The sequence below is a fragment of the Telmatherina bonti genome (genome assembly GCF_933228915.1).
Source record: "Telmatherina bonti genome assembly, chromosome: 8".
Classification (NCBI taxonomy): Eukaryota; Metazoa; Chordata; class Actinopteri; order Atheriniformes; family Telmatherinidae; genus Telmatherina; species Telmatherina bonti.
In genome coordinates this window covers 6,869,133-7,013,311 of record NC_136626.1, presented here as the reverse complement: position 1 = coordinate 7,013,311, position 144,179 = coordinate 6,869,133, and the positions used below count along the sequence as shown (strand labels likewise).

Sequence of the window (144,179 nt, the reverse complement as noted above, 5' to 3'; positions counted from 1 at the left end):
TGTAGGTGTGGGGGTGGAGGTTTTGGGGAGTGTGATAGTACATGATTGTGTGGGGGGTTGGGGGTGTGGATGAGGGAGTAGGTGGTGTGTGTGTGTGTGTGTGTGTGTGTGTGTGTGTGTGTGTGTGTGTGTGTGTGTGTGTGTGTGTGTGTGGGAGGGGGTAAGGGCTTGTGTGTGGATAATCTGGTGTTAAATGCATGGGAGATAGGGGTGTGTATATAGAGGAGTATTGAGATGCATGTGTATGGGGGGGTAGTGGCCCGTGTGTAGGGGGGAGTGGGGGGGTGCATGTGTATGTAGGTGTATAGGGGGGTGAAGGGTCATGATTATGAAGGGGGTAGGACTTCAGTGAGAGAAGTGGGGAGTTGTGGTGGTTTGTTCTAGTGTAGGTAGAATGAGAAGGGGTGTTTTGTGATGGGCAGGGAGGTGAGTGGGATGTAGGGTTTTGGAGGTGGACTAATCTTTTGGCCGTGTATCTGTTAGAATGGGTGTGTATGTGTATAGAGGTATGTGTGGGTCTGTAGGTGTGTCTGTGTGTAGATGTGTGTGTATACCAGGCTGATGGTGAGGGGGTGTGAATGTGTTGGTGTGTAAAGGAGGAGGGAATGCAACGTGTCTCTGGGTGGGGGCGTCTCCTAGGGGTGTGGGGGCGGTGGGCCCTTGGTCTGTCTCTCCTTCTGCCGCCCCTCCTCTTCCTTGCCCCCCCCCCACTTTTGCATGTGGTTCGTTGGTGCCTTCTGGGGCCGGTGGCGGCTCCTTTGTTGGTGTTGCTGAGGGCCCTGGTTGTTAGGGCAGCTGCCCTTGGCCTGTCCTGGCCTTCGGGGGCCCCGGGAATGGGGGACGTGCCTCGTGCCGCAGGTGGCTCATCTTCTTGAAGGAGGCGCGCTTCCCTCGGGACCTAAATCCCCGGACCCCCCTCCTTCCCTTCTTCCACCACACACAGGCAGGGCGTTGGGAGGTGGACACGTTGATCTGGATGGTGAGAGAGGCCATCAAGGTGGTCTCGATCGGCATCGGTTCACCTCCCAGTTTTAATTACACTTAGTCAACATAACAAAAAACACACACTGACAACACATGGACATGTTTTGGGGGGCAGGCCATGCAGTGTGCGGTGGGCGGGGCTGCTTTGGTGGTCCCGCTCCCAACATGATGTTGTTACTGCTTCCCAATTTTAATTGCAAACAACACACACTTCACAATCATTCGTAAGCTGGGAGGGAGGGGGTGACAATGGGGTCCTGCCACGCCCCTATTTCCGGGGCTGTGCCGGAGGAATTTGGGCGGGGGAGTGGTGCTGTTCAGGGGGCCTGGGTCTGGGCTGGCCTGAGCGTGTGTCAGAGAATGGGTGGATAGGGTGTGCTTAAGGAGGAAGTGTGGATGCTTGTGGGTGTGGGTGGGGGTAGGTGGGTGGGTGCATGTGTGTGTGTGTGCACATGTATGTGCGTATGTGTGTGTGTGTGTGTGTGTGTGTGTGTGTGTGTGTGTGTGTGTGTGTGTGTGTGGGTGCGTGGAGGGTCTTGGTGCTCAGGGAGCGCTGCTGGTGCACTGGGGTGCGGCCTGGCTGCCGCTCGGTGGCGGTCTGGGGATCCCGGCCCTCCGTTGGTGTGGGCTGGGCCCTCTGCCTGCGGGGGTGGGGGGTTGCTTCCGGGCTCTTGGGGCCATGGGGCCTGCGGTCTGTCTGCCCTGGGGGGCCGGTGCCCGGCGGGGCCGGTCCTCGCTGGTCCGGGCCTGCTGGGGCCTGTTCCCCCTGACTGCGGGGGACTCTGGCTGGGACCCCCCTCTGCCGCCTCCTGGGTCGGTGCATGGCTGGCTCCGGGGTGGGGCGGTTGGGGTCTGCGCCTGGGGGTGGCTGCCGATGGCCCGGGTCTCGGGGGTACTCCTGGCGGGCCTCTTGCCTTTGTGTGGGAGGGGTCACACTGGCATGATCACCTTTTCCGGAACACGTTCCACTCTGCATGTTCTGCATGTAACACAGTCACCGAGTCGTCACGCAGGTTTATTCACTAACAGCAGCTAGTTTTCTCATTTCTGTTTGTTTCTCATTTATATTTCACTTTTTAGATTCATAGTTTAGTTACTATGATCTAAAGTTGGCTTGTATGTGTATGTATATGTGTTAATACTGGCGAGTGCGTATATGTTTGTATGTATGTATGTGTGTGCATAGAGGTGTGTGTGTATGTGTATGTATGTGTATATGTATATGTGTACATATGTGTATATATGTGTATATATATATATATATATATATATGTGTGTGTATACATGTGTGTGTATATGTATGTGTATGTATGCGTGTGTATGTGTGTGTATATGTATGTGTGTGCCTGTATGTGTGTATGTATACATCTGTAGGTTGTTTTCTTTCTTTTTGTTTTTGGGTTATTTTTTAGTTCGTTTTTTTTCTCTCCCTTTTCTCTCCCTTTATCTCTTTCACTTTTCTTATGAGGTGTTTTTTCTCCTTTCTCTTTCTGTCTTTCGTCTGTCCTCTCTGGTCCAGCAGTACAAACTCTACAATTCAAACAACAATACAAAATAAATATAGAAATAAAATAAAAATTCAGGAAGTCAAGGGGATCATTATATCTATAAAGCTTCCCTTGGCAGAGAAAATTTGCTCAGCAGAACACAGCATCCAGACCATCATTCTGCTTGCCTAAATGCTGGACAAGACAAAAAAAAAAAAAAAAAAATTATTGGGCTATTTGACGGAACTTTTTTTTTAACTGGTGTACGATATCCCTTTTTTTCCTCTCTGCAACCATTTAGAATCGAGTATTCACCTGAACCATGGTATTACCAAAGATAAATCATGACTATAGTATACAAAGCAGAAGAATGTAGGAGTGCAGTATTGTGACGTAGTTCCTGCCATCAGTTTGAGAGAACTAAGAAAGAAGTTTTAATTTGGCAAACGGCTCAACACGAACGCATGAATTCATCCAGAGGTGAGCAGAAATCAGCTGAGATCCAACTCCGTACATGAATCTCAGATCCCCAAACCATATTTCTTCCTTTTTTTAAAATTTCATCTCATCATATTTAGTCAAAATGTCCTTAAATGTTCTCATCTTGATGTCAGAAGAGAGCTGCATCTGTAGGGAACTAAACTAATACAGGCTAGTTTGCCTGCCAGGAGATGGAACAATAACTTAACTGGCTCATCTTGGGGATATGAGAGGCTGAGGTAGACAGCAGATACAGCAGATATTACATTTTAGGTCATTCAGAAGATAAGGATGTTTTATTGTTCAGGCTCCATAATGATGCCATTCATCAGTGTCTGCAGGATAAGCACCAGCTGGATGGCCTCACATGGTAATTGCTGTAGTATAATTAAAAATGAATATTTCTGTGGATGAGGACCATCCATGACTGCCATCCCAGTGTGACTTTCAGTGACATTTCGCCCCCAAACTGGACAATCTGGAATAGGAAAGGCGGAACTGAGAGAGGATGCTCAGTGATGTGGATTTACTCGCAGCGATTGCATTGGTTTAATGTGATTATCCTGAGACACTGATGAAAATAACTGGCATGAAACTGTCACTGACCTCGCGAACAGGAATATAAACAATGTTGGATCTCTTCCTCTGCATTCCTCTGAGCAGAGCCATAAATGACAATCATCCAATAACATTTTAATTTGATGTGTGTGGTGTTGAGGTGGTGCGGTGTGTGTGGAGAGCGGAGCTGTGGCCCATGTGGAAGATGTTAGCCTAACGGAACAATGCCATCAGACAATATTAGATCCAATATAAAGGCTAACATAATGCTAACAAGTTTAATATGCTCATACTGTCAGTAAAGGTTGCTTGTTCACCAGTGGTCTAAAAACAACTTGTCATGATGTTTTTCTGTCTCAGACTGAATTTTCTTAATAAAAGTTTCATAAAGCAAACAGAAACCACAATGAAGCCGATTACATCGTTACGTTAAAGCTCGTTAGGAACTCTGCGAGACGTAAGAACTTTGTCTTTGTTTAATGAGAAGCGGGGTGGCGTTGTGCATGCATGTCCGTGTCTTTAAATACCACGTGTTCCAAACATCGTCATACGTTTACGCTTCGTGTTTTTCCATGTTAACCACGCCCATCTCAACTGTCCAACCGACACAATACCGACGAGAAGAAAGTTCTGCTCGGCTGATAGATGGAGAACAACCGGCGAGTATGAGGACAGCGACGTATGGCTACGTCTGAGGTCCTGAATCCACAGAGTTCTGGATGCAGTATTTGGACGATTGTCTCCAACACAACATTAGCGTCTTACATCCTACGATGAGATAGAATTGGATTGCAACTTATGACACCACGTTAAAACGTAAATATGTCACCCAGGGTTCAAGCGAGCCTCCAGTCAGTTCACTACAGGAAGTATCCCCGTTACACCCACAAACAGCATGTTTTCTTTGGTTTAGATGGATGTTATCAGCGTGGACATCAGAGAGAAGCATCAGATAACAAAGTGCTGCTGATGCCCATTGCTTCTTCTGGAGTAGTCATGTGATACGCACGGTGCTGAAGGAGAAATGCCTGGCTTCCCGCCATCGGCTCTCAGCTCTGGAGTGCAGTAAAAGAGAGTTATAATGTTATTGAGGACTTCCAGTTGCGTGCTTCACTGACTCTCACCTCCAACGTAGTCGTAAAAGTCACTTCCACCCAAGTAAATCACCGAGGGCTGAGCTGCAGGACTGAACAAAAACTTGGTGAATGATTGCGTCTTTTACAAGAAAGCATCAGTCTGCCAACTTTTAGAAGCACAAAGGAGATAAAACACAGCATGGAAACCATATTAAAATCAATGAACAAATGCAGGAATCTCCAAAAACTCCCAAAAGACATTTTTATTTTCTCCTTTTTGAAGATGAAATGTTCTGGTTCTAACTAGATAATAACTAAATACAATTTCATTTCACACACAGTAGATCTAGTTGCGCCGTAACCTTGGAGAGTCTCCATTCTTCATTCTGCAGCAGCAAGTTGAATAAAAGTATCATTCTGATGAGCAGTTTAGTGGGCGGAACCGCTGACACGGCTGGATCTGTTGCCTCACAGCAGAAAAAATCCTGTTTAAAGTCTAAGAGCTGGAATATTCTCGCCTTATAGCAACACGTTCGGCTACGTATCATGGCTGCCACGCGTTCGTTAGCACGTAAGCCATTAATAATGTGTCACGTTCACGTGTTGCAGTATTTACGTGATTTCATGAGAGAGGATAAGCAGGAAGTGCTGCCAGATGAGGATCAGCAGGTTAAGAATGAAGTCTGGTGTCACTTTTACACCCCCCCCCCACTAGTGCATCTACATCAGACAACAAGTCCATATCCTGTGTGCTGGTGGGCTCAGCTTCTAAGCCTGCAAGCCAAATATCTGCATTGTGAGGTTATTTTTTAATAATCTTGCAACATAGAAAGAAAAACAAAACCTGGTTTTAACCTGTAAAAAAGGTTTTGACTCATTTTATACCCACAAAAAACAGATTTTTAAAAAACTGGGGAAAAAATTGCAACAAATGGTGGATTTCTTCACAATTAACTAATGTTGTTAAACAGTTTTGGGTGTACTGTCCCTTTAAACCTGATGGCCAATAGGACAGTATGTTACATCCCTTAAAGAAGTGACTTAAAATCTGTCTTTCTGTTTTCGTGCTTTGACCAGAAGTCCAACATTAAATCCAACCCATAGACTGTATATAAAAGATGGGCGGAGCCTCCGTGGTGTCACCCATAGGTTTCTGAAGAGCTGAATTAAAGCTCTGTCCTACCGTCACCATGTTGGCAGGGGCATGCGTGTCGTCTCGCCCGGACAATACAAATATGGGCAAAGAGGTGGAGCTGAGAGGGGGGCTGTGAGCGTCATGGTGGATGATTGACATCGAGTGAACTCTGAGCTTTCTGTAGCTAAAAGCTAACTGAGCTAACTTGGAGATAACAGCAGCTAACCAGCTAACGGAGGTAAGTGGGCTAAAGCTAAGTCACGTTGTTAACTGGCTAAAAACCGCGGTTGTTCTACGTTCTTCTGACTTGAAGCAGGAGATCGGGTCCCTGTCAATCAAAAGGACATGCCCCTAAATATGCCGAACTTTGAGATTAAATTACTTTAAAACGGGTGAGTTAGAAAATAATTCACTCCCCCCACAGTTGTCATGAAGATAAACCTGACCTATAAACCGAAAATCGATTTTTGAACCAGGCTGTAAACATGTTTATTCCTGCTGGGAAGTTGGTCTTTTTAACATGGGAGTCTATGGGGATTTGCTCTGTTTTGCAGCCCCTAGTGGATGAAGGAGGAACTGCAGTTTTACACACTTCCGCATCGGCTTCACTTTTAACCATGAAGGCTCCGTCCATCTTTTATATACGTCTATGATCCAACCAAGCGTCCACTCAGTGGACATCTTTACAGTTATGAGTGAATAAAATCAACCTGATGTTTCCCACCTGATGAGTGTTTATGCCGACATCTCCCTGACTGAGATACTAAACAACCAGTGCGCTGTGTTACCTGTAGCTGCTACATGTGCTGTTGTGGAAATATTATTGGCAATTTAACTAAAAACCCAGTGGTGACGGTAACTCTCGCCCCCTCTCGCACTCTTTGCAGCAGCCCGACTACGCATTTTAATACAGTTACTGTTAGTTCAAATTCAGGATCAGAGCTGATGAACAGGAGCAACAAAAGGCTGGAAAAATAGTTAGTATAAAAACAACTGGAGGAGATTTGACAGCTAATAAGGGTAAATGGTAACAGCCCAGTACCGTGATGTAAAGATGGGGAGGGGTTCACCAATCTGAGACAAGCACAATCTATAAATTGTCTGCAAAATATTTAGAAAAATGCTCCTTAATGTGATATTATGAGGACTGTGAAGACTCCAACATCTCCAGCATTTAATATTGTCAAAAGATTCAGAGAATCTTTAGGAATCTCTGTGTGCATGGGACAAGACCAAAGGTCAAACTGGAAGCTGGTGATCTTTGGGTTTTCATGAAGCACTGCAACACAACCAGACCTGAATCTCTGCTGGGAAATCATTGCATGGAGTCAGGATATGCCTATTACTGGCACCAGAAAAATGGGATCCATTTATCCGACTACAGAAACAATGAAGGTCAGACATTACTGGGTTTGTGCGGGGTCATACTGTAAAAAAGGGCTTGAAAGTATGAAAGCTGTTACTGATCAGAATATGGCGTCATGGACCACGTAGTTAATGCAGGACAACAGTGTCCTCACAAGCACAGTCACACTACGGCAAGCAGCAACAAGGATGAGGTCCTTCCTCTACATGTGATGCAGCCCTGACTTTGATTATGTAGATCAGGGTGTTATTAATCCATTTTCAAACTCACTGGTCCAATTAATAAATACATGACATCAGAGCAGTGAAGTGATGAGCAGACTGACACTCTCTGCACTAATAACTGACAAAAGACAAGAATGTATGTAGGATGGATGAGGACGCAGCATCTGGCCCTTTCACGCCTCATTGAGTTGATGGAATACTAATAAAAGCCATATGACAACAGCATACTAAGTGTGCAATTAATATTCTAAAATATTCCTGCGCTGCATGTGGCAGAGACCTGTTCCAGGCTCCCAGGCAGGTAAAGTGACGGCGCCATCACGTTTAGGAAGAGAAGATGTCCTGATTAACCTTTTTCCTCGAGCTGCGTGGACGACAAACCGGCAGGATCTTCTGTACACACGGCTGCCGTCTGTTGTCCCGTCGCCTGACAGCCGTCCTGACAGCAGATAAATAATCCCCTCTGCATCCCTCTCTCCTCCGTAGGAAAAGGCCAGGAGGAGCCAAGCGATTGATTTGGAGATGGATCCCGAGTTCAGGCTGAAAATAAAGATCAGCTTTCAGGTGGAAATCTAATTAGAAGTGGAAGTTTTGTGTTTGTTAAGCCATAATTTAACTGCAGGTATCATCGTTTGTTCAGCACAAGGTAGCTTTTCAGACAGGAGATTCCTCACAGAAGAGTCAGCAGCTGCATTTGCATGACAGTTTTACACAGAATAAATGAAATTTTTCCATAATTTTGACAAAGAACTGCAATTTGCAAGTGTTTCTTTTAAATAGTGTGTAACCCGCAGTTTTGACATATGTTGTTTCAGGATGTTCCACTTCGCCACGACCTTTCGAAAATCCCTCATTTCTCTATTGCCTTGTCGCTGTCGTTTTCCATCAGAGATAGAGGTTATTTTTCTCTCTATATTCTGCGCCATCTTTACAAAGAAATAAGCTGGTCATGTGACCCTCTACATCACATCCAGAGACGTGTAAATGTGAAAAAAAAAGTGTTTCTATCTCTCTTTTCTAAATTGAAACGACACGAAAAAACGAAAAAACACCTAATGGTAGCATAAAAACTTTTTCGCGATATCCAAGAGGTTTTTGGAAATGTTGTTTTCGTTAGCGGTGTGGAAGTTAGATTTGATGGCAAAAGCAGATAATTTCCACTCATACTGTGATTCCCGGCTGTTATAGTCCTGGACCTCCACCAAGGACGTGTTACCTGGTTACTACCATCCTGCCTGGGAGTGAATGTGAGTGTGGGGTCATTTGGCTCTGTAATGGACTTGAGACCTGTCCAGAATCCCCTCTCAGGATTTCTGGGTCAGACTCCAGCCTCCCTGCAACCCTGGAGTGGAACAGCCATTGTCCAGTATTTAATTTAGAAGCCGATATTAACCGATATCAGCCGATACCGATACTGTGCAGATACCATCCCTGAACATGCTTCTTAAAAACAAACCCAAGATTTAATTTTATTCTCCGTTATACCAACATGCTGTCTGATATTCTCTATATTTAACTGGATATTAATGTCTCATTGATCTTTTCATCTAATAATGTGACCTGGTGTCAGAATAAAACTAATGTTTAAAAGATATGAGTTCCTGGGCAGAACAAAGCTATGCAGCATCGCTCCTCCGACTCTACCACATCCTGGGACGGTATAGGAACACTTTCTGGAGAGACCGACATGCATAGAAACAAGCACTCACACATCTACACGTCTGTCTCCTGGGTTTCCTCCAGCAGACAGATTAGAGGCAGCAGAGGAAGCTGAGAAAGGCCCTCTGCAGCAGATGATCATTAGCTCCAAAGAACAGACCAAATTTATGCCTTTCTTCATCTGCATCACCTCACTAATGTCACATTTCTGCTAATATTTTATCATGCAAGCTGCGCTGGATCCATGTGGGGAAGGCGACTACATTAGCGTAACTAGCATAAAGGTTATACAATACATACAATGTTTTAATTATTTCATTATACAACCCAGAAACAAACAAGTTAGGATTCTTTGTAAAATATAAATCCATTCGTATGCAAAAGTCAAAAAGCAATCCTGCATCTCACTTCTCCAACGTTCACCGAGGAACTTTTGCCACTTTCTCAGATGCATTACAGCTAATGCTCCAACTGGAGTCACACTCCTCAGCCTCCCCAGTAAGGTCTATCCTGGAGAGGAGGGTCCGCCGGATAGTCAAATCTCGGATTGAGGAGGAGCAGTGTGGTTTTCGTCCTGGTCGCGGAACAGTGGACCAGCTCTATACCCTCTCTGGGGTCCTGGAGGGGGCATGGGAGTTTGCCCAACCAGTCTACATGTGCTTTGTGGATCTGGAGAAGGCATTCGCCCGTGTCCCCCGGGGGCTCCTGTGGGGGGTACTCCGGGAGTATGGGGTACCGGACCCCCTTGTACGGGCTGTCCGGTCCCTGTACGACAGGTGTCAGAGCTTGGTCCGCATTGCCGGTAGTAAGTCGGATTCGTTTCCGGTGAGGGTTGGACTCCGCCAAGGCTGCCCTTTATCACCGATTCTGTTCATAACTTATATGGACAGAATTTCTAGGTGCAGCCGAGGTGTTGAGGGGATCCGACTTGGTGGCCTCAGGATTGGGTCCCTGCTTTTTGCGGATGACGTGGTCCTGTTGGCTTCATCAGGTCGTGATCTCCAGCTCTCGCTTGAGCGATTCGCGGCCGAGTGTGAAGCGGCTGGGATGAGAATCAGCACCTCCAAATCTGAGACCATGGTCCTCAGCCGGAATAGGGTGGATTGCCCTCTCCGGGTCGGGAGTCAGGTCCTGCCTCAAGTGGAGGAGTTTAAATATCTCGGGGTCTTGTTCACGAGTGAGGGAAGGATGGAGCGTGAGATCGACAGACGGATCGGTGCGGCGTCTGCAGTAATGCGGACTCTGCGCCGATCTGTCGTGGTGAAGAAGGAGCTGAGCCAGAAGGCGAAGCTCTCGATTTATCAGTCGATCTACGTTCCTACCCTCACCTATGGTCATGAGCTGTGGGTCGTGACCGAAAGAACCAGATCTCGTATACAGGCGGCTGAAATGAGTTTCCTCCGCAGGGTGGCCGGGCTCTCCCTTAGAGATAGGGTGAGGAGCTCGGTCATCCGGGAGGAGATCAGACTAGAGCCGCTGCTCCTCCTCATCGAGAGGAACCAGTTGAGGTGGCTCGGGCATCTGGTCAGGATGCCTCCTGGACCTCCCTGGTGAGGTGTTCCAGGCACGTCCCTCTGGGAGGAGACCCTGGGGAAGACCCAGGACACGCTGGAGGGATTATATCTCTCGGCTGGCCTGGGAACGCCTCGGGATCCCCCCCGCAGAGTTGGCGAATGTGGCTGGGGAGAGGGAAGTCTGGGTTTCCCTGCTTAGGCTGCTGCCCCCGCGATCCGACCCCGGATAAGCGGCAGAAGATGGATGCATGGATGAAAAATGGCTAATTGGCATCCAGTTTGCATCCTCCCCTACCTGCACTCTGACATCTCTCCAGCCAGTGAACGACTAGTTTTATTTTTGCTATTGTCAGTTTTTCTTTCTTTTCCTCTCTTTCTTTAATAATGTCTTCTGCATTTCTTTGCTTGATCAAATCCCGTTAAAAATGGCCAGTGTGTTTATATCCACGTGCTGGTCTTGGACGCTGTCCTTAAAGTGAAACTAAGCTGCAACGTTACACAGTAACGGGAAGGAAGAGGAAGAAGTTTCTACATTACAGAACGGCTCCAGAAAAAGAACGTAAGTCACCTGCATGAAGGTGTGATGGTACATTTCAGTTGTTGGAGAGTATGACGTCATTACCAGGTATCTACCAGCTGCATCAACTAGGCATCAATGTGAGCATCTATAAATTCTGCATGAAAGAACAAAACCTATAAAAACATCAGCAGGCAAACAGCAGGAGGATTATGATTAATAAACCAAACAAAATGACGTCATTTTTCACAAACAATCCCGCCGCAACAACATAATTATGGATAAAAACAACTCACTGCTGTCTACACTAGAAACGTAATGAACACTCAACATATTATAAATCCTTTTAATAAAGACAACATTGCACTACAAGCTGAACTGGTGCAGACATCTTGTAACCTGGAATCTCAGGGTCCTTTGAAAGTTCCCACTTTGGAATTCCAAGATTGTTTTGCCATTTACAGCAAAGATTTCTCACAATCCAGACTTCCGAGGACAACTGGAACGCTGGACTAGCTGGAGGAGGAGATGCTACACGATGCTGAACATCCACCTGGAACTACTTTTTATAGACGTGTTGCTGCATCAGCTTCACAATCAGCTCCTGTTTTCCATCAAATGATAAAATGTCTCAGTTTCTTCATCTGACATGATGTTTATCTTCTTCTGGGAATAAAATCTGGCTGCATACATTGTTGAATTCTGTTTTTGTTTACATTGTTTACAGGGGTTATGTGGTTATGCAGCGGTAAAACAGCAGAAATTACACAATCAGTTTCCAGAACAGGACAAAAAGTTTAGGAAGAAACTAACTTCTTCCAAGCAAGTCAAAGTTTTAGTAGATAAATGAGTTTTATTCTCCTTTTCTTGCTATTTGAGGAAGTTTTCCCAGTAAATGTTTGGAGAAATGTACAAATCAATAATCACAAGATCTGATGCTGCATATCGACTTTCTCACAGTGGAAAACAAATTTATATCTAATGTAGAGCTGCAGCAAAAAAGATTCAAGTCATCAAGTGAACGGCTAATTATTCCATCGATTGATCAAGTATTTTGATTCATCTGCATTAATTAGGACCAAAAACAAAACTAGTTCTGTTAAAAAAAAAACTCCAGTAAGTTTGTTCCTTCATAAGAAAAGAGCAGAAGGATGTAAGAGACAAGATGCGCAGGATTAGAACAGTGTTAGAGGATTTAAATCAGAATGAATCCATTAATGTGAGAAACTGTGTCAGTGTGAACTTCAACAAGGGTTGCCACGGTAACGTTGGGTTATGGCTTCACTTTTTTTAAAGCCTAAATTCATCCATGGAAAGCGACTTCCTCCTCTTGTCGCTCTCATCTTCCCGCGAAGACATTTTGTTTCCATGTGATAGTAACGGGCTGTTTCCGTGGCAGAATTGGGAAGGTGACCTCAGACTGCCGGGTTAAAGATATGTCGTACAGGAGTATATTCTGGTGTTTTCATCTATTTTCTGTAAGCACTCGGTTGCCATGGATGTTGTTACCTGCCAAGCTGTCTCACCCTATCAGCACCAGGCTGCATCATGGTGTGCGGCCTTTGGAGGCAGAAAGCAGGTCACTTTGAAAGCTGCCGGCCCTCCCTGTCCACCGCAGAGGGGTCAGGAAAAAGCAATTTGCATTTTAACACGAGGAACAGTGTGAGCAGAGTGTTGCTGCTGCTCCAGCTCCCTGAAGGGCGGAGCGGAGCCCTCCTATCACGTCTGACACCTCCTTAATAGAAAGACATGGCCACCCTGCAGCCTGCCAAATCAAAAGCTGGATTTATAGTCCTCTGATGTATTACACCTCTTTGTTTATTGTTCTGTTTATTTACCTGAACACAGGGTGACCCGGAGTTTAGTTAGACTTCAGCTCAGGTTATAAAAAAATGATTGCATTTTTAATTTAAAGTCAAACAAATCAAATAAGTTTATGATATATTGTCACATGAACATCCAGGGACATGTAGCTCTAGGCTTCGTTGTCCCAGGTAACCATGACAACTCTCAATGCATTAATAACACCTACAGAAACATGTTTATCCTGTAATATGACTGTTTTTATTCTTAAAAACCCAAAGGACGTCTTTTCTAGATCCAATTAAATGCAATTAAATTATTACGATGAAAGCTAATGAAAGTCCATGTGTTGTTGTTTTTTTTGTTTGTTTGTTTTACCAGGACTTAAATCCAAACATTTCCAAGAACAGACTCGGCAACGCTCAGAGAAACTGTTAGAAAAAAAAAGGAAAATCCAAAAGCTACATCTTAGACTCTCCAGGTCTCAGTTAGCATGCTAAATGCTAAAGTTCATGATAGTCCAGTTAGAAAGACTGAACTAGTATGGCTTGTACCAGTATGAAAAGATTCTTCTCTATTAAAACACCATGGCAGCACAGCTTCGGTTGGTAAAGCTGCATCTGAACAAACCACAAAACTTCTGAAAGAATCTTCCAGCATATCAGTACAAACACCTCAAATCACTCATATCCCGATGGGGTGCAACTTGGGGTTTGGTGTTAGTCAGGGGAAGCCTGGAACTGATCTCAGTTGGAAGACAACTGCTCTTCCTTCTTAGCTACAGCCACCCAGAGGTTTATTATAACTTCATTTAGTTACATTATCAAGGGCCATCTTACAGCCACTGTGGCCCTGTAGTCCCTAAAGGGCCATTTTAAAGCCACTGTGGCCCCGTAGTCCTTAAAGGGCCATTTTAAAGCCACTGTGGCCCCGTAGTCCTTAAAGGGCCATTTTAAAGCCACTGTGGCCCCGTAGCCCCAAAAGGGCCATTTTAAAGCCACCGTGGCCCCGTAGTCCCTAAAGGGTCATTTTAAAGCCACTCTGGCCCCGTAGTCCCTAAAGGGCCATTTTAGTCCCTAAAGGGCTATTTTAAAGCCACCGTGGTGCCGTAGTCCCTAAAGGGCCATTTTAAAGCCACCGTGGTCCCGTAGTCCCTAAAGGGCCATTTTAGTCCCTAAAGGGCTATTTTAAAGCCACCGTGGTCCCGTAGTCCCTAAAGGGCCATTTTAAAGCCACCGTGGCCCTGTAGTCCCCAAAGGGCCATTTTAGTCCCTAAAGGGCCATTTTAAAGCCACTACAAAGAAGCATAAAAAGAAGAAATCTTAATTTTAAATAAAATAAAGTGAAATGATAGAAGAATGAACGATTGTACATAATGTAATGAAACAAAAATATACTTAACAGTCAGACATAAAGATGATGAAAACGATTCTTCCCAGCCTGTTTTTCTTCAGAACCCCCTGCATGCAAAACCTAAACTGCCTTGGACCCCCTGCCCACCACTGTGCTGACACCATGCTGGGTTTATGCTTTCATTTGTTAGATTCTCACCATGAATACTGTAACCCGGCTGTCATTTGATGAAGGCAAAGTTCAGATAACATAAATGAAACTTTTTTAAAAAAAACATTTAACCATGTTGCCTCGATTGCCCGTACTTGCCGATATGCTCTCCACAACATCAAGAGAATCAGACCTGACAGAACACACAACTCAGCTGTTGGTTCATGCTTTGGTCATCTCACGCATCGATTACTGCAATTCCCTACTAGCAGGTCTGCCTGCGTGCTCTGTTAAACCTCTGCAGATGATCCAGAATGCCGCAGTGCGTCTGGTTTTCAACCAACCCAAACGAGCTCATGTCACTCCGCTGCTAATCGCTCTTCACTGGCTTCCGGTCGCAGCACGCATCAAATTCAAAGCCTTGCTTCTGGCTTACAAAACAATAACTCAAACGGCTCCCGTCTACCTTCATTCCCTAATCCAGACCTACACTCCCTCTCGACAGCTACGTTCCACCAGTGAAAGACGCCTCGTGCTACCACCACAACGTGGGACTAAATCACTAGCCAGACTCTTTTCATCATGTTGGAAAGTTGGAGAACTTAACCAAGTTCTTTGCAACAAACTTTATGGTATTAATTCTTTGTATTATAACATAGGTGATATTATGGGGTGGGAAGGGAGTAAGCAAAACAAAACAAAAAAAAAAAGCCTGTAGCACTTCATGGAAGGATCTGCGTCCAACTGGACAATCCACCAGCACCTTCCTACGATGTCCTCCACTGTTTGATTTCATGCTTGTGCAGTTCTCACTCATATGTAAGTCATTTTGGATAAAAATGTCTGCTAAATGACTGTAGAATAGAATAGAATAGAATAGAATAGAATAGAATAGAATAGAATAGAATAGAATAGAAATAATTAATCCCAATGGCTCCGGGTGGTTAAAACATCTGGGGGAACCACCTCTCTAAAGTATACGCAGTAACTGTCTGTCCATCCATCCATCCATCCATACGTCCATCTGTCCGTCCATGTTCTTAGCCACTTGTTCCAGTTAGGGTCACGGGGAAGCTGGGAAGTGTATCCCAGCAGTCATTGTACACAAGGACAAAAATGAATAGTGGCAAAGTACCAGCTTGTAGAGGCATCAAGCTGCACGTTCAGACCTCCACCTGATGGAGGCGGAACCTTCAGAGAGCTGCAAACCTCAACGATCCAGCGCCGCTGGAAGGAAGAGTGGAGCCAAACTCCTCTACAGCCATGAGAGTCTGATAACATCACACACACAGATGCCATATAAAACTGTTGAATCATGGCATTGACACATGACTCTGCAGATTGGTTTACTTTTTACTCCATAATCAATATCAGATGGATATATATTCTTGGGGTTTTTTTTACCTGAACTTGAATTTACTTCATTTTAAGGCTGACTAAGAACCAGTTTTTTTTTTTTTATTTTATTTTTTTTATGTACTAATATTTAAAAGCTCAGAGTTCAAACTTCCCTTCATGCCTGCAGATGTGTAGATTCTGCTACAAGTTGCTGACTGCACATTAACAAGAGGTTATATTACATAAAAAGACCTCAGAAAAAAGGTCTCAGAAACGGTGTCAAATATGACACATCCGGCATTGAAGGGTTAAGTATGCAACAAACGCCGGAAGCCTATGGGTTTATCAGAGTGCCTATAAATGATTTTGTCCTCCTGCAGGTGACCGCTGAAGGACAACGCTGTCCATCGCCTGTTTCCTGTGCAGATATGTCGAGCAGAAGGCATTTATAAAAATGTTAAATGACACTGCCACATGAACCAGAGGAGGGACTGGTGATGGATGGCTGGGAGCGCCGCAGGAGTGCAGGAGATCCTGGAAGTGATGCTTTGATCAATGTGCCTCTCCACGCAGCTGGTCAGCAGATGTAGTGCCTGCCATGTTCAGACCCCACTGTTTAATCCAACACATCATGTGCACACGGCGAAGGTTAACAAGACAGAGACGAGCCGTGAAATGATCAATCTATCATTCGCAGATTTACCTCCAACTTCTCTGCTTTTCTGCCTAAAACAATGGAGCCGCTTGCAAAACATCCACAAACAGTTAAACGTCCTGCTTGTTTTATGTTGTGTACTTTCCTCTTTGTGTAATTTGTCAGTCTTATCTCAGCGGGGCTTTAAGGTGCATGTTTAGATAGCCTGGACATCCATTATCAGCCAGAGGCAAACCCCATTTAGAAGCTTAAGTTAAAGAATTATTCCAGAGGAGAGGAGAGAGTTGCCGTGCCGTCACCTTCTCCTCTTCCATCGACCCCTGTCGCTGCTCTTCGGCAGGACTGCAAATCAGCTCAAAGCTGCACACAAACAGATGAGCCAGGTGAATGCATGAGGCCGACAGCTGGACAGGTGACTGAGTGCATCCTGTTAAACATGAAGAGCTGCAGCCACCTCCTGGTTAAATTACCCTCCCTTCACCTCAGACCTTTGGGGATCAAGTCCTGGTTAATTATTTTAAAGATCTCTTCTGGGTCTAAAAACCCACCTAATGGCTTCTCTGCTCAGATTTTTGGCAGTCCAGAGTTGTAAATTTACAGTTGTGGCTCTGCAGTGAGGTACTGCAGGGCTGAACGATGTGCAGAATGTTGAAAGGAATAAATATGTCATGTGGGCATGTGGAGGGGAAAGTCCCACAATGCATTGCATTGTTTGTGCATCCGAGACAAGCGATGTCCAGATCCTGTCCTCATTTCTTCACCTTTCTCTTCCTGGCAGTCCCAGTTCACCGTAACCCTTTAGAACGGTCTGGAGCAATACGTCTCCAGCTTTCTGAGGATCTTTTCAGGTTTTTCTTTGAGTATTTTCTGTTTTGTCACTGGTTTTAAGTTAACTGGTTTTAAATGGCTGCGGTGGACTGGCGAGCTGTCCAGGGTGTACCCTGCCTTTTGCCCAATGACTGCTGGGATAGGCTCCAGTATCCCCGTGACCTTTCATCGGACTAAGCAGTTAGGATGATGGATGAATGCATGAATGGCTTTAAATGGGATCTTTAGATCAACCTGTCAAAAAGAGTCATCGTTTGTTCCTGTTTCATTTGCAACAGACTGAATTTTTGCCAAATTTGTGAGAAAACTGAGATAAAAACAATGTTCCTCAAAGAGAGACTGGAAGGATTTCCAGATTTTTCCATCTACTGAGCAGAATATTATTAAAGCATTTAATCTGGAGGAGTTTCAGGGTTTAAAGGAGCAAGTCCAGACTGGACACCTTCGGAAGGACCAGCATCCAGAACCACCAGCTGATAGAACCACATGAACAAGGACTACTGTGGAAACCTTTGTTGAGCTGTTTGCAGAGCAGGAAAGAAGTTGCATGTCACCTGGTCCAGACATCCAGAGGCAGCGTCGACTTCTCTGGACTAAGAGACATTTGGGATGGACCATCCATCCATCCCTCCATTTTCTACACTGTTTTCTGTAAACTGGTGTCTATCCCAACAATCATTGGGCACGAGGAATCCAGGGTGGACCGCCCCACAGAAACCTGAACTGTGGTTGGACCGGTCAACGATCCAGATCCAGATCCAGATCCAGATCCCGCAAAAGGAAGATTCGTACTGTTGTCAGTAAAAAGTCCAGAAGTCCATTTCTGTGATGATGCAGTTTGGAACGGGGTTCTGTGACTGTACGGGTCGGATTGGGATTTTGTAATGGTACCGAGTCAGATCAGGATTCTGTGACGATACAGGGTTGGATCGGGGTTCTGTGATGGTATGGGGTTGGATCAGAGTTCTGTGACGGTACGTGGTTGGATCTGGGTTTTGTTACGGTACGAGGTTGGATCGGGGTTCTGTGACGGTACAAGGTTGGATCGGGGTTCTGTGACGGTACAAGGTTGGATCGGGGTTCTGTGATGGTATGGGGTTGGATCTGGGTTCTGTGACGGTATGGGGTCGGATGGTGGTTCTGTGATGGTACGGGGTCAGATCGGGGTTTCTGTGATGGTATGGGGTCGGATAGTGGTTCTGTGATGGTACGGGGTCGGATCGGGGTTCTGTGACGGTATGGTATCGGATCTGGGTTTTTGTGACGGTATGGTATCGGATCTGGGTTTTTGTGACTATATGGTATCGGATCGGGGTTTTTGTGACGATACAGGGTTGGATCAGGGCTCTATGACAGTATGGTATCGGATCGGGGATTTGTGACGGTATGGGGTTCTGTGACGGTATGGTATCAGATCGGGGTTTTTGTGACGGTATGGTATCGGATCGGGGTTTTCGTGACGATATGGTATCGGATTGGGGTTTTTGTGACGGTATGGTATCGGATCGGAGTTTTTGTGACGGTATGGTATCGGATCGGGGTTTTTGTGATGGTGTGGTATCAGATCGGGTTTTTTGTGACGGCATGGTATCGGATCAGGGTTTTTGTGACGGTATGGTATCGGATCGGGGTTTTTGTGACGGTGTGGTATCGGATCAGGGTTTTTGTGACGGCATGGTATCGGATCGGGGTTTTTGTGACGATACGGGGTTGGATCGGGGTTCTGTGACAGTATGGTATCGGATCGGGGATTTGTGACGGTATGGGGTTCTGTGACGGTATGGTATCGGATCGGGGTTTTTGTGACGGTATGGTATCGGATCGGGGTTTTTGTGACGGTATGGTATCGGATCGGGGTTTTTGTAACGATATGGTATCGGATCGGGGTTTTTGTGACGGTATGGTATCGGATCGGGGTTTTTGTGACGGTATGGTATCGGATCGGGGTTTTTGTGATGGTGTGGCATCAGATCGGGGTTTTTGTGACGGCGTGGTATCGGATCGGGGTTTTTGTGACGGTATGGTATCGGATCGGGGTTTTTGTGACGGCATGGTATCGGATCGGGGTTTTTGTGACGGCATGGTATCGGATCGGGGTTTTTGTGACGGTATGGTATCGGATCGGGGTTTTTGTGACGGTATGGTATCGGATCGGGGTTTTTGTGATGGTGTGGTATCGGATCGGGGTTTTTGTGACGGTATGGTATCGGATCGGGGTTTTTGTGATGGTGTGGTATCGGATCGGGGTTTTTGTGACGGCATGGTATCGGATCGGGGTTTTGTGACGGTATGGTATCGGATCGGGGTTCTGTGACGATACGGGGTTGAATCAGGGTTCTGTGATGATACAGGGTTGGATCTGGGTTCTGTGACGATACGGGGTTGGATCTGGGTTTTTGTTACGGTACGAGGTTGGATCAGGGTTCTGTGATGGTATGGGGTCGGATGGTGGTTCTGTGATGGTACGGGGTCGGATCGGGGTTCTGTGATGGTATGGTATCGGATCTGGGTTTTTGTGACGGTATGGTATCGGATCGGGGTTTTTGTGACGATATGGTATCGGATCGGGGTTTTTGTGACGTATGGTATCGGATCGGAGTTTTTGTGACGGTATGGTATCGGATCGGGGTTTTTGTGACGACATGGTATCGGATCGGGGTTTTTGTGACGGTATGGTATCGGATCGGGGTTTTTGTGACGGTATGGTATCGGATCGGGGTTTTTGTGACGATATGGTATCGGATCGGGGTTTTTGTGACGGTATGGTATCGGATCGGGGTTTTTGTGATGGTGTGGTATCAGATCAGGGTTTTTGTGACGGCATGGTATCGGATCTGGGTTTTTGTGACGATATGGTATCGGATCGGGGTTTTTGTGACGTATGGTATCGGATCGGAGTTTTTGTGACGGTATGGTATCGGATCGGGGTTTTTGTGACGACATGGTATCGGATCGGGGTTTTTGTGACGGTATGGTATCGGATCGGGGTTTTTGTGACGGTATGGTATCGGATCGGGGTTTTTGTGACGGTATGGTATCGGATCGGGGTTTTTGTGACGATATGGTATCGGATCGGGGTTTTTGTGACGGTATGGTATCGGATCGGGGTTTTTGTGATGGTGTGGTATCAGATCAGGGTTTTTGTGACGGCATGGTATCGGATCTGGGTTTTTGTGACGATATGGTATCGGATCGGGGTTTTTGTGACGTATGGTATCGGATCGGAGTTTTTGTGACGGTATGGTATCGGATCGGGGTTTTTGTGATGACATGGTATCGGATCGGGGTTTTTGTGACGGTATGGTATCGGATCGGGGTTTTTGTGACGGTATGGTATCGGATCGGGGTTTTTGTGACGATATGGTATCGGATCGGGGTTTTTGTGACGGTATGGTATCGGATCGGGGTTTTTGTGATGGCGTGGTATCAGATCAGGGTTTTTGTGACGGCATGGTATCGGATCTGGGTTTTTGTGACGGTATGGTATCGGATCGGGGTTCTGTGACGATACGGGGTTGGATCGGGGTTCTGTGACAATACAGGGTTGGATCGGGGTTCTGTGACGATACGGGGTTGGATCTGGGTTTTGTTACGGTACGAGGTTGGATCAGGGTTCTGTGACGGTATGGGATCAGACCTGGGGGCCGGTTTTAGGGTCTGACACACGGTCTCCTACATTCTCAGAGGAAGAGGACGGGGTTTTTGTGACGGTATGGTTCAGGATCGGGGTTTCTGTGACGATATGGTATCGGATCGGGGTTTTTGTGACAGTATGGTATCGGATCGGGGTTTTTGTGACGACATGGTATCGGATCGGGGTTTTTGTGACGGTATGGTATCGGATCGGGGTTTTTGTGATGGTATGGTATCGGATCTGGGTTTTTGTGACGGTGTGGTATCGGATCGGGGTTTTTGTGACGGTATGGTATCGGATCGGGGTTCTGTGACGATACGGGGTTGGATCGGGGTTCTGTGACGGTATGGTATCGGATCGGGGATTTGTGACGGTATGGGGTTCTGTGACGGTATGGTATCGGATCGGGGTTTTTGTGACGGCATGGTATTGGATCGGGGTTTTTGTGATGGTATGGTATCGGATCGGGGTTTTTGTGACAGTATGGTATCGGATCTGGGTTTTTGTGACGGTATGGTATCGGATCGGGGTTTTTGTGACGGTGTGGTATCGGATCGGGGTTTTTGTGACGGTGTGGTATCAGATCGGGGTTTTTGTGACTGCATGGTATCGGATCGGGGTTTTTGTGACGGTATGGTATCGGATCGGGGTTCTGTGACGATACGGGGTTGGATCGGGGTTGGATCGGGGTTCTGTGACGATACAGGGTTGGATCGGGGTTCTGTGACGATACAGGGTTGGATCGGGGTTTTTGTTACGGTACGGGGTCGGATGGTGGTTCTGTGATGGTATGGGGTCGGATGGTGGTTCTGTGATGGTATGGGGTCGGATGGTGGTTCTGTGATGGTATGGGGTCGGATCGGGGTTCTGTGATGGTATGGTATCGGATCTGGGTTTTTGTGACGATATGGTATCGGATCGGGGTTTTTGTGACGATACGGGGTTGGATCAGGGTTCTGTGACAGTATGGTATCGGATCGGGGGTTTGTGACGGTATGGGGTTCTGTGACAGTATGGTATCGGATCGGGGTTTTTGTGACGGTATGGTATCGGATCGGGGTTCTGTGACGATACGGGGTTGGATCGGGGTTGGATCGGGGTTCTGTGACGATACAGGGTTGGATCGGGGTTCTGTGACGATACGGGGTTGGATCTGGGTTTTGTTACGGTACGAGGTTGGATCAGGGTTCTGTGACGGTATGGGATCAGACCTGGGGGCCGGTTTTAGGGTCTGACACACAGTCTCCTACATTCTCAGAGGAAGAGGACGGTAACAGTTTTGGACTGGCCCGCCTGCAGTCCTGACCAGAACTCATGAATGAATGTTGGTGGGTTTAAAAAGGGAAAATGAGACAGAAATTAACTTTTTCACACTTTAAAACACGTTTTTATGAGACAAAATATCACCAAATGGTTTTTTATATCATTACAAACTGGTAAAAACCCAACATGTTTTAGGTTCGTACTGCCCACAGTTTAATCAGAGATTCTGCTTGGGCCTTGCAGAGCCTGAACCTGGGTGTGTGCACGCCATGCATGTAGCTCCTCACTAGGAGGTGCTGAGGTAAAAAAGTAACGAGTGAAGCTCATTGTAATTCTCTGCACTCATGCTAATATTTGTGAGCAGCACGTTGGCTCAGACACGGTGGACATGATTTCACAGTAGCACCAGATGGGCTTTTGAGGATTGTCCTGTCGGTAAACAGAATCTGGGTTTGGTCTCGGCACCGCTCTCCTCGGAGCCGCAAACATCCTGCAGATACTTTCTTCCTGCTTGTTTGATCATAAAGATCCACACTTTGTGATTAACTTTCACACTTGAGCTGCGGCAGGACATTTAACAGGGTCTGTGACGTGTGGAGACTGACAATGCCGAGAAGAATGAGGGGCCATTTCCACGGCTATCAGGAGTGTTTAATAACTTAATTCCTGCAAATCAAATGGGGAGAGGACGATCTCGTGTGGGTGTACCTGGCAGCAAGCCAGGCTCGGACTCCAGCTGTACAGTGATTCACCTCCTGCTTTGCTCTATGAAAAGATTAGAGGACTGCAGAACTTATTGACTCAGATTTCTCCTTCAGGTGCAGAGTAATTAATGTAATTAGACCCTCTATCTCCTCACAGGCCTCTTATCAAAACTGTTTCCTTATCAGGTCTGGAAATTTAATTAGAAAAATCTTTCTAATTAATGATTTTGTGAAATTAATGTTGACTTCATCCAGATTATTCTCCAGTTAATTATTGTCCAGAGGCGCATGAAGGGAGGAGAGGAGCAGCTGGATGGAGATGGAGAGGAATAAAACGTTACAGAAGCACCTAAATTACCCTGATAATCAGTCTAATTTAGGACAATCTGAGCATCCCTAAAGATCCAGCGTGCAACGATAACAAACATCTAATTATGCAACACAAGAACGGCGACGCCTTAATCAAGCTTGTTAAGAAGCAAAAGTTATGAAGAGGAGAGAGGGATTAAGGAGAGCTCGGAGCAGAAAACAGGATAAACACGGGTATGTCATCGCTGAGGATGTACAGCCAAGGTCTCTGGAGCAATGAAGGTTATTAAACTACGAACCAGTTCGGTCCCAGGTGAGGAGGGGCATGCTTCCAGATGGTTGCTGTTTCCATCTTCACCACTAGGTGTCAGTAAATGTTGCAAACTGCTGTTTCCCAGATGGCAACGACTGGCCACATCTGGCCTTGAATGCCAGACTTCATCTGTCTCAGGCTTCATTTCAAAAGGGTGAAGCTGACGTCTCCTCCAACCGGGAGAGTTCCCATCAACCTGAACCAGAAGCCCAGGCCGAATGGAGACGTGAGGACCCTGCCTTCAAGGCAGGGGATCCATCAGCACTCTGGATGGCCAGACAAGAGGTAGCTGCAGGCATCAGGAGGGCAAAAGCCTCCGTTGCACAGAGGAAGCAACACTCCCCAGGTCCAGACTCACATCACTGTCCTGACATGCCCGTCAGCGTAGCTCCAGCTGATGTGAGGAAGACTCTGCAAAGGATCAACTCTGGCAAAGCTGCAAGCCCAGATAACATCCCAAGGCGGGTACCGAGGAACTGCGCCCACCAGCCGACTGACACATCTGCAACAGCAGCTGCAGCCGTGGAGCTGATTCCAGGTAACAAGTGCGAATACCTGAACGGAGGCGAACATCTGGTGGACTGGTGCAAACACAGGCTGAGACACATTTATTTCATTTCACTGTTTCTGTTCCTTACCTGTGGAGCAGCTTCCAGTGGACCTGGGGGCAGCTGGGAGTGTTGCAGTTCCCCACCAAGCAGCCGGTGAGGAGCAACTTTAGTGTTTCATGAACACGACCCTCACCTGGAACCTTTCTCTTGTTAAACGCTGCATACGTCACATAAATAAACAAGTTTCTTGGGTGGCTGGATGGACTCCTTGTCTGTGAAGTTGCAGATGTGCTGAATGACTTTGGCATGACGTGAGCATCAGCGCCATCTGGTGGTCGATCCAGGTCCTACAGGACAGAAGAAGTCTTCTGGAAAACAACCTTAAAAATGCAGGTTTTAAAAGACACAAAACCTGATTGAGAATCCACTTCAGTCACATTTTAGCCAAACTTCTCATCCTAACAACAGCATGGAAACAGAAAGTTCTCTCTGCTCGTCTAACTGCAACGGGACCTCTGGTTTCACCACATCAGGTTGATCTCTGCTCGTCTAACTGCAACGGGACCTCTGGTTTCACCACATCAGGTTGATCTCTGCTCGTCTAACTGCAACGGGACCTCTGGTTTCACCACACCAGGTTGATCTCTGCTCGTCTAACTGCAACGGGACCTCTGGTTTCACCACACCAGGTTGATCTCTGCTCGTCTAACTGCAACGGGACCTCTGGTTTCACCACACCAGGTTGATCTCTGCTCGTCTAACTGCAACGGGACCTCTGGTTTCACCACACCAGGTTGATCTCTGCTCGTCTTTCTAAGGACACCACAGGAGAAATGATGTTCCATCACCTGCTCATCGAGTGGACTTCCACTTATCTACCAGTTTCCCAGATGTTTTCCAACAACCATAAACCAGACGAGGTGAGACAGCAGGAAAAGCTTGATTCTACTTACCTGTTCACTGTCACTGATGCTGCTGTTATTATTATTATTACTATTATTATTATTATTATTAATAATAATAATAATAATAATAATAAATCTGTTTCTACTGTAAAACTCTGCTACAGCACAGCATGTTTTTTCAGTATGGACCTGAGCAGTGTCATAGACTGACTTCAGTTATTATATTACAATCATTACTCGGTTGAAATATAAAACATTATTGGTATAGTGCATGTATATAAATAAAATACAACTTAGTGTAAATACTGACTGAGGTATAATACAATCGAATAGCATCTGAGTATGAAATAAAGTGCATCTGTGAGTCACTGGTTTATTTATTTGTCTTTATTTATTCATTTATTTGTCCCTACTAAGAAAATATTAAGAAGAAGTCAGAAGAGATTATTTATGATGAGATTCTGACACAAGAAACCATCGAACCAAGCAGAGTTTCAGCGCAGGGTGGTGCAGGAGCTCCTCGGCTTTTTGGTGAATAAAAGGGGTCCTGAGTGAAAACATTCGGTTCTTTGCTGTGTCTCTCTCTCCAACTCGCTATAAACTTATTTACAGTTATATATAAAGTAACGAAAGTTGAAATAATGAAAAGAAAAACATAAAATAAAACAATACTAAATATTTAATCAATTAATTACTTTTAAAAATGTAAAAAATAAGTAGAGAATATAAGAATAAATAAATAAATAATAGTGAATAAAAGTAAATAAATGAATAACATAAAGTAATTAAATAAAAAGGTCCACAAGTGGTTTGTTTCTGGCAGGATGCCTGAATTCTGCAACGGTATGTGCCGAGCTAGCAGTGCACAGACTCTGAGTTGACCGGACTCGACCATAAGCAGGATGTCAGTTTATCCCAAACTGGTCATCTTGTATCGGTCTTGGAGCTGGTACGCAGAATTTATTCCAACATGGAGAGGATGTCTGCTAGCATCGGTGGAAATTGACCCCCCCATATATATATATATATACATATACACTATTCACAAAAAGTTAGGGATATTCAGCTTTTGGGTGAAATTTCACAACAAGCCTAAAATGCATTCAAACCTGTACAGGTGAACTTAATGTGATCTTCTCTAAGCTTTTAAATGCACATGTCCAACTGTTAAATGTTTCAATAAATTTTGCACAAGTTACTGTTCTCTAACAAGGAGCTTAACGGCAAAAATCACGGCAGGTGTGTGATCCTTGAATTGACCAATAAATGTCCTGGTTCAATTAGAGCTGGTGTTTAAACAGTTGTCCTCATCATGCTGTTCACATTTTGACATCATGAGACCAAGACGACACCTAACAATGGAACAACAGTCCCTTGCCATTGCCATGCTTCAAACAGGACGTTCTCAGACAGAAGTGGCCACTGAGCTTGGAGTGTCACAGAGTGTCATCAGCAGGTTGCAACAGAGATATGGAGAGACTGGAAGAGTCACAGAAAGGCCTAGAAGTGGACGTCCTTTGGCCACATCCCGTGCTGATGACCGCTACATTGTGAACACTGCCCTGAGAAACCGGATGATGAATGCCACTCAACTCCAGGCACGTTTAAGAGAGGTGAGAGGCACCCAAGTGTCACGTCAGACCATTCCAAACCGTTTCCATCAGCGTGGTCTGCGTGCTAGACGACCTGCACGGGTACCTGACCACACCACCAGGCACAGGCATCATCGTCTTGCATGGGCCAGGGAGCATTTACGCTGGACGAGGAACCAGTGGGCCTCAGTGCTGTTCTCTGATGAAAGTCGATTCACACTGAGCAGAAATGATGGCCGGCAACGATGTTGGAGACCTCAGGGAGAGCGCTATGCATCAGCCACTGTTGTCACCAGGCCAGCTTTTGGTGGTGGCGGTGTTACAGTGTGGGCAGGGGTGTCCACTTGGTACAGAACTGCCCTACACTTTGTGAATGGTACAGTGACAAGCCCATACTACCTGAATAACAGCATTAATCCAGTGATTGTGCCCCTACATGAACAGCACAGGCCTAATTTCATCTTCATGGACGACAATGCTCCTGCTCATCGAGGCCGCATCATCAGGGAACGGCTGTTGGAGACTGGTGTACCTCAAATGGAATGGCCTGCACTCTCTCCAGACCTGAATCCCATTGAAAACCTGTGGGATCAGCTGAGCCGTCGTGTAGAGGCTCGAAACCCTGCACCCCAGAACCTCAATGACCTGAGGGCTGCCCTTCAAGAAGAGTGGGATGCCATGCCTCAGCAGGCAATAAGTTGCCTTGTGAACAGCATGAGACGTCGTTGTCAAGCTGTAATTGATGCTCAAGGGCACATGACCAGATATTGAGACGTTCACATTTTTTGTTGTGGTGTAACTACCATTGTTGTTACCTTTTGTGTTGAATGAATTTTTTGAGATGAGGAAATCAGTAGTGCATCCTTCTACTTAAATGTCTTACTTTTATGATATTATATCACTGTAGCATGAACATATTGCATTTTCCATCAATTTCACCTGAAAGCCAAATATCCCTAACTTTTTGTGAGTAGTGTATATATGCATATATATATATATATATATATATATATATATATATATATATATATATATATATATATATATATATACATACATATACACACACACACACACACATCTTAAAAATAGTTTTTTAGTTTGACATTAGCTGATTGGCGACTAGCCTATAAGATCTTGTTTGAAACAGACCTAATGTTATCCCACTGCTGATCAATTTTTTTTTTCTCTTCTGAAAGATGAAAAAGATTTTAGAAATTAATATAAAAAAAACCTGCTATCTGTAAACACCATCGTGACATTTTTATAGCAGTCGGCAGGAGGTAAAAATGCGTTAACTACGCAGGTCGGTTCATTTATTTGTTTTTGTGATGAAGTTGAATAAACTATCGCTTGGATTTGAAGAAATAGGCACACTTCATATTTAACTGAACATTGATGAAGATTATTATTATTTTTAAATGTAATAATTATAAATTTTAAAAAATGTTGAAGATTAAAGCCAGGGACCAGATTTTACTTAGAAATAAAGGATAGATTCACAAAAAATATTAATTCTAAGGTTATGGGGCACGTTTGGACATACAAGATATTGTTTTTTACATTTCTGACTTAAAAAAATAAAACTTCAGTGGGGACAAGGTTTTAAAGTGAGGGGGTGGTGCCCTCCCTTACCCCCCGTAGATGCGCCCCTGCAGTCGGGATGAAATCGGGGGTCATGGTTCTCATCTGAAGACGGACGGGGTGCTTCCTCCAGATCAGGGATGGATCTTTAACTGGAGGAGTGTATCGGGTTCTTGTTTCCGAGTGACAGTAAGCTGGTGTGAGATGTGGACAACTGGTTTGTCAGCAGTATTTACGCTGCTGCACCAGTCTTATGTGAAGGGAGAGCTGAGCTTCACTCCAACCCTCACCTGAGGTCATGTGACTTGACAAAGCGTGGCAGAATGAGATCACGGATACAAGCAGGAGAGGTAAGCTTCCATCAGGAGGTGGGAGGGATGGAGGGACGAGCTGCAACATCTGGAGGAAGACTGGAGAGGAGGTGGTCTGAGCGCAGGTTAGGATGCTTCCTTGTCGCCACTCCTTGGTTAGGAGGCGACCCCAGGACGGATCAGGCGGATCATACAGCCTGGAAACACCTTGAGATCCTCCTCCGGTGGAGTTAGTGATGCTTGGGAAAGAATGGTTGCCTCGGCAACACCATCAACAAGCAGAACAAAATTATCACAATTTACCCTGAAAGCATCATGAAGTGTCTGAGCATCCTTCCTGTGAGTGAAATGGAGATCATAAAGAAAGCGACCGACACACTGAAACTGTTTGCTCTTTTCTTTATTTTCTTGCAGCTTTTTGTCCAAATGGAAGCTTTTTTTTTTTTCCCCTTTTTTCTTGCTATCTCTGCTTTTGGCACTACCGTACATACTGGGGTAACACGTTAGATTGTTTTTAAACAAACATCTATTCAAAGCCTTCATCTTGTCGCAAGCAAAGTATGATTACAGCTAATAAAAATAAAGGTTTACATTTGTCCTGCTTACTTTATACATAAAATAAAAACACTTTTTTTGGACCCCCTCAAAAACGGGGGTATTAAAATATTTGACATTTGTATCACAAATCAATGTAATGACACAAAAAATAAAACATAAAAACTGTACAAAAATGATAAAATTCATTTTAAAAATTTGCATGTGATCGAGTGATGGGGAGTGTTTAGTTACTGACCGTGGACCTAATTTAAAAGAGATGCAACTTATTTCTTCTGTTGGATAAAATTCAGGTTGATCGGATGCCGGACGTGAGGGACCAGTGGGAAGTTCGGATTGGGATGCACAACTGAGCCGCCTTGTGGGAGAGAAGAAGAAGAAAAAGAAGAAGCAGCTGTCAGTGTCATCCTAACCAGACAACTTGTGGTTAAGCTGGTAAAACCCGTCTGGAAACTGACCTTGAGTCATAAAGGGTTTGCCAGGTTGGAAGCCCCCGTTGCCCTGCTGGATGAAGTTCTGGGGCATCCTGTAGGGCCAGGAGGGAGAGAGGGTGTACTGGGGGGGTTTACTGTGGTCCCACAAGCGAGAGCCCTGGCTCACGCCTGCAGACGAGGCTTGGTGTCCCGACTCTGTGGAGAAAAGGAACTTTTTTTCTTCATCTTACAGAGTCAGCATAAAGAAAACTTTAATCAAATCAAATCAAACTTTATTTGTATAGCACTTTTCGTGCTTAAAAACAATACAAAGTGCTTTACATTATAAAACAATTTACATCAAAATAGATAAAAATAGATAAAACACTAACACACATACACATCCCCTTTCACCCACCCACAACCACCCTCACCCATGCCCTATTTGCCCTGTAACAGTTAAAAGAAGTTGAATGGCCAGGTGCATTTGCACCAGATGTGCACCAGATAAGGAAACGATATTCTCAGGGAGCCTCTACACAAAGGGCCACCCCCAACCAAGACCACCCAGGCCATCACCGTAGGGGCCACCCGGGTCCGGGCAGACAGGACCCACGCCACAACCGTAAGGCTGCAGCGCCGGATCCCAACCCACCAGACAGGGACAGCCCCCACAGCAACACCCATGCAGTCAGAGCAGGGGCAGCTCTTGGTGAAGAGGACCCCAATGAGGAGAGAGCTGGAGTGAAAACAAAAATAAAATCCATTTTTAAAAAAATAAAATAAATAAATAAATAAAATCTATACTAATATGTAAATAAATATATAAATAAATCAAATTAACTAAAAAGATGTAAATCAATATATAAAATATATAAATAAATAAAACTAACTAAAAAGAAGAATAAATATGGGTTAATATAAGAATGTTAAAACTTAGTTAAAAGCTAAACGAAAAAGGTAGGTCTTGAGTGTTTTTGTAAAAACATCAACAGTCTCTGCAGCCCTGAGGCCCTCAGGCAGGCTGTTCCATAGCCGAGGCCCGTAATACTGAAATGTGGCCTCGCCATATGTTTTGGTACGAACTTTAGGAAGAACTAAAAGGCCGGTACCTGAGGACCTCAGGGTCCGCGAGGGTTCATACCTTAAAAACGGATCAGATAAATAAGAAGGCCCAAGACCATTAAGACATTTATAAACCACTAAAAGAACCTTAAAATCAATCCTGAAATGCACGGGGAGCCAATGCAGGGACTTTAAAACTGGTGTAATGTGTTCCCGCCCCCTGGTCCTTGTCAGAACTCGTGCCGCCGAGTTCTGCAGTAGTTGTAAACTAGAAATACTCTTTATGGGAAGACCAGAGAGCAGGGCATTACAGTAGTCTAGTCTACTAGAAATAAAAGCATGCATTAGTACCTCCGTGCTGGCAAGAGAGAGAAATGGGCGGACTCTGGCGATGTTTTTAAGATGATAAAATCCTGTCTTTGTAACATTTCCGATATGTGGAATAAAATTCAGCTCAGAGTCAAAAATAACACCCAGATTTCGTACACACTGGGAGGATTTAAAACTCTGTAGTTTGCATGAAATGATCTCTCTCTTGTCTTCAGGACCGATGATTAAAACGTCAGTCTTGTCCTGGTTGAGCTGTAAGAAGTTCTCTGCCATCCATGACTTTATATCTAAAATACAGTTTAAAAGGGTGTTAACTGGCTCCAGGTCATCAGGAGACACGGCGATGTAAAGCTGTGTATCATCAGCATAGCTGTGAAAATCAATACCGTGTCTCCTGATGACGTCCTCAAGTGGCATCATATACAGGTTAAAAAGTATTGGGCCTAAAATTGATCCTTGGGTAACCCCACATTTTATTTTATTTTAATCACCCGGTGAGCTGGAAAACGGCGTCTAAACAACATAAAGCTGAAGTTCTTTAAGCTCTTCAGGGTCTTTCTGGGGTTTCTGCTTAAAAAAGACAAAAACAACTAGTTTCTCTGCATTTACGGAGAAAATAAACCAAGCGCTTGTTAGATTTCATCGCTGCAGATTCCTCGCTGTGCAACTGAATGAGAATGGAACATGGAGGGAATTCTGACTCGTTACTTTGTATTTTAGTTTCTAACTTTAAAACTGATCTGTGGATAAAAAAAAGAATAAAAACTGCAGAAAACTGAAACAGCGTGAGGATGAAAAAATTCCTGGAGCTGAAGGGAAACAGCAGAGGTTTTAGTAAAGACGTAATGTTCCAACCTGACTCTGCGAGAGGAAAGGAGCCGCAGCGTTACAGACAAAACAACGTGGTTTTTTACCCAACATGCGCCGTAACACACAGCCACAATTTGTTTTAGTGAGGCCTTCATGCGCCACTGACTTTTAAATCATCTCTGCTCTTCTTCTGTGGTGGACTGTTTGCCATTTCATCCAAAAGCAGCTAAGAAGTGGATGAAAACGATGCAAACGGGTGAATCTGTGCATCATGCTAACACACGGTTTCAGGGCAATTTAATCATGTGATCCAGGAAAATCACGGCAATGTCACCATGTCTGCATCTATCACACTTATCATAAACAGGAAGGAGGGAAATGACTGCAGAATGACTGACACCTGTCATCTGCCAGTCAAATCCATGTCAGCAGGCAGGAAATATGGATTTTATGGGAAACTGCTCTCAAAGGATTCTGGGTAGTGGAGTTCTTCAGTAGAAGTGGTTTTATTCTGATAGATGGAAGTTTTGCAGGTAAGACGACAACGTTAAAACTGAGTTTATGATGTTTTATAAACATTTTTTGGCTTATTTTACTTCTGGTTCGGAGAATTGTAGCTGGAGGCAGTTTTGTTCTTCCAGTAGAGACGGTTTGTCCGTGTGCCGTTAGCTAAACGGGTCGTTTCCACATTTAGCTTGTAGTGGCGGGGAAATCCAATCGGAAAATCGCATTAAAAAAATCTGGATTTTTTGGTTCACAATTTTAAAATCGATTTTTTTTTTCTTAAAAAAACAATTAAAAACTAAATAAATAAATAAAAGTAATCCAATATAATTTTTTGTCATTTTTATTGTTTTTATTGATCTTTTTACTTGTACTTTACAGAATGACGGTCTGGCTACTGTGGTGTTTCTTCCTAATTGAAATCAAGAAAAATGACGAGTAAAACAAAAGTTTTATATATTTTTTTGTTGTTAATCTGCAAGAATGCTCAGGATGGGGGATTGGATCGAAGTCATGACTCAATGCAATCAGTTGTTTTCTGTTATAGGATATATATGAATTGGCTCGAAATGATGTGTATGTAAAGTGTCCTGTAACAACACTGTTGTGAAGTGGCGCTGTACAAATAAAGTTGAATTGAAATGAAAAAAATCAGCAATATCAAAGAATTGTGAGAATCACAATTTAAATCAAATCGGCACCCAAAACATCAGAATCGAATCAGGACAAAAGCGTATTGTCTTCGCCCCACTTGTTTGCCTTGTCTTTTATGTTTTATTGTCTTAGATGATAGAAACGGTTTTAATGAGCTGATGACTTTCAGCTGCAGCGCTGGGAGTGATGGGAGTGAAGAGGTTAAAGCTGAGGACAGACAGACTGACAGACAGACCGGCGGTGCCACCACACTTCACCCAGTAACTACCTGACTTCACCACAGTGCCGTTGCCCATGAGGGACCCAGGTTGTGCCAGGTGGTTGTGCCAGTGTCCTTCTCGTCCCGGCCCCACGATGCCCAGCTGTCTCCCCGCCGGCTGGGCGAAGATGATGCTCGGGTCGTTCAGACTCATGGGGCTGGGACCGCCTCCTGAGCCCGAGGAGCTCCCGTTGCCGCTCGCTGAACGCAGGCCGTATTTCAGGCCGGGCGGGGAGGGGACGGTGGCAGAAGACGAGGTGAGGACCGGACCGTGGATCGGCCAGGACGTGGAGGGGATGTGGACCGGGTGATGAGGCTGCCCCTGGGACTGGTGTGTGGGAAGGAGCCCCAGCGCCGTCAGCGCCCCCGGATGATACTGGCCTGGATGGGAGCTAGGGTAGCTGAAAAGAGACAACGGGACCTGGGGGTGGGCCGGCTGCTTCTGCGGACCAGCTGAACTGGTTTTAGGCTGCGGGGAGGACTGGGAGGAGCTCTGTTGGACAGCGGTGGGCTGCGGGGAGTAGGGCGGAGTCTGTCGACTATCAGACTATCAGAAAGAAGAAAGAAAACTGGTCACAGCTGGAATGTTGGAGCTTAATGAAGTAAAAAAAAACTCTTTATTTTGCACCGATCGTGTTCTACTCACACATTCTGAAGGCTGTCTGGTCCGACCAGAACCATCTGCAGAGGTCTGTGGAAGGGGCATGTTCTGGGAGCTCACCACGGTTCGCACCATGTGAGGAACTGCCGCAGAAGAAGAAGAAGAAGAAGAAGAAGAAGATCTTTTACGGTCCACATTCATATTAATAAACATTTTACTACAAGATCTACATCAGGAAACATCAACTCTGATCCTCCAGGGCTACCATCCTGCAGGTTTCAGTGTTTCCCGCTGCAACTAACCGAATCCAAAGCTCATTAACAAGCAGGAGTAAAAGTTAACAAGTTGTCGGAGAACCTTTTCTTTTGAATCAAGCGTGTTGTAGCAGGGAAACACTAAAACCTGCAGCTCGACCTCTGAGCTATATTATGAGTCATTGTCCTCCAAACTCTTAAAGTTTGGACACATTATCTGGCTTCTTCGTGACGCTGCTGCGGATCAGGAATCTAACTTACTTCCATTAACGTGGAAAATAAAAATGCAGGAAGAAGGAAGCTGAGTTTACCAGCTCCGATCCGCTCTGATCTGCTCCGATCCGTTCCGATTCGCTCTGATCCGTTCCGATTCGCTCCGATTCGTTCCGATTCGCTCCGATCCGATTCACTCCGATACGCTTCGATTCACTCCGATCCGCTCCGATACGCTCTGCTCTTCTCCGATCCGTTCCAATTCGTTCCGATACGCTCTGATCTTCTCCGATCCGTTCCGATTCGTTCCGATACGCTCCGATACGCTCTGATCTGCTCCGATCCGTTCAGATTCGCTCTGATCCGTTCCGATTCGCTCCGATCTGCTCCGTTCCGATTCGCTCTGATTCGTTCCGATTCGCTCTGATCCGATTCACTCCGATACGCTTCGATTCACTCCGATACGCTCTGATCTTCTCCGATCCGTTCCGATTCGTTCCGATATGCTCCGATACGCTCTGATCTTCTCCGATCCGTTCCAATTCGTTCCGATACGCTCCGATACGCTCTGATCTTCTCCGATCCGTTCCGATTCGTTCCGATATGCTCCGATACGCTCTGATCTTCTCCGATCCGTTCCAATTCGTTCCGATACGCTCCGATACGCTCTGATCTTCTCCGATCCGTTCCGATTCGCTCCGATCTGCTCCGTTCCGTTCCGATTCGCTCCGATCTGATTCGCTCCGATTTGTTGTGATTCGCTCCCATCCGATTTGCTCCGATACGCTTCGATTCACTCCAATCCGCTCCGATACGCTCTGATCTTCTCCGATCCGTTCCAATTCGTTCCGATACGCTCTGATCTTCTCCGATCCGTTCCGATTCGCTCCGATTCGTTCCGATCTGCTCTGATCTGTTCTGATTCGCTCTGATTCGTTCCGATCCGCTCCGATCTGCTCCGATCCGATTTGCTCCAATCCGCTCCGATCCATTCCGATCCGCTCCGATATGCTTCGATTCGCTCCGATCCGCTCCGATCCATTCCGATCCGCTCCGATACGCTTCGATTCGCTCCAATCTGCTCCGACTGGTTTCGCTCTGATCCATTCTGATTCGCTCCGATCCGCTCAGATTCGTTTCGCTCCGATCTTTACGCAGCTGCCAGATTCTTCTGCTTGTCTCAACAACAAACTGGGAAATACTAGTTTTGTAGGATTTCAGGTGACGCAGTAAAAGGACGACCCAGCTGTGGGCTCATGGATGCTACATCCCTCCAGAAGCTCGCCACTGATCTGACCAATGGTAACGCTGCACCAGGACTTGGACTGCTGGAGGAGACGAATGAGAATCCAACTACTATTTCTACCTGGGTGGTAAAGTCATGTGGCCACCGCGACTTCTGATTGGATGAAACCCATCAGCGCCGGAGAGGACCTGACCACTTCCACTAGGCGGGTGACCCGCTGGATTAAATATCGTTAGGAAGGAGATGTTGGCATTAGCATTGCAGAGGCTAACAGCCAGGCTAGTGGTGCTGCTGGATTAGACACGACCACCGCTGGGTGGAGGTATGGACAGACTGGACATCAGCCATGAAACTGACAGCATGAAGAATCTGTTGCTATGGTTACTAGCAAAGCGAGCACAACTGAATTAGCCATTGCATTCGGACATTTAGCAGCAGGTTGCGTGATGCAACACTGCCACCTACTGGTGACTTGGTTGTTACTGAAATATTTTTATTGTCACTGCAGGTACAACTCAATAACGCCTCTTTTCCATCAGCATGAGCTCGCCTCGACTCATCTCAGCTTGGTCCGGTTTCTTTTCCATTACAGTTTACTACCAGGTCTAAAAGGGGCGGGGTTTGTGTGAAATCACTGTGATGTCAGCGTTGTGCACGACAAGCTCTGTAACAACACAGGACCTAGAGGCAACCTGCTTCTTGGTCTGCGGCTCGCCGGTTGCTGACCATAAATCGTCTCCATCTGTTGGAACCACTTCCAGTCTGTTTGATCCACTCCGACCATCATGGTCCTTGACCTGCCGATAGTCACTCTGGAGCTTTTTCAGCTTCTCTCGACGATGCTGGAAACTCCGTTGCTAGCTGTAGACATTGAGTAGGAAACTTCTGATAGATTTTTTCATTTTGTGTCGCTCCATCTGGTTCCCTCTGTATCCTTTCCTCAGCAACCAAAGAAATGTCTCCACCTCGGTGTTGGACCACGGAACAGACTTTTGTTGCGCCATTGCTCGTCATGTAACTTAAACAACTTGGAGTCGCTCTTTCAGTGATGTCACTCCATGACCTCTGATTGGACGAGCCCCTGGCCAATAGCGGCATGCAGTCTGGCGACGTCACACACAACCCGACCTGGGCTGAGGAGTTACAGAAACAGTGCCGGTAAACGGGTCCGAAAGCTGAGTGGAAAACCCGACAAACGAGCTGATACTGATGGAAACGGGCCGTAAGGTGTTGTGGTGCGAAAAAAGGGACAAAGATGAGAAAGGGAAGGAAAATATAAGTACATAAGAACAAAGTCGCTCTTGCAAAAGACGCATCTGACCCGATCTGACCCCACTGCTGAATAAACTAAACTAATTATTCTGATAATGAATAATAAATCTGCTTTATGTGTTTTGTTTGCTGTCAGAACAAAATCCTTGACTTTGTTCAGAGAATCGTTGCAGGTGGAGTTTTCAGGAAGGGTTTTATAGAGATCTGGACGTGAATGAAAGCTGAATCCCGATCAGGTTTGTGTTCAGTCTGTGAAAAAGACACAGATGTGACCTTTTATCAACAAAAATATCCAAAAATATCCTCGCTGCACATGAGCTGCTGCTGACACCATATTTATGCACATCGACCTAAATGGCTCATAACTAAACACAAACAAAAGAAACTTTGCTAAATAATAAAACATTTTCTCAGACCTGAACTGGATTTTCCAGCTAAGCTCAGTTATTGCTGCCAAATGACTCCTCCAGACATTAGAAATGTGAGTTTTTCAGGTGAAAATGAGTCAAACTGGAGTTAAAATGTTCCCTCCTGCTCACCGGTCGTTCCGGCGTTCCTCTGTTTGAGGTGGCGGTACTCGGGACAGTCTCTGCGAACGTGACCCGTGTCCCCACACTGGAAGCAGCGTCGGTCCTTCGGCTCCCGATCCTCCTCTTTTATGTCCTCGTCTTTATCGTTTTCTTTCTTTTTCATCCTGGCAATGAATAAAAAGAGTCCAGTGTGTGAGAAGCCTTTTCATAGCAACGAGCTGCTTGGTGGATACAACAGAAACTTCCAACACTGCATGTTTCTGGGGAATCGAATCGAAGAAATCTAAAATCAGGATTTTCTGGTTCACAATTCTTTTTATCAGATAAATAAAATTTTATTTTATTGTTTTTATTGATGGTTTTACTTGTCTTCTTGGCCTTTATAGCAGCAAAGTGATGATCTGGCTGCTGGGTTGTTGTTTCCTACCTGAAATGAAGAAAAATGACGAGCAAACAAAGTTTTGTTCATGTTGCAATTTAAGTCAAATCGGCCTGAATAATTTCTCAGTTCTTTCTGGCTTGTAAAAGAATGAAGTTAATTGGAAATCAGAACCTTTTGGTACTAAAGTATGATTATGAATCAAAAATCTGAATCAAGAATTGATTCTGAATCAAATCGTAACCCAAAAAAATTGGAATCGAATTGAATAGTTAGTTGTTAGATTCACATCCCTGATTTAGAACAGACTTTACAGAAAACTAGAGGAAAGTGTGTGTGTGTGTGTGTGTGTGTGTGCCGTTGCTTATGTATTACACTTTGAAACTAAAGACACTTCAGAAAAATGATCAAATCCAACTAAATAAACTCTTTATGTCAGAGAAAGATTCAGCAGTTTATTAAGTGTGATGCAGACTCTGTTTATCTGCAGTGGCATAAACACACACACACACACACACACACACACACACACACACACAGAGAAAATACAGTCGGCGTTCAGGCCGGGTCAGTTTTACCGCAAGCATCCTAAATCCTGGTCCTCCAGGAACCGCTGTCCTGCAGGTTTTAAGATCTGAGCCAGGTGCGTTGCAGCAGGGAAGCTTCTAAAACCAGGACTAAGGATCCTTAAGATTTTATAGCAAAGCCCTCTACGTGTCGATACACCTTTTTTTTACATGTAAACATGTTTATTGTGGCTGTCTCATGTATTTCACATTTGTTTGAGGCGCTGTTTGTGCACAATCTCACGCTGCGGGTTTGCAAGCTGTTTCATGCTGATAATAACCAGTAGAGGCAGCGGAGGGAGCAACCTGACCTGATGCCAGGTCACCGGGTCGACAGCCTCATGAGTTATAAAAAGTTTATAGGAAGTTTGTTGATCATGTCTGCAGTGACCTGCATCTTTACGATGCACGCTGACTAATACACTCCACATAACAGCTGGTTGGAGATCATTACTTCTGAACGGAGGAGGATGATGGAGAAACAACGTGAGGATGGTTCCAACACAGTTTGCTGCTCTTTAAATACCAGAGTTGGCTAAGCAACTCCATCAACTCATCTTATTTCCCACAAAAATCAACAGAGGATTGTTTAAACTCTCATACAGTTGTGCTCATATTTATTCATTAAAGAAGGAAAAAAAACAGCTGGCTGTAAAATAAGCTGAAACTGACTAAAGTAATAATAAAAAAAATTTCTTTCTAATTCTGGTTTAATAGAAATATTCTATTAAAAAGCAAACAAATAAGATAATTTATTACATATTACATCACTCATAAAGTGAGATTGTGTTTAACAATCCTTTAATGTTTCCGCTCCAGTCAGGTGTTTTCTGTTCCTCTCAGTCAGACTTCTGCACCTGTCGACAGGTATTTTGTCCCACTGTTCAACAGAAAACTGCTCTAATTTGTCCAGAACACATTTGTTTGTTTGCTTTTTGTCTTTTTTCAACTCAATTAAATGAAAAAACAGCGTCTTATATTACTAAATGATATTTTTGCACATTTTTAGTTATTGTTCCTTTTTTAAGTCTCCAGTTATTTGAGTAACTGTTGTAAATTCAGCTTTTCTTTAATGAAAGTGGATGAAGACATATGAGCACAACTGTGTGTGTAAACTCCAGCTGGTCTTACTTCTCTAACACGCCCCCTGGTGGACTTCTCTGGTAATACACACAGTATACAAGCACCAATGGAGCTGGTTGCCGACGCCAACGGCGGGCTAAAGAACAAGTCCATCCTCGGTCTATGTTGGGAGGAAGGACACACGGCGTTGTTTGAGAGGGCATTAACTTGCAGACCATGGAGGAAAAGCAGCCTTTGCTTGATGAGGGAGGAAAACAAATTCATCTGAAGGAGTTGGACTGGGAACAAAGAGAAAATGATGCACCAGAAGGTAATGGGACCAGTTTGACTCCTCCCACTGCAGCATCTGTAGCAACACCCTTTCCAAAGCGGCTGCCTGTCCATCCACAGGTCAGAGATACGAGGAAGTCTTCTCGTGTTTGTGTTCAGTAAAAGTAATGGCTTCTGCTCTCACCTGCGTCTCTTCGGACAGTCTTTCATGTAGTGTCCGATCTTCCCACAGATCCTGCAGCACCTGTCGTTGGGCGCCAGCTCGCCATCCGTCAACACCTTCGAGTCAAAGAAGTAGTCCTGCGACACGACACGGGACACACAGCATCAAACATCGGGACGAAGCTCGCGTTGAATCGTGTGTTAGAGGACCTGAGTCACCAGTAACGTACCACTTCGGTGCCGAGGACGGGAAAGAACGGCGTTCCAAACAGCTTTCTGCCGTTTATGAAGGCCTTCATGATGAAGTTCGTCACTGGGGGAGGAAGAGGAGGCAGAGTTAAGGATGGAGCATCGTCCCTGCTTCGATGCAAGCATCCAGCAGTCCGATGGAGGATCAGGGCTTCCGGAAACTTTAGATTCAGCCTCATGGAGCAGAAGCATCCTGAGTCTTACTGTACGTATGGATTCATGAGGTCCGGTGTGCGAGTTAGGAGCCGTCTCAAAGGTTGGTCAACGTCTAAACATGGCTCCATCACCATGGTAACATACGCTGAGCATAAAAACGGCAGCTTTTCAAGAGTCTCACCGCGGGAATGATGGGTCGTATATGCAAACGCCAGCGAACAACGGAGGAGCCTTTCGTTTGGCTCAAGACAATCCAAGGCTGCGTTCACACTGCAGGTGAAAGAGGCTCAAATCCCACTTTTTCACCTTTATTTATGAAAGTCTGAACGGTATAAACAGCTAAATCCAAGCCCAACCACTTCCATACGTGGTAATAAATCATGTCAATCAATGGGAAAATTTAAACAAATGATAAAAGATGAGATAATTAAAAGTTATGAGGCAAATACGTTTTTTTTTTTTTTAAGCAATGTATGTTGAATTCTATGATTTATTGTGTGTATTACGACTTTATACTGTTTACATTTCATTGTAATGGAATTTAATGTGTATTTTTTATGCTGTGAAAGTTTTACGGTGTCATTGATGAGGAGGTTTTGGACTAAATAAGCGCCCAACTTCTTCCAAAACCCTTTTTCGAACTTAAGAAGATTATTTTGTTTGTTGTTTGTTGCAACCAATATTTGTTCTTTTAAAACTCCTTCTTTTTAGTTAGAAATAAATAAATAAAATAAAATTTTAAAAAAAAAACAATGCATCCAACGCCATGTTGGATTTCATCCAACTTTTACGTGATTAAAGTACGACTCAGCTCCGACGGGGCACAAATATACGTCTCAGAAAATTAGATTAAAATTGTTATTAAATAATAATTTAATAATTAATTATTAAAAAAGTTCAATATTTCACTCGTTTCTGAATGTGAAACCTATATTTTATAGATTCATTACATATAGAGAAAAATTTAATATATTCAATCCTTGAAATGTTGATAATTGTGGCTTATAGAGAATGAAAACCCAAAATGTCTCAGAAAAACCTGCAAAGGTATCCTGAGCCTTTAAATGGTCTCTCAGTCTGGGTCAGACGGCGACACAGTCATGGGGAAGACTGCTGACCTGACAGATGTCCAGAAGACCATCACTGACCCTCCACAAGGAGGGAAAGCCAGAAAGGTCATTTCTAAAGAAGCTGCTTGTTCACAGAGAGCTGGATCCAAGCACGTTAATGGAAAACTGAGTGGAAGGAAAAGCTGCACCAGCAGAAGGCAGAACCGCAGCCTGGAGAGGATTGTCAGGAATCTGGGAGCTTCACAAGGAGTGGACTGAAGCTGGACTCATCAAGAGCTGCTACGAACAGACGGATCCTAGACATGGACTACATGGACTACATTCCTCGTGTCGAGCCACTCCTGGACCAGAGACACCGACAGAACCGTCTCACCTGGGCTACGGAGGAAAAGGACTGGATCTCAGATGGAAGCAGGTTCTGCATTTCATGTGAAAACCAAGGTCCCAGAGTCTGGAGGAAGAGTGGAGAGGCCCAGAATCCATGTTGCTGGAAGTCCAGAGGGAAGTTTCCAGTCAGTGATGGTTTGGGGAGCCATGTCATCTGCTGGTGTTGCTCCACTGGGTTTTCTGAAGGTCACAGTCAACACAGCATCTAGCAGGACGTTTTAGAGCTCTTCATGCTTCCTTCTGCTGACAAGCTTTATGGAGATGCAGATTTTATTTCCCAGCAGGACTTGGCGCCTGCCTACACCGCCAAAGGTACCAAAAGCTGCTCCAATGACCACGGTGTTACTGGGCTGGATCGGCCAACAGACCACCTGATCTGAACCCCGTAGAGACTCTGTGGGGTGTTGTCAAGATGAGAGACACCAGACCCAACCATGTAGATGACCTGAAGGCTGCTATCAAAGCAACCTGGGCTTCCATTCCACCTGAGCAGCGCCACACGCTGGTGGCTTCCATTGCCACGCCGCGTTCATGCAGTAATTCATGCAAAAGGAGCCCAACCAGGTACTGAGTGCATGGAAATAATCATACTGTTCAGGAACCTGACATTTCTGTTGAAAATGTTGTTTTTTTTTATCTGTAGTATGTAATATTCTAATTTTCTGAGAAGCTGCATTTTGGGTTTTCATGATCTATAATAATCATCAACATTTCAAGAGATAAATGATAAACTTTGAATTTCTCCTCAGGGATGAATAAAGTATCTTTGATTGATTGATTTGATTAGAAATGTTTCACTCTATGTGTAATAGATCTATATTATATCTGGGTTTCACATTCTGACATGAGGGATGAAAAGTATTTAACTTTCTCATAATATTCTGATTTTTTAAGATTGTACTAATACACAAATCAAAATGATTTGCTCCAACTGCACAACAACTTCTAAAGCAGGTTTTCCATGTTTCCTGCTCCAACACACCTGACTCAAATGAACCAGTCATTGTGCAGAACGTGATTGGCTGTTGGAACCATTTAACGTGACTCAGGTGTGTTGGAGCAGGAAGACAGTGACAACCTGCTGAAATGCAGGTGTCGTAGAACCGAACTGATCTGTCCTCAGCTGATCCGGGTGCCGATGTCTGCAGCATCCACATTCCCCGCCAGAAACTCAGCGCGGTGCGAACGGTGTCATGTGTGCTTGCTGATCTAAGAGGTCTCAGATGATCTGTTCTGTCTTTCTGTCTTCATTTATCTTTTCTGCAGCTGGTGCAGCTTCCATTTTCCCCTGGTTATCTTCTTCAACTTCAACCCGAACTGGACCGCCGTTCCGCGTCGTGACGGCATTAATCTGTTAGGATCTGTTTCCAGCTCCTCCTGTTGGAGGCGAGCAGCTCCCCGAGCGCCTTGCTGACTAGCTGATCAGCAGGATGGGCTTTCAGGAAGCAGAACCTCACAAAGGCAGCAGCTAAAACTGACTGAATACATCTCAACTTCTATTTATATTATGAAGCAGTAAATAAGCAGAAAATGGACTTCTTAGACCCTGCAGAACTTACTCTTGCGGGAAACTCCAGCACCGAGGTTGTGATTCAAGTCGAAAGGATCTGAGGAGAAGAAGGCATGTGAGAACAGATGGAGTCTTCTGCAGAGTCAGGAGGAAGCTACAAGCAAAGCAAAGGCACCTTCGATAGCGATGCATTTGCTCGTCCACTGCTTCTCGAACGTGGTGAGGCGTTTCCGCTGGCGGATGCTGATGACGTGCTCTTTAAAGTCAAATTCCTCGGTGTAGAAGCGAAGAAGGCCCAACCACAGCTCTCCCACCGACTCATTGTTCTGCTGACGGTCCGACAGACGCTGGCGCTGTGCGGGCAGAAGATGGGAAAAGTCACGGGCTCGGTGTGAAACAGCACGAGGCGCGAGCGAGCGGCACCACTGTGCCGCGTCAGTCGCTGTAAACTCACAAGATCTTTAAGGTCGTCAAAAAAGAAAGCGTTCCAGCCATCCACCATCCGCTGAGGGACCGTCGTGCCGTCAAAAATCTACAATTACACAACAAAGACGTACTTTTATCATCCAATCAAAGCAAAAAAAAATTATAATTCAAATTTAATTTCTGCAGCGTTTTTATATGAGTGCAGAAAAAAGTCATTTACACGATAAAAACAAGTGTTTAAAACAACTGAACACACACCGATCACACTCGCTCATTCATATAAACACATACACACATCTGATGACTGAATACTAACAGAAAAATAAACATCTGGCCTGATGCTGATGTGAGGTTTAAAGATCGACGTTAAACCTTAAAACAACAACAAATAAGTGTGCAAGTATGAAAATATATAAAAACAGAGATTCAGCTCAGAGTGGGAGGTACCTCCTGCAGGACTGGGATGACTGGTGGCTGCCTCTGCTGCAGGAAGTAAAGCACCATCAGGATGTAAGCATAAGATGAGAGGCTTCCTCTGGAGGCGTCCCCGATGTCGCAGCGCTGCAAGAAGAAAAGGAGAAATTTCATGACAGTCCAGCCCAGCATGGCGACGGTGTTGCTCTGCACCGAACTCAGCATCGCCCATAAATACACAATTTCAAAATAAATTCAAGATTATTTCTACTGCAAACATGTTTATTTTAGCTGTGAACATGTTTATTTCTGATGTAAACGTGTTTATTTGTGCTGTAAACACGTTTATTTCTGCTGTAAACGTGTTTATTTATGCTGGAAACATGTTTATTTCTGCTGTAAACGTGTTTATTTATGCTGGAAACATGTTTATTTCTGCTGTAAACATGTTTATTTCTGCTGGAAACATGTTCATTTCTACTGTAAACGTGTTTATTTCTGCTGTAAATGTGTTTATTTCTGCTGTAAACATGTTTATTCCTGCTGTAAACATGTTTATTTCTGCTGTAAACACGTTTATTTCTGCTGTGAACATATTCATTTCTACTGTAAACATGTTTATTTCTGCTGTAAATGTGTTTATTTCTGCTGTAAACGTGTTTATTTCTGCTGTAAACATGTTTATTTCTGCTGTAAACATGTTTATTTCTGCTGTAAATGTGTTTATTTCTGCTGTAAACATGTTTATTTCTGATGTAAACGTGTTTATTCCTGCTGTAAACATGTTTATTCCTGCTGTAAACTTGTTTATTTCTGCTGTAAACATGTTTATTTCAGCTGTAAACGTGTTTAGTTCTGCTGTAAACGTGTTTAGTTCTGCTGTAAACATGTTTATTCCTGCTGTAAACATGTTTATTTCTGATGTAAACGTGTTTATTTCTACTGTGAACATGTTTATTTATGCTGTAAACATGTTTATTTTTGATGTAAACATGTTTATTTTTGATGTAAACGTGTTTAGTTCTGCTGTAAACATGTTTATTTCTGATGTAAACGTGTTTATTTCTGTGAACATGTTTATTTATGCTGTAAACATGTTTATTTTTGCTGTGAACGTGTTTATTTCTGCTGTAAACATGTTTATTCCTGCTGTAAACGTGTTTATTTCTGCTGTAAACATGTTTATTTATGCTGTAAACGTGTTTATTTCTACTGTAAACATGTTTATTCCTGCTGTAAACGTGTTTGTTTATGCTGTAAACTTGTTTATTTCTACTGTAAACATGTTTATTTCTGCTGTAAATGTGTTTAGTTCTGCTGTAAACATGTTTATTCCTGCTGTAAACATGTTTATTTCTGATGTAAACGTGTTTATTTCTACTGTGAACATGTTTATTTATGCTGTAAACATGTTTATTTATGCTGTAAACATGTTTATTTTTGATGTAAACATGTTTATTTTTGATGTAAACGTGTTTAGTTCTGCTGTAAACATGTTTATTCCTGCTGTAAACATGTTTATTTCTGATGTAAACGTGTTTATTTCTACTGTGAACATGTTTATTCCTGCTGTAAACGTGTTTATTTCTGCTGTAAACATGTTTATTTATGCTGTAAACGTGTTTATTTCTACTGTAAACATGTTTATTCCTGCTGTAAACGTGTTTGTTTATGCTGTAAACATGTTTATTTCTGCTGTAAATGTGTTTATTTCTGCTGTAAACATGTTTATTTCAGCTGTAAACGTGTTTAGTTCTGCTGTAAACATGTTTATTCCTGCTGTAAACATGTTTATTTCTGATGTAAACATGTTTATTTCTGATGTAAACGTGTTTATTTCTACTGTGAACATGTTTATTTATGCTGTAAACATGTTTATTTATGCTGTAAACATGTTTATTTTTGATGTAAACATGTTTATTTTTGATGTAAACGTGTTTAGTTCTGCTGTAAACATGTTAATTCCTGCTGTAAACATGTTTATTTCTGATGTAAACGTGTTTATTTCTGATGTAAACGTGTTTATTTCTGTGAACATGTTTATTTATGCTGTAAACATGTTTATTTTTGCTGTGAACGTGTTTATTTCTGCTGTAAACATGTTTATTCCTGCTGTAAACGTGTTTATTTCTGCTGTAAACATGTTTATTTATGCTGTAAACGTGTTTATTTCTACTGTAAACATGTTTATTCCTGCTGTAAACGTGTTTGTTTATGCTGTAAACGTGTTTATTTCTACTGTAAACGTGTTTATTTCTGCTGTAAATGTGTTTAGTTCTGCTGTAAACATGTTTATTCCTGCTGTAAACATGTTTATTTCTGATGTAAACGTGTTTATTTCTACTGTGAACATGTTTATTTATGCTGTAAACATGTTTATTTATGCTGTAAACATGTTTATTTTTTATGTAAACGTGTTTAGTTCTGCTGTAAACATGTTTATTCCTGCTGTAAACATGTTTATTTCTGATGTAAACGTGTTTATTTCTACTGTGAACATGTTTATTTATGCTGTAAACATGTTTATTTTTGCTGTGAACATGTTTATTTCTGCTGTAAACATGTTTATTCCTGCTGTAAACGTGTTTATTTCTGCTGTAAACATGTTTATTTATGCTGTAAACGTGTTTATTTCTACTGTAAACATGTTTATTCCTGCTGTAAACGTGTTTGTTTATGCTGTAAACGTGTTTATTTCTACTGTAAACATGTTTATTTCTGCTGTAAATGTGTTTAGTTCTGCTGTAAACATGTTTATTCCTGCTGTAAACGTGTTTATTTCTGCTGTAAACATGTTTATTTATGCTGTAAACGTGTTTATTTCTACTGTAAACATGTTTATTTATGCTGTAAACATGTTTATTTTTGCTGTGAACGTGTTTATTTCTGCTGTAAACATGTTTATTCCTGCTGTAAACGTGTTTATTTCTGCTGTAAACATGTTTATTTATGCTGTAAACGTGTTTATTTCTACTGTAAACATGTTTATTCCTGCTGTAAACGTGTTTGTTTATGCTGTAAACGTGTTTATTTCTACTGTAAACATGTTTATTTCTGCTGTAAATGTGTTTAGTTCTGCTGTAAACATGTTTATTCCTGCTGTAAACATGTTTGTTTCTGCTGTGAAGTTGGTCTTTTTAACATGGGAGTCTATTTGGAGCCCCTAGTGGATGAAGGAGGAACTGCAGTTTTGGCTTCACTTGTGACGCCGGAGGTCGCTGCTTGATCATTACCTTTGCAAAGACCTTCATGGTGTATCCCAGGAACTGCACGCGTGGATCCAGAGCTGCATATGTCGCCAGCATCCTGGTGTTGTGTTGAGCCTCCAGAAGCAGCCAATCAAAACGAGTTCATCATAAACATTCAACAAGTTTAAAACTTCATCCTCGTGACTCCAGGTTGAGGCATGAAGGCCTCGTCTACTCACCAGCGTGTTGTAGAGACTGATGTCTCCCTCCAGACCACTTTGTCTGTGTTCGAACTTCACGATAGGCACTTTAGCTGTGGTGATCGGCAGGATGTTCCTCAAACCTGCCGAGGTGGGAGGTTGGAAATTCACCTGCAGCTCTTTGTGCTAATTCTGCCAAGTTGCAAGGAGGCGGCAGCTCACCTGTATGCTTCTTCAGCACTTTTGCGAGGCCTTCGATGATCTCTTTACAGTTCAGCTTCTGTTGGGAAATTCCAAATTCAATGCTGAGTGTGTGAGAAAAGAGAGGTGGTGTTTAACGTGTGTGTAATTGACCAACCTCCGCGGTCTCATGACCCTCCAGAGTCATGCAGATGTCGAGGTCGCTGTCCCGGAAGCCAAAGCCGTTCTTCGAAGAGCCGAACAAGCAGAGCTGAGCTTTGTCTGTCGATTCAAACCAGAGAAAAGAAAAATGACAACTTCTCCTGGAACATGTATGATTTCATAATACCTACAGATTTCAGTATTCGGACCCGTGGTGGGGGCGGAGCTGTTGGGGGGGGGGGCAACTTACTTAATGTATTTATTTATTAATTAAACATTTATTTCTGTATTTATTTACATATACATGCATTTTTTTCTTTGTTTATTATTCACTTAATTATAGGTTTATTTATGTATGAATTTACTCCACTGTGCTGGCATAACAATATCTAAATGATTATAAATGTTTATTTATCCTTTTAAATTTGATTTATTATTGGTTTTTATTTTTTGCCATTCTGTATACACTGCAAAAACTCAGCCTTAAAAAAAGATTAAAAAAATATACAAAAATAAGGTAAATGTTGCTTAAAATAAGATAAATTATCTGCCAACAGAACAAGAAAATTTGGCTTGTCAAGTAAAACAAGTAAAAATACTCCTAAAACCAGGAATTCTCTGGCATAAAAAATAAGAATTATCTTACCTTTAAAAAAATAAGCATATTTGTACTCAATTAAAAATTTTTAATCTTACTTAGATTTCAGTTTTTGAATTGTATGTTTATGTTGTTTATCATATGCATCACTTTTTTTTTTTACACTTTTTCCTCTATCATTTGCTCACAAACCTCCTTTTCCTTTCTCTCTTTTGTATAAAACCCCAAAACCAGCCCCTACTGGTTATGTAATCATTATGAATATAATCTATCAAGCTTTAAGTTACATGAATTCAATCAGCAAACATCGAACCGATTCGCTGAGTCGACCTGCTGCATCACAACCAAACCGCTGCCGTAATGACTTCTATTCGCTGGTAGTTACGTCTCACCGTTATACTCCTTCCTGATGAATCTCTCCAGGCTGGCGAGGATCTGTTCCCTCTTCTGCTGCTCAACGTGTGAAGGCGACAATTCATCTACAAACAAACAAACAACATAATGAGCCCCAGAGCATGGGGGGGGGGGCATCGCTGCACATTTCATCACCTGCTGTTTTATTCCAGGATGCAAACTGCTTTCTAGTTAGAAAATAATCTTCTGCAAATTACTGCGTGTAAATAAAGTTAAATGTGTCCCAGTTCCCTCAAAAACAAACTAACAAACCAGTCGGAACCCCCCCCTCCAGGAGAAGCAAGGATCCCGTTTCCAACATACAGTAGCACAATCTGCAGAGTCCATCCAGGATGTCTCTGAATCGGTCGTTCATTGGAGGCAGAGGCTTCAGCTCGATCTTCTTAAAGTCCTCCGGACACTCGTCTTTCAGGTGTCCGTCTCGCTTGCAGATGCTGCAGACGACCGTCGGCGGCTGGAACAACAAGCAGGCCCACAGATCAACTCCAGTTAAATGCATTAAGAAATGACACCTGATGTCTGAAATTATTCTATAAACAGACGCAGACAGATGTGAGCCGGATGTTGCAACCAAGTCCTGGAAGGCATGTCCAGGCCCGCTCCAGAAAACTCAAAGCAGCTCCATACGATCAACAGGTTGTGTAGAAATCCTTCTGCAGACTCATCACTGCATTCACTCCACAACGGTCCAGCAGACTCGCTTCTTTTAGGAGGAACAAAAATGTCCCACCTCCATTTGGTTTGCTTTTCATTGTGCTCTACTCAATCGGACCGAAGCACCTGGGCAACGTCCTGCTGTTACAACAACCGCTCACTAGGGGACGATATTCCCTGAAAGCGGAAGAAAATGCAGCTCTTGGACTGGCCTGGACTGAAACGGCTCCTAAACAAAGGAGCAACGCTACCGTTCTGCTGTCTGGTTCTGTTTGAATCAGAACCTCCAGAACGAGCAGCAGGAGAGGCAGCATGGTACGTCGCTCTACGATGTCGCCTGACTGCTCTCACACTGCAACAGAACCACATCGGGGTTGACTGGAGACCCCCGAGACCCCCGGTTTGCAAGCAGACCAGGGTTTGTCACAGCGGACTAAACGGCACCAGTGTGAATGCTCCAATAGAACCTTCAACCATGCTGCTGCCAACAGGAAGTGATGATTCACAGCTAAGAAACTGAGTTTTCCATCATCACAGTGCAGCAGTTCTCAACCCTGGTCCTCTGGGACCCCTTCCCTGCAGGTTTTACTTTGGGGGTTCACTAATCACAGAAGCATTGTGGAAGCACAACGGAGCAGGTCCGCCAAGCTTTCCGCCCAGTCGCGGTCCACGCACAGTTCATCGTGCTGGTGTTGGTCGACTTAAAATACTTTATAAAAAAGGATTTAAAGTCAACAATAACCCAGCGACTAAATTAGCAGCCACAGCCTGACCGTGTCTCACGTCCTGCTCTTTGTTTCTTTATTTCTGTGGTGTCACAACAAGAGGTTACAAAACGGTGCAGCTTTCCTCCTCTGAGGTAAATGCACGTTTTTCACGGCGTCATTTCTTAAGGGAAACGTCTCTCACCTAACAGCTTGGTGCTGGTGATGAAGACAAGTTGATGTTTCAGTGTAAAGTAGACATGTAGTGGTCTTTTACTGGCAAATTCCACTGGATCCAGTTTGGTTTTCATCAGCTGGTTTCCTGCCTGAACGATCCGATCCGCTCTGCTCTGGACTGACGAGGTTTCAAAGCGGCAAAACTGGAACCGACCCGGAAAAACCGGCGGCACTTCTGAGACACTTCAGAAACACACCGCAGCGCACCTGGTAAAACCAGTCCTGCTGACTGGTGTTGCCTAAAGACTGCATATAAAGAGATGGGCGGAGCCTCCGTGACGTCACCCGTAGGTTTCTGAAGAGCTGAATTGAAGCTCGGTGGGCGGTTCCTACCATCACCATCTTGGCAGGGGCATCCGTGTCGTCTCGCCCGGAAAATACAAATATGGGCAAAGAGATGGAGCTGAGAGGGGGGCTGTGAGCGTCATGGTGGATGATTGACATCGAGCGAACTTCGAGCTTTCTGTAGCTAAGAGCTAACCGAGCTAACCCCAAGATAACCAGCTAACGGAGGTAAGCAGGCTAAAGCTAAGCCATGTTATCGATCTTGCGCTCCATCCTTTTCTCACTCGTGAACAAGACCCCAAGATATTTAACCTCCTCCACTTGAGGCAGGACCTGACTCCCGACCCGGAGAGGGCAATCCACCCTATTCTGGCTGAGGACCATGGTCTCAGTCACGTTGTTAACCGGCTAAAAACCGCAGTTGTTCTACATTCTTCTGACTTGAAGTGGGAGATCGGGTAACTGTCAATCAAAAGGACACGCCCCTAAATATTCTGAATTTTTAGATTAAATTATTTCTAAACAGAGAAGTTTGAAAAAAAATTCACTCCCCCCACAGTTGTCATGAAGGTAAACCTGACCTATTAAACCTAAAATGGATTTTTGTACCAGGCTGTAAACATGTTTATTTCTGCTGTGAAGTTGGTCTTTTTAACATGGGAGTCTATGGGGATTTGCTCTGTTTAACAGCCCCTAGTGGATGAAGGGGAACTGCAGTTTTATGCACTTCCACATCACTTTTTACAGTCGGAGGCTCTGTCCATCTTTCATATACGGTCTATGATTTTGCCGCAATCAGCCACGAAGGCGCAGAACAGCCAGAACGCTGGGTTACAGTTTCGATACTTTTAACACCTGATTAACAATAAGTCTGGATGATGTGATGGCATGTGTGGAGGACGGGGACAACATGATCAAATCTAAAGGGTTAAATACGATCAGTTCCTGCCAAACTCGCTTCGGCCATGTTGGTTTTGACACACAAGTCATTTATTTGGGCTAAAATGTATCAGGAGTGACGTGTCAGAGTTACCTTCCCACCAGTGAAGATCATCTTATCAAACACGTAGTGCAGATCATCGTCTGATGCAGCAGGCACATCCTCCTCCTCCTCCTCCTCCTCCTCCTCCTCCTCCTCCTCGTCACTGTCCAGCAGGCCGTTGGGGGAGAAGGAGGTTCCGCTCCTCTCGCTGAGCACCATGTCCAACAGGCTGGCATCTAGAGTCTTCTCTTCCCTTTTCCTGGACGAGCCTGAACCCTCCTCATCCTCGCTGTCAGCCTCTTTGTCCTCCTCCTGAGCACTCCGACTATTTCCATCTTTGCAGTCGTCCTCCTCTTTGTTGGTGCATGTGTCCCGTCTCCTCCCAGCTCCTTCCGCTTTCCCAGCCTGACCCGGAGTCTTCCCGAGTCTTTGGCGTCCTCCGCTGCCCCTCCTCTGCGGGCAGGCGAAGTACTTGTACGCTGAACGGAAGCGCTCCTGGATGTACTCGAACACCATCTGGCTGTTCAGGCTTCGTGCAACATTTCTCTTTAAGGCAAACGGATCTGGAGTAAAACAAACACACAGAGGATCTCAGACGGCGTTCCCCGCTGGCGTTTTCTCTAAGAGCGCCGGCTGACCTTCGATGGCGAGCCTGCGGCGAGGCCAGTTCTTCATCTCCCTGGAGAGGAGCTCCTTCAAGCGGATGCTGATGATGTATTCCTCCAGAGCGAACTCCAGCGTGTAGAAACGTAAGAGCTCCAGCCACAACTGGCCCAGCGACGCGCCTTTAGCCTGCTCCGGCGTGAGGCGGCTCTGTGAAAACACACACATCAACACTGCCTCCTTCTGAGCTGGAAAATATAACCATGTGATATGATAAGTAAGTTTACTAAAACAGCCAAAATTAGGGACATTCTGTCTCAGAGTGATGCAGAAAAACTGGTTCACGCTTTTGTTACTTCGAGACTAGATTACTGTAACTCTCTATTACTGGGCTGTCCTAAATATGCCCTGAAAAGCCTTCAGCTGATCCAGAATTCTGCAGCCAGAGTCCTGACCAGAACCAGCATGAGAGATCATATTTCTCCAGTTTTAGCCTCTCTTCATTGGCTGCCTGTTGAATCTAGAATAGAATTTAAAATCCTTCTCCTTACATATAAAGCCCTCCACAACCAGGCACCACTATATATCAAAGACCTCATTGTTCCTTATATACCAAGCAGAGTACTTTGTTTGCAGACTGCAGGCTTACTTGTGGTTCCTAGAGTCTCAAAGAGCCGAGCAGGAGGCAGAGCCTTTGGTTATCAGGCCCCTCTCTTATGGAATAAGCTCCCAGTTAGTGTTAGGGAAGCAGACACCCTCCCCACCTTTAAGACTAGGCTGAAGACTTATCTTTTTGATAAGTCCTATAGCTAGGGATGGTTAGCATCCCTTAGTTATGCTGCTATAGGTTTAGACTGCTGAGGGACATTTCCTGATACACTGAGCTTCTTTCTTTTTCTCTTTATCTCTCTCTTTTACCCCCCCCCCCCCATAACAGTGTTGCATCATTAACATATATGTCTCCTGTCTCAGCAGGTCTCCCTGGCTGGGAGTAGCAGTTCCTGTTGTCTGTTGTCTTTCTGTCCTCTTACCCCACACAGCAGAGGCAGATGGCTGCCTGTCCTGAGCCGGGTTCTGCCGGAGGTTTCCTTCCTGTTAAAAGGGAGTTTTTTCCTTCCCACTGTCGCCAGTGTGCTTGCTCAGGATGGGAGATTGAGTTGGAGCCTCCAACTCAATCTGTTGGTTTCCTTATATAGGCTGTTATGAATTGGCCTTCATTATGTTTTTTTCTCTGTTTGTAAAGCGTCTTGAGATGGCATTGCTGTGATTTGACGATATATAAATAAAGTTGAATTGAACTGAATGGGAAGCAGAGCTCACCAGACCCTCCGAGTACTTCGCTTCCTCGCATCTCTTCTGCTCTGCTTTGGATCGGCCTTCTCCTCTGGCCTCGTTCCGGTTGTCCCGCCCCTCTGCAGAGCTCGGAGGTCTGTGCTCCCACTTCACAAACATGTCCAGCACGATTCCAGTTAGGTGGTACTCGTCCACTCGCTTCACATCGAAGCCTTCAACCTGAAAGGAAGGGATCAAATGACATCAGAGAAGGAAATAAGACCCGCGTCAGCTTGTTAGCAAACATGCGGTTTGATCTGCAGGTGGTCACAGTCCGCCTGTCGTTTTTATTTCACCAGGATGAATCTCCTTTACAAGCCTGCAGCATAAAGAACAGGAGGAACTAGCACCACTAGCATGTAGACCAGCTCATGCACTCCAAGGACCTTTTCCAGGTCATTCCAGGCATCAGGAGCAGCATTTAAAAACCTTTAAAAAAAAAAAAGGCATTCCTGTACGTATAATCGTTGATGTTGTTTGACCTCCACTAATACTTTAGTTTATCAGAATGATGGGGAAGCTGGTGGGGAAGCACCATGACAGCCTGGCATGTTGGATCTACAGCTGCTGATAAGGGACAAATAGCAGCGACCAGCAGAAGGCGTTTTCCCTGCAAACCAACATTAAGACGCCAGAGAAGATGATCAGCAAGTAAGTAAGTTGGTAATATGTCAGCAGGGCAGCAGATGTTTCCCCCACCAGCGTGACCCGAGCATCCGGAGAGGAGGGTTAGCATGGAGCTAGCCTTCTCCAGGTGGAAGGAGTTCAAGAAGAAGAAAGATTTAAATGGGGTTGCAGCTTTTACCTGTTCTGCCAGAAGAAGCCAAAAGCTGTTTTTGTTAGACAGCGTTGCTCGTTGGCATAGCTAGCAGCAGTTAGCAGCACATCCAGCTCAAACACAGCAGCCTCGTCGCTGCACAAGTGGATGTTTATGTGCTTTCAGCAGCGTTCAAACTCGCTGTAAATGCAGCTTATTAAACCTTTCCAGTTTAGCTGTACCGCCACTGACAAGCGGCGTTTTACTGCAACCATTAATGCTCCTGAAACCGCGTACACATGCAGTTCCATCAGAGGACTGTCTGCGCGGGTGTGTGTGACGAGCTGTACAGCCGGAACAAGTCGTCTCCTCGCCGTGAAGTCGGCGTAAACCGGCTGATCCCAGCCAGCGCGGTGAATGGACCCGGTTCAGGGTCTGAGCAGAACACACAGCATGCAGACGGCTTGCTGGAGCGTCCTCGAGGCTTGTAGAGCCTCTCGTTTGAATTTCAGCGCGAGATGGGAGAAATTCTTACACGTTTCATTCAGTTGTTGCAGAAACGCGTTTATGGAATGAATAGAATTGTTTTAAATAAAAAAAAAGAGATCTTTGCTTTAAAACAGCAGGAGGCTGAAACACAACATCACCTGAATCAGACAAAGAATGAAACTATTTCTCAGGATGTTTCTGCTTCTGGTAAAATGTGCAAACACATTTCAGATTACACAGAGTTATTTCTGATTTACTGTCATCAGCTTTTATTAATGCAGCGTTAAACAGAAACCACATTAGCTGGATTTAATGCAGTCTCTGCATGTTCTTGTTGTTTTTCAGGCTTGTTAAAAGGTGTATTTCTTGCACCAAACCAGTCATCCAGCTTAACTCTTAGCTTTTCTGTTCATCTCTCGTAAAAACAAACAAATAATCAATAAAAAGGTGTGAAAAAGTTCAGCTGAATGTTGTTTATGTGTGGAAAGCTTTCAGGGTGGATGGGACTCACCCAGCAGCCCAGGTAGACGGGCAGGATGGGCTCCTTTCTCTGCTGCAGGAAGAAGATGACCATGAGGGCGAAGGAGTAGGAAGGGATGCCGCCCTCCGCCTGGCAGTCGATGTGACACAGCTGTGGAGAGAAAAGATTTCCTTCACTCAGACTGGAAAACTGGACCTGCTAACCCATAAAACCTTCTTTCTGGAGACAGAAACACATGCAAGTGGTTGTGTTTAGTGTGTTTTTAAGCGTGCAGCTAGCAGCCAGACTTCTCCTCAGGAGAAGATGATGGTCAGAACGAAACCATTAGATTCTCTATCTAATCGATGCAACGCGTGCCGGTTCCATGTTCAAAATAGGGCTGGACGATTAATCAGATTTTAATCTAAACTACGATCTGGGTTTCCATCGATGATAAAACTAAAAGGGTGTGATTATTTTTCTCTCTGCAGTTTCCTCTCCTGCTGTCTTCAGCTGCTAATCGAGCGTCTCTGGCGTTGCAGCGCTGTGCTGTAAACTCCTCCCACAGCCGCTTTGCTTTCATTCAGACACTGTTGCCAACTTGGAGACTTTCTCGCTAAATCTGGAGACTTTTTTTGTTAAAAGTGACAAATCTAGCGGCTTTTACTGGAGTTATTAGAGACTTTTCTGGTGTTTTGGCGACTGACTTGAAGGCACATATTGTTCTGCAGTTACTGTAAGGAAGGAGCAGCGGGAGCCTCTCCCGTCCTAAAGCACTCCCAGGCGGCCAGTCTCAGTCGGCTCCGGCTGCAGGTCAATGTAGAATAACTGCAGTAGGTTGTGGAAGTTCACCTAAACATAGTTTATACCATTGTCAGTGACAACTGGCTGCATTATTTTCCTATACATAGTTCGGCCAGTTAAACACTGTAATATCCCTCCGTTACGGGGCGTTACCATAGCAACGCGTTAACCAGCTGGTTCAGATCAGCCGTCTTTTAACAGGTGAATGAGAGAAACGCGCTGCAGCCTGACAGCGGTTGTTTGGTTTAAAACGTACATCCAGACCAACGTAAAATAGTTCCTATACTTCAGCAAATGTTGTAGAAAAGAAATACAAATTAAATATTTACTGTGTGGGACCATGATGGCAAAAGTGGATGAAACAACTCATAACCGTGCATTATACGGTTATAATGCACGACGCGCAGCATTGTTTAATCCATACTTATATTTATCTATTCAGTTTACATCAGTATTTACACTTTGTCAAGACAAAGCTTCATGTTATTTGTTTGTTTTCTGAAATATGTGGAATCCTAAAGACATTTTTTTAAAGTCACGGTTTAATGTTAAAAAAAATTTATGTTGTTAAAGATAAAAGGATAATCTTGTTGAATAATCAAGATCTCAATTTCAGTCAAAATAATTGTGATTATAATTTTTGCCATAATTGAGGGCCTTGGTTCAAAACCGATTATTTTTCATGATGATTAAATAACAGAAACACAGCTGCCAGAATATCCTGTAAAATCCTCCTTAGCAGCGTGTAAGGTCATCCTGAAGCAAGGCAACCATGGCTGTGTGGGTTTTCAGGAGCCACCGTCGCTGAGAGGAGGAGCGGGATTTGCTGTTAAACGTCACTAAAAGCGATCATGTGACTCTGGCTGACACGTCCTAACCATGATAAGACACCAAAATGATGGGATCTAGAGACAATGTTTATTCTGCTCTTCAGCAGCCGTGTGAAAGTGTTCCTTACCCGTGCCCAGTAGCGGAAAGCCAGCACCAGAGGAACCAGTCTGGGCTCCAGCTTTGCCAAGGCGGCCAAGTGGTTGGTGGTGAGACAGGCGACATCGTTACCGGCACTCACTTTACACATCAGGCCGCTGTGGACGGAGCAGAGGGACAGCCATCAGCGCTGGCGGCAAGGCGGCGCCTCAGGGGACAAACGTCCCCATCAGACCGCAGCGTCTCCTTCACATGAACCGCTCCATCTACCAGGAGAGACTTTCACGCCGTATACGTTGGTGTCCGACTGAATCAGATCTGAAAACCTCAGCCAGGTTTGTAGGAGTGTTTCCTTCATGTCAGTAAATATGAATATGAAGGCATAACATGCGTCACACGCAGAGTGGGTCCAGTTCTAAGGGGCTTAAAGTGAAAATCTGGTCTGACAGAAATAAGTTGTCACTGAATATATCTAAAACAAAATTCCTGATATTTGGAAGGAAAAAAGAGTCACTTAAAGAGGTCAAATTAACAATCCATGGCTCTGAAACTATAAGAGTTTCTATGTGAAATTTCTAGGGGTTATAATAGATCCTAAACGAACCTGGAAAGACCGTGTACATTACATTTAGGTTAAAATCTCAAGAATATTCAGTATTTTGTCCAAAACTAAAGATTTATGACCAAAAAAGCATTGTCTATAATCTACTGTACTTAATACTGTATGTGTCATACTGGCGGCGTCCACAGGACAACTCTGAATGACATTATAACAAAAACATGCCATACGCCTGAGAAATAATGTTGGATATTATGATCACACACATCCATTATTTATTAAATCAAAACTCATGAAATCTGATGATTTAGTTTCCTATAAGACGATACAAGTTGTGTTTAAGGCTAAAACATTCTTCCAGAAGGTGTGAAAAATGATTTTAAGCCTCAGCAGAGTAAATATAACTTTAGAGACAGTTGTACATTTATTGTTCCAACATCTAGGAAAGGGGTGAAACAGAGATTTTGTCCTTTCAGGGGTTCAACTGTGGAATAAACTCAGTAATGAGGTAAAAAAATGTAATCCTTTATTTCTATTTAAAAAGATGATTTATCAGTTTATTTTTGAGAGATATGCAACTTTCGAGGTGAATTTTCTTTATAAAAGTCACACGTTGTGTCTGTAATGCTTCTGCTTTTGTTATTTGGATCATTTAAAGGTGGAGTATGTAAGATTTTCAATATTTTAAAAATAAATTAACTAATAAAATAACTACAATCATAATTAGAAAGTTTTTTGAACATGTAGGTTCCAGTCTGTTCATATTTCGTGTGTTATTAAATTACTAGTTTAATTAATGACAAATGACAAAAAACACTTTTTTTTTTACTGGTAGGCAAACATTTAAGAAGGATCTTTGTCATTAATTAAACTTGTAATTTAATAACACATCAGATATGGACAGACTGGAACCTACATGTTTAAAAAAAAACTAATTATGATTGTAGTTATTTTTTTAGTTAATTTATTTTCAAATATTGAAAATCTTACATACTCCACCTTTAAGGTAAATTTACCTGTAAGTGTACGTTATTAGATATACAAGCTTTGCTTCTGACTATTTTGTTTTTGTTTTACTTGATTGTTGTTTTGGAAATGGACAAACTGACTGATACAAACAAAATAAACTAACTAACTAACTATCTGGTCCTTGGAGCTTCATTCTTCCCCTCATATCTTCTCCTGGCCTTCAGCGCCAGCTCAGTGATGTTTACCTCGGCTTGTTTTTGTTTGTGATTCTCTGTGACTGCAGCTGTTCTGCGTAACTAAAGCCAGCCTGCGCGCGGGGAAACACTCACCTGCCGTCCCGACAGAACACAGCAGGAACTTTGGCGTGAAAATCCGACTCGACCTCAGAAAATTCAGCTGGAGGGGAGAAAAGCGCCGTTAATGAAGCTGCACTTTCATATGAAAGCGAGAACGTCGAAGGAGAGCAAAACTAGACAACAACAACCAGAATGTTCTCAGTTCAGGTCAGAAAGTCTTACTGCAGTTTTTCAGGATTTCCAGAACTTGAATCAGGACCTCAGGCTGAGTCATCTGGACAGAGAGAGGGGAAGAAGACCAGGACCATGAAGCATTTGCTGAAACCTGGATGGGGACTGTGTGAAACAGGAGGCGGAGCTTACTGTGGATGGGTAGGTGACGTCTATGTTGACGTCGCTCGTCTTGAAGGCAAACCGGGTGAGACAGGAGCCGTAGAGACGCAGAGAACATGCTGGAAAAGCAGCGAGAGACAGCGGCTTAAAACTTCTACCTCCTGTTGATGTTTTCTCTTCACATGACGGCGAGTCCGAGCGTCCCACCTGGGAGGTGTCTCTTTACGATGTCCTCCATCCTGGACACCACCGCCCTGCGCACCTCAAAGTCCGCCTCCGAGATGCCTTGCTGCCTGGCGGTTTCTAGGACGGCGGCGTCCACGGCCCTCAGCTGGGCTGGGGAGGGCGGCGGCAGAGCGCGCAGCTCGTTCTCCTCCTGCTTCTCCTGACACACACACACACACACACACACACAGCGTGTCACTTCTTTTCAGAGCCAGCCACATGGCTGCACGAAGCTGCAGCGACGTACCATGATGTTCTTCTTGTGCCTCTTCTCCTTGATGTGTTTGTGCGCTCCCTGGATGTTCTCGATGTGCACCGAACACAGTTTGCATAAGTATTGATAGTTCGGGTACTCAGGGGACTGCTGCGAAAACCAGGACAGGAAAAGGAAACCAGTTTGTGTCGTTTCGCCTGAACAAACCCCCCCCCCCCGGTAGAGTCGAGAGGAGAGGCGACGTTTCCGCTTTCAGCAGCTGGAACTGAATCCTTCCAGGCCGCTTCATGTGTGCAAACAGAAGCCGTTGGTAGCATCACACACGGTCGTGTTGGCACACAATAAAGGCTTGGCTTGGTTACAACAACACACCTAGAATCAGAATGCATTAACCCTTTACACTCCTGCTTGGCCTGTTTTTAGCTTTATGTATGTAGGAGCTCCGACTTCTCGACCAATCAGCACGCAGACGAGACGTTTTCAGCCTCAGCCGTCACATTAAAGGCTCAGCGATGAATAAATGTATCAGTAGATATAAAAGCATAAAGACAAACTAAACAGAGCTCCACTTTATTTACACAGCAACTTAAAAACCACCCAGATGACTGGAGAGCTTCACACAAACATAACAGCAACAAAACAACATTTTAAAACAAATCTAACAAGTCAGAAGAGAGTAAAAACAAACTTCTCGTGTTGAGTTAGAAGCCAGAGAGGACGTGTGTGTGATCACACAGTTCAGAGGCGGGTCTTACTTTCAGCAGCCGGTGGATGTAGTCCCGGTAGAGGCGGTCCTCGGCCTGGCGGAGGCCCAGCTGCTGCTCTGCGAGGAGTCCCTCCTCCACAGCCGGCCTCGCCTCGCCGCCGTCTTCCGCAGACTGAGGCATCAGAGCTGCAAGCAGACATCACAACGTTTACAACCGATGCTGAGCAAGACAGAAGCGTGTCAGGGAGACATCCTGCCACCCACCATGTGATCTCTCCCGTCCTGCAGCTCCAGTCGAGCCCCCGCCCGGCCCCGCCAGGCCCCTCTCAGGTGCAGCGCTGCTCTCTCTGTCTGCAGACGCCGCTGCTCTGGACTCCGAGGTCTGGGCCGCCAGCTGGGACTGAGAACCCGCCGCTCTCCCTTTCCCTCTTTCCCCAGAACTCGTTCTTCCAGACAGTCTGGCGAGTCTGGCGGGCCGGCCTCTCTTCTTGTCCGCAGAGTTATCCGCAACAGCCTTCCCTGATGCGCGACCGGCCTGGCTGCCTAAACTGGGTTCATCCTTCGCAGCGTTGAGGTTTTCCTTGCTGCTCGCCGCAGACTTTGTTCCCTCCCTCTGACCGGATGAAGTCTTGGCTCCTCTGGACTGAGACTGCTTGACTGACTTCACAGGACTTCTGGACTCGTCCATCCCTCCTGTCCTGCAGCTGCCGTCCCTGGTGGAGTCTACACCACAGCGAAGATGACCAGCGAGGCAGGACACCTAAAAACTGAGGAAAGAAAATCAGTCTAGTTAGTCAGAAAAAACCGTGGCATCCATCAGGTCTCGCTCGCAACAATAAACCTGCATCATCTTCAAACTGAACGTCACTTCCACACATAAACATCCAGAAAATACTGCAGAAAGTCTGAAGCCTTCAGCAGTTTTTACATTAACCTGGTTAAATAATGATGTCATGCTCCAGACTGTCAAAACGCTAAAGATCCCATTTAAACTTGGTTCTGTACCAAGTTGTCTGCTTCATAGGTCGGTGTTAAAAAACAACCACAGAAGAAGAAGAAAATGACCAGAGAAACACTTTAAACAACTGCCGATGGAGGCACAGCAGAGTCTGACTCCTGGGGCGGCAGAGATGAAGAAGTAAGAGATTCCTGCACAATCCTGCAGCAGTCTGATGACATGTAAACACTGAAGTAGAGCTGGAGCAAGTCGGGGATCTGATCAACTGCAGCGAAAGACAATCAGCGTACGGCTGGGTTAACATGAGCACCAGCACGCTGGGCGAGACTTTAAGTGGATTATGAAGCATCCAGATGACGTGTGCACCACCAGGAACCAGGAAGTTAAGGTGTAAACACGTCTTGCAGGAATCAGACATGATCAGAAACCTGGATGTGTAAAGTGACCTGAGCAACCAGCTTTACCGTGTTCAGCGCAGGCAGCACATCCTGGATATGATCAAAATGAGCCTGTGACAGTCAGGAAACGCGAAACATCTGAACTCTGGTGGGGTAGAAGCAAAATAAAACTTCTTTTTCTGCACGGCTGAAACTATCTGGTTATTTTTTTCCTCTCACCTTGCCTTATAAACAGGTCCAAGCTGCCATAACTCACTCGTTAAACTGTAATAACTTATAAACAACTCTTAGAATCACACAAAAACACCAAATATCCTGCAGCTTTTTCAGCATTATGTCACATTATAAGTATCTCCCACACCTCCTGGTTGCAGGTTAAACATGAAGGCAGTAGCAGAAAACAGCCAGATCTTCCCTGAGTCCCTGAACTCAGCTTGCAGCTAAAAGCAAAGCTGGAAGTGATGCGTGATGCCTTCACGCAACTGGTCGCGTGGGATTTACTTCAGGCAACATTTCGTGACAGATTAAAAGTCACAGACATGTTTATTTGTGGTCAGGGTGAACTTAGAGCAGAGAGGAGGCAGACTGAACCCAGCAGAGTGGCAAAACAGAAAGGATTAGTGGTGTGTGTGTGGTGTATGGTGTGTGTGTGTGTGGAGGGGGGCTACAGGGTCACCGTGCACGCTGTGATGCGTGACTAAAAGAAACCCGCACAGTTTAAATAAAAGTATTTTCCTTGTGGAAGGATCCCTGGTGACTTCTTTGCTTAGTTTGCTGTTAGCCGTCTGGGCCCGGCGGCCACACAGCAGCAGGTCACTAAATACACAGGGTAACGCATTCCTTCACCACACCGCACAACAGCACGCGCGTTCACCTACTTTGAGCTCTGCAGATGATTTGGGGTTAAACTTTATCTGTCTTCATGATTTTATTCCACATAATGGTTCTGAAATCCCACGGCCCTGCTCAAAACAGCGACCACTGACGCCATGTTAATACATAATCGCGCTGCATTGTGGGAGCTCCAGGGATGACGCTGGAGAGGGGCGTGTGGCGCGTTGCGTTCAAGCGCCGCTCGGAAAATCAAGAGAACGGCAAACTTACCAGATGCGTTTCAGCACGGCTTGGAAAATCAAGGTAACGGTAAACATACCAGATGCGTTTCAGCACGGCTCAGAAAATCAAGAGAACAGTAAACTTACCAGAAAAATTATATTATGGCAAAAAAAAAAAAAGAAAGAAAAAAAAAAGAACAATACATTCATGATTTATTTTAATAACTAAAGGTGGAACATGATACAGGAGTTTATTCTTTTGTTTAATAAACTTTTGCTGTGTCATTGTAAGTCAACTGTAGTAAAACGAGTCTTTATTTATTTACTATAAAATTATATAGTTTAAACTTTTCACCTACTTCCTACTTAAAGTTGCTGATGTTTATCTGTTTAGTCTCTCTGCAGGTATGTTTGATAACAGTTGTGTGTTTATTTTTTTTCTTTACATATTGCTATTACTAGACTTTATATATCTTTTTATACTGTAATACTGTAGTAGTTTCTGTTGTTTTTACAAAAACTGTGCTTTTAGCAGCTTAGACATGCCCCTTTTGTCTTCTTTCTTTTCTCTTTCTTTTTTTCTTTCCTCTCATTTTCTTTTCTGTTTTTCTGTTCCCCTGTCAGGTCCAGCGTTGCCATATCAAGTCCGATGATGACTTCAATAGAAATGATCATAAAAATATTCAGAATATCAAGGGGAGCCATATACATGATTTGTTTCTCTTGCCAGAGCAAATTTGTCTGGCAAAAATATGGCATACAGAATGCCGTACTGTATGCTGAGATGCTGGACAGGTTAAAATATAAATAAATAAATTTATATATATATATATATATATATATATATATATATATATATATATATATATATATATATATATATATATATGTATATATATATATATATATAGAGAGAGAGAGAGAGAGAGAGAGAGATATATATATAGATATAGATATAGATATAACTAAAAATATAACTATATAACTAAAATATAACTACATAACTATATAAATAAAACTACTGAAGAATTAAACTGCTTAAAAGTTCAGCTCACTTTTTGGGAATCTGTAATTAGCTTTTTTTTTTTTTTTAAGTCTAAACTTAGCTCTGGCATCTGTCCCTCTTTTTCCCAGTCTGCTGAAATATTCAGTAGGATTCTCCAATATCAGTTTTAAGCAAAATCCTTTTAAATAATTCTGGTCTGAGCTTTAACATATGTAGAAAAGGGTAAATTAAGAGTGACAGTTCACAAGGTTTTTGTGGCCTAATAATCTTTGGAATTAGACTTGTTTCAGAATCTCAAAGCAAAACTTTTTTTTAACTCAAGCAAAAAACAAGAATTAAAACCAAAACTTAAGTAAAATAAATTATCTCAAAATAAAAAATTATCAATCATCATGAAAACTATTAGGCTTTTATTTTGTTAAATTGAGTAGTTTTGTTTGCAGTTTCCTCTTCCTCTTTCTTTCTTCTCGCTATTTTGGTTGCGCTTCACAGTCTTTGGTTTTGATTCTCGATTTTTTGGTTTAATTTCTGACACAAACCTTTCATGGGCGGGCTCTTTTCAGGGGCGCATTCCGATTGGCTGGTGAGTTTTTGAGTGACACAGGATCTAGTACCAGATCGGACAGTCTTCCTTCTCCTTAGGTGCTTGATTACCGGGACAAGGACAGCAATCTAATTAAATGGCCCATTTTGTTTTTGAGTTTTCTCCCCCGAAAGCTGATAGTCATTTATTATTTATTATTATTTATGTATCACAGCGGTTTGCTGATGTGTTTTGTATGACAGAGTATTAGGGCCACAATGAGAAAAAAAATATGGTGTCGGATTATTATTTTTTCCTCTGCTTCACTAGAGAATAAAGTCAAAAAGACCAGAATAAAGGTGAAACATAGTTTCAATAATAAAATTGAAATTATGAGAATGAAGTTGAAATGACAAGAACAAAGCCGAAATACTAATATTAAAGTCAAGTTTTCAATCTGAATTTGAACAGATTTAAAACACAATGCCTTGTGTGTAGCCAACTCACTTTTACATCAAGAAGTTGCATGCACACATGTTGTAGCCTACACGGCATGCAGTCACTGTCTTTTTTTTTTTTTTTTTTTTTACTTTATTCTCATTTCGACTTTATCCTCGACATTTTTACTTAAATCTCAAAACTGTATTTCTACTTTATTCTCGTCATTTTGACTTTGTTCTTGTTATTTCGACTTTATTCTTGCCATTTCGACTTTATTCTCTAGTTAAGCAGAGGAAAAAAAAATCTCATTGTGGCCCTACTACTCTGTTGTAGTTTTGTGATGTACTGAAGTCGAAATGAAGCAGCAAGAGTAAAAACCCTTGAGTCCAAGTTAAGTTTCCCACTTAAATGGTAATATAAATAAATAAACGAAAAAAAATCAAAAATAAAAGATGGGTATAGAGATGCGGCCAGGAAAGCTTTTATTTTCTAAACGTCGCTCGGACCGGAAGTGCCGCGCTCCTGGTCCGGAACTTGACAGCGAGCCGGAGATTTCTCCGCTGCTGAGTTGGCAGTTTGACTGTAAGGATGTTTCCCGCTGTTCTCACCGTGTTGCTGACTTTATTCAGCCTCTCTGAGAGCAAACAGAAGGACTTGTACACCTTCAAGGTGGTGAACAGCAGAGGGAAGCTGGTGTCCCTGGAGAAGTACCGGGGTTCGGTGAGTCCGGGTCAGAACCGGTGATGCTGCTGCAGCTTTGTCTCTGCTCTGCATGCAAACAGGTTGTTGCATGGATGCACGGAAAGCTTTTCTGAGTTTCACTAACATCCTGTGTGCAGATTGACTAACAGAGCGACGTGTCTGCTGCGGACTGCAGCCCGTCCGGATCTCCCGGCATGTAGACCCGGTAGCCTACGTGGCAGCGCGGCCTGCAGGGCGCCTGCAGCTGCAGGAGCTCTGGTGCGGATCTGCAGCCCGGATTAGCCTAAATCTTCCAACCACTGATGCGGTATTTACCTGGAGTCACCTGATTCTCACCTGTTGTTTCATGGTTTCAGAATCTCCATCATAAAAAGCAGATTGGCATGTATGGAAGTCTAGACTGCACCACTTACAAATAAGGAAAGAAAACCACCTAAAGATGCTAAAACTCTGTTATAACAGTTATATATGTTATAACATATTATTATATACATGTACATACATACATACACATATATATACATATATATATATATATATATATATATATACATATATATATATATATATATATATATATATATATATATATATATATATATATATATATATATATATGTGTGTGTGTGTGTGTGTGTGTGTGTATAAATGTGTAACATGTCATTTGGGGACTTCTGATTTGGAGTGTGTGAAAGAAATGCTTGTTTTCCTGAAACCAGTTCAGACTGGTCTCGTTTCCAGAGGTTTCACCTTGACTCTAGATGTCAGCATGTGTTGATGGGATCGTCCATGCATGCATGTCAGGGCTGAACCATGAAGCTGTCACATGCACCAGCATGGCGTGTAAAGTTGGGAATAAGCGTGCTTCTCTTGCTGGTTGCAGGTTTCCCTGGTGGTGAACGTCGCCAGTGAATGCGGCTTCACTGAGGAACACTACAAGGACCTGCAGCAGCTGCAGCGGGACTTTGGCCCGTACCACTTCAACGTTCTGGCCTTCCCCTGCAACCAGTTTGGGCAGCAGGAGCCGGGCAGCGACCGGGAGATCGACAGCTTCGTTCGCAGAGTCTACGGTGTCTCCTTTCCTCTCTTCAGTAAAATCGCCGTGGTCGGAGCCGGAGCCAACAATGTGTACAAGTACCTCGCTGGTGGGTGGGATTTTTCAGGCTGGAACTGATCATCGGCTTCGAGCCATCGTTTTGTCATCTTCTCTGCTTTGGTCAGAGGAAACGGATGGCAGCGAATCAGCATCTGCGTTGTAACAACAGATCATGTTACTAGTTTCAGTGGTGCTGATGCTGCCTCTTGTCTCCTGAAGGCAACGTAGCGGAAACGGTTTTAATTTCCACTCCGGATCCGTCTGCAGGGATGGAAAAACGTGAGGATAGAAGGAGAAGTCATGAGGAAAGTCAGAAGAGATGAAATAAGGCAGAAAAGAAGCAGGAAGCTCCGGAGATGCTGATTGGTCAGGATCTGAGCGCCAGTTTTCATGTTTCCCAGCTGGAGGAGAAGCTTTCTGTAACACCATGCAGCATTTTAACACTTTATGAACTTCTCCCCACGCTCACCGTGCACACTTTCATCCTCACCGTGCACGCTTTTCTCACCCTCTTCAGCATGTCTGAACAGTGTGAGGAAGAGAAGTTGTTCCACTGCAGGTCACAAACACATTTTTATCCACGTCCTGCATCTGGCTGGTGAGCGCCTCCCTGTCAGAACTTCAGTCAACCACATGATATTTGGAAAGTCAGAGTTTCTCCTCGAGGGAAACTAACTGGTGACTCACCTAAAGGTCACGTGATGCGGCGGCTCTCTAGATTATGCATTTTATCTGGTTTAAAACAGGAGAAATTTAGCTTTTATTATTTTATTGTTCCGTCTTTGACACATTTTTAAATTTACAAGTTTTATTGTTGCAGATTATTTTTTCTGACTGAACGCAGTCGGATCGGATCTCTGAAGCCACATTCAGAAATGGTTTTAGAACATCTGGGATGCTGCGTAACCATCGAGCAGCAGAGTTTCCACCAGGATGAAGCTACAAGTTGCCCTTTCTCACGTATTCCGACGTCCACACTTGTTGCTTTTTCTGTCATGTGACACGTTGTTTGCATCTGAGAAAGAAAAGTGAGGAGAATTCTGTGAATCCGGTGAAGTTCACCGTTCTGGCGGCTTCACTATGAAAACACAAAGGGAGATGTAGAAATGAGGAAAAAAAAAAAAAAAAAAGAGTAAAAGCACTTGATGCTGTTTTCCATCGTACTGATTCATTCATGTTTCTTTCTGCACAGAGGCATCTGGGAAGGAGCCTGACTGGAATTTCTGGAAGTACCTGGTCGATGTCGACGGGAGGGTGGTGGACGCGTGGGGACCTCAAGTTTCTGTCAAAGAGATCCGACCTAAAATAGCTGAGATGGTTCGGCAGATCATCCTAAAGAAGAAAGAAGAGCTCTAACCCTTTTGGCTGCTCGTGTTCGTGAAACTGAACTCACCTGTTTCAGACTTTTGTAGATTAAATGGCTGAAATCACCGAACAAAAGCAAATTCTCCAGTTTTCTGAAGCACTGATGACCCGCCACCACGTCTGGCATCATACGGAACCAGAGACACCGCTCTTCCACGCAGACATTTTCTTCATCAGGAATTTTTCTACTCACTCTGATTTGTGAAATAAACGTTTACTGTGATTACTTTGTGTTTCAGAAATGTCTGCTGTAAGATTTCTCTCTCAGAGCAGCGTCACATTCGTCCTCATTGCTGGTTCCTGTCAGTTAGCAGCAACGTTAGCATTTAAACCAACACGTCAGCTGCTAACCACCTGACAAACCGAGTTTAGGTTTAGCTGTCACATGCACGTGTGAAAAGCAGGCGAACGGCCGTCTGCGGCCGTGCAATCACCCATTTAACACATATTAAACAAAACAAAATGCAGAGTTGTGCAGTAATGTGGATACTATAAACACACTGCTGACCATAAACACAGTGTTTATAACCTGTTTACGGTTTGCTGTAGAATCCAAGATGCATATTTGGAAAAAAAAAAAAAAAAAAAAGAATGTAAAAATGTAAATATGTCACAATTTGAAAAACGCACATTAAAAGTGCACAGGCTCCTGGGGCCCCGTTCCACACCATAATGTTTTAAAAATTGTGAATGATTCATTGTGAAACAACATTTCTATCATCTCTCAGCCAGTGGTTCCAGTAGCAACACACTGGACACTGTGGTGTAACTATCTGGCTTTTATATACATTTTGTTTCGTGTCCAAACTGCTGGTGCTTGCCCGACGTGGGTCCCCAATGGGTGTGGTGCCCATAATGCCTATTGGATAATCAGGCCTTGGATAAATGGTACAAAAAATAAGCCCTTAAATGTGTCATATCTGTTTATAAATACACACATTGTGTTATGAGCCACAGTGCAGTAAAGAGGTTTTGTTCTGTTCCTCGCTTCTTCATGTGTTCTCTAAGCAGCGAGACTTTTCCACCGGAAGGTTCCGCTCCTAAACTTCAATACCTAACCTGCTTCGTATCCTGCCTCTTGTCAAAGCTCTCTAGTCGGTTTAAAGATCAGAAAGACATGTTGTATTTCTTTAAAACTCTGATTCAGACTCATTAGCTCTAACGTGTACAATCCTGAAGCCATTGTTGTCCCGAGTCAGAAAAACCAAACTTAAACTAAAACTCTAATTAAATGGATCCAACAAGTTCTGCATAATGACTTGTTGTTTGAGTCAGGTGTGTTGAAGCAGGGAAACATAAGAACCCTGCAGGACTGAGGCCCTGATGGGAATGAACTGAGTAGGCCTGGTCTATAGGCTGATGTTTCATGATACTTTTTGTGGTCTTCGGCCAGAGGATTCAGTGTTTGGGGCCTTTTAATGGAAAAACTTTGGAAATCCTGGTTTAAACAACTTCAATAGACCAAGATGAGGACTGTCCAAAGACAAGGACCACTGCCTTGCAGGTTTTCAATGTTTCCCTGCTCCAACACACCCAACTCAAATGAAATGGATCTAGCAGCCGGTACGTTTTTGCACAATGGCTGATTAATATGAATCAGGTGTGTTGGAGCAGGGATACATTGAAAACCTCAAGGACCAGTGCTGGACAGCCCTGGTCTAGACTATCGATCCCCGTGAGAATTCTCTCCACATGGAGGTCCAGCGGATCTCAGACGGAGTTGAGGGTCGCGTGGACGCCATGCCCTCGCCATCAGGGAGAGATTGTGTTTCTGTGATGTGCACGTGTGCAGACAGTAGAGGCATATGTGTCAAATGAAGCTCAAACATCGGTCATACAGGGACCCAACAGGCCTTAGCATGCAGTCTGGTACCCCAAACTCCCAAAGCACTCCCCACAGGACTCCATGAGGGACCCAGTCACACACCTTCTCCAGGTCCACACAGCTCATGCAGGCTGGTGAAGTTCAGCTCTCCTTCCAGGACCCTGGTGTGGGCGTAGAACTGGTCCACAGTTCGAGAGGGTCTTGGCTGCAGCCTGGAGAATGAGGCGGGGCTGGATACTGGGCGGGGTTGGACGTCCAACCCTGCCCCCCCAACATTTGGATTAGATTAACCCGAAAACTAACCCCACGCCCATTGGCTGTCCAACCACGCCCATTGGATGTCAAACCACGCCCATTGGTCGACAACCCCGCCCATTGGATGTCCAACCACGCCCATTGGATATCCAACCCCGCCCATTGGATATCCAACCACGCCCACTGGCCGTCCAACCCCGCCCATTGTATGTCCAACCACGCCCATTGGACGTCCAACCCCGCCCATTGTATGTCCAACCACGCCCACTGGCCGTCCAACCCCGCCCATTGTATGTCCAACCACGCCCACTGGCCGTCCAACCCCGCCCATTGTATGTCAAACCACGCCCATTGGACGTCCAACCCCGCCCATTGTATGTCCAACCACGCCCATTGGACGTCCAACCCCGCCCAATATCCCATCTCCATTCTCCAGGCTGCAGCTGGGGGTTATCCCACTGCTCCTCCAAACACAACGCTGCTCGTCCTCCGTGATCATCTTACTCACAAATCCCCTGGAAGGAACTCGGGTTCCTCCGGCCAGCAGGACTGGAACTGAAACAGTTCCATCACTGCTGCAGTAAAAGCTAAGAAACATTAGAAACAAATAACTGAAAGGTAGAAGTTTTGTTGGCCAGTCATGTGATTCACCTCCTCCTCCTGCTGCTGCTGCTGCTCCTCCTCCTCCTCCTCATTAAAGCAGATTGTTGCTGTCAGAGGATTACCTCCCGGCTGTGTTTGCCTCTCCACCGCAGGTTGCTTTCCTCCAACTCATTTACTGGGGGACGTTTTGGGGATCATGGGCCTGCTGGACGTCTTCTACTCCATAAAAGAGCGAGCTGAGAACTTCCTGAAGGAGAAGAACGTGGTGACGGACTTTCTGGGGAAGGTGGAGGAGAGGACGGGGATCAGGAAGAAGGTCCTCGCAGGGGGTGAGTGAGGTGTCCCCTGCTGTGTAACCTGCTCAGTCATGTGCATTAGTTTCTAGAAGATTCTGCATCCGTCTGGTTTGGATTCAGCAGATTGGTACCTGCCAGACAGAAAACCGAAGAGGATTCAGTTAATCCTCACATGAACAGCTGCTGTGTGGATCCAGAAAGCTGGAAATGTTTCCTGCGTCATTTATCCTGCTGAGGCCTTTTTCACCTGATTTAAAGCTTTATTTCTCTTTTTGTGTTAAACTGACAGAGACCTCTACTGGTTTTTACACAATCAACAATGACCAACAACCACCAGTAAAATCCAAAACAAACATAAAACAAAAATCTACGAAGAGGAAATGTTGATTCCACCAAACAAAAAGCAGGAAAACAGCAAATAGGAGAGAAAATAGGATTTCTACATGCTCATTCCCGCTACCTCAGCATATGAGTATGTGTGCGTGCCTCAGTAAGAGCAGCTGAGTGTGAACTAGTGGGCGTAATCCATGTCCATTTAGGTGTTGTGAGACGGAGGATCTATCTAAACAAGCTATTAGAAAAATATCAATTACAGTAGCAATCAGGCAGAAAATCATTGTTGAAGAAAGCAAAACGCCTAAAAATCGACCCAGAAAGGACAACAAAGGTTTTTACTGCTCAGATTTCTGGGTGAAAACAGTAAAAGTCCTAAGGGAATAAAAAAACACTGTTAGACACGGAGATTAAGCAAAAGGTTGGAAAAGTCTGGAATTTACTGCAATGGAGTCCGTCTGGGTTCATCTGGGTTTTCCTAGGTTCATCTGGTTTCATATGGGTTCACATGGGTCCCTCTGGATTCGCCTGGGTTCAAAAGGGTTTGCCTGGGTTCATCTGGGGGGCACTTGGGTTTTCCTGGGTTCATCTGGTGTTATCTGGGTTCACATGGGTTCATCTGGGTTTGACTTGGTTTGTATGGGTTCAAATGGATCGTCTGGATTAAACTGGGTTTGCCTGGGTTCATCTGGGCTCACTTGGGTTCATCCGGGTTGGTCTGAGTTGGTCTGGGTCATCTTGGTTCATCTGGGTTCAGCTAGGTTTGCCTGGGTTTGTCTGGGTTTGCTTGGGTTTATTTGGTTCACCTGGGCTCGTCTGGGTTTGTCTGGGTTCTCCCGGATTCATCTGGGTTTGCCTAGGTTCATTCACGGGGCACATGGGTTTTCCTTGGTTCATCAGGTTTTATCTGGGTTCATCTGGGTTTATCTGGGTTCACATGGGTCACCTGGGTTATGTGGGTTTGCCTGCGCTCATCTGGGATTGCCTAAATGTCTGGGTACCCTTGGATTTGTCTGAGTTTACGTGGGTTCATCTGGGTTCGCCTGGGTTCATTTGGGTTCTCCTGGGTTCATCTGGGTTGGTTCGCTTTGGATTATCTGGGCTCACTTGGGTTCATCTGGGTTCCCCAGGGTTGGCCTGGGTTGGTCTGAGTTGGTCTGGGTTCCTCTGGGTTTGTCTGGGTTCAGTTGGGTTCATGTGGGTTCTCCTGAGTTTATTTGGGTTCGAATGGATCGGCTGAGTTTGCCTGGGTTCATCTGAGTTGGCCTGGGTTCATCTGAGTTGGCCTGGGTTCATCTGAGTTGGCCTGGGTTCATCTGGGTTGGCCTGGGTTCATCTGGGTTGGCCTGGGTTCATCTGAGTTGGCCTGGGTTCATCTGGGTTGGCCTGGGTTTGCCTGAGTTCCCCTTGATACACCTGGGTTGGTCTGAGTTGGTCTAGGTTGGCATGGGCTGGTCTGAGTTTGCCATGGTTGGTCTGGGTTCATCTGGGTTTGTCTGGGTTCAGTTGGGTTCATGTGGGTTCTCCTGAGTTTATTTGGGTTCGAATGGATCGGCTGAGTTTGCCTGGGTTCATCTGAGTTGGCCTGGGTTCATCTGGGTTGGCCTGGGTTTGCCTGAGTTCCCCTTGATACACCTGGGTTGGTCTGAGTTGGTCTAGGTTGGCATGGGCTGGTCTGAGTTTGCCATGGTTGGTCTGGATTCATCTGGGTTTGCCAAGGTTGGTTTTGGTTTGCCTGGTTTGCCTGAGTTCCCCTTGATACACCTGGGTTGGTCTGAGTTGGTCTAGGTTGGCATGGGCTGGTCTGAGTTTGCCATGGTTGGTCTGGGTTCATCTGGGTTTGCCAAGGTTGGTTTTGGTTTGCCTGGTTTGCCTGGGTTCCCCTTGGTACATCTGGGTTGGTCTGGGTTGGCCTGGGTTGGCCTGAGTTGACCTGGGTTGGCCTGGGTTAACATGATTATCATTGTTTTGCTGATGACTCTGGCATCCACTGACGCAGAAGCAGTTATGGAAAAGTTTCCCAACCTCACCAGAGTAAAGAATTCCTGAACCCAGATGAGGACCTGGATTGTTTCTTTTTCCATTTCCTGAGGAAGTCGTCAAAGTCTGTCCATCATGTTTGAGTCATGCTGCTGACAGACAGACAACCAGCCCCTCCACAGCACAGCCCCCACCTTGCTGAGCCAATAAAGACCTGAGAAAAGGTTGATTATGGGTTCCCACCTGGGTTCCCCCAGGCCTGGCACAAGACGGTCCCCACAGACATCAGAGATGAACGGGGGACATGTAGCTGCTGGTTGAAACCAAAAACTAAACTCCGAAGCTGCTTTGATGAGTCCTGCCCGACAGGTTCACGCCATCAGTGGACACCTGGTGTGAACGGTCCTGCTCTGGCACACGGTCTCAGATGCACAGCTCAGCTTGTCAACTTATCGTCAAGCTTTGCAGAAGCCTGCTGAGGACTCAGTCTAAACTAGGAGTGTTGAGGGCAGGAAACATCCTAAACATGTAGCGTAGAAGACCTCCAGGACCAGGATCAGGAAGTTGTGAGTCTGCAGAGACTTCAGGAGAGGTCCAGTGTGAGTGTCGGGTCCTGGTGAATGCAGCCAGCAGGGAACAGCAGAGCATTGAGAGTGGATCAGTGACAGCGAGGAGGACATGATGTCAGCGTGGTGCCTGGCGCTCCTGGCTCCTGCTCTGAGCGCTGACGTTAAAGCAGATTATCTGGAGGGACGAGCAGCAGAGCAGAGCGGCCTCCATGACTGAACAGCAGCATAAGCTGATCAGAGGTAGGTCGGATTTCTTCATCGTTTCCGGTTCGCTCTCAGCTGCTTTTTTCTCTCCGCTCAGAAATGAGGCTTTAACGTTCACTTTGTTGCCAGGTTGGAAGCTGTTTTTAAGGATTAGTGAGTCTGTCACTAGACAACAGGCAGGTTGTCCTCCATCATGTCTAACAGTGAAAACTGCAGCTTTCAGCATCTTTCTGCGACTGTAAGTCAACCTGGATTATCTGTGGAAGACTTCCAGCTTGTGCAACTCAGGCTGCAGGATCTTCACATCTGCATCACATAACAGGATCTCGGGGAAAATCTCAGCTGTTTGCTGATGTAAGCTGCAGTTTGAGGTCACAACACCAAAATTTCCAGACTTTTAAACTTCAGGACTGAATGATGTGTTCAGATCTTTTTGCTGTGATCTGGTTTTTACAGTTTTGTTTAGATTTGTAATTATTACAGTTTTTTCTTGAAACACACGTTAATATTGTCCCCACACTTCTCTGTAATCTCATCTCTTAAACTGGGAATGATATGTTTAATTATATCTTAACTTCTTTGAAGAAAAATCTTTTTTGCTGTTATTAAAATTCTGATTATTTCATTGAAAATTATCAGCAGAACTGAGTGACTTACTTTTAACTTCATCCTATAACTTTAACTAACCAAGAACTTAACGGTGTTTATTCCCAAACAGAGCTATTTTAGCTTCATTTCCCTCATTACATTCTCGAAGGTCTGTGATGACGTTATGTGGTTTTATGAGCTTAACTTTATTTCTTTTAAAAGTTTGTGGTTAATGCTTGCTGCACCCTGCTGTGGTGCTTTTAATGCTTTATGTAGAACTTTGAATCGTCTTGTACATCAGTGTTTTTCAACCTTTTTCGAGCCAAGGAACACTTTTTTTCACCGAAAAATCACAAGGGACACCACAAACCAAAATGTTTTTTCATTTTAAAGTCTATATTATTAATATAAAGTCCATCACGTTGAAGCCTCTTGAATAGAAATCAGATAAATACAAAATGAAGGAATTTTATTATCTTTCACCAGGACCTGTTTGGATGAACACAGAGCTGCTTTTTAGACCAGTTAGGTGAAATTGGATCATTTCTCAGGACACACCTGATGATCTCTCATGACACACTAATGTGCCATGACACAGCGGTTGAAAAACACTGTTTTACATGACATACGATGCAGAAATAAGCTAATAACATAGTGCTGGAAGGAAGGATGAAACAGATGCATCGCTGGTTTGCAGCTACATAAATGCAGATCTTAAATCTGCCCCAGAGTGAAGCTGACGTGTGTCTTCGTCCAGGTGCCGTCTCGCTGACTGGACTCTACCTGGTGTACGGATATGGTGCCTCGCTCCTCTGCAATCTGATCGGCTTCGTTTATCCTGCCTATTACTCGTAAGTTGATTCCTTTTTTTCTTCTCAAGTTTAACACTGATTTATATGTTGCTTTATCTTTTATATATCCACATGTCACCAAATGAATGAACATGCTTCCAACAAACATGGACGCACAGCGTGTCTGCAGGTGTGATGATCAGTAACAGACCACCAGGGGAATCAGATAAACTCTACAAGATTACAGACTAACACGGGAAACTCCGTGAATTTAGAGAATCTCAAACTGAAAACAAAGTCTTAAACATTCAGGAACACTACGGTGGTTGGAGTCCTGTTAAGTGACAGCAGCCTTCATGGCGCCAAGGCGGACAGCCCATAGTAGACACGTTTGGGCCTAATCCGGCTACATTATGGCTCAGTTAAAGAGTGTTGTGGGCCACATGTGGTCCAGATGCTGACGTGGATTACAGGAGGTGTGTTGTGGGCCACATGTGGTCCAGATGCTGACGTGGATTACAGGAGGTGTGTTGTGGGCCACATGTGGTCCAGATGCTGACGTGGATTACAGGAGGTGTGTTGTGGGCCACATGTGGTCCAGATGCTGACGTGGATTACAGGAGGTGTGTTGTGGGCCACATGTGGTCCAGATGCTGACGTGGATTACAGGAGGTGTGTTGTGGGCCACATGTGGTCCAGATGCTGACGTGGATTACAGGAGGTGTGGTATGGGCCAGAGGTGGTCCAAGCGTGAGGTTTGTCACAATTTGATGTGGCCCACAGGTGCTCGTCATGTCAAAGAAAACTGCAGATGTGGGCCATAACTGGGCCAAACGCATCTCCTAGCTCGGAAAATATGTCGCGTTTCCCCTCAACCTCTGGTTATTTTCTGTGCCATGAGGCATACTGAGATCTCCAGATCCGGTCCTGGAGGGCCGGTGTCCTGCAGGTATTATGTTCCCCTGCAGAAACACACCTGATTCAAATGAACAGGCCATTAATGGACCTGTGCAGAACTTCACAACCAGCTGTTGGAGATCCAGTTTATTTGAATCAGGTGTGTTGCAGCAGGGAAACATTCAGTACCTGCAGGAAACCGGTGCTCCAGATTTGGAGGTGTCTGCTGTAGATGTTAGATATGCACAACTTTCTAGAGCTGCTGCTAAAACTTCCTGCAAAACTTCGATTGTCTGCAGAATCAAAGCTATCGAAAGCCCGTGCAAAGAGGACGACACGAAATGGCTGACTTACTGGGTGGTGTACGGCGTCTTCAGCCTGGGGGAGTTCTTCTCAGACATTTTCCTCTACTGGTTTCCGTTTTACTACGCGTTTAAGGTAAGAAGCCACACAGCTGGGAGGTCATTGTGAGGATAAAGCTGGAAAAAACGGAAACATTTCAAAAGGATTCAGAAAGTTTTTTTTATTTCTAAGTTTATTTGTACAAAACTACACATCTGGACTCTCCCTTCAGTCTGTTCCTGACAGCAGTTACAGAACGTAGTTGATTTTCAATTCAATTCAACTTTATTTATATAGCGTCAAATATCGGCAATTCCATTTCAAGACGCTTTACAGACAGAGAAGAAAACATCATGAAAGCCAATTCATAACAGCCTATATAAGGAAACCAACAGATTGAGTTGAGTCCAACTCAATCTCCCATCCTGAGCAAGCACACTGGCGACAGTGGGAAGGAAAAAACTCCCTTTTAACAGGAAGGAAACCTCCGGCAGAACCCGGCTCAGGACAGGCAGCCATCTGCCTCTGCTGTGTGGGGGGAAGAGGACAGAAAGACAACAGACAACAGGAACTGCTACTCCCGGCCAGGGAGACCTGCTGAGACAGGAGACATGGACGGCTGTAGCTCAGGAGGAAGAGCAGTGGTCCTTCAACTGGAAAGTTGGGGGATCAATTCCAGGCTTCCCCTAACAGGCCAAAGTGTCCTAGGGCAAGACACTGAACCCCAAGCTGCCCCCCGATGTGCCTATCGGGGGGCAGCCCCCTATCGGGGCATGAGTGTGTTGGATGAGTGTATGGGTGAATGTGACAAGTAGTGTAAAGTGCTTTGAGTGGTCTGCATGACTAGAAAAGCGCTATAGAAGTACAAGTCCATTTACCAAGTCCATTTACATACATGGATGATGATAATGATGCATTGGGTTAGGGTTAGAGTTGGGGGGGGGGGTGAAAGAAAGAGAGAGAGAAAGAAGCTCAGTGTATCAGGAAATGTCCCTCAGCAGTCTAAACCTATAGCAGCATAACTAAGGGATGCTAACCATCCCTAGCTATAGGACTTATCAAAAAGATAAGTCTTCAGCCTAGTCTTAAAGGTGGGGAGGGTGTCTGCTTCCCTAACACTAACTGGGAGCTTATTCCATAAGAGAGGGGCCTGATAACCAAAGGCTCTTTGAGACTCTAGGAACCACAAGTAAGCCTGCAGTCTGCGAACGAAGTACTCTACTTGGTATATAAGGAACAATGAGGTCTTTGATATATAGTGGAGCCTGGTTTTATATGGAAGGAGAAAGATTTTAAACTATTCCAGATTAACCCCAGTGATCCTCTCTGTGCTGCTGCAGTGTCTCTTCCTGTTGTGGTGCATGGCCCCCATGTCATGGAACGGCTCCCAGATCATTTACAATAAGGTGGTTCGGCCAGTCTTCCTCCGCCACGAGGCCACAGTGGACAACATGGTCAGCAACCTCGGTGGGAAGGCCATGAGCGCTGCAGAGAACCTCACCAGAGAAGGTTCTGCCAGTCCTAAACCAGTAAGACCATAGCTGAGCCCTTTCCTCCTGTTTAAGTGGATAAACCTCCCTTCTGTTGCCTGCTTCTCCTGCAGTCCTGACCACTCTGGTGAAGAATAAAACCCTGTTGACACCAGTAGCACCAGCCACTCAATCTGAACCGAAGAGTTTACCGAGTTCTTCTGCACAAACCTCAACGGCTAAAGTCGCTCCATTACAGCCGAGCGAAGAGGAAAGACCAGTAAGTATCTGCATGTGTTCCCCCACCTCCTCCCAGTTCAGCTCACTCCAACTTGGAGCGATGGATGCAGATCTGACGTTCAGCCAAGTTGTGGTTAAAGCTTCGTAGAGACAGAGCGCGTAGACGCCGCCTGGGTTTAGGTCTGTTCTGAGCTGGCTGTGGTTCGAGTTTCCAGCGGTTTCTGGCATCTGGACAGAAAGGTGGACGGAGACAGTGACTGGTTTCACTGGGAACAGGTCTGTAACCAGACCGGTGTAACTGGGAATAGATCAGTATTTCTCAACATGTAAAAAGTTGATGTTCTGTTGGGAATAAAAATGAATTTAGATTTTCAGAGATCTGCAAATCTCTGCATTCTGTTTTTATTAAAATTTAACACAGAATTGCAGGTTTGTTGGAATTCAGTCTTTATTTGAGTTTTCTTAATAAACAACCCTTTTCATTTCAGACAAAAATATTTTCAGACTTTTGTTCATATTTATTTATTTCATTTGTATTTATTAACACTTTCAGGATTCACTTTAATTATTATGTTGGAACTTTTTCAGTTTTTATGGAAATTTAAATTAGACTATATTTTGTTCATTTTACTGTAATTTTGGGGACCTTTTTCCCCACAATTTTCACCTTTTTTTTTTTTTTTTTTTTTTAAATTATTAAACATTTTTGGTCTGTTTTTCGGATGTCTATTAATTTTTACAACCTTTTTTTTGTTGTAAATTTTATTTATTAATTCTAAATTTTATTTTTATTCCCTTTTTTCTGGGCATTTATTTTCAACATTATTATTTTACATTAGCTGTAATAAAATGATCATTACAAAAGGACTGTTTGCTGCTTGGATTGATTAAAAGCTATTGAATCCTACATATAATCAAAGATATTCCAGATGTTCATCTGTTGTAGGCAACACTTTCAACACCTTCATGCAGTGTTTGTGTGTTGAGCTGATGAATAAATGGATGACCTGATAACATCGCTGTCCTGTCACCTGTTCCAGCCTTTCCTTGGTTAACCAGCGTGGTAAGTCAGCTGGTTTGGTGCTAGATAGCAGCCCAGTGACACAGTCAGTGAACGTGTTGTGGTCAGAATTAGCATGAACCCTGATTTTGACCCTCAACTAACTAGAATGTAAAAGTTCAGCTCTGTCTCTATGTGAAAATGTTAAATATTCATGAAACATGAAACCATTTTAACATGTTTTATGTCAAAATAGTTGTAGTCCATTATTGTATCATCACTGTGTCCACCAGAGGCCAGAAAACAAAGTTTTTACATCAAGTCGTACAAAAAGTCCCAAAACTTTATACAGTGTGTCAAATATGATCCATACAGCATGAAAAGGGTTAAAACGCCAGAGGGTGGGAGTCAGAAAAGTGGATTTTTATCTTGATGGTTTCGTGTTTTCAGCTCTGCTCTCTTCGCTGTGCTGCACGTTGTTTTGTGAAGGTTTGCTGTGTAAATATGCCGATTCACTGTTTAATCGATTCATCACAATCCACGACGTGCCGGTTCAATTCCGATTCGTTAATGTTGAAAAATGACTTCTTTTTTTTTTATTGATAATTAAATGAGAGCAAGGCAGCCGGAAAGTGTGACAGGAACATAAAAGTTGTGTGTCACACTGAAAAGCGTCCGGGCAGAAACAACGTCTACGGCGGTTTTCTTCACTCGGGTTCAATAAGACCAGCGAGAAGATTCACACCAACATGCAGGAACCAGAACCGGCCCGCTTCTTTTCAGGATTTACATGAACAAAGAGAAACAAATGCGATCACACACATCCATAAAGCCAAGAACTGCCTTCCTCTAAACATCCTGTTTTTTTTCCCCTCTATTTCCTCTTCCGAATTTTCTGTGTGTAGTTGTTGATTTTTACTGCAACACTCCTTTCAGGTGACGGCAGCCTACCAAACCAAACCAAAGAGAAAGGAGTACAGAAGAGAAAATAATCACATTTCTCAATAACTGTTATCAGTACACAACATTTTACAGACTGCGTTTGGCTCAGAAATTTCCTCCCTGTAATTAAACGAGTGTATCTGCAGCCACAAGTTCTACTTGGATCATTTTGAAAGACGCGTTACTGGTGAAGAATACATGAAAATGAAACAAGAAGGTCTGAGGTTCATCTAAAACACTTTCAGGATGAAGATTTATCTGTTTGGATGATGCAGCTGTAGCTCCCGACCTCTATCGCATCACAGTACAACATGTGGACATTGTCTCTGAAAGTAGCAGGTTTTAGGTCAGGCAGTTTAGGAGAAGCCCCCTAAAGGTGGTCCACGGCCCAGTTTGCCACCACAGCTTCTTAGAATCCTTTTACTGGGGGACCTCAGGGGTTTTAAAGTAAAACGTTTCTTTCTTCTTCATGGACACAGAGATGCAGATTTGGCTGCAGACCTGAACAGGCCTGAACAGTCCCCCCCCCCACCACCTCCCCATTCCTTTCCTTCTACTTCAGCTCCACCTGACTGATCCACCTGTTAGTTTCAACGTCCAAAAATATGGCTGCTCCACCTCACTGTGACCTAGAAAATCAGGGATGCCTTCAATAACATGAAGTTTACTCATTTAATTGTCTAACTGAAGCCAAAGTGAGTGAAGATGGAATTTCTTGCACATTATATCAGATAAATGTCTGAAAGCCTCTTCTCCTTAGCGCAGGCCTACGCGGTGGAGATGCATCAGTCAGGTTGAGTTGAATGTAACACATTATGCAATCAGACTTGAGCTGTTCTCACATATAAACACCAGATAATCTCTGCAGAATGTGCACAGAAACCTTCATTTCATTTATTTGTTTGGTGTCTGGAGTTGTTGCTAGCATGCATGCTCCAGAAGATTAGCTGCTGATGTCACTCATTCTGCAGCCTCTGGGATTTTACCACAAAACTGTGAAAATGTGCACAAGTCTGGATCAAATGTTGGTATTTGCATTATCATCAGGTGGAGAGAAAACAGCTCATGATGTGCTTCCCAGACCGCTGAGCAGAAACTAGAGCCCAGATTCTTCACCAGTAAAGATGTTGGTCTATAACTGCTGCTTGTGTTTGTTGTTATTTGCACATCAGGATGAACTTGGAGTAGATTGATGGTAAGTCACTAAACAGTTGCTCTCAAACACCCCTTCCAGTTATCTGTCTGCTGACAGCTGTATGTGTCAGCAGAGGTTAATTAGCATGATCACAGTCCCAAAAGGTTGTGGCACGTATAGACTGACATGTTGTAACGTCACAAAACGACAAAAGCAACATTTACCAGGTCTGAGCTGGATTTGGTCACATGCAGCCGGAGGTTAGATTCCTGGTCCAGGAAGGAACAATCCTGTCCGGCAGCGGTTCCGACCCGTCACCAAACCAGCTGAATTTAATGAGCAGAGTTTATTTGCCAGGTAAACGAGCCTGTCGGTGAAAACACCTGTTCTAAACGTTTCTGGACCAGGAATTACCACCTCTGCATGCAGCTAACATGCTGGTATGAACAGAGGTGGAACATAAAGGCCAAAATGCAGCTTCATAGCAGACGGCTGTGACCTGACAACATGTTCACATGTTAAGATCTGATTTTAAAGTTCTGCTCCATGAAGCTCTGACTGGTTCAGGACCTCTGGACCCAGTATGAACCTACCGGACACCTCAGGTCATCTGGATCTGGTCTTTTATCTGTTCCCAGAGTCAGAAGTAGAGCTGGAGAAGCTGCATTCAGCTTCTATGCTCCACATGTCTGGATGAAACTCCCAGAAAGCCTCAGATCAGCAGGAACATGCAGGTTAAAGAGCCTCCTGTTCTGAGCCGCGTGGAAGCAGTTTTTATTTTAACATTTAGATCTGCGTCTAAAAAAAACAACCTTTCATAAAATACTTTTTTTTTTTTTTGGTTTTTATTCTTTTACATATTGCTTCATTCAGTTTGTTTAATGTTGGCATATTATTGTCCAGAAAATGATTAAAATATTAATAATACTCTTCCTGTATGACTAATCCCTTTAAAACAGAGCAAAAATGACAATTTTCAGTGTTTAAGAGCAACATTAAAGGAGAAAAGATGGATTCTACCTGTGTGTATTATTTGAGATATTAAACTACATTCTTATATGAATTATTAAATATAAGTTTTTTGACGAATTATTTAAAGAATTTCAATCAATAAATCCATTAATAACTCATCATGTTACGTTTCTTGCTGTTTTCAGGCAGTCAGATAGCAGCAGAGGAAGAGGAGGAGACTCCGTGAAGAAGAGGAGTGAAGATTTTTCCTCTTCATCACGACGGATCCTGCTCCAGTGGAAGAGACGGACTTCCTTCATCCATCACATGTTGTATCGCTGTAGTGCAGAAACTGATTACAGTCTCTTGTTTTCTGTGATTTGGGGATCTCAGTGTCTTTTTAAGCTCCAGAAACTTGATCTTAATGAACCCAGATGGACTCTCTGAGCTACACCTCACCACCACTTCAAATCAAGTCCAAGTTCAGTTCGCTCAGATTAAAACTGAACTGAGCTCACGACCACCGTGAGACAGTTAATTCTTCTGTTTTCTTTTCTTTCATCAACATTTCAGTCACAGTGGAGGAGATTCATCACTTTTCAGACTGGCTCTCTCATGTCAACAGCTGGCTTTGCCAGACCAGCCTGTTTGCTTGAGAGAGGGTTGAGTGCCTAAAACTAACCCAACTGCAACTGAAAACTCTCGTAATAAGCTACGAAAAAAAAAAAAAAAAAAAAAAAAAAAGGATAATTATAATATTTAAAAGAAAATACCAGAGAGAGAACATGTGGAGTGTTTTCCACTCAGGAATCAGTCTGTATGAAACCACTTTGCATTTTTTCCATTCCATCACCATTATCTTCGTCATAAAGCAGCCTCCTTGGTTCTGTTTTTCCTCATCTGCATAAAAAAATCTATATATCCATCACGACAAATCTCTTAACTGGCTGTTTTCCTGAAAAAAGCAAACTTTTAAACTCAACTTGTCACATCCTGCCACTAAACTAAACCTTTTTCAAATGCTTCTTTTATACCCAGTCCTGGCACCATCACCTGTCACCAATTAATCTGCTGATTGTAGAATCTTCCAGATTGCTGTCAGTTGTATATTCTATCAACTTTTCTGTCTTATTTCCTCTCTCTTAACTTTTCTGAGTGTTTTGCTGGCATCAAACTTTAAAATTTGTTTATATTTTCTAAAGACAATAAAGTTGGTCAGTGAAAACACTAAATTTATGTTCTTTGGACTTGTATCTGTTAAAAGTATAAAATTTCTCATTCATAGATGAAATTATTAGAAATTCTTAGCCCCAATGGATGTGTGATTTATTTTTGACACATGATTCTTAAAAGGCAAATTCTTTAATGTATTTAATGCGTCAAACTGAAGCAATGGATTCACAAAGAGCTTAAATTTGGTATTCTCTGATGAGACGACACAATTTCCAGAAACATGAATAGAATAGAATAGAATAGTATAGAATAGAATATCAGTTTGTCCTTCAGAGGGAAAATTTGCAACAACAAATTCAAGCAAAAATGTAGTCAAGTAGAACACCCTCCAAACCTGTAGGTGGCGATGTTGCACCATAGCCATGACACATTCTGTTTCAGATAAATAAATAAATAAATAAATAAATAAATAAATAAATAAATAAATAAATAAATAAATAGTAAGATTAAAGGAAAAAGGAAAGGGGAGAGAATGAGAGGGGAAAAAAGCAAACAAACAGGAGTAACGCTATCCCGACGTGGCATGTGACGCATTCATGTACGTCTTCCGTCACCATTCCTAGGCTTCCGCTTGTTCTTGTTGACAATCAGGATTTAGTGATATTTTTTTTATCTGCTAATCCGGTTTAATTCGCAGTAAACTGCGACCGATTCCCATCAGAGGATTCCCAACGACGTTTAAACTTTGGTAAGATCTGAGATTAAAAAGCTGCGAGGCAGATCGGCATGACTTTTTTTAAACCCGGTGCCGAATCCCGTTCAACATCTTGCAAAATAAATCTGTAATCGCTTGTCAGCGAAATTATCAGCAATTATTAATTCCAAGAAATACTTGTATTCTTCTTTATATTCTAAAAAATTCGGCTAAGAATATTTTTTACCAAACTGCAATTAATAACCACGATCAGATGGATTTATACAGCTGGTTAGTAGTATCACTGGCTGAATTTATAGGACGATGAGAGCGGATTAGTTAGCATTATTTAGGTCAAATTTGGATGGATAATAGTTCTTTGTTATTTTATCGTATGCCGATTTGAAGAAAATACATGTTTATTCATATATCGTGAATTTTGATCAATCACTGCAAAATAATTGTACACTGATGGATAAATTAACTAAAATCAGAGAAATGCGATGCGAGTCAGAGACAGAGCTGCAGACTGCATTAGAACCACACCAGGACATCATAATCTATGTAAATGTATTAAGAGAGAATATAGTTCAGAGTGTAACATGTAGCAGATCTTAAGTTGAAATAAATAAAAACAAATGTGTGGTTTCTGAAAGCTGGATATTTGACCCTCTCTTTAAAAGTGTGTGAAACGTGTGTTTCAGATGGAGGAGGTGAAGTTTTCTACAGCAGAATGAACATTGGTTCTAAAAGTAAGAAGCGGGTGGTGTTACCTAGCCGTCCTGAACCCCCTACAGTGGACCAGATCCTGGACGACATCAGCAAAGCTTCTCCCAGCGACCCGGTCTTCAGCATCCTGGATAGAATGGGACAAAGTGAGTCCAGACAGATGTTCCCAAAGTGTGGAAACACAGCAAGATGCAGCGTCAGTATTCTTACTGCTGCCCTGAAATATTCAGAGCATTTAAAATAATCTGGTTCTCATCCGATCAGATGCAGATTTCATTGTCCCTCTGTTAAAGATATTTCACCACAATAGCAAAGTCTCATGCTTACATTTAAGCTGTATTTTACCTGCTGCTGGTTCACCGTTATTTTGCCGTTTTGTCCTCAGACTCGTCCCCCCCTGTAGACAGCGAGGTGGAGCTCAGATTCCAACAGTGTCGCCGCTATCTGGAGCTGAATGAGCAGCTAAAAGAAGCTCAAAGCCGACTACGACAGCAGAGAGAGGAGCTGCAAGCGGCGGGGGAGCAGCTGGACAGAGAAGTGGCAGAGGTCAAAGGTCAAGTTCAATAATTGGACTCTACTGATGTCACAAACTGGCCTTTTTTTCTTTGTTCTGGACACTTTGAGCAGATCTTTTACTCACCGAGTCACATCAAACTCATCGGAGTGACCTTGAGCCAGACTCTGGTGGAGCCATGACCTCTGACCTTACACCACATGAGAACTTGTGTCTCGGAAACATCGACACAAATGTCAGTTTTCCCCACTCTGAGGTGATACTAAACCTGTTTTTTTTTGTTTTTTTTTACCAGAAGGCATGTTGGAAGTTTAGAAGAAGTGGATCCTTTAAAACATTTACAACTCCAGATTACAAACTGATGATTAATCCAATAAAGTAAAAAATGTGCTCACACTGAATGCAAACACACATTTTGGTTTTTGCCTCTTTTTCATTCCTGTATTTATCCACTGGCCAGCTTTGCTTTTCTGTTCAGCTCAATCAGGATGTCTGTAACCATAGAAACGGCACATTTGGCCTGAATATAAAGGAAAGTCAGCTTTTAATTTGAAGGTTTCCATTCCAAGATATAAGGGGAAAAAAAACTTAAAAACAAACCTGTAATACATAAACGTGTGTAAAATTGTCTTTTGGCGTCACATAAAAAGTTTGTCTCGTCTGCAGTTGGTGCAAAATGCAGCAGCAGGTCTGCTGACGGGAACACGTAAGACAGAGAACATTTATCCTGTTTTAGCCACACTGCTGCACTGGCTTCCTGTTCTCTTTAGGATTCATTTTAAAGTTTGTTTTTAAGTCTCTAAATGAGCTTCCCTGCCTTACCTCTCTGAGCTGCTACACTTGTACTCCTCTTCCCGAACCCTCCGGTCAGCAGATCAGCGGTTCCTGGAGGTCCCGAGAACACGGAGGAAGCTCAGAGGGGACAGGACCTTTTCTGAGGCAGGACCGGCTCCGTGGAACTCTTTCCCACTGCAGGTCTGACAGGCTTCATCACTGTCCTGTGTTAAATCCCTTCTTAAGACCCACCTGTTTTCACTGGCATTTTATCCCAAATGAGTTTGCTTTTATTGTTTCTCTGTCTTATATTTTATTGTTTTATGTTTTAATATGTAAATTAGCAGTAGCTGTGAGAAAGTGCATTATAAATAAAGTTGGCTTGGCTCTTACCTCCTTGGCATTAAAAGCGTCAGCAGCAGCCAGGTGCTGCTCATCAATACACTGATGAACTAATCATCAATGTGAGCTTCTCTCTGCAGCATTCAGGTGTGTTTAGACAATGTCAAGGAGGAAAGACACCAGCAATGATGTTAAAAAGAAGTGTCATCATTGTAGGAAGATATATGAGGTAATTCCCAAACAATCTGGAGTTTGTCATTCTGCAGAGAGAGATTATTTACAAGCTGCTAATCTTCCCAGGAGCGGACATCCAGCAGCTTCAGCCCAACATCAGACTGTGCATCTATCTGAAAGCTACATTTCAGACCCTCCGGACCTCAGTTCTACACCTAGTTCCCCCTTTTCATGTCACTGATGGGTTTAAATGTGTATACCATGAAAATTAAAAAAAAAAAAAACATCCCAAGTATTTGGTTGAATACAACTATTTCACTATTAGTCTCCCTTTTATCCAGAATAGTTCAAGCATTTTCATCGGATTCACTCCTTCTTATCTGGAAGATGCTGTTCAGGTATCGAAGGTCCGGATGAAGCTGAAATGGCCACATCTACTGGACCATGTCAGCTCATTCTGCCGTTTGCTGCTCAGTGAAGACCAAAAACAGCTGATTTATTCTGTGTTTCATGTGTTCACAGCCACCCAAACAAAACAAAGTCGACACAGACCTTTAAGGAAACACGTCACGCTTTATTGGATGAAGACATTTATAATGACACGCCTGGTTTGCCTATTACACATGGCACCGTGAAGCCTGCGTGGCTTCGTTCGTGTGTGGGTCGAGACGTTTTAACATGATTCAGCTACAAACTGGTTTCCAGCTTGGTGTGAACAAAGCCAGCAGCACTGATGGTGCTATTTGTCTCGAGTATTAAGGGGCTGCTGAAGCGATTCTCCACCTTTAATCTGCCTTATTAATGTCAAACGCTCAGTTATAGTTTGTAAATGCACCGCTTGAATCTGCAGGTTTGAAACTGTTCGGATATTTCCCTTTGCCTGCCAGAAAACCAGCTCAGACCAGGCATGTGTTATGTGTACAGTCCTTGAATCATTAAGACTGTAAACAATTATTTTCAACACTGATTCATTTATTTTCTGAATGATTATTTAATCCACAGCTGAAGTTACTCTGATTAAAACCAGACGTTTTAAATACACGTCAATGTTTAGTTTCACCGAAAAAAATACTAAAGGTCCATTTATGCTCAAGTTTCACCCATCTCCTGCATCGGTTACACACAGTTCAGTTCGTTTCCCAGCAAATCACAGGGGCAGTGTTGAGTTCAGAAACAGACACACTAGAGAAGAAGAAGAGGAACGGGCCACAAATAGAGAAGAAGAAGAGGAACAGGAAGAAGAGGACGTAGACAGCGCCAAATAAAGATGCAGAAGAAGCTGGCCGTGTTCCCTCAGCCCTCCTTCACCACTGGGAGCTGCACTGTATAGGAGAGGACAGTAAACTCATTCCGGTGGCGATTCGGACACGAAGTGGGATATTTTCTCCTCGCTGCAGATCTGTCACCATGGCAACCCCGACCATGTTGTTCCAAATCCAGTGCAAACTTGTGTGAAAATATTTTCTTTTCTTTTTATTGTATATCTGTTCAAAAATGATGCTAAACTAATGGGCTATTGATTTTAACCTGCTGACCTGTTTGCAGTGCATTGTGGTCCATACTGACCCATCTAGCAACCATCAACGCTCACTCCTATTCAAGATGCATTGTGGGTAATTTTCAGAGCACTACTTTTTCTCTCTGGACCACTACCTTGGCCACCATCCAGAAAACTGCATGGTTTTATCTTATTTATATGACTTTAGGTGTATCTGGAGGGTTGTAAAGAACTTTACAGCGGTGCAGAAGTGAACCCTGAACTCAGCACTGCCCTCTAGTGGATGGGATGACTTTAACAACCATGGCAACGTGGAAGATGCATGGAAGTACGAGGGCAGTGACGCATGACTGAAATGGACATGAGGGCATAAATGGGAGTTCAAACTAATTTTAAAAAGTCAGACCAACACCAACTTGATGCAGTCACAAATCCAACAAATCATTCTGGTATGTTGTTACTAAAACTGTAAACTGCATGCTCCTCTCCAGAGCAGTTGGATAGGAGGAGTTAAGTTGCAGAAAAGCCAGTTACAGTACAGGATGACAACAAGCGTAATACTCATCTTATTTTTGCAAAACATAATGCATACAGCACGTGAAATGTAAAGAACAGTAAAGCTGTTGTAACATGGAGCCAGTTTCTCGCCTGTTAAACTGCTTGCAAGCTGTTTTGGACTGGGACGTAAAAAGTTACGCTAACGACAGCCGAAATCGCCAAGTTGGACATACCTCAGGCTTCTAATCTGTTGTCTTCCTGCATTAGTACAAGAACCTTGTCAAGCTCCAGTTTAACCAAAGCTCAACTTAAGTGCACAAAATCACACAAAGATGAATGTCCAACAACTAAATCCCAAACTAAGTGTCCAAATCTTGACAATATTCTACTTAAATGAAAAACAAGCTGCAGCTTTCACTGATTTTTCCCTGAAATATTGTCATCATGGTTTATAGGCTTTTAAACGCGGCGTTGCAGCTGCTGGAACTGAGCGTTTGGCAGTAAAAAGGCAGATTTCAGTAACGAATCGCCTTCAGATCTTTAAGAAGCTGTTGGGACTTTAAAAAGTTGCATTCAGAGGCTACTTGGGTTTAATTCAGTACATGCTTTTGGGAATACAGTAAGAGTTTTTTTTAATTAATTATTTTTTTAATAAATAAACAGCCCCTTAACATAGATTAACTAATTCCATCCATGTCTTTGGGCGTACATAATAAAATGATGGTACAGCTACAGAAAATATTGTCTTTATATTCTTCTCCACCTATTACTACTGTTACAGCAACACAGTTAAGCAGATATTAAGACATTGTACAGACTTCCAGAGAACTCCATCCTCCCAGTGCGCAGCCATCCTTCATAAGATCTTGTTGGTATATCAGACGGTACCTGAATCTAGCAGCAAACACAAATATAAACACTGTTGCATTAACAGAGGCGTGTATATTGTTGGTCTGTGCTGACAGTTTGTATTAACAGGTATTTGCGGCGAGATTACAGATGACGTCAGACTTGAGAAAATACTTCACCACTGACTAACACTTGTGTCATTATTTGGTGTTTCCAGGTGTGTACAGTCTGAATATATTAGCATGCTGTCAGGGAGCTTCTGTACACCCGCATGTTATTTACAGAACTGACTGAGATACGAGACTGCAGAGGGCGAAGCACCCGGAGAGATTAACACTTTGGAATATGATAGTTTGCTGTAGTATTTTCTGGGAAAGAAACAGTGTAACAGCTGAAGTTGGAATGAACATTTGTGTTGAAACATTACTTCAAATGACTATATTCTGAGGGTATGGGCTTGATCAGGTTGCTGCCTTTAGATACCAACAGGATTGAATAGATTATTGCATCAATATCAGTGGGATTAATTTAATATTTAATTCATTAAATTGGGATTTTTCAAAGACACATTACTCTCTAAAGGTCTTTAATAAGAACACCTGGACAGCTAAACCAGAAATTCCACCTGACAGGGTTTCAAAGTTGCCTGATAGTTGATGACTTTTGGTGTTAGTGGTTCCAAATAATTTTGTCCCACTCATGTTTATGAGTTATTAACAAATAATCTACATTCAAGCAGAACTTTCACTTTTCAGACAATATTAAAAACTGAAAATCTTTCTGTACTTTATAGTAGAATTCATGGCAGTTCTTTAGTTGTATTGTACTAAACCACACATGCAATCACTGTAAAATGGATATGTGTGTAAAATACTGGATCAAACCCTTGAATAAGAAATTTCTACCTTTTTATTTTTAAGGTTTAAATTTTGAGCAGAAAGCAAATTTTTCCTGGTAAAAAGTTGCACACATAATAAATTTTGTGGGCAACATTTCTATAGATATATAGGAGGCCTTATGGCCCTATGGAATAGACATGACTGTAATCTGAATTTGAAGAAATGTTTCATCACAAATGTTTTCTTTAGGCCTACTTGTCCTGTAACATCTTTAAGTGTTGAAGCAAAGTCTGAGGATTTGTGAGAGAATTTGTGAATTAGTGACCCTGGGGATAGTCTTTGTACATTCTGCCACAGTTCAGACCTTTCCAGGCAGAAGTCCAGTCGAAATGTTTGCATAAAATTGTTATCGACCGTATCAACTGATGGTGATTTATGTGCTGCCATCATATTAACTGTCTTTTGTTCCATTTTTTAGGTATTTTTTTTTCACTGGGTAATGGTTATTCTAAAAATACAAAAAAAGAAGAGTACAAAAAGATGCACTTCTCAGGTGAGAAATTTCGCTGAAGGGCATCACTAAAAGTCCTTGGTGGCCTACTCTCAATGCTTACATCCAGCTCTGCACGAATGGTCAACTGATGTTCAAATCAGCTGTTCAGATTGAAAAATGTGAATGCAGTGTACGGGGGTAGGTACGGTGTCAATGCCCGAGGTATAGGACCAGCACACCCATGTGTCCATCTAGGTGCTGAGTTTTTATTCTTGAGCCACCCTGGATGGCTGTTAATGAACAAATCCTCTACAACTCGCTTTTTTCCCCAGACTTCTCGACAACTGTGACTGTTTGGCTCGGTGTGTCCTGCAGACAGCAAGCAATGGGGCTGGGGATGTAATTGAATGGGGTGACTCGGGCAGCCTTGCTCGGGGATCCTTGGCGGAAAGTGACAACTCCTCCGATGTGGCTGTCTGATGTTCCTGTGGTGCTGTAGCTCCTCAGTGAGCCATCTGATTCTGCATCTGGGAGGTTACTCCCACAAGTGGCACTGATCTTCTTGAGGAGAGTCAGTCTCGCTACTTCGTCAGACATTGCTGCAGCGCTCTCCACTGTTGGAGAGGTGCTCGAGTTGGTCTTGTTGTTGGGAAAGTCTTCTGTCTGGACAGTTGCATCGCTTGTCTTGCGAGATGCCAGTAGAATAGTTGGCAGTTTTCCTGGAAGAGCTGGTGGCTTTGGCTTTTCCTCATCAGGAGAAGGCACCAGAGGTAATGCATTGGCTGGTAGAGTGCTTTTCAAAATTTGAGGTACATCTTCATCCCTGATCCTTCTCCAAGTAACGCCATCGGTGTGGCGAGATGTGGATCTCTGCCCTTTCTTCTTGGTGTCATCCTCGCTTTTTGCTCTTCCACTAGAATCAGATGATGACGAGCGCAGGGAAGAACGGCTGGTCACCCGACTCAGTATGTTTATGCTTGGAGATGAGGCATGCCGTTTAAAGGTGTCTTTGTCCTGTTGCTGCCTGCCTCCAGCCATTCTGCCTGGCCCATTTCGTTGGGCCACCCTGCAGGGACTTTCAGAGCTTGTTCTCCTGGCTGGTCTTCGTGCAGATAGATCTCTTTCACTGGATGTTGCTCTTGACAGGGCTGTAGTCTGCTTTTGAAGGCCAGGGTTTGACTTCTGGCCTTTCTGCGCTCGTCCAGAATCCTTAACTTGCACCCTTCTCGGGGCTTGCACTGCAGCCTTTAACTCCTGACAGCGAGATGAACAAAGGAAGACGGCCGAAGCTCCAGGAACGGCTTTGCGGGGGGATCCATTCTGCGATCCTGGTGTGTTGCGAGCAGAGCCGTCACGTCTCAACATAGTCTTTGATTCCTTAATGAAAGTCAGCTGTCTCAAGAATCCATTTCGGTCAGACTCACCACTGCTTGAATGGACAGAGGTCATCCTAACCAGGTCAAGTCGATTGGCTGGTAGAACCCTTTTTCCATTGACCTGACTGGTTTGCCTGTTGACTATTTGGTTAGTCACCAACGGTGACAGAGGTCTGGGTTGCCTGACTGAGTTCTGCATGAAAGGGATTCGGACAGGTGACTTTTGTGTTTTGGGTGGTGGAGATTTTTCATTTTGATTCACAACAGTAGAGCGTCCCTTTCTCTCAGGGGGACTGGTAGCTGGTGGGCTACTAGCTGGAGTGGCTGTCTTTTTCTGGGCAGACTTATTTGACTGAGTTGGGGATGTTATCTTCTTCTGTGACTGTTTGGATGGTGTAGAGCTTTGTGATGATCCAGAGGATGAACTTTTTGGTATCCTTGGAGGTGGAGTAGAGCTCCTCTTTGGAAGCGACAGTTCCATGTCCTGGGGATGGCCTAATCTGTGCAGACTCTTTGATCTGTGTTGAGCAAGGTTTGGATTCTTTGGGGCATCTGTCTTGGTTGGCACTTTTCTGGGAGGAGGTCTTTGTGATGGAGGTGTCTCTTTTTTCGGTGTATAGATAACGGTCCTACCTCTAAAAACCACAGGTAAGTTTGGAACTGGCTTGCGCTGTGCAAAGTCTAGAGGCTTATTTGCATTTTTGTCTTTAGCAAACTTTCTTTCTTTGGGTGTGAAGCTGGATGTGGACATGAATGACAGGACAGACTCAGTTTCTTCTGAGGATGGCTCTTGAGACTTTGATGCCTGCAGCCCAGTGACAACACAATTAGCACCCTCCTGTATGGCCCTCCATTCAACACTGTTAAGGTCAGAATCGTTATCCCATGCCATATCATCACTGTCCATCTCCTCATCTATGTCCCACCCATCAGAGAACTTCTGTTTTGGGGAATTTTCTGCTTTCTTCTTCCTGGCAAGAGTTTTCCGTCTCTGCTTGGGCATGGCAGATGTTATGCATTTCTGAAGGAGGTCGTCCTCTGAATCCATGCTGACTGAGCTCGGTGAGCTTTGTTCTTCATACGGGCAGTGAATCGTCAAAGACTTATTCTGTTGTGCCACACTCAGTGTTTTGTTGTGTCTGTTCTTGTACCATATTTGCTGGGCTTTTGATTTATGATCCTCAAACTCTGCGTCACTGAGCGAACTAAGAGAAGAACTGAGTGAGAAACATCCCATGGATTCGTCCCTTATCAGATTTTGTTTCAACCTGTGAAAGCCTCGTGGCTTTCCTTGGGAGTTGTCTATCTTGCCTATGTTTGTCATGCTTCGGGAAAGATTGTTTCTGCTTGTGTCCCTAATCTGTTTTCTGTTGCTTCGTTTGATAACTTCTTCATTTTTATCATCGTAGAAGCTGTTGCTGTCCTCCGAAGACTGTGTCATTTGTCGAAAGATTGTATTATCTTTTTGGTATCTTGCATTGAGGTTTCCTTCTGTATTTTGCTTTATGACAGGTAGTTCCAGTTTTCTGTTGTGACCATGACGCCTTTTTTGCTGATTTGGAGACTGATCGCGATTCTTTTGGTTGGCCACTCTGTCTGCTACCTCTTTGCTCTGCATGAGCACCCTCTGAGTGGGAATCACATGCTTGGTTGTCCGACTCATTTGTCTCTCAGGGGAATAATTCACTTTGTTGGGTTTGTGGAAGTGTGAAAATATCCTCAAGTCTTCAATCCTCTTTGCCTCATTGTCAACCAGCCCTTGCTTTTTCAGGATTTTAGCTGTGCACTCTTTAGCCCCCCTGTCCTTCACAGGACACCGAAGTGTTTCATCACTCAGTGAAGTTGTGCTGGAGAAGTTGACCGGTGTACCCTCAGCAGAATCAGTAAAGGACGAATCATCAAATTTGCATTCTTTTTGTGGGATGACAATTCTCCTTCCAGGACACATTTGAGTTTTGCCATTTGGGAGCATCATATAGACAGGGAGATTTATTTGTTTTCGGATCTGGGAACTGAGTAAATGAGGAGGGATAGTGGTCATTAGCGAAGGTCTTACTTTCCGGAACTTTGAGGGCATCGCTGAGTTGATGCACTCCTTTAAGATTTCGATGTCATCGTCCGAGTTGCCCTCACTGTATCTCTCCCCATTGTCGAGTCCTTGCTCATCCTCATCAGGTAAAGGGAGATTTTTGTCATGTTGCTGGAGTAGGGGGGTTAACTTCAGTTCAACATCTTTCTGGATGTAATGTTCATGAAGAGGCAGAGCACTTAAGCTGGACGCACAAGAGAAGTTCTCAGTGGGTTTTTCCACTGTGAAGTAGATCATGTCCAGGTCAGGGGGAAGGTTGAACCTCTCCTTGGAGTCAGAGATCTCCATGAATTTCCGCAGGCTGCTTTCCCATTGCCCCGCTATCCCCGTGGTCTGGGTTTCTGGGCCATTTGACTCAACACAGCATGGAGTTTTACTTCGACTTGGAGGCATGGTTTGCCCCGGGCTATCTGGTAGATCACTAGGGCTTATTGTTCCGTCAATCATCTCACTGCATGGATCACTTTGGATAGAGCTGGCAATAGAAGGAGACTCAAAGCTGCCGAGCGAACTGACTGAGCTACAGCGACTTAAAACCAGAGGTGTTTCATGAATGTAGTTCTCAGATGAACTGGATGGAGATCTGTCTTCAAGTATGGCTGGCGAAGCTCCCCTGAGAAACACCTTTTCTTTTTTAGCAGTACAGGGGATCTCAATGGGATCTGTCTCTTTGCTGGGGAAGGTCTTTGAGTCAGTCATCAGCAGCTGGCTATCACTCAAATCCTCCAAGGTTTCATCCTCTTGGGTCCTCTGCACCACTTCTCCGTCCTCCACTTCAATTATCTCTAATGATGAGTCGCTCTCTAACTCATTCTCACTTTGTCCTTCCAGTGCTCCGTCACCAGAGGAGAGGGATGACAGAGAGCTGCAGCGCGAGAAGCAGATAGGAGTGTTCTCCACAGAGTATTTTTGGATTGTCTCCATTGTCCCGATGGTTGGACTTCGGGTGGAAGTCACTGGGGAAAATTTCGTAATACTTCCACCTGTCATCACAGTGGGTACCCAGGCTTGCCTCCTCATTGCTTGTGCAGCCTGGACATTGATAGTTGTCTTTGCGACCCCGAACTTGGCCATGCTCTGAATAAGTGGGACTTGTTGGTAAGTAGGAGACAGTTTAATTGATGTCATACTGACATCTGAGGAAACTTTAGTGGATGCACTGACAGGCGTTTGTACTGGCGGATCCTGATTCTTTTCTGCATCTGTGTTGCCCAGTTCCACATCTTTAATGTCTTTATTATCAACAGAATCTCTCTCTGGAATATCCTGCTGGTTAGACTCATTCTGAATGGTAGGCCCCACATTGATATACTCTTGATGAGCTACTTTGAGGTCAAGCTGGTTAGGCCGTTGTTGTTGCGTCATTAAAGCTCTTGGAGCAGGTCGTATCTGGTCTTTGCTCCCACAGTAGCCATCACTAGTGCTGCCGCTATTCAGGCTGTCCGTTGATACGCTTGCTTGGGTGGTTTTCAGGCGTAAGAGGGCGTGGGCTCTGCTGAGACGTTCTCTTTGAACCAAACTGCTGGTATCAGAAAGTCGACAGGGGGAGCATGAACTTGCCCGGGCTTCATTGAGTCCATCCATCCCATAAGGCCAGTCAGCCAGGTGATCCTCAGAGCTTAGGCTCAAACTGTCCTCAGAGGATGTGTGCATGGTGATGTCCTCCACCAGCCTGTCAATTTTTGCAACTGTGTTGGTAATCTTTTTTGCTAGCTTTTCTGCAGCGGCAGAGACTACATCATCAGGCGCGGCGTGCCTCTTCTGCACCGTGTGAGGTGGATCTATGTCTCGTTCAGGTTCACTGTCCCTCTTACGAGGCTGGTTTTGCAAGAAATTAGAGTTGGTGAGAAACATAGACAACATGGAGAAGCTACCGGTATCTAGGCTGCTGGACATGTTCGGGGCCTCGTCGTCATCAAAACAACCAGAATCAGAAGCGTAGTCCTTTGCCAGACTCTCAATGTGTCGTAGTGGCTTGTTGAGGGTCAGGTGCTTGGGGCTCTGCTTCTCAAGAGTATCAAGAGTATCAAAGGTCTCTGCCAGATGTTTGGCATCCAGCTCTGCCTCCAGAGCTCTCTGTTTCCTCATGTAGAGTGAGGGCATGCAAGAGCCAGGGGACACGACCGCAGCATCTTTATATTTCAAGGGTCGATTGGTGAGGAGATTACGTAAAGCTGCAGCGCTGCCCATGGCTATCATCTTGTGCTTTGAGTGGATAAGGTTGCGAAGCATGCTGACTGCACCCAGATCCCACAGCAGCTCCTGGTCTTTCGGGCTTCTGGCTGAAAGGTTCCAGAGAGTCCCGCAGGCGTTGCTGACTATGGTCAGGCTGTGGGAACGCAGATGCTGCAGTAGAGTCTGGAGACAGTTGTGATCCCTGAGGATTTGTCTGTGAAAAAAGAAAGAAAGATGCATATTATATAACTTTAACATTTAGCTGACTGTTGTGTATCTGATGTTTGCTGGTTTTTATGTGTTAGTGTCGTTGCCTGTGTCAGAAAAAGTGAAGAGATGTGCCTTCATGGTCAGCCAAGTTGTTCGGACTCACCTGTAGTCCTCTCGTGTGGCGACCAGACTCGACACATTTCTCAGGATCCCTCCGCCACTCTCGATGATGGCGAGTGAGTTAGTCTGACAGCGATATGTCAAAGTGCTGACCAGGAAGCCCAGAGCGCCATCAACCGAGCAGATGGCCACCTTGTTGTCAATGCTGTGAGCCGACAGGTTCCACAGAGCGCTTAGAAGACTCTTCAATGTGGACTCCTGTAGAACAGGCACAACACAAACATGCTTCATGTTTCATAACGGACAACTCGTTTATTCCTGGTTTAGTATTATATGTAGATTTCCTCTTGCTCAGTGTTTCAGTAATTCAGTAACTATAAGTCATTTCAACTTCCTGTCTGAGAGTTGGCTTGTTTTCTGTACCTTTGTGGCCTGCAGGGCGCAAGTCATCAGAGCAGACACACAGCTGATGTCACGCAGGACTCTCTTGCTGCTGATGTCGGCCCTCCAGGATAGATTCCTCAGGATGCTGGAGACCACCTGATGAAGCTCCTCATTGTCGGAGGCCAGCTGGGCCACCAGAGCCTGTAGACAGCTCTTTTTTGAGCACAGGGTGGCCTGAAGGATGAAAATGTTGGTATGGTGCATCAGTAAAGACATCTGAGATGCATAATGCTGCTACGGTCACATCTTGAATTTTAAGATTTGATCTTTTTTTAAATGGATAATTTTTTTTTTATTTGAAGAAAAATGTGAGATAATTTCTGCTTTGTTCCAGCATAGTTGCTTGAAGCAGAATAAAAAATGACTCTCTCTTATGTTTGCCTATTACTTTACGAAGGGGCTTGAACAAAATCAAATGTTTATTTCAAGGTTTTGCCGTCTTTAAAACTTGAAATTGGTCCTAAAATTGACCAGAAAGAAAAGATGCTGTTGATTTTACTGTTGATTATCTAACATGTGAAATAATGTAAACATTTAAAACTGACATCTACTGAGCTAAATGCCAATATTTTATCAATACAACCAAATCAGATACGATGAACTATCCAGAAATAAAAAATCTCTTACACAGAGCAGATATGCAGTCTAATTTCTGACTGTTATGAGACATCTCACAGGTCCCTCATTCCAGCTAATGTTAACTTTCTGCTGACGCCAGTTCAGAACAGGTTCATCATTAGAACCAGCCAAAAACCAGTTTGTTCTAACAGAGTCACCAGGCATGAAGCTAAACAGATGCAAGCAATCTTCTGTTCGCCTGCACCCCCGTACCTTGTTGACGACGTCCCCGAAGGTGAGGTTAGTGAGAGCCATCCCTGAATAGCGACGCAGAGCCATGTTAATGGGGTCGTTCTGCATGCCGTACATATCATGGTCCAGGTGGATCAAGTCTGCCACCACCTGCAGACCACCTGGAATCAAACAACAAACTCACTTTGCATGCATTCAGGTAAAAGTTACATCAGTTTACACTCAAGTTATTATGTAACAGAAGAAGAAAGAAAAAAAAAAAGCTCTTGTTGTTTCTTTGTTTCTGTTGTGTTACTTTGGTTGAAATTTACTACGACATTATCTCAGGGACGTCTGTGATGATTGACCCAACTGGACACTCGTTCTCATGAATGTCCAAGTGCAACGTGTTGGAAGATCTAACCAGGAGCTCAATAGCAGAGAAATATTTGGAAAATATTTGGCCCAAACGTGCAGTTCTGTTTAGTTTGGCCCAACTTACGGTGTTGACTAAATGCAAGTATGCCTGCCAAAATTCCACCCAGCAGATGTGGTCCACAGGGAAATTGTTTTAATCTATGTTCAGGCAGGATTCCTGTATTTAGACCACTTCTGGTTCACAAAATAACAGGCGTAATGTGTGTACAGGCCAACAACTGACACCTGGACCACATGTGGCCCACAGGAGACTTGCCATAATCCAAGCCAGCCTTCCACTTTTGCCCCGCACAACTCTTGCGAGTGCCGTGACTCAGCCACAAGGGCTAAAAGTGACCTGGATTTGTCTCCTATCTGGGTATGAAACAAAGCAAGTGCAGTAAACTGTTTATAATTTCTTCTGATGTGATGAATCAGGAAAACCTGCAAAAGGAAATCTGGCCATCTGGTGTCTCACAAACCTAATTCGTTCATGGCTCGTCGGTACTCCTCTTCAAAGGAAAGCTTCATGATGGCACACATGGCCTGACAGATCTGCGGATCCACAGGTTCGGGAATATCTGCAGAACAGAACCACAAGAAATCCTGAGGTGTGAGAGAGCTTCTACGGAGAGATTCCCAGGAAGGACTTAAAATACAAATACACAGTTGAAACCGCTGGAGAAAATCCAAATACCCTTTGTTTGGGTTTGCTGGAGTTTAAAAGGAACTTGTTTATATTTTTGGTTCTGGTTTTGTGTATTCTGTATACTAACAAACACAAGATGAAACATACTTTAAAGTTGCTTGCTGGTCATCTACAGAATCTGGCATAAAGCTAATTATTTAGCGTCTTCAGTAGAGCAGCAAACGTTTCCACCTGAACACGGACAGAACGAACACCACTGTGTTTGCTTTCTGTCTGTTTTAAACAGAAATGTAAAACCGCAACATGAAACACATTTTCAGTCACTAAAATATCCCACAAATGACTATAAGCTCATGTTTTAACATACATGGGAATTTTGATCTTTGTCTGCTGAAGCCAACTTTCCGTTTCTGCATCTGTTCATGTTTAATATTTGCACCAGTCAGCATCGCTTCGCAGGGCAAGTGGCCACATGCAACCAAAATATCTGTAGGCCAAGAGCACTGAACACGCTGCCTGTAAATGCACATATATCCAGCAAATATAAACATACCACAGAACAGGAAGCAAGGAGCAGAAGACCAGCATGGATGCTTGTTTTCATCATCCACACGTGCTGCTGACTGGTGTCATGCTCCTGCTCGGGGAGCTTTGGTGGTAGTATAAATGTTGGAAGTAAAACTGAGATGACCACGTCAGGTTTATGACATTTAGACTTTATGAGCTTCTCTATCTTTCATGCAGCAGACATGACAACTCCTCCTGGAAATCAGGACGTCTGTATTTTTTCAGGTTGTGAACCAAAAGTCATTGCAACGTTGTTTTTCTGGCAGCATGTAACCCTCGATGCAGCCATGGACCTTGAGTTGAAGCGGGTTCAGACTCTTACCGGTAGTTTTAGTTCCTCCAGGTGAAGGTGTGGCGGCGTGACTCTCGATCCAGTCCCAGCCGCTGTCGCAGTATGTCCGGATCTGCTCCAGCATGTGTAGGACCCTCATCTCCCGGCGGGCCTGACCCTCGTCCTGCTGGGAGTAGATGATGTTGTGGAGGGCAGCGCTCGCTCTGGACTTGGCCTCGCGGCTGCAGCCTGTCGAGGCGCTGCCTGCTGCCGTCTCCCCAGGACCGCCGCTTCCACCGGGAGCTTCGTGCAGGATCTGGACGAGGAGGGGGACACAGCCGGACTTTCTCATGGCGATGCAGCTGTCCTGTGAGCTGGACAGGGCCAGAAGAGTCCGAGACATCTCCTCCTTGTCTCTGTTGGCCAACATGGAGAGCAGCCAGAAGACCATCTCCACCTGAGGAGGGTAACCACGGCAACAGTTTGAAGGAGAGACCCACTTCCCTTTATTTACAAAGATACCTCCTTACTTTTAAGTTTTGGTTATTATAAAGTGTTATGCAAAACATCATTTATGTGTTAAATGACTTATTTGCATGTGAATCGTAAGACGGCAGGTAGCATTGCATATAAACATTTTATATAACGTTGATCCCTATGAATGTGTGATTCTGTATGTAGTGAAGCGCTGAGGATCAGGATGCATCAGTACCTTGCTGCCTCCGTCTGCAGCTTCTGTTCCTGCAGCTGATGACGAGCTGTTGTTCTCCGGTTCTCCAGCAGGGGGCTTCTCAGCTCCAGACAACTGCACACACACAGGAAGAAGAAGACATGTAGCTGGGCGTCTTTGACCCAGTTGCATTTCCAATACACACACCAGGCTTTTCTGCTTTGTGTGGAGGCTCCATCTCTTCCAGTATGGTTTCAAACAGACATCGCTGTCAATCAAAACCTAAAGCAGCGAAGGTTAATGAATTACAACACTTCAGTCTACATTTTTCCTCTCTGTTATTCTTGCCATTTTTACAGTTATCTCTGAGAAACTGAGCGCGTTGCTGTTTTTATAAACAGTCTGACAGAGTTTAATCATCCCGATCTGTTAGAATGTAAATCAAAACTGCTGCTTTTCATGTATGTGAGGACTTTCTTTGATGGGATGTAGTTTGAAGCCTACAGCTTGAGTCTAAAAGCCGCTTCTGACACCTCATCCAGTCCATGACCAGGGAAAATCAAACTGCTCCTCATGCAGGCCCACTAAAACACACACAAACATCTTCATTTGCATTCACAGCCTGCAATCCTCAGAGACTCATATCAAAGCTTTGCCCCCCTCCTCTCCTCCATCCCGTTGCTATAGCAACGCCTTGGGGTGTGATGTGAGCCAAAGACTGTCTGCAGACAAAGAGCCGAGCGTGTGTGTTGTTCTGCATTTTCCCTCCCATTAACAAAGGAGAACCTGAATTCTTTCCGTCGTCACATTGGACAAACTGAAGCTGCGGCTCGGATCCAAACCTCCATTAAAACGCCAACAGCTCCATCGTGCTGACAAAATGGATGCCAGCGAGGAGACGCAGGCCTGATCGGCTCAGCTGGTCGGCTGTGGGAGAGGGTCACCTCCACCACAGACAAAGTTTCTACACATTAGAGCCACACAATTAGATTCCATCACCTCCATCAATTAAAAATAAATGTTTTAACCAAGTTTTACAAGACAATCTGCAGCATGTGTGGAGATTTCTGCTTGGAATCTGCCACCAGTCAAACCAGTCAATGCTCCATGTGAAACATTGGTGGTATGTGGGAGCGAATCAGGTTCGGTTCAGTTCAGAAGAAAGTGTCCAGCTCCAGTCCTTGAGCACCACAACCCTGCAGGTTTTCCATGCATCCTGCTTCCAACACACCTGACTCAACTACATCTGTCACTGTGCAGAACCTCATTGGCTGTTGGATCCCACCAATGTGAGCCAGGTGTGTTGGAAAAGGGATACATGGAAAACCTACAGGACAGCAACCCTCCAGGACTGATTTCGGACACCCTTGCAGAATCATCCTCCTCCATGCCTGCAGCCCAACAGACCACCTGAACCAGCCCACAGCTTCCCTGTCACACATCCACTGTGTGAGCCTGCAGCTCAGTCATGGACCTAACAACAGCCTCATCTCCATCCACCAGTTCATCGGTGCAGGGAGTAACTCTGGATAAAGATAATGGATGATTCTTCCCCCACACATTCATTACAACACAGTTCACTCAGAAACTTCTTCAAGTATGCTACAAGACAGAAAGTTACCCTCCAGGAGAGCAAGTTAAAAACAGAAAGGAAAAAGTATCTACCACAGCTGTAAAGTTTTCCATTGGAGACATGGGGAGTATTTTTTTCACAAAATAAAATAAAATAAAAATGTTTTCTTGTATATTGTAACATTTTAAATTAAATTAAATTAAAAATGTTTTCTAATATATTGTAACATTTTAAATGAAATGAAATGAAATTAAATCCTGTTTTCTGAACCATGTTTTGATGTTTGTTGTCTTGTTCTTATTCTCAGAGGGAGACAGAGCAGAGAAAAGAGACCGTTTCGCTCTCTTTATCTTGGACACACTTGCCCATGCCAACTCTGCAGCCTGGCAACAACCAATCGTAGAGCAGCTCTGAGATGGCTGGAAAAAACCCGTCTCTGTACAAGAATGAAATGGGGCAGAAGGGATGGAGAGAGACAAGAGGGAGATCTGGGCTCCTGAAATGTGATTAGAAAATGTTTTCAGAGGTTCTTCCAGGAGACACATTTAATCAAAGTTTTAACAAATCAAATGAAACTTTGTCAGGTTATTTACTGATAAATTCTACCAAATAAAGATCAATCAGCTCAAGCTGAAGTCTGTTTAGGCTCATTAAGGTCTGAAGAAAAACTGAATAACTGGGGCTCCAACAAGAGTTTTCTACATCCTGTACTTAAATATTTATGTTTTACTGGTGCAGACTTCAGATCAGACCTTGTCCTAGAAAACCATGTCATTTTATATGCCATATTCTTCACCCCATTTGTCCTTTTTCATTGCTTAATATTCTAAATGATCTTTTTTTGTGTTTAACTGTTATGTAAAGCAGATTTTTCTGCCTTTTTTGGTCGTGTCAGGAAGAAAACATCCAGCATATCATTTCAACCTTCCAGGCTAAATAAAAGATAAATTCTGATCAATATAACTAAAAGCTTTTCCATGCTGTTGTATTTGAACTTCTGACACACTTTTATTTATTTAATTTAAAGTGTGTGAGAAGAAGCCCTGTTATCAACAATATTCAGCCATAAAGTCTACATGCTGTCACAGATGCAGCTTTTTAATTTTAAATAGACTAACTAGACCTGGGATCCTCAATTCTGGTCCTCGAGGCCCAGAGTCCTGCAGGTTTTCCAAGTGTCCCTGCTGGAACACACCAGACTCAGACTCAGACAAGCTCTGCATATGTCTGCTATATACACATTGTTTTAAATCAGGTGTGTTGCAGCAGGGACCCTTGCAAAACCTGCAGGACACCGGTCCTCCAGGACCAGGATTAAGGATTCCTGAAGTGGACTACTGTATGGGAAAAGCTTTAATATTATTTATCCGTTTGTCAGTCTGCATGGTGCAAGGTAGACAGAATAATCTTGTGAAAAGTGTCAAATATAAAACCAAGCTAAACAGTTAAAAGGATATTTGCAATGAAAAATGAAACCATGGGGCATCTGGTTGTGAAACCTTAAAAATGAGCCAATATTCCCATAAGAATCTGTAACCAACGCATTTAATCCACTTTTGTGTAATAAGTTTTTAAGTTGAAGACAAATTTTTCCCTGTTTTGTTTTCTTTTAATCCCACTTTCATGTATGATGGGGGTTATAGGGGCCCAACAGCTGAATTTGCCCCAGGCCCCTCAGAAGTTAAATCCGGCCCTTAGCTGAACATGCGGAGGAGTTCTCTTCAGCTAAAACCAGAAACCAGCAGTGCTGCTCCCTGCATCACGTCATCAGCTGTCACACTGAAATATGGAGTCAGACTGGTGGAACCAGAAAGGTGAAGTGGCTGAAGGAAAGTCACAGAGAAACTCAGATTCCTGCTCCAACGCCGGCTCGATGGAGGCGACTGGCTCTGCTTGGTTTTTATCATGAAGAAAAGAAGTGCCTGAAACAGCTGTGAGTATCTGACCGAGACACCGTGTTCCTGAAACCAAATGAACTCCTAACGAGCCTGAACATGAGCAGAAAGCTTCTGTCTTCAGATTTCATTGTTTCTGTTGTTGATTCAACTGGTTTCATTTGTTTGGGTTAATGGCAGCTTGTCAGATGGACAACGTGACACGATGCATTGTGGGAGTTTAAAGAGCATTCTTGCTTAAAGACGCCTACATCAACAGCTTTACTGTCACTGATTCATAATATGAATATAAATAATAGATATAAGTATCTAGATTGGAAATGTCTTCAGGATATAACACAAGTCTCTGACAAATCCTGCATATTAATAATTTATTCTGGTATCTTGTAAAAGTTTTGAACCAGTTTCTCATCTCTTCATCTATGTTATTCCTATCTTCTCTCACTACTCTCTTGTTTGAACAAATCTTCTCATTCCTCAACAATATGTTGTGATCAGGAAAAGCCCAGCTTTCAGCAAAACCAACGTATCGTTTTAGATCTCATTTATTTATTTTATTTCATTCAAAACAACATTAAAATAAATACAAAATAAGACTGCCAATTAAATTTGGCTTGAATGAAAAGAAGCAAAAAGAGCAATCTTATTATATCTGTCCCTTAATTAATTTAATAATCATCTTATGTCCATTCTGATTATCAACCGGCAACTTCCGGCGGTAAAAAGTGAAGTCTATGCGGAAGTGCATAAAACTGCAGTTCCCCCTTCATCCACTAGGGGCTCCAAAACAGAGCAAATCCCCATAGACTCCCATGTTAAAAAGACCAACTTCACAGCAGGAATAAACATGTTTACAGCAGAAATAAACATGTTTACATCCTGGTTCAAAAATCCATTTTAGGTTTAATAGGTCAGGTTTACCTTCATGACAACTGTGAAGGGAGTAAATTTTTGTCTAACTCGCCTGTTTAAAAGTAATTTAATCTCGAAATGCGACATATTTAGGGGCATGTCCTTTTGATTGACAGGTACCCGATCTCCCACTTCAAGTCAGAAGAACGTAGAACCACCACGGTTTTTAGCCGGTTAACAACGTGACTTAGCTTTAGCCCGCTTACCTCCGTTAGCTGGTTAGCTCCTGTTATCTCCGGGTTAGCTCAGTTAGCTTTTAGCTACAGAAAGCTCGGAGTTCGCTCGATGTCAATCATCCACCATGACGCCCACAGCCCCCCTCTCAGCTCCACCTCTTTGCCCATATTTGTATTTTCTGGGCGAGACGACGCGCATGCCCCTGCCAACATGGCGACGGTATGAACCGCCCACCGAGCTTCAATTCAACTCTTCAGAAACCTACGGGTGACGTCACGGAGACTCCGTCCATATCTTTATATACAATCTATGCTTATTGTACATTTTACAATATTCACATACAACATCCAGTTGTTCCAAAATTTGCATTAATTACCCATTACATTCCTTTCTTTTTAGTAGTTTTGAAAGCATTTACAGATATCCAAAATGTAGCACCATCGTAATTATTCAAGGTAATTCACATTATACCTCTAACTCTTCATAAGTCCTTAATATTATTCTTTTTATGCTTTTCTTAAACACATTGATTGTTCCTGATTCTTTAACTTCTTTTTGAAGCTCACTCCATAAATTTATTCCTGTCATGGTAACGGTTCGTTCCATTATTTTTGTTCTGAAGGTTTTTTAAATATGTCAATTCCTTTCAAATCATAACAACTTTCTCTTTTTTTCAAATCTTCCTTGTATGTTTACTGGCAACATGTTCCTGTTTGCTTTATACAATACCTGAAGAATACTACAATTTACAATATATATATATATATATATATATATATATATATATATATATATATATATATATATATATATATATATATATATATATATATATATATATATAATTTTATTAAATTACATTTTATAAACAGTGGGTTTGATGGATCTCTATATCTGCTATTGTTGATAGTTCTCAAAGCCCTCTTTTGATGAACAGAGGCTGTTCACACAGTTGTTCATCAGGAATTAGCTAGCAGAGGTCGCAGCCGGAGCAAAGATCGTATATCCTCCTCTCCTCCCCAAGACTTAGCAGGACATTTACACACTGTAGGATTCCACCTGGATGCTTCTGTAGGGAAATTTCCAGGCCAGGTTGCTGGTGGGTTACTCTTCAGATGGCTGAACCCTTCCAGGTCATTGCATAGTTTCTGTTTACATGTTCAGACGATGCTACAAATGACGGTATGAAAATCTAACCAGACACTAATTTTAACCCTTAAAGCTGCTATATTGCCATTGCCCTCCAAATGTTTTCACTCACATCATCATCAGCGCCTCAGGCACGGTAGCGTGTAACTCTGTGATGGATATCTGACCCTTTATCTGATCTACGGAAGTTTTCCAGCATTTCTATCCATCCAGGTTGGATTATAATGTGCAAACTCCTGTTAGAAGCTTAAACAGACCCCCTAACCCCTCCTAAGAGTAACCTTACATCAAGCTTAAACCACAGACCACACAAGCCTGCGTTCACAGTGGTTATACTAATAATTCCTCACTTTTCTGATTCTACAGGTGTTCTCTAAAGTCTCACCTTCAATCCAAAGAGTTCAGAGGAAATCTGCAGGATCACCATGAATGTAAAATAAAAATGTCTGAATAAAAAACAAAAGAAGTTTCAGGAAATACAAAAAAACTAACATGAGTTTGATCATAAAAACTTCCAATAAAAATGACGAGGAGACGACGGACACGCAGGAAGACGATGAAGTCAACACGGAGGAATACAACAGCAAATCTAAAGATTTTCTTAAGACGAGTCAAACGTCAGAGAAGACGACGCGCAGCCCTCTGACTGTCTTCAAAGAGGATTTCTGCCAGTTTAAGGAAGAAATGATGAAAGTGTTTAAGGACACGGATGTGAATCTGACAACGAGCCAATCAGGGAAAAAACGGATCAACCCTCTAGGTCTCCTTACAGAGGACTTCATTCATATAAAAGAAGACATCTCCAACGTGTTCAAGACCAGCGTTTCAAAGGAAAAGGACAGTAAAGATGCTGCCGTGAAGGAAGACTCCTCCAAAACCTTCAGGCTGAAAACCTCCAAAACCGAGAGAGCCAAGGAGCCGTTAAAGAGTCTGTTCAGGAGAGATGGAAGTCTTTTAAAGACGTCTAAAAACACGAAAGACATGAAGGACATTAAAAAGAATAAAAAGGAAGTACAGGACCATTTCAGAAAACAAAACCAGGAGAGAGATGAGTGTGATGGCTCGGATCACATGATGTTTGTGTCCAATGCAGGTAAAGAACATTTCCAAATCAGTTCTCAGTTCTGCTTCATGATCACATCTATCATCCTCTCTTATGTTAACTCTATCTTTGGCTTAAATACTTAAAGATCGTCCAAATACAATTCAGTTTCTGATTTAGGGTCATTCAATGTCCTTTTAACAAACGGGACACAAGCCAGGTCTAATAAATATATGAAATTGAAAAGATTCCTCATTAAAAATCCCATTGAAAAATTCAGCGTAAATAAAATACGCAGAATTTTGGCTACAATACAAACTAGAAACCATTTTGGTTTGAATTTATTAAAAATAATAATAAAAAAAGGTAAAATGTCAGAAAGAAGCAGTCATATGGAAGCGAAAACCTGAATCATTTGAATAAGCAGCTTAAGACATTTGGAAAAAAAGTTGTCAAAATGTTGACATTGTGATGAATAAAAGTAATTTCCGATGCAGTGGTCATTAATAGTTTTAGGTTAATAATGACCAAATATTGTTGAATGAATATAAGACACAAACACAAGCTACAAAGGTCTGATGTTGAGGAAATTTTAATCTTTCTAAGTGGTGAAATAGCTTCATATTTTGCATCAGAAATAAAAATGGAGAATTTTTTTATTTACAAAATGGTTTATATTCCAAGAAAGAACATTCTTGAAATTTAAATTAAAACAGATTTTTAAAAAAAAAATCCCCTTAAACAGTTATGGAGCAATGAAAATCTGACATGAAAACCTTGGATTTAGAGAGGCTGCCATCCAGAAACCAGTGCATATGTCTTATTAACAATTAAAGCTTTGGACAGTCCATATAAGTATATTAGACTCCGGAAAAAAAGAAAAAAAAAGATGAAGCACATGCAAAGCTGTTTTCCGATGGCCCAAGCATGGATAGCAATGAAAATTAGATTTTTTCCCCCCCATATTTGAGTGGTTGGCATGCTTTGCTGTTACTTTGTATTACAGATCTTTTTGAATATCCTGAGAGAGTAGGCCTTAATGTAGAACTGTACCAAATCTCAACTTCCTCTGTGATGTAGGTCTTTAATACTGACACCTGAAAATGGGAGGAAAAATAAGGACGCAGGAAAACTGCCAAAATGGAAAATGGCGCCGTCCATTTTTCTGTTTGAGACTTAAATGTGAGATGTCCAGAAAATTTGTTGAGATGACATGGTGTGACCCTTTACTCTTCCAAATGCTGACCCATGTAGCACACATGTCAAAGGTCAAACCAAAGCATCAAATGTAAACATATTGATGAATTAAATGTCCTGTTCAGTTTGGTCCAGACTGTCGGCAGATTTGTTTCGTTGTGCATTTAAAACCATTTTTCTCTGCAGCTGTGAAACCAGGTAAAAATAAATCTTGGACTAATCACCTCCCTGTGATGTCAGAAGAGGAAGATGATGCTTCAGAAACACCCCCCTTTGAGACTCTGTCCTCTGGACTGACTTTACTGTGTCCAACAGAGAACCTGAGGTGAGTTGAAGCCACTCAGTCAGAACAAAAAGGAAACAATGATGTCACATTTAAAGGCATTTCTGTGACATTTTTATGTTTTTCTGTTCTAGTTTCAGCATGAATCTGCAGACAGATGATCTGCGGTCACTGAAAAACTGTAAGATCGCATAGATTTTACTTTATTCTTTTAAAAAGATAAGCTTATCTTTCAGTTAGGTTGTTTAGTCTCTCATGAATTTCATCGTGTCATCTGCAAAGTGTGAAAGTTTGATGGAGTTTTCATATTTTCAGAGGGTTCCAGACCAAATCATTTCTTTATTTTAATATGCATGTTGATTTTATTGATACCGAAATAGACATAATATGAATAAGAAATGCATTTTAATCACACAAAAAAAGAAAACATGCATCTTTTAGTTAAACAATCCTACACTTGGTAAACATAGCTTCTGTATTGTGTATTAGAATTATTATTAATGATAAATTATATTCACCAATTTAGCTGTTTTTCTGCAGCTTTAAAAGGGGAAGAGTCAGCAAGCAACAAAATATTTATACTGAACATTTTTACATCAAAAAATTAAATAATCTAAATACATTTCTGATACTTTGTTAATAAAAACAAAAGATTTTTAGTGTATTTTGGATTTATACTGTAGCTACTTTTCTCTTGATCCAGTATTGCAGAAAAATATTGGATATTTTTAGAATTTAACTAATACTGAGTAAAGGATAATGTGTAAATGACTGGAAGTGAAATATTTATTACCTGAAAGTAGCTAATCAGGTAGTTCAACAACTTTTTTAATTAAATTAATAAATATACCACATCAGCATTATGGAATCATTTTAAACAAAAATATTTGTCAGTAAGTATTTGAATTGACTCCTAAAAGTCTCAAAAGCCTCGCTTCCACCAACGGTTTGGGCCGAGGCAGGGCGGGATGCATTTTTTTGTGTTTCCACATGTAAAAACTGGGAAGGGTTCCCTTATATCCAACCCAACTGGTCATACTTTTTGGCTTCCTTGTGCTGAGGCAGCAGTCTAACCCATCTGACCCAAAAGGATGGAGATTCCCGTGTGACTTCCCGTGTGACCTGACATAAAAACAAACCAATAATGACTTGTTTTGAGAGCAACAGATTTCCCTCCGTTGTTGATTAAATCCCAGTTAAAAAAAGGCGCTAAAAAGCACCATTCCCTGGACGTCTGAGGAGGTCAACACTTTCCTCAGGATCACTGAGAAGGAAGAGGTCCAGAGACAACTTGATGGAGGAATGTGTCGCGCTGTGATGGCGTTGGGACATAGCCGATGCATCTATCGCGATCTGGCTGATACTCGCCTAAAGGGAACGGTTGGCTGTCGGATGCAACATTACAGCTGATAGTCCCGTCCTGCACCCGTTGGTGAAAACAAGGCTAAAGAACGCTTTGGGGAAAGTTTGGCTAGTTTGTCGATCGAGTTAATTTTTATCTCTCTCTCTTAAGCACCCAAAGATCAATATTTTTACATAAAAAAGTCTTGTTGGTTTACGGTTGATGTCTTGTTTTAACAGTTGCCTTCTATCTGACCCTGGATCCCAAAACGGCCAACGCAGAGATCTGCTTGTCGGAAGACAACAGGAAGGCCACCCGTCTCTGGTGGGACCACCAAACCCTGGAACATCCAGAACGGTTCGAGAACTGCCCGCAGGTCCTGTGCCGGGAGGGGCTGCTGGACTCTGTGTACTGGGAAGTGGTGTGGAGTGGCGGCGCTGACATTGGCGTCACCTACAACAGCATCTCCAGAGATGGGGACATGGACAGCTGTCTGCTGGGACACAATGAGCAGTCCTGGAGTCTGGAGTGCTCTGAGGGAGGCTACACGCCATGCCACAACAGGAAGAGGTTCAAGTCCTCGTTGCCTGAACTCTTCACCAACAGGGTGGGGGTTTACCTCAACTGGACTGCTGGGTCTCTGTCCTTCTACTGCGTCTCTCGGGACACCATGGTCCACCTGCACACCTTCACCTCCACCTTCACTGAGCCGCTGTACCCGGGCTTCTGGGTGTGGGCCTACGACGGCTCGGTGATGCTGTGCCAGGTGGAACTGGGCTGGGAGCGACTGCTGCAGTGAAGCAAGAGGGTGACCTCATGCAGGAACTGATAATTAACCCTTTATGAACCAGAGTTAATGATAGAAGTGTGGATGGCAGCCGTATTATATTCCATACATACAGCACATATTTATATGTTAAAAGGGTTTTTTTCCTTCCCACCATCGCCCCGTGCAGCTCAGGATGGATGACGGAGAATGAATGATGAAGGACTGACTTGAAAATGCAACACAATCTGTTCGTGTCCTTGTAGGGGCCAATTGAAGAAAGTCTATATAGGACAGGAAACTGTGTGTGTCAGGCCGGAAATGCCGGAACACGCTGAAGACACACAGAATGCCGTTTGTTTACGGACTATGGACATAATGTAAAATTAATTCATTCATTCATTCATTATCCCAACCGTTTCATCAAATGAAGGGTTGCGGGACATAATGAGAAATGAAATGGAAAATAAATTGGCTTTTTAGCTGCAACTCGCAGCGTCTGGACAGTTTATTAACATCATCCAAACCAGGTAAGCAAGTCAGCAAAACCTCTGGATCGTAACATTCCAGTGGCTTAAAGCATTGGCTTAGCCCCTTCAGTCCTCCTGAACTGGCTTATATGAACAATTAAATTGGACTCACGAGAACAGATTAGTTTTATTTCGGTCATTGTTGGACTAAAATGACTTAAGACTGAATTGGACTGTAAGAAACAGACTAAGAGATAACTGTCATAATAAACACAAAGCTGAACAGAACTGAAAAGAATTGAATGGCATCTGTGTATCTATTTAAAATGGTCATCATCACCTTTGCAGCGATGAGCATCGCCATGACGATAACACACAAACACTGGCCGGAGCATCTTCTTCGCTGCTTCCAGAAGTCAAATATGCTTTTTGACAAGCTGTGTAGGGTCTCTACATCTGTTTATCAAATCAAATCAATGAAATCAAAGATACTTTATTCATCCCTGAGGGGAAATTCAAGGTTCTAGACAGCTTGTCCAAGATTTGACGGACAGACATTTAACATTTATGTCCGAACTGAGACTTAGGCCACGCAGCCAGTTTTACCGGCGCCGCCTTACAACCAATAAGAACAGAGGTACATTAGGATCATAAGGGTCGAGAGGAAAAAAACATGTACCTCCAGACTGTGCCTCTGTGTGTCATCGTGTACGTTATGTTATGTCTGACCTGTAGCTGCGTCTCCTGATTCCCTCGGACCTCCTGCAGCTCCTTTTCCAGCATCTCCAAGCGAGCAACACGCATCTGCAACACGCACAAACATGCCGACGCGGTTCAGTTTAAATACTGACAATAAACTTTTTTAAATCAACACTATCTATTCGCACACACACAAACACACACACACACCCAGCAGCAGAAGGCTTGCAGCTGGTCTCACCTGTGTCCTCTGCACCATCTCATCACTGGTGCCGAAGCGCTCCTCCATCACAGACCGAACCTGCTGAGCTTCGAACTCCAGCTGCTGTCGGATCAGATCCATCTGCAGAGAAAACTGCAGCAGCGCAGAGATCAGAGGTTAGGCTAGAGTGTGGTGTGTGTTACATGTGGCTTCAATAAGAAAAAAAGGAGCAGTTGTTGATTCAAAATCCTCAAAACAAAGTGTTTAATCTCTAAAATAGAAACAAACAGTCCTATGTGTGTTTACTGGTGCAAAACTGTTTTTCCTTCATAGAATAATTGCCTTGGCCATATTTAGGCTAACTGGTCTAATTTTACTCTCCTAATATTGCTAACTGATGGTGCACCATTGTTTATAAAACCCTAAAATATAATTTATTCAATTATGCTACAAGGCTAACAGAAATCCCTCAAAGTGCATGAAGTCTTTTGGAGAGAAAATACAGTAAAATCGAATAAATTCACGACATTCTGGTGCTTCTATTAGAAGTGCACTTTCAAAAGACATATTTTTAAAAGAGCATGAATGAAAGTAGTCAAAAAGAAATGTGATGCTCTTTTAAATTTCCATTTAGCAGAAAAACAGAAAAAATGAAGCGATGAATCTGTCATATTCTACTGAACTAGACAGTAAAGTTTCAGCAGGTAGCCTTTATAAAAAGCTCTGCTAACGGTGGTAATGCAGTAGAAGAAGTAGCTGTCCTAACCAGACAAAGCAGAGGAAGTTCTTTCCCTGGAAATACCTTTTCCTCTGGGAATATCTGGGATATTATATCTGGAACATGATGGAAGTTATGGGAATTTATTCCTCAACACTAATCTAAACAAAAAAACAACAAATAATTCGTTTTTCTGACTTCCTATAGCTTAATTTACTAGTTTAACTTCTGGGGATTATAAGCAGATAAATAACTACAATCTTCTGGGCTACATATGTTTTACATGCTAATGTCTCCTGTATGCTCTGCAGCTAGCTAACTGTTCCCCCTGTTGTTATAACATGCTCTCTGTTAAAAACCGGGGTAACTTACATGCATAACCGTCACTAAGGCAAAAATCATTGGTCTGTCGACATCAACGCTGTCATCAGGGTGTAGATAGGCAACACTGCGGGCAGGAAGGCTCACTTTGAATTGTTATGAACTGATCTGGTAGGCAGGTTACTGCATGTGCCAGACAGAAATAAAGTTCTTATTGCCAAGTCAAACTAAAAGTGTCAATTCTTTTGACCAATCAGACTGCTGGAGTTAACATTTTTATTTTGTTTTGGTTGTTTCTGGAATGATTGTTGATTTTGATGTGGGGGAGCAACAAATGAAATGCCCTTTTGGGATCAATGAAGTTGTCTTGAATCATCCAGTGTGGTCAAACACCATTCTTTAGGGTCGGATTAGTAAGACTGGGACCAAAAACACTGGATGGCATGGATCAGCGAGCACTCTTCCAGGTTTCTACCAATGAAAATGCTCCAGACTCCATGGTGGAAATGGATCTTTTTATGTTTAAACATGCCTGAAAGGAGTTTGAAGGGGGTGGGCAGTCAAATAAGCAAGATTGTAAAGACCAGGGGTAGGAAACTCTGGTCCTCCAGTGCCACAGTCCTGCAAATGTTAGGAGTTTCCCTGCTGCAACACACCTGATTCAAATCAATGGCTAATTATCAAACTTGTGCTGTTTGATGTCAAGCTCTGCACAAGTCTGCTGATTAGGTCTAATGGGCACTCGAGGACCAGAGTTGCCTACCCCTGGTAAAGACAAATCCCATATGACCGAATATAGTCCAGCACTGTTTGGGGTTTGAACAAGTAGTCAAATTTACACTCTTTCTACTGATGCTGGACTCCAAGGATAAATGTCCAATCAGTGTCCCATTGCTCTTGACTGAATATGGCAACTGGTCCCAACAGGACACCAAGATGGAAACAAGTGATGTGGAACTCAGCCTTCCAACCAGCAGTTTACGAACCAGTTAAAATCGTTGTGGTTTGGTTGTTTCACTGCTACTCTCACCGTATCAATGCGTGGTAGCTGGGCCAGTTTCTGTGACAGCGCCTCCAGCTGGCTGAAGTACCAGCATCGCTCCCGCTCCTCCCGGTCGATCTCCCCAAGCAGGAGGTTCCTGCAAATGTTTAAATTACTGTTAAAGGCTGCTTCTCATGCTGATTTAGTGACATCTACACCATCCCTCCGCTCACCTCTCTTTGTACAGCTCCTCCAGGTGATGGTCGCTCAGTCGTCCATCTGCTCCACTAATCACAGCTGTCTTGGGCGGGGCTCCATCCAGGAAGTGATGTGGCATCATGATTGCAGTGGCTTCCCCGCCGGACACCATGCTCTGACGAGACGCCACCCGGAGAGGGCTCCTGGCTCGGCTCACGGAGGACGAGGAGGAGCAGGAGGATGGAGGCAAAGCCAGGCGATCGTCTGGCTCCACACCTCCACCCAAGCCTGAGACACCTGCTAGCCCCGCCCCTCCTACACCTGCTGCCAACAGCCTCAGATTGTGAGGTTGGTGTTTGAGTTCATAATAGTTGGTGAGGTCCATGTGGAGCTCTGAGGGAGAACAAGGAATCATTAGAACACATCATCTTCATTCTATTGTATTTTATTTTATTCCTGACTTTTTTTTTTTCCTGCAAACATTTGTCCATATGAAATATCCCCTTTTATATCTGTTAGGAATCATGCCAGCTACATATTTTCCTGTAGAATCACGTTGATACAAACTTGGCTGACAGCAGAACATGTGTTTGCCATGAAAAAAGTTTGAAACAAGACACCTTTGACTAGTCAGTGGAGTAATATTCCCAGAGATGTGGCCTGAAAGGTGTCTGATGAAAACTCAAAGTAGGTCCTAACCAATCAGCAACCTCCAGCGGTTAAAAGTTAACCTGATGCGGAAATACCAACAATTGCAGTTCCCCCTTCATCCACTAGGGGCTGCAAAACAGAGCAAATCCCCATAGACTCTCATGTTTAAAAGGCCAACTTCTCAACAGGATTAAACATGTTTACAGTGGTTCAAAAATCCATCTTCGGTTTTAATAGGTCAGGTTTACCTTCATTACAACTGTGGGGGGAGTGAATTTTTTTGCTAACATCTCTGTTCAGAATTTTCTGTTAAAATTCAGCATATTTATGGGCGTGTCCTTTTTATTGACAGGTACCAGATCTCCGCCTTCAAGAAGGAGGAATGTAGAACAACCGCGCTTTTTATATAGCTCAACTTAGCTTTACCTCCGTTAGCTGGTTAGCTTCTGTTAGCTTCGGGTTAGCTCAGTTAGCTCTTAGCTACAGGCAGATGGGAGTTAACTAGATGTCAATCATCCAGCCCCACGCTCACAGTCCCCCTCTCAGCTCCACTCTCTTTTTTTTTTATTTTCTGGAAGAGACGACACGCATGACGCTGCCAAGATGGTAGGAACCGCCCAATGAGCTTCAGTTCAGCTCTTCAGAAACCTACAGGTGACGTCACGGAGGCTCTGCCCATCTTTTATATAGAGTCTATGATCCTGACTCCATATGCCAACAGAAACAAAAGCCTGATAAGAAACTGACCCTTATGACACTGGAGAAAAGAAGATTCCCACATCTTTAAGTTTGATTTTCAGCTTCATTAGTTTTCTCAGTCAGAAAAGAAACAACAGGAACCATAACCGAAGCACTTCGGTTATCCTAATAATCCCAGGAGGGAAGTTCAGAACAGATAAGAGGTCTTATATTTTAACCCTTAATATCAACCATCTCCAGTTATTGACAATATTTAAAATATTTCCATCTTATTCCCTTGTCTGAAAAGGAGTACAAGTATAAACTTATATGGCTCTATCCCATTTCTACAATATACAACTTCATTATACAAAAACCAAGCAAATGTTTATTTTATATTTGCATTTTGTATCTTCTTTTGAACTGGTAGATGCTTTTACTTTATCTGTTAAAACTGTTAACCTCAGATATAGAAACTAGAAAAGGTGTGTTTCCCTTTACCTCTGTAACATCTCAATACACCAAGTGGAAGATTTGGTGGAAATCTGGGATCTGAACTGGTTTCATGCTACTAAAAAGACTGGGACTACTTTGTAACTATATGCAAACATAAAATGACTTGCAGAGTTCCCCAAGGCTACCTTTTGGGCCCCCCATTGTTTACCACCTGCATGCTTCAGGTAGCTCAGAGAAGCACACAAAACATGTTAAAATAGTTATGCTGATGACACTCGGATCTATGTTAGTCACCAGGGAGCTCTGGTCCTAGACACAAAAACGAGCTTGCGTTTTCACCCCCTCTCTAAATGAATTATGTTTAACATGTACGCTACTGATTGCTGAAGTTGATAAGGATGAAGTCATACGTAACGCGCTGTATGTGTTCAGGAACATCACATTGGGTTGTCTCTGTATAAAATGTGTCCTATCAATCAATGCGCCTTTCCTTGAAGAACTGATCAATAAATTACTTCAGGGTGACACTGAACATCCAAACAGCATAATTAGACTTCCACCTGTCAGCTGCAGCATTTGCATAACTACAGTCAGGTATTATTTGGAGTTTTTGCTGCATCTCTCTCCTCCTAATGGATCTTCAGAACACAACTAATAATTTACCATAATATTGCATTCAATGATGTTTATTTTACATTCAGCATCATTTTTATGCTGATGACACTCTATACTTTAACTGAAAGTGTTTCAGGTTCATTTGTGGACTTTGCAGTACTACATTTTTATTTTTATTTCAGACTCAAAGTCCATAAAAAGACAAACAAACAAACAGAACAAATAGAGATGCTATAGTATAAACATGGTCCATATAAGCACGACCTCCAGAGCCTCCATAACTCAGAGCTATACATGATGTTACTCTGCTCGGGTCTTACAAGGACAGAAATAATTTCATTTTGTGAGTCCATAAGTCTCATTTTAAATTTACACACAAAGTTTCTTATCAAAGATTTTAACATGGACACATTCTTCTGCACAAACATCAGGCTGGCGCTGGTCCAGTGAGGGACTTTCAACAGAAATCTGAGAACATCGTTTTATGCAGTCTGGAGTTTATGAAATCTATCTTTTGTATATCTGTACCACAGATGGGCAATGATGTACATTAGGCTTAATACAAAGCTATTTTTACTGTTTCTGTGCACGTTCCAAATATTTGTGATAGGATATTTGTTGTGCATATAGTTTACAATACTGCCTCTGTACGTCAGCATCATCAGAGAGATCCCTGCTGGTCATGTGACCCAGGTATTTCACCATTTCCAAGTTAAAAACAGGAAAAACTGACTTCTGCAGCTCTTTAGTTCACACCGCCACCACAGCACTCTTCTTAGGGTTAAACATGATGTCATACTGCTCCCCATGTTCTGGACAAACTTTCAGCAGTTGTTGCAGGTCAGAGAGTATATATAGTAAGGGAAAGACTTTCCCATTTCCAGAACATTTCAATGCTTTTGTACACTAAACATTTTGTCCTCATTGCTGTTTCCTGCATTTACAAAGCAAGAAATTTTCATAAGCAGCATTTGGCCCAAAATAAAAATGAATCCCTTGGTTTAATCTGTCATAATCTTAGTTCTGGTAAAGTGTTAATCATATTTACCAGTTTATGTAACTTGAGGTAGGTTACCAGCCAGCAAAAAACAAACCAAAACAAAACACAGCTGCTGCTTTTAATCTCTGCTTTGGCTAATGGGATTACATCTCAGATCATCTAATAAACATGAACTGGCTCCTAATGAGGGTCTGGCTGTTGCTCCCAATCAGGTTAGCCGTATTGAGTCGGTTCCTGTTTGTGTCGATGACAACTGGTCCCAGTGGAGCCTCAGTGATCAGGCAAAAACAGCACCACATGATGTCTTTCCAGTTTGATTTATTCGATTTAATTTGCTGAGCTTTTTTTTTTTATTATTTTTTTACTTTTCTAAGGTTTTACTTGGGTTTTTGGTCTTTTCTTGTGCTGCTGCAACGATGCAACTTTCACAGGGGAAATAAAGACTATTCTGTGTTTTTAAGGGTTGAACTTTATCAGAGGTAAAGTTGGAACCCAGGAACAGTAAGAACAGCTGCTGACATCCGACAAAAAGGTTCAAGGATTTTCCCCAGAAGTCGCACAAATCTGTATTTTCTCACCAAATTACTGAAAGAACCAACAAAATATCCTGCTAACATGTCAGAGGTCTCAGATTATCTCTACAAAAACACAAATGAAATTTAGTCCAGGTCTTAGAATAATTTACATTCTGGTTATTGCCAGCTTAGTCCACCAAACAGCCTCTGGGAGCAAACACCCATGGTTGTTTCAACAGTAAAATGTTCCTGAGACTGAAACGCACCATGCAATAAAACATCACACCTTTGAGTTGGTGCAGCACGTCGCTCCTCCCAGATGAAGCCAGGGTTCCTGCCTCCTGCTCCAGTTTACTCTGCAGCTGCTTCAGCACCTCCTGCATGCCAGAGGAGAAACCAGAGATAAAGCCAGGTTCGTCTCGGTTCTCCTGCTTTGATAAATAACGCCGTTTATCCTTCACGGCGATGTCTTCAGAGAGAATTCCCTCCTCGTTTGTCAGAAGGTCCGTCGGGTCCATCGTCCAGCAGACTCACCTGCTGCAGGTGGCTTCTGTACAGATGTGAACTGCAGCTGTCTGCAAGCCTCCTGTCTGCTCCGTGTGTCCTGATTCTGGTACTAAACCCAGCTTAGGTCAGCTGGATAATCCAGCTGCTCAGCATCTGGACACGTGACTCGGTGTGTGTGTGCACAAGCGCTTCAGTGTTTATGTGCCTTCAGATGATGGATTTACATCCAGCAGGATTTTAGTCACGGCTCTTTATTGATTATTTTCCTTCCAAAAAAAAGCTGATGTGATTGGATGATGACGTTTGCTGATTTCAAGGTGAAAAATACTTTTTGAAATGAAAATGAAATGGATGTTGGTGAATTCCTGAGAATATGAAGGAAGATGAAGTTTGGAACATCATTCAACCCTATAAAAGATGATTAATGAGGTCAGTGTCTGCAGATGAGACTGTTACGTCGTTATAAGATCATATTCAGGTGACTGTGACGTCAGGTGTGTCCTGTCGCTGCAGAGCATCAACCCGCTGCACTGACCTTCATGCCGAACGTCTCCGTCTCCAGTTTGGACAGGTGGTTGGAGTTATCCTCCAGCTCCCTTCTCAGGTGGGAGTTCTCCTTTCGGAGAGCCTCCACCTGATGGGCCAGCTGGTCGTAGGAAGCCACGGCGTTGGCCATCTTCACACTCTGCAGCACCACCTGCAGGAGGAAAGGCTTTAATGGAGGATGCACAAAGGAGCGAGGAGAACAGAAATCAGCATGAACATAGCTGCTGCTGCTGGCAAGAGGACCGGAGGAAAAGATTTATCATGAAGGAGGACCTTCACCTCATTTCACGTTCTGGTCCGTGATAAACACCAACAATCTGCTCCGTTTTCTGTTCTATCATCTGGATCATCTGTAACATCAGCACAGACGCTACCTGTCTGTACGTATCCATGACAACACAATGCACACAGTTTGCTCGCTTCAGTTCGTGGATTCATCAGTAAGCCAACAGCTTTCACGTTTAACAATCCATCCACTCAATTCAGCAGAAAGTTTGAGTCCAAAAGGTTCCGATTCAAACATCCATGATGGGAAATGTTGGAAATATTTGGACAAATGCTGGAAATTTCTCCTCAGACTCCATTTAATCCAACATCATTCAGAATACCATCAGGATGTGTAAAATCTGAGGATCTTTTTGACAGATTTGATCTAAAACCGTCTCATCCATCCAGTCCTGGCTTCAGGCGGTGTCCATCCCAGCTGCTAATGGGTGAGACTTGGTGCATCCTGACCCGGTCGTCCAACCATCACAGGACAAACAGAGACAAACGGCTCCTAGAGAGACTTTAGAAACACCAGTTAACCTGACAGACGTGTGATTGGACTACAGGAGACAGCTGGAGTATTCCGAGACAACCCCTGCATGAAACTGTGGTAAAGCAAACTGTGGTTACCATGGCGATGCCAGGTTGGAGTTATGGCTGAAACGGCTTCCAGGAGCTTTGGTTTCCACACAAACAAGCCAGCACATCAAGGCACAAGGCTCAGGCTGTAGCTCGGATTTGGCGTCAGAGCTGCACATGCTCAGTCTGCTGGTGTGAGTCAAGCAGCGCGTGACCTTCAGGGCAGCGACGAAGAGTCCGAGTCTGCAGAGACGTCACGCTGCTGCTCTGAATCTGCTTTTTCACATGGGTTCCTCAGATTTCTGCTCCGCTCAGCAGATCTGGAGTCAGAACAGCAAATGTCATTGCTGCATTCATTAGGAGATGCTGACCCCCCTAACACACACACACGCACACACACACACACACACACACACACACGCTCAGTCCCCTCCCCTCCCAGGAGCTTGTGAGGAAGATGAAGATCTAACTGGACATGTGAAAGAGCTGAATATGGTTGTTTGGAGGCTCTGTGTCTGTTTTTGTAAATAAACGCAGACAGTTCTTCTTCATCATCATCATCATCGCTCAGACCCTCCATCACGTGGATTTACTTCAGATCGAATCTGCAACTGGTGATAATTTTATGGATTAGTCTGAAAACTATTGACGCTGGCGTGGCTTCGGTCCTGTTGGGGCAGTTTGTGTCGTTGTTGTTTCCATGTTGGAGATTTACTGTAAATAAGATTCTTTCTCATGATTTTATGTTTTTCTGATCTTTTTGTTTCTCATTCTGCTTGTTTTTTTATGTGACTGAAGTAAATTTATTTCTTTCCAGTGTTATTTTGTGGTAATTTATTTAGTAAAATCTTTAAATATTTGAACTTTGTGGCCATTTTCTGCAGTTTTATCATCATTTCAGTTTCTTTGGTTGCACTAAGAATATTTCACTTCTGTTTTTTATCTTTGTGTTACATTTTTATGCTTTTATGCTTAATGTGGTCACTTCACTGAGTGTTTTTGTTATTTTCTGTGACGTCCGTATCAGAATATTATTTAGTTTCTTTGGATTCTTTTTTGTATTTTCATGAAAATTTCTCATCTTTTAAATCAAACCAAACTTTATTTACAAAGTACTTTTCCTGCCAAAGACAACAGAGTTGATAAAAACTTGTCTCTCACACGCAGTTGCACACACACACACACACACACACACACACACACACACACACTCGCAGAGAACAGAAACATAAACTCCCTCCTTTCTGTCTCTTAGTATAAAGACACCATAAATATCTGGCTGATGCTGCTGTGAGGAAACGATGTCCTCATGGATCTGATCACACCAGTTCCAGTCATTCATAACCGTTCTATGTCCCTTTGCTGAAAAATGCAGTGTGTTTATAATGAAAAGGAAACAGGGGCCCCAGGTTAAGGGGCCCCCAAGTCTTCCTTGGAGAGGGGAGACGCTCTTTGGGCGCCAATCCAATGAAAGTCTGTGTTTCATCCCTGCGACCCAGAATGAGATCTAACGATGCAAATCCACGATCTGAAGCGACATGGACCGAACCAGGAGACAAAAGTTTCTGTCAATCAGAGCTTCTGCAGGTAAATACATGCTCTCATGGTCCTAAACTTCCACCACAACCACCTGATCAGCGTCCCTCAGCTGGATTTCTCATCTTTCTTCTCCTGGCGTTTCACTCACACAAAGACGAGATCTCGCTAAAACCAACTAGTTCCTCATGTTTCACCGTGGCGGAGGAGGAGGAGGAGGGTGGACAACATGTAGCTGGTGGTAACAGACCACGATGAAGATGCAACAGTCAGGACGTCCACAGGAAGAAGCTTTTTTCTGAGTGAATGAATAAATGCAACACATGGAGAATAAAAAGCTAAATGAAAACCGCTGCTCTGCTGTAAAACGAGTTGCAGCTTCATGGATCCAAACTAGATGTGTGATTTATGGAACACGGAGATCATTAAACCTCATCTAGAAGAGACGACCGGGACAAAGGCATGATGCTCCACCCACAGCATCCCACCGCCTGCTCTCTGACTTTCCCCTCCTCAAAGTCACACACATCCCGAGACAACGTGGCACACACCCGCAGCCAGACATCAGAACGCCACCAGCATCTCGTTCACGCCGTCCTTCATCAGGAGCTGCATCCCTCAGAGCACAAAAAGCTTTGACATCCAGCAGCTCACTGCAGATCACGGCGCTCCGCCGCGCTTCAGAGAGACACGGAAGACGCCACAAACGTCCTTCCTCTCTCATCCTCTGGCAGACCGTGTCTGTTGACGTTATGCTAATGAGGCAACGCTGCTCAGGAAGCGCGCTCCTCATCCTCAGGTCCTCGCAGTGCAGTGGCTTTAATATGTGTTTGAAGTTCCCCTGAGACTGCAGAGCTCAGCTGGTGTGTGTGTGTGTGTGTGTGAGTGTGTGTGTATGCCTTTACAGTTACCATCAAAGACCTTGGGCACATTGATGGTCGCCGTTGCCATGGCAACAGCCATGCATCCCCACCTCATTGCCATGGTGACACACTGAAATCAAGTGGAGGCTCTTTCTGCTCTCTCTGTCAGCACACACACACACACACACACACACACACACACACACACTGCTGCAGTCACAGCAAAGCATCATGGGTACAGAAGCAGAACCCCCACAGAGAGACTAAATGAGTCTTTATGGAGCGGTTACCGTGGAGTAAACCCATCTGACGTGTGTGACCTCGATATGAAATGATGAGATGAAACAGGAAGCGACACTAAGAAGTTAAACACACTGAACACACACAGCCGAGTACGGATGGACTGGGAAGTCTGTGTGTGTTCCAGTTGATTGACTGGGAAGTCTGAGGCCAGTACTTCCAGCTGAAGATGGACAGCCGTCCCAGCGCTGAGTAACCAGCCCATCAGTGCTGCGAGGGGACTGACGGACAGGTCAGGAGGACTGATCCTGAGTCAGCGCAGACACCGGGAGAAGGGAGAAAATTAAACAGTGAAGCAGGACAGCATCACTCCGCAGCTTCCTTGCAAAACCATGAAGGATGACGGCCAATCAGCAGCCAGAAGTCCAGAAGAATCGCGCTTACTCAGCATTTTCCTTCATCATGAAGCCCAAACTGACATGAACGTCCATCCTTCAGCCTCCCAGTAACATCCTGGAACCAGTTTGCCTTGTAGGAAAGCTACCAGTTCTCCTCCAGCAAAGAGAAAATGTCTTTAACTGGGTTTTCTCCGCGTGAAGCAAGCAGATTAAATCAAACTGGTTTTATAAATGAGGACTGGTCGTACGAAGAGGAGCCATAAACACACTGGTGTGCAGGCTGACGCCATTTTCCTACCCTTCCTCCCGCTCTGCCTTGCCTAAAGGATGCGGTTGCCATGGTAACCAGACAGTCTCAAGGGGAGAGGGAGCGAGGACGACGGAGGTTGGAAGGATGTGGGGGTGGAGCAGGTGGTGGGAGTGATCGACGCTGTCTTTGTTCAGATGCATGAAGATTTATTTTGATGGAAAATGAAAACCTAAAACTCAAAACATAAATGCAGAGTAAGTAGGTCAGCCCGCTTCTTAAAACATAAAGGCTCTCCGGTGAAAGAAACAAAAGAAGTCCTGAAAAATCACTCTTTTTTCCTCTCATTCACACAGAACGCAGATTCTGCAGCGCTGATCCAGCTCAGCCATCCAGTCCTCTGCATTCATACAAGAACTTAAAAGACCTGAAAAACAAAAACAAATGAAAAGAAAGAAATTTTTAATCTGTCTAAAAACAGACAAAAAGGGAAAAAAAAAGACTAAAAAGCACTGAACTAAAATAAGATGCTGAAATAAGGACAAACTTTCCAGCTGTGCTGCAAGCCAACCACACCAAACTGCTGAGGGGCCGTTGTCACTGTTTTCCTGCTCCAACTCAACTCTACTTTATTTATAAAGCACTTTAAAACAACCAGAGCTGCAACAAAGTCCTGTAAACAATCAGCCAACAGTTAAATGAAAACAAAACAAAATGAATGAATAGTGAATAAAAACAATAATTAAAACCAAACTATGACACAATGAGGCAGAAGCCGTCCCACGCTGGGTTAAAGGCCAAGGAATAAAAAATGGGTCTGAAGAGCTCGTTCCACAGTTATGGACCGGTAGGTGTGATCCAACACACCTGGCTCCAACACACCTGGCTCCAACACACCTGGCTCCAACACACCTGGACGGTTAGTTATTAGCTGAATTAGCAGCACAACTTGGACTGCTTTAGGTTCCACATTGGTCGTGTGTGAAGTCCCGACATGAGTCCTGATCAGGGACGAGAGGAATGATGTGGGAACTTATCCGAGGCTGTGTGATGTGATGGAGATACGGAGCAAATTAAACTTTATTTACTCGGCTTCAGCTTCTTTGAGCAGTTTCTAATGGTTGACCAGAACAAGCAGAAAATTGAGTTTTTATAGGTCAACTAAAAGGCGGCATCTTTACTAAAAGCCGGAGGGTGAAAAGCTTCAGTCTGAGCGGCAGGAGCAGAAGGAGCAGCAGGAGCAGAAGGAGCAGCAGGAGCAGAAGGAGCAGCAGGATGATGGCAGAAGCTTTCATTGAGCATCACTTCATTCGCCACAATGAGCAGCCACCTCCTGTCAGCAACAAAGAACCCCTCCTCTCTGATGTAGTGGTCGTTGACGGCAGGATGAAAAGTGAAATTTGCTGCTGAATCATGGAGGCTGCTGGTGAAGGACAAACATTGCTGCATGGAAACCGATGGAAATCAAACTGATTGATTGGGGCGGGACAAACCCATGCCTCCTGGTGGATCTGCTGTTTGGAGCTGTGATGAAGAGCAGCATCAGCATGAAGAGGAGCAGCTCATGAAGAGGAGCAGCTCATGAAGAGGAGGAGCTCATGAAGAGGAGCAGCTCATGAAGAGGAGGAGCTCATGAAGAGGAGCAGCATCAGCATGAAGAGGAGGAGCTCATGAAGAGGAGCAGCTCATGAAGAGGAGGAGCTCATGAAGAGGAGCGGCTCATGAAGAGGAGCGGCTCATGAAGAGGAGCAGCTCATGAAGAGGAGGAGCTCATGAAGAGGAGCAGCTCATGAAGAGGAGCAGCATCAGCATGAAGAGGAGCAGCTCATGAAGAGGAGCAGCTCATGAAGAGGAGCGGCTCATGAAGAGGAGCAGCTCATGAAGAGGAGCAGCTCATGAAGAGGAGCAGCTCATGAAGAGGAGGAGCTCATGAAGAGGAGCAGCTCATGAAGAGGAGGAGCTCATGAAGAGGAGCAGCTCATGAAGAGGAGGAGCTCATGAAGAGGAGCGGCTCATGAAGAGGAGCGGCTCATGAAGAGGAGCAGCTCATGAAGAGGAGCAGCTCATGAAGAGGAGGAGCAGCTCATGAAGAGGAGCAGCTCATGAAGAGGAGCAGCTCATGAAGAGGAGGAGCAGCTCATGAAGAGGAGGAGCAGCTCATGAAGAGGAGGAGATCATGAAGAGGAGCAGCTCATGAAGAGGAGCAGCTCATGAAGAGGAGGAGCTCATGAAGAGGAGCGGCTCATGAAGAGGAGCGGCTCATGAAGAGGAGCAGCTCATGAAGAGGAGCGGCTCATGAAGAGGAGCGGCTCATGAAGAGGAGCGGCTCATGAAGAGGAGCGGCTCATGAAGAGGAGCAGCTCATGAAGAGGAGGAGCAGCTCATGAAGAGGAGCGGCTCATGAAGAGGAGCAGCTCATGAAGAGGAGGAGCAGCTCATGAAGAGGAGGAGCAGCTCATGAAGAGGAGGAGCTCATGAAGAGGAGCGGCTCATGAAGAGGAGCAGCTCATGAAGAGGAGGAGCTCATGAAGAGGAGCGGCTCATGAAGAGGAGCAGCTCATGAAGAGGAGCAGCTCATGAAGAGGAGGAGCTCATGAAGAGGAGCGGCTCATGAAGAGGAGCAGCTCATGAAGAGGAGGAGCAGCTCATGAAGAGGAGCAGCTCATGAAGAGGAGGAGCAGCTCATGAAGAGGAGGAGCAGCTCATGAAGAGGAGGAGATCATGAAGAGGAGCAGCTCATGAAGAGGAGCAGCTCATGAAGAGGAGGAGCTCATGAAGAGGAGCGGCTCATGAAGAGGAGCGGCTCATGAAGAGGAGCAGCTCATGAAGAGGAGCGGCTCATGAAGAGGAGCAGCTCATGAAGAGGAGCGGCTCATGAAGAGGAGCAGCTCATGAAGAGAAGCGGCTCATGAAGAGGAGGAGCAGCTCATGAAGAGGAGCAGCTCATGAAGAGGAGGAGGAGCTCATGAAGAGGAGCGGCTCATGAAGAGGAGGAGCTCATGAAGAGGAGGAGGAGCTCATGAAGAGGAGCGGCTCATGAAGAGGAGGAGCGGCTCATGAAGAGGAGGAGGAGCTCATGAAGAGGAGCGGCTCATGAAGAGGAGGAGGAGCTCATGAAGAGGAGCGGCTCATGAAGAGGAGGAGCTCATGAAGAGGAGGAGCGGCTCATGAAGAGGAGCGGCTCATGAAGAGGAGGAGCAGCTCATGAAGAGGAGGAGCAGCTCATGAAGAGGAGGAGCAGCTCATGAAGAGGAGCGGCTCATGAAGAGGAGGAGGAGCTCATGAAGAGGAGGAGCGGCTCATGAAGAGGAGCGGCTCATGAAGAGGAGGAGCAGCTCATGAAGAGGAGGAGCAGCTCATGAAGAGGAGGAGCGGCTCATGAAGAGGAGCGGCTCATGAAGAGGAGGAGCTCATGAAGAGGAGGACCTCATGAAGAGGAGCGGCTCATGAAGAGAAGCGGCTCATGAAGAGGAGGAGCTCATGAAGAGGAGGACCTCATGAAGTGGAGCAGCTCATGAAGAGGAGGAGCAGCTCATGAAGAGGAGGAGCAGCTCATGAAGAGGAGCAGCTCATGAAGAGGAGGAGCTCATGAAGAGGAGGAGCAGCTCATGAAGAGGAGGAGCTCATGAAGAGGAGGAGCAGCTCATGAAGAGGAGGAGCAGCTCATGAAGAGGAGCAGCTCATGAAGAGGAGGAGCTCATGAAGAGGAGGAGCAGCTCATGAAGAGGAGGATGTCTGCAGAATCAGCCAGTAGTCATGCAGAAACACGCTCCCCCGTCTTCGCCTATCATCTGAGCTGCATTGCAGCTGTCCACCTCCCACGAACGCATCGCTTATTCAGTGAAACGGTGTGTTTAAGGCCTCACACTCACAGGAGGAGAAAACAGCTGCAGGCAGAGGAGGGAAAAAGCTGCAACAATTCCATCTTAGGGCAACATTGGCTGTTAGCAACAGCTTTTACAGCTCAGCAGCATCACACTGCAGCAGCACACAGGAAGCAGGGCAGCAAGGTCAGCGTGGACACACTGAGGCGAAGCTCCACAGCTCAATCTGACAGCATGAGGTCCATCAGCTGTTCCACAAAACCTCTCTGTTGCGTAACGTTCCAGCGGCTCTGCATGTTCCAGCTCAGAGGAAGAAGCTCAGCGAGCCACTCATGGACATCAACTAGTGAGGTCAGAGGTTCAGACAGCCGTCTGCAGAACGTTGCAGAACGCTGCAGAACGTTGCAGAATGTTGCAGAACGTTGCAGAATGTTGCAGAATACTGTAGAACGCTGTAGAACATTGCAGAATGCTGCAGAACATTGCAGAACATTGCAGAATATTGCAGAACGCTGTAGAACATTGCAGAACGCTGTAGAATATTGCAGAACGCTGCAGAACATTGCAGAACATTGCAGAACGCTGCAGAATGTTGCAGAATACTGTAGAACGCTGTAGAACATTGCAGAACGCTGCAGAACATTGCAGAACGTTGCAGAATCAGATAAGTGTCTCATTAGCAGCCTCTGCAGAGCTGGATGACGTGCAGAAGAGGAATTCAGCTGTGTGACTCAGCTGTGCTGGACTGGGGTTGCGTCTAAAGGTTGCAGGATGGGAGATCTCCAGGACTGGACTTGGGAACCCCTGGTTTAAAGCAAACCAGAAACTCCAGGCAGAGGTCATATTTCTGGTCCAGAAAGTAAAAGTCCAGCAGCTGTTCCGTCCACCAAACCAGCTGGATTTAATGAGCAGAGTTTATTAGGTAAACGAGCCTGTTAGTGAAAACACCTGTTCTAAATGTAGATCCAAAAACATGGCAGGACTTTTACTTTCTGGACACCTCTGCCTCTAGACAAAACCATTTCCAGGATCTAAAACATCACCAGTATGCAGATCCTGATGTCTGAACTGGAGGAACTTCATGCAAAGATTCACTGAGGAGTTTTTTTCCACAGTTTTTCTCCACACATTGAGAAATACTGTGGATTGAGATGGAAACCTGCCTGCAGATGATCATCCTGCTTGTTCAAACGTCGTCTTAACTAGCTCCACCTGTTTCTCGGCTGTTCACACTTATATGTAGTCAACCAATCACACGGCCGCAGCTCAACACATTCAGTCGTGTGGACGTGATGAAGACGACTTGCTGATGTTCAGCATCAGAATGAGGAAGAAATTAGATATAAGTGACTTTAAACGAGGCATGTTGTTTCAAATAAGCACTGGTTCCACTAAGATCTGCAGAACATCATCTCTGACACGTCCAGCCTGGAAGCAGATGGTCTCCAGCAGCAGAAGACCACAGCGGGTTCCTCCTGTCAGTAAGAACAGGAAACTGAGGCTACAATTCTCACCAGAACTGGACAATAGAAGATGGAGAAACGTTGCTGGTCTGATGAGTCTCCAGTTCAGCTCCACATTCACATGGTAGGATCAGAATCTGCTGGAAACATCATGACAACATGGATCCATCCTGGCTTGTTTGTCCCACTTTGGTCCCCTTAGTTCCAACATGACCTGGTTTAACCTCCACAGCCTACCTGAGTCCTGCTGCTGACCATGTCCATCCCTTTCTGAGCACAGTGTAGCATCTTCTGATGGAAACTTCCAGCAGGATGATGCACCATGTCACAAAGCTGGATGGATGTGAAGCAGCTGTGTGATGCTTCATCACCTTGTAGAATTCAATTCAACTTTATTTGTATAGCGCCACTTCACAACAATGTTGTCACAGGACACTTTACGTACACGAATCAACATACACACCATTTCAAGCCAATTCATACATATCATATAGTAGAAACCAACTGATTGCATCGAGTCATGACTTGGATCCAATCCCCCATCCTGAGCTGCACGCGGCGACAGTGGGAAGGAAAAAACTCCCCTTTGACAGGAAGAAAACCTCCGGCAGAACCTATGACACCAAGAATTAAGGCAGTTCTGGAGGAGAGAGGTGGTCCAACCAGGTACCAGAAAGATGAACTGAACCAGAACAGTCTTGGATTGTCCCTTCTGGGTTGCTGTAGGACTTGTTTCCTTAAACCTCTGACTGAATATTCCACATGTAGCCCAGTGGTTGCTGGGATAGACTCCAGCTCCCAGTGACGTTTAACTGGACTAAGCGGTGAAGAAGATGGATTAATCTTCTGCTTCCATCCGAACTCTAAATCTGTGAAACTTCTTTCTTTTATTTATTAACGTTATGATTATTTTGACTGTTGATGTGATGGACTGGTGACCTGTCCAGGTGTAACTGCCTCTCGCCCAGTGGTTGCTGGGATGGACTCCAGCTCCCAGCGACACTGAACTGGAAAAAGCAGAATATGGATGGATGATGTGAAGCTGTGAACCCTCAGAGGATGAATATTGGAAGCTGAGCTGCTGGAGCTGACGGGGTGGGAGTGGGAGGGTTGGTAGGTGGGGGGTAGGATGACAGAGGAATGGTGAGAAGAAGCTGATGGATGACATGTTTTAAGCCAAACATTTTTATTTCTCATCACACACGATGAAAAATCCTTTTTTCCAGCAGAGATCGGACTTCTCTAATCTGTTCTGCTTTATTAACGTTGTTCTGTTTGCTTTTTAATCATTTCTGGTTTTGTTTTCATGCAGTTTTTGGACCCACCGCCCCCCCCCTCCTCCTCCCAGAGCCTCTCTTTAATCACACTGAAACCAGCAGGTGCTGCCTTCAAAGCTCCTCTCAGGTTCTTTCTGTCTGCTAACTGTGGATCTGCTCCGCGTCGATACGTCGCCTTTCCAACGATGCTGGTGAGGAAGAGGAGCTGCTGGAGGCCCCGCCCTCCTGCCTTCGGCCTCATCCGTCAGCAGCAGCTTTGGCACCGTCTGCAGAGCTCCACAACACTAAAACATTGTTTCAGTAATGTTGATTTCTGTTTTTTTATTCTGAAGAAATTTTATTGTTTTTTAGAAATTAGCTGTAGAACAAAGAAAAAAGATTAATTTTTTAACTATTTCTCCAGCTTTGGTGCTGGATATGATCAAAATATCAACCCAAATGAGGCAAATTTCAATCTGAACATTAATGAACGTGACAAAACGACCATCAGTAACACGGATTTATGTTTATGCTGCATAATATCCTCATGATGCCTCGTTTAATACCAGTTTAACTTGTTTAATACCAGTTTAACTTGTTAAATACCAGTTTAACTAGTTTAACCCCATTTTAACTCGTTTAACACCAGTTTAACTCGTTTAACACCAGTTTAACTCGTTTAACACCAGTTGAACTCGTTTAACACCAGTTTTTAACTCTGCAGGCTTGTAAGGTTTCATGACATTATCTATATCTTTATCTGACAAAAGACTTTTGAAAGCCGCTCATTCATATAATTAGAAGCTGTTCAAGCAGTTTTTCTCCTGAAAAACTGGAAGGATTAAACATCAAATGGGGGATAATGGATGAATGGTAATGGCATAACCAGCTGCTGGTAATGGTGGGCTTCTCTTCCTTATTCAGGAAACCGTCGCTGTTTCTTACAGCAGATGTTTAAACAGAACCGACAAAATAAAAATAAAGAGTTTAATATTTCTTAATTCTTTGAAGGGAAGTCAGATCTTTATATGATGTTTACTTCACTTTGCTCTACTAACCATTATTTCCAGGAATCCTCCCAGTGTTTCCATCGCTGTGCTGAAGACTGGATCCTAACAGGCTGCCAGTCTGATCAGGAAACAAACTGATTTAACTCAACGTTTGCCCAGATCTTAAATTCAGTCTCGATCCCATTCGGGATCCGCCGAGTGATATGAAATTATATCGAAGGCAATTTAATCTTTTCCATTCATTTCAAAATCACTAAAAGCAACAAGAACGTCACTTAATATTTTCATTCCTGAGATCAGGTATTTACATTAATGACAATAATTCCCAAACGTTTTGCGTGACCCTGCGTGACCTCTGAGCTGTGCATGTGTCAGGTGGGTCATGCATTATATTTCCACACACACCAGTGGTTTTCTCTTTCTTTAGATCCATAAACATATCATGAAAACTAAACAATAATTAGCTTAAAAGAAATAAAAAAAAGAATATTCCTATAAATAAACGTGAGAAACAACACGTCGTTGTCTGAGTGGGAGAGAAGAAGTAGCCTGGATGTCCACGCTTTCCTCTCTCCTTTACAGCTTCTTCTAACAGAAGGAACTTTTATCTGCATTTTAAAGCTCGTTTTTGCGTCGCAGCGCCCCTGATGGCGACCAGCTGGAATAAAACTGGAGGTTTTCTAAATAAAAACCTGGAAAACTGCCTGAATCTTTATAAACAACAAGGATAAAGTGGTTTTGGGTGGGAAAAAAAACATCTTCACACCTAAAATGAGCTACTTTAGCAGAGGTAAAGCTAAATTCAGGTGTTTTAAGCTTAATGTGTACAAAGTTAATTGTATTAAAACATGTTTATTGCTGCTGTCGTGGTTTTTATCCTCATCATTTCCTTTATACGCTTTGTAAAAATCCCTAATTTAGTTGTTAAACTGTATGTAATATTATTAACAACTATCAACCGACCTGAACGGTTTGAGAACCACTGTAAGACTAGAAATGTTCCGTTTTCTCATGTTAGTAACTCTTAGAAGATTAGACATATTAGTAAACACAAACAACATGCCAGAGGAACCTAATGTGTAGCTATTTTCACTATAAAACTGTGTTTGATAGGTACTGTATGATTTTTGAACAATGTTTGTATGCTGGACGGATGTTAATGACATATTTATCGACATATTGATGTCGATAAATATCTGCGATGAGCGTGCGGCCTTACAAGCATGACACATAACATGCATTATATACCCTCATTATAATAAACTCTATGTCCTTCATACCTTCTACCTACTGATATATATTTATTGTATTTTGCATTTATTTAGCAGATTGCACATCTGTCTTCCTGCTAATGAGAAGCTACTGCACATGTCGCAGTGGATTCTGTGTGAAGCTGAACTTAGTTTTAAGGATAAATAATGTTGGATAAACTGAAATAATAAACAGCCATCATTTCTTTATAGCTTTACTTTCAGACAAATACACACACACACACACACACAAATATATATATATATATATATATATATATATATATATATATATATATATATATATATATATATATATATATATATATGTACATAATGAAGTGGTCTTTAGCAGTAGCCCTGCAGGCTTTCTTAGTTGCTCCCATTTCTGTGTTTGCATCTCTAAAAAACAGGAAAAATAACCCAGTTTGAACCACAACGTCACATGTAGCCTCATCTGGAGCCAAAATCCAAACAAAAACCTGCAGAACTGTGAAAAAACCAGCCGGTTCCGACTGTATTGATGAACAAATAGTAAACGTTTTAATAGACTGCTTACATTTCCTGTTTTACTGGTAATGAAGTGGGGGTGCAGGAACCAGATGCAGAGATGTGAGGGATGCAGTTTGATGAGGGCAGTAAAGAAAAGCCGACTGGCGTTGGGAGTAACACACATCTGGTGTGGTGGAGATGAGAAAGCCCTACTGGAGCTACTGGGAGGAGCAGTAGGACCCTGCTGGGCTGATCACCTGATCACACCCCTCCTTTTGGATAAAAACATCTGAACCTGTGTCTGTTTACAGAGCAGTGTGGAAATGTGCAGCATGAAACCAACACATCAGCCAGTAAGACAACACACAACAAACCAACATCATCATCATCACCACCACCACCATCAGCAGCATCAGCATCATCATCAGCATCATCATCATCATCACCACCACCATCATCAGCATCAGCATCATCATCAGCATCAGCATCATCATCAGCATCATCATCATCAGCAGGACTGCCTCTGAGCTGCAGGACCTCACAGAAAAGCTTCCTACAGACACGTTTATCTGGTAGAAAGCCGCCTCTTGTGGTTCGCAATGCAGCTGAATCTGAATTAAACAGAGAAAACAACACGCACGCGCGCGCACTCGCAGGGAACGAAAGGTCAGAAGATGCAGAAGCAATAATTCACATGATAATGGAGAACGGACCAGTAAAACCAGCACAGGCTGAAAAACCAGAGCGGAGACCAGAACCAGGATCTCAGAAGGACAAAGAACCGGACCAGGTCCAAGCAGGTCCAGTCTGACCTCATTCAGCTGCTGCTGCCTTTCTGACGACATCTCTGATTCACCACCTCCTCCATCATTCTGCATCCCTCTCCTGCATCAAGAAGATGCAACACACACACACACACACACACACACACACACACACACACACACACAAACCAAAGAAAAAACCACCATCCACCTTTAAAGACGGAAAAGGGGCAGAAATGAACCCCCCCACCCCCCCCCCCCACCCCCGCCCATCCTCGTTTTGTCCTTTATAATTCACAGTGTCAACCGGGCCAAACCAGGCCGATCCGGGCCGAACCAGGCCTGCAAGGTCGGTCCGGATCGGAAAACTCGGAACATCTGACAGACAAAAGGTGAAACAGACTCGAAAAAAACGAGGAGCGGCCGATTCTTACCTCATGACTCCGAGCAGAGCTGAAGATCACTGATGAAGAGGAGGGAGAGGAGGAGAGGAAGAGGAGGAGGTGCTGCGCGAGAGAAGGGAGTGGGAGGGGTGGGAGGGTGCATTTCCAAAAGCTTTTGTTTTATTTGTATTGTAATAAAGTACTGTATGCGGATATTCTTATTATTCTTATTACTATATTTATTATTATTATTATTAAGAAGAAGAAGAAGTAGACAATATCATATTTTATTGTTTTGTCTTTTAAAAAAATCACTTTATGAAACATTGGAACATTTTGGTTCATAAAACACCTCTCAAATAATTTACAAAAACATGTAATTAATGGAAAACATGAAGAAAACGCCTTGTTATTTGTGTCCAGATTGAAACATTACCGCCACCTAGTGGTGAAGATGCGCACATACGGTCAGTTGTGAATGGACGGTGGCCGTCAGTGGCCATATTTAATCCGTACATAAATGTGTTTTCATCTGCAGGTGGTGTAGTGCAGGGATTACTGCACTGCAGGTAAATGGTGGCAGAAATATGACGGCTTCCATGTACGTGGACCCACATGAAGTAGACATAAAAGGTTTATTCTAAGAGAACAAAAATGATTAGAGACCAGTAAAAACACAGTTCTTAATGACATACTGAATTATACTGTCATTGACCTCAGATTTTGTTACAGCTGCACCGACATGCAAAATGCACATTTAACCAATGAAATGCTCAGAAAGCTTTCCTGTTTTCATTTGTAGTTCCCCACAATCACCACCGGATGGAGACAGATACCTGCGTCAGTTTTCTCCTGGTCCGTGTGATATGGCAGTAACATGAAAAAATAAAAATAAAAAGCTGAAAAAAGATATAACAGGTAGAAAAAAGATTAAATGGTAGAAAATGATCAGTTTTTTACATTTACGGTACAATTTTTTCATTCATGTACTAAATATATGTTTATTTAAATATGAAGAAAATTGATGGATGAATGTTTTGTGTGAAAATATAGAAATTATCTATCTATCTATCTATCTATCTATCTATCTATCTATCTATCTATCTATCTATCTATCTATCTATCTATCTATCTATCTCTATCCAGGTGACTGATCAGGCATATAAAATATAACTTAAGCATCTTAAACAAGAGAAATAATCAATCAAACACGCTTCCTAACTTCTTCTGCTGCTCTTAACTGGTTTAAATTAACAATCAAACATATATATATATATATATATATATATATATATATATATATATATATATATATATATATATATATATATATATATATATATATTTCAATAAATTAAGAAAATAACAATCCATTTCTAATCATGTAATCGGTGGAGTGTGAAACCAGTAAACAAGCTGCTGGTTATGTTGAGATAAATAAGCTTCATTCCAGCAACAACATGATGTTCTTCAGCTTTGCTGCTATTTATTCTGCTGATGACGTGTGGAAGTGACGCTGATGGAGGTGATGAAGGTGTGACAGGAGGTATATTTTTACTTTAGAGGAGGAGGATGCTGGAAATAATCCCGCCGGATGTAAAGCTTTCAAATTAAAAGCTTTTTTTCTTTTTATAATAACTGTGAGTGCTGTTCTGATTTCACTTTACATCCAAAATAAATATTATAAACCTCATAAAAACAAAGTCTGAATTCTTTTCAATCTTTATATTTATTTAAATAATTTCTTCAGATAAATAAAGATATCCTGACCGGAAGTCTTGTCTCCTTATTTTTTCTCCTTTGCCAGAGGAAGGTGATAAGTAGGGAGGAGGAGGAGAGGAGGAGGAGGTCTGGAGCGTGCAGATCAGAAGCAGGTCTGACGGTGATGGTGATGATGGTGATGATGATGAAGGTGTGAGTCAGACAGCGGAGGGTTCAGGATGCTCAGAGCCGCTCCGGAGTAGACAAACCCCGCACACACACGCAGAGAGAACCCGGGAGGATCCGCGGAGACACGGTGAGTCTGCAGACAAACACACACACACACACACACACACACACACACACACACACACACACCGGCGACATGCGGACACTCACACCGACACACACGCGCCGGTAGCGGCTGCAGGAGGGGAGAGAGCCGGCAAGCTGGACACGGAGCTCCGCTGCTCATCTTCAGCACTCACTGTGCACGCGTGTGCACGTTTACGTAAAGAGAAGCAGCGCACGTGTCCAGCTGTGCGCGTGCTCGAGCCATCCAGAGTCACACAGATTTCCATGATGCGAGGAGATAATGATGCTGAAGCTGCAGCTGATTGAAACAGAACAAAGCAGCAGGTCAGTGCTGCGTGCGTGTGCGCGCGCACTTCCATCACAGCAGAAATATGTTTTTACCTCTTCATAGATCATTTCCAGGAGGAAACAGCTGGATCTTTTCTCTCTGAACTCAACTCAACTTTATTTATAAAGTCCTTTAAAGCAACCAGAGGTGAAACAAAGTGCTGTAAACAATCAGCCAAAATAAAAACAGAATTAAACAGTTTAAATAACACAATAAAACAACAGGTCATACAAGGAATACGGAAATAAAACAACAAAACAAACTGAATAAATAGTAAGTAAAAACCAATAATAAAAATAAACTAAAGCACACTGACCGGAAACTGTATGACGTTGGGTTAAAGGCCGAGGAATAAAAATGGGTTTTAAGAGGAGACAGTGAGGAGGCTTGTCTAATGTGGGGGGGGGGGGGCTCATTCCACAGTTTTGGACCGGCAACTGAAAAAGCTCTGTCCCCTCTGAGCTTCTGTTTGGACCTCGGTACGTCCAGGATCAGCAGGTCAGCTGACCTGAGGCACAGGGCAGGAGTGTTGGGGTGGAGGAGCTCAGAGAGTCGAGGTAAAGGAGAACAGAAGACTGATTTGTTCATTCAGCGCTGCAGAAAACATCAGCTGCGATAAGAAGGAAGTTGATGAGAGAAAACTTCCCGCTTCTATGACGTCACAGCTACTGGGATGACGTTTTACAGCAGAGTTTCTGTCTCCACAGAAGGAGCAGTTCATCTCCAGAAACTTTGTTTCCCCGTCATGTCTCTACAGGAAGCCAGAAGGGACAACAGCAGGTTGGGTTTCAGGACACATCCACGTCGGGCTTTCTAATCCGAATCCAAATCCGATTGCTCTGGAAGTCCGCCTTGTTTGGGGAACTGTGAACACGCCAAACAAATTCTGATTTTGATCAAAGAAGCAGACTCAGTCCACCTACAAATGCAGGTCTAGGCCTGTTTCAAGCGGACCAAATACAGGAAGTGAAGTCCCTTCCTACATTTGGCGTAGCATTGCATTGTGGGTAAACACCATAGACTGTATATAAAAGATGGGTGGAGCCTCCGTGACGTCACCCGTAGGTTTCTGAAGAACTGAACTGAAGCTCGGTGGGCGGTTCCTACCATCACCATCTTGGCAGGGGCATGCGTGTCGTCTCGCCCAGAAAATACAAATATGGGCAAAGAGGTGGAGCTGAGAGGGGGGCTGTGAGCGTAGCGTCATGGTGGATGATTGACATCGAGCGAACTCCGAGCTTTCTGTAGCTAAGAGCTAACCGAGCTAACCTGGAGATAACAGGAGCTAACCAGCTAACGGAGGTAAGCGGGCTAAAGCTAAGTCACGTTGTTAACCGGCTAAAAACCGCGGTTGTTCTACGTTCTTCTTACTTGAAACGGGAGATCGGGTACCTGTCAATCAAAAGGACATGCCTCTAAAATTCAATCCTCCCACAGTTGTCATGAAGGTAAACCTGACCCGGATTTTTGAACCAGGCTCTAAACATGTTTATTTCCGCTGTAAACATGTTTATTTCCGCTGTAAACATGTTTATTCCTGCTGTAAACATGTTTATTCCTGCTGTAAACATGTTTATTCCTGCTGTAAACATGTTTATTTCTGCTGTAAACATGTTTATTTCCGCTGTAAACATGTTTATTCCTGCTGTAAACATGTTTATTCCTGCTGTAAACATGTTTATTCCTGCTCTAAACATGTTTATTCCTGCTGTAAACATGTTTATTCCTGCTGTAAACATGTTTATTCCTGCTCTAAACATGTTTATTCCTGCTGTGAAGTTGGTCTTTTTAACATGGGAGTCCATGGGGATTTGCTCTGTTTTGCAGCCCCTAGTGGATGAAGGGGGAACTGCAGTTTTATGCACTTCCACATAGACTTCAATTTTAACCACCGAAGGTTGCCGCTTGGTTCACATTGACGAAAAAAGACAGTTTCAGGTACTTTGCTGTATTTTCTGATGCATGACAGGATGTTAGCTACATTTTCATTGGTTGAGAGAAGAATTGCTGCAATGGACTGGCCGAGACGAGCCTATCCCACTGATCAAAACCGTGTTTGATCGCCCTTCACTGATTTCTTGCTTTTAGCAAACGCTGGGGTCATCTTATAGAAGCTGCTTGATCCTTTTTTAATTGTTATCCTGTGATAAGACGTAGTCTTGGACTGTTTTCTAACCTCACCAGCATGTCCATGTGGGGCCCAATAGGGTCAAATTTGGGTTGCACATGTTTGTCTGCCGTTTCCATGGTGATTCGATTCTTTCTGGCCAGGAGTGAGTATGAGCTTGACTGAACGTCTGTGTCTCGCTGTGTTGGTGCTGTGATGGACTCGGAACCGCGACTCCAGCCCCCATGCGACGCTGCATTTGGACCAGTCTATCTCAAGAGACACAGTTTGATTTCTGGAGACAGAACAGTGATGGTGTGAAGTGATAAATTAACCAGATTAACCAGAGCTGTGGCGACATAGTTAGCCCTGCGATGGACTGGCGACCTGTTCAGGGTGTACCCCACATCTCACCCAAAGACTGCTGGGATAGGCTCCAGCTTCCCCTGACCCTTAATTAGACTAAGCGATGATGAACGGATGAATGTGTCGACATGAAGGACACAACGGAGCAAAGAACCGATTTAAACTGGATCCTCAGACTCTTACAGACACATCAGTGTTTTTCATTTCTTTAGTTTTATCTGTGAAAACCAGCAACAGCCCTCCTCAGAACCGGGACCTCAACAGGTCTGATGGAGGGTTCTATCAGATAATCTGATCCACTGGGATCTTACTATTTGATTGTTGTGAAAGTAGAACAATAGAGTCACACAAGAAACATACTAATGATAAAAACACACACACAAAGATACAAACACACACACTAATGACATAAACACACACACTTATGATATAAACACACACTAACGGCAGCTACATCAGGCTGAAACAGGCGGAGAACGTTTGCTTTGTGGACATTTTGACTTTTTATTCTTCCAGCATCTCATTTCATCCTCTCCTCATTAATGGACGCTTGTGGTCACACCTCAGGTTTTCTGTCTTTACATGCGTGTCGGCAGCAGCGTGTTTTCCATGCTGCCTGCCTCCACACAGGAAGTGACATCAGATGATGTGGGTAGGTGGGTAACCATGACAACGGCCCTGCCGGTGATGACATGTTTGCACTACTCTCTCGGTGCATAAGTCTCTGCAGTCTGTCTCTGTCACCGTGGTCTCTCCTTCAAGCCTTGTAACCACGGTGACCAGACCACACACACACACACACACACACACACACACACACACACACACACTGAGGACATTGTAATTTATGTCAGCAAACACAAGGGATGGTGTCAGGAGGCAGGTGTGTGTAGAACGATTTACAGGCTCCTGATTGGTCACGGCGGTGGGTCTGCAGTGCAGATAAGGAGGAGGTGACGTCAGCAGGAGGAGAAGCCGCCTCGGTGGAGAAACACCACCAGCAACTCCAGTTGAAACACAAAGGCTTTTTTTACCTGCACAGGTGGCGGACGGGGAGACGTCTGACAGATCCGGCACTGAGTGAGAACTGGTTCCAGACTCATCAGGAGACTGAACGTCTCCTTTGACTTTGTTTAACTTTTACAAAATGCATCTCCGTTCAGTTCCTCCGTCTCTCCCGCAGCTGCTTCTTCCCGTCTTAGGTCTCCCAGAAAGACCTCCTTCCTTCAGTCTCAGATCTGAGACCTGATTGGTTTGTGCAGCATGAAGATAAACTGATCAGGTTTCTGATAGATGATCAGTGAAGTCGCTTCGCTGTTCTGAAACCAAATCACAAAGTTATCAGCTGCACGGTGGCGTAGTGGTTAGCAGCTGTATTCAGCCTCACAGTGAGAACATGGTTGGATCGATGCGCGGCTGTCCTCCCCGTGTATGCGTGGGTTCTCTCCGGGTATTCCGGCGTCCTAAGACGTGCATATCAGGTTCATTGGTTACTCTAGAAAGAAAATGTCCCTGCGATGGACTGGCAACCTGTCCAGGATGTACCTGCTTCTCGCCCAGAGATCGCTGAGATAGATAGATTGTAGACTCCATCTGAACTGGACTAAGCGGTCAGTTATTAGTCATGTAGACAGCATGGTCTGATTATCTTTGTCGGATTATGAGAAATCTGATTTTCAGATTGTCTGTGTTTATGTTTTGACAGTAAAAACTTTTGCCTTTTTATCAAATCAAATAAAAGTTTATTGGTAAAGCACCTTTCATACAAGAAGCAGCTCAAAGTGCTTTACATATATTAAAACAAGTAAAACAAATAGACATCATTATTCACACACACATACTGACACACCCCCAATCTCATGTTGCCTGATAAAGCTTCTAAAATAGTTTTCTTTCTCTTTGACTGACAATAATAATGATAGTAAAAGAATAAACATAAAAGAGATAACATCTGGCTTGGCAAACTGTGAGGGAACGATATCCTGGGGATCCGCTCACACCAGCGGCCGGCCCACCCACAACCATAGGGTGTGTCCCCACTGGAACGGCCACGACTCAGGTTGGCCTCAATCCGTACTACAACCAAATGGCTGTACTTCAGGGGCCAACCCTGTGTTACAGTATTATTTTAGGCACTGAAAGAGTTCTTCTATTGTTTGGTCTCAAGGCTCAGTTCTGCTTCCTGATGGACATAAATGGGGGACATTCGTTCCAAATGTTGACGTACGCCCGCGTCTTTAACGTTGCCATGGTTGTTAAGTCACTCCATCCACTAGGGGGCAGTGTTGAGTTGAGAGTTTATTTCTGCATTTTGACCCCGGCTGGTAGCGGTAAAGCATCTCTGTAAAGTTGTTTACAACCATCCAAAAACACCAGATGGAGCACAAGAATAAAACAACAAGATTTTTCGCTCTTCTCCTCAGCTTCTTACTCTAGTTCAGCTGTTTCTGCATCGTCCTCTTCTTGTTCCTCTTCTTCTTCTCAGGTTTGTTTCTTTCGCTGATTGTTGGTCGGCTACACAACTCAGCGCTGCCTCCGTGGTATCCGATGGCATTGCTCCGTTCAGTTCATGAGTCGAGTGACAGATATCTGAGTGCCTTCAAAACGGACACGTTAAGCGCGTAACCGACGCAGGAGATGGACGAAGCTGGGCCTTCAGTCACATGTTAATAAATTGTAAATACTTGTAAAGGTCTTGAAAGTAAAACTAAAGGCCCTCTTGTTCACTTTGTCATGTAAGTTTTGGTTTGTCTACTTAATGGTTTTATTCTTGTTTTATGTCTTAAATTGCCCAGTAAAACACCAACATTAAAAGCACCTCATAAAAGCACCTCATAAAATAATTAAAATAATTATTTTAATTATTATTATTTAACTGTTAAACTAAAAAAAAAATAGATGAAGTAATATATAAATAAAATTAAGAAAAATATAAAAGTAAATTAAGAAATTTCACTTGGATTTTATTTATTTATTATGTATTTAACTATTTCTTTATTGGACGTTAAGTTTTAATTGGTATTAGGTTGACGTTCTGAAACTGCGATGCAGTGTTGCACGAGGTGAAAAGTTTACTGAATTTCTGTTAATTTAATGTGAAAATAAACTCAGAGGGGACAAAACTGTTGGCAGGTGCAGTAAATAATGTCAGAACTGCAGCTGCAGAGAGAAAGCGAATCTGACTTCCTGATTTCCTTCTCTGGGGATGCATTTCTGTTTGCTTCGGAGAAACATGTATGACTGCATATTTACTGAAATACTTGTCCATATGTATCCTCAGGAGGGATCACGATCTGGCTTCTGGTTAAAGACGCACAAAAAGCTCTCAGCGCTCATAAATGTTAGATTTCCAGAGCGAAAGCAGAATTGTTTCTCTTTGTTGCCTTTTTGTCAACTTTTTAGCAAACATGATGATAATACAGCTGGGGTGTCCAGGTCCGGTCCTCAAGGGCCACAATCTGCAGGTTTTCCATGTATCCCTGCTCCACCACACCTGACTGAAATGAATCAGTCATTGTGCAGAACTTCATTGTCTGCTGGATCCATTTGATGGAAGCCAGGTGTGTTGGAGCAGGGAAATATTGACCGCCTTTAGACACCCTGTGATCCAGTAAAGTATTGTCTTGCAATTTATTTGGTAAATCATGCAATTAGTTCAATGTCATTGGATAAAATGTCCGTTGACGTATCCATTTACATGAACTTGTTATTTACTGGTAAATGAAGGTGTTGTTGTGGAAAAAAACATCTGATCAAGTTTATAATGAATTGTTCATAAAGTTCCAGTACTGTTGGTGTTCATGTTCAGTGAAGTCTTCATGTTCTTATCCAGGCAGACCTTGTTAAATAATCCCATCATGTTTGTCTCCCAGCTGATTGATCCAGAGAGGAAGGTGGACTCCAGCTCCCAGGATGCCTGAGCAGAGCAACGACTATCGGGTGGTGGTGTTTGGAGCCGGCGGGGTGGGGAAGAGCTCGCTTGTTCTTCGGTTTGTGAAAGGCACCTTCAGAGACACCTACATCCCCACAGTGGAGGACACCTACACACAGGTCAGTGGACTGTGTTTGTCCTGGTGTTTAAATGATCTCTGTTTAACCTATAAAGACCCAACCCAAGACAAAATGCTAAGATAAGCTAGTTCTTTTCAGAGATGCACCGATCCACTTTTTGGGAGTTACGATCAGATACCGATATCTGAAACTTGAATATCTGCAGATACTGATATTTGCCGAAACCAAATCTGTTTATGTGAACATTATTGTGACTATGGTTATTATTGCTGTTATAACTGTGTAAGATTTCATTAGGTTGTAATAAATGACCCATCCTTTCTGAAGTTACCTCACCAATACAAATATATTAACATTACAGATCTAACAATTTCAACAACTTTTATTTTGATTAGCCACATTTGACCTAAATACAACTATAAATGTGTGGTTTTGAAACAAAGATCTGACTTTTAGTGCAACAAAAAATGTCACTGTTTAACATTCAAGGCATTTATTTCTTTTAAAACACCTCCGAAACATGTCATCAAACACATCTGCGCTAGCTTGACTAGTGTGGTATTGGGTATCAGTTGTGCTATTGGTACACTTTTATTAATATCAAGTAAGAGTACACACAAATGGTATTGAGCCGATACCAATACTGATTTTGGTATCGGTGCATCCCAAGTTTTTTAAAATTTTTTATCTAAAGTCTTTATTTGTTCCTTAAACAAAATGTCAACTAAAAAAGTAGGGACATTTACCATTTATTACCATGCGATACGTCAAAATTAGTATCCTATACCTGCTTTCTGGTGTCCATTCAGGGGCAGAAGACAAAAGTCCAACTGTATTCTCCAGGGTTTTGAGCAAAATTTGTACCATAAAGTGATTCCAAATGTCTCAGAGACTGTATGTATTGTCTTTGTTACACTGCGTTTTTTAAATTCTGAGCTTCATGGAAAAATAATCAATAAACCTGCAGGAACAAACGTGCCGTTCACACCCTGAACCTCTTGCTAACTCCTGACTTCATGTCCATCGCTGTTGGCTGTCTCTTCAGGTGATCAGCTGTGATAAGAGCGTCTGCACACTGCAGATCACTGACACAACAGGAAGTCACCAGTTTCCCGCCATGCAGCGCCTGTCCATCTCCAAAGGCCACGCCTTCATCCTGGTCTACTCCATCACCAGCCACCAGTCATTGGAAGAGCTCAAGCCCATCTACCAACAGGTCAGCTCCCCTTTTCTTTCAGAAAACAGCAGAGCGAAGTAGAAACAGCTGACAGTGGGATGTTTTATTCCTCTGAACCAAATCTGGACCAGTGAAGTTGACTCTCAGCTGGTTCATGCTTGTAGCCTTGGGATTGATGCTCTGGGTATTACTTAAAGGTCTCCTGGGCGGAGATCTGGTCTGCAGAACCACAGCTCATCAAGTTCTTCATCCCAGCTGTGTATAACGCCCTTCCCAGATAACCTGCATGTCCGGGGCTTGGATGACTCTCCAACTTGTCTGTGCTCTGGGAGCACATCCTCAGCAGCTGACTGAAAGCACTGGGAGAGGGTCGCTACTGCTGGCAGCTCGGCCATAGCCCAACATCAAGGGAGGAGAAACATCATCTTCCTCAGGGTTGGA

At 43.7% G+C, this 144,179-nt stretch overlaps 6 protein-coding genes across 6 annotated transcripts in view; 4 read left to right on the top strand and 2 right to left on the bottom strand.

The window, feature by feature from the left end:
- Positions 1-28,755: 28,755 nt before the first annotated feature.
- On the bottom strand, positions 28,756-62,304 carry tut4 (terminal uridylyl transferase 4). Its single transcript, XM_079245294.1, has 30 exons — positions 62,184-62,304; positions 60,214-60,716; positions 59,999-60,135; positions 59,277-59,393; positions 59,012-59,189; positions 58,835-58,923; positions 58,694-58,745; positions 58,505-58,571; positions 56,679-56,805; positions 54,968-55,087; positions 53,199-53,390; positions 51,914-52,088; positions 51,327-51,838; positions 48,717-48,867; positions 48,392-48,478; positions 47,418-47,521; positions 47,282-47,339; positions 47,099-47,202; positions 46,905-46,994; positions 43,705-43,818; positions 43,286-43,363; positions 43,007-43,184; positions 42,881-42,928; positions 39,690-39,772; positions 39,482-39,597; positions 37,009-37,163; positions 33,530-33,627; positions 32,893-33,430; positions 29,307-29,477; positions 28,756-29,206 (listed from the first exon to the last, which is right to left on the bottom strand). The coding sequence occupies exons 2-30, from the start codon at positions 60,635-60,637 to the stop codon at positions 29,115-29,117; spliced, it is 4,455 nt and encodes a 1,484-aa protein (XP_079101420.1). The 5' UTR covers positions 60,638-60,716; positions 62,184-62,304; the 3' UTR covers positions 28,756-29,114.
- Positions 62,305-64,906: 2,602 nt separating this feature from the next.
- gpx7 (glutathione peroxidase 7) lies at positions 64,907-67,748 on the top strand. The gene is made up of 3 exons (XM_079245416.1): positions 64,907-65,050; positions 65,916-66,177; positions 67,321-67,748. The coding sequence occupies exons 1-3, from the start codon at positions 64,919-64,921 to the stop codon at positions 67,482-67,484; spliced, it is 558 nt and encodes a 185-aa protein (XP_079101542.1). The 5' UTR covers positions 64,907-64,918; the 3' UTR covers positions 67,485-67,748.
- Positions 67,749-70,372: 2,624 nt separating this feature from the next.
- On the top strand, positions 70,373-79,893 carry reep6 (receptor accessory protein 6; the record flags this gene model as incomplete). The annotated part of the gene is made up of 6 exons (XM_079245176.1): positions 70,373-70,505; positions 74,904-74,997; positions 76,134-76,272; positions 77,517-77,685; positions 77,780-77,925; positions 79,822-79,893. The coding sequence occupies 6 exons, from the start codon at positions 70,373-70,375 to the stop codon at positions 79,891-79,893; spliced, it is 753 nt and encodes a 250-aa protein (XP_079101302.1).
- A 3,806-nt stretch (positions 79,894-83,699) lies between these two features.
- cUnh19orf25 (chromosome Un C19orf25 homolog) lies at positions 83,700-85,418 on the top strand. The gene is made up of 3 exons (XM_079244704.1): positions 83,700-83,834; positions 84,485-84,655; positions 84,895-85,418. The coding sequence occupies exons 2-3, from the start codon at positions 84,514-84,516 to the stop codon at positions 85,074-85,076; spliced, it is 324 nt and encodes a 107-aa protein (XP_079100830.1). The 5' UTR covers positions 83,700-83,834; positions 84,485-84,513; the 3' UTR covers positions 85,077-85,418.
- Positions 85,419-90,799: 5,381 nt separating this feature from the next.
- apc2 (APC regulator of WNT signaling pathway 2) lies at positions 90,800-119,306 on the bottom strand (the record flags this gene model as incomplete). Its single annotated transcript, XM_079245175.1, has 13 exons — positions 119,151-119,306; positions 118,395-118,485; positions 114,229-114,586; positions 114,044-114,152; positions 112,014-112,127; positions 111,803-111,877; positions 100,310-100,402; positions 99,649-100,054; positions 98,593-98,691; positions 97,736-97,875; positions 96,884-97,078; positions 96,504-96,718; positions 90,800-96,344 (listed from the first exon to the last, which is right to left on the bottom strand). Exons 1-13 carry the CDS (start codon positions 119,289-119,291, stop codon positions 90,800-90,802), a joined length of 7,581 nt encoding a protein of 2,526 aa, XP_079101301.1. The 5' UTR covers positions 119,292-119,306.
- Positions 119,307-142,462: 23,156 nt separating this feature from the next.
- Positions 142,463-144,179, top strand: part of LOC306759342 (GTP-binding protein Di-Ras1-like) — a gene marked incomplete at both ends in the record, with an annotated part of 2,960 nt that continues 1,243 nt past the window's right edge. The window contains 2 exons of the mRNA XM_079244955.1: positions 142,463-142,600; positions 143,607-143,777. Coding sequence (XP_079101081.1) covers positions 142,463-142,600; positions 143,607-143,777 — 309 coding nt within the window. The remainder of the gene's footprint in view (positions 142,601-143,606; positions 143,778-144,179) is intronic.

Coding starts and splice junctions, on each gene's coding strand:
- tut4 (XM_079245294.1), bottom strand. CDS start 60,637: ATGGACGAGTCCAGAAGTCCTGTGAAGTCAGTCAAGCAGTCTCAGTCC. Junction 58,746..58,834: donor ACGTCACCTACCCATCCACA/GTAAGCTCCGCC, acceptor CTCTCTGTCCAG/ATGACTCAGCCTGAGGTCCT. Junction 43,819..46,904: donor CCATGAAGGTCTTTGCAAAG/GTAATGATCAAG, acceptor TTCTTCTTGCAG/CGCTGCGACATCGGGGACGC.
- gpx7 (XM_079245416.1), top strand. CDS start 64,919: ATGTTTCCCGCTGTTCTCACCGTGTTGCTGACTTTATTCAGCCTCTCT. Junction 65,051..65,915: donor TGGAGAAGTACCGGGGTTCG/GTGAGTCCGGGT, acceptor TGCTGGTTGCAG/GTTTCCCTGGTGGTGAACGT. Junction 66,178..67,320: donor TGTGTACAAGTACCTCGCTG/GTGGGTGGGATT, acceptor CTTTCTGCACAG/AGGCATCTGGGAAGGAGCCT.
- cUnh19orf25 (XM_079244704.1), top strand. CDS start 84,514: ATGAACATTGGTTCTAAAAGTAAGAAGCGGGTGGTGTTACCTAGCCGT. Junction 84,656..84,894: donor CCTGGATAGAATGGGACAAA/GTGAGTCCAGAC, acceptor TTTTGTCCTCAG/ACTCGTCCCCCCCTGTAGAC.